Source organism: Astyanax mexicanus, chromosome 1 (genome assembly GCF_023375975.1).
Source record: "Astyanax mexicanus isolate ESR-SI-001 chromosome 1, AstMex3_surface, whole genome shotgun sequence".
Lineage (NCBI taxonomy): Eukaryota > Metazoa > Chordata > Actinopteri > Characiformes > Acestrorhamphidae > Astyanax > Astyanax mexicanus.
This window is the reverse complement of record NC_064408.1, coordinates 18,971,548-19,115,726: the sequence shown is the minus strand read 5'-3', so window position 1 is coordinate 19,115,726 and position 144,179 is coordinate 18,971,548. Positions and strand designations below refer to the sequence as shown.

Sequence of the window (144,179 nt, the reverse complement as noted above, 5' to 3'; positions counted from 1 at the left end):
TCCACTAAGACACGATGAGTATCAGCTGGTATGGGGATGACGAGTGAGGGGTCAGCATTGGGCACTTGTGCATCTGAGGGATATTTTACATCACTGTCGACACCCCTGTTTGCATCAGAGAGGAAATCTTGTTTGCAACGAGGGGCAGGAGTTGAGGTTAAAGGACTAGTTTTGTGCTCTTTCCTTCCACTCATATAGCCCATGGCTTTTTGGCTCAAGTTAATAGGACTGACATTGTAAGTGGTGGCTAGCTCCTCAATTTTCTCTCTAAAGTTAACTGTCATATCATCAATGACACGAGCTAATGGGGCTAGTTTTTCACTCTTAGGAGTTGTCTCTATTTTGTCTGGGCAGTACTCCTCTAGCTGAATTACCTCCCAGTGAGAGCCACTACCATCTGGATGCTCTGCTTCTAAAAGCATTGGAGTTACGCATTCTCGAAATTGGCATAAAATAGTACTGAGTTGTACATCAATGTGTTGAATCTTGACTACATGGTCTAGTAGGTCGAACACTTCCTGCACTGTTTCTAAATTGACCTTTGCCATATCACCTTTGAGGATGACTGTACATTCTGGGTCAAACCCATACTGTTCACATAACTCCATTTTACCAACTCTTTAAATGAGTCACAGCTATTGAATTTTCAATTAGACAGATTTTCAGAAAATAAAAAAAAATTAGAAACGCTCCAGTCCCTGTTCGGGCGCCATTTTTCCCTTATGTAACCAAACTTTAAAATGTTCCAAGCCAAATAAATGAGCCACAAAAGAAACTGATACAACTGGTAGTGAAGGGCATTTATTTTTGGGTCGGTAGCAGTGTACTACCTGTGTCCAACTTAATAAGAGTTTAGTGGACTGGAGCGTTTCTTTCTCTCAGCAATGAGTAAAATATTTCAATTACATGTTATATATATATAGAGACACTTATGAAAATAATACGTGTATAAAAATAAAAAATATATATACATATATTTATATAAAATGTACACTGTCACACTTCCCTGAATTCACCTTGTATGAATGTAATTAAACCCAAATAAAAAAATATATTCACTGAACAATATTGAAGAGCTCTTTAACCTTGAAAAGTATATAATTGTTTTCCAGAGAACAGTTCCTTTAAATGTTCGTGAAGTAGACAAAAAAAAAAAGGAATTGAAACAGTCCTTGAACAATTCGTACTCCGGGAGGAAAAATTGAAGGAAAAATGCAAAAAAAAACTATTTGGGTACCCAAAAAAAAAATATATATATATATAGAAACTCAATTCAGTTTACTTAAGTGATCCATGAAAGGTTTAGAGCAGATGCGGCCGTCTCACTCTCCTTCTCACTCTCCGTCTCACTCTCCGCCTCACTCTCCGCCTCACTCTCCGCCTCACTCTCTCTCTCTCTCTCTCTCAGCTTGGAAACTAGCTTGAGCACACCACCAGTCTAGCAGGAGAATCAGTAAACACGAGTTAATAATATGACGGCAGCTGGAGCTAGCTGCAGCTATCAGACCTCTCTCTCCCTTCGCGCCTAATCGTCTGAGCAGAGTTTAATCTTATACAGAGAACACAATCTATAAGTACACATTAATAAAATGAAAATACCCAAATACTGTTTTACAATAAGCATATTAAACAAACATACACTTTTAGAACTTTTAGAAAATACCTCTAGTATTTCACTTAAAACACTTTAACTAAATGCTTATATTTAAAGCATATAAAAGGCATTTTTAGTAATTAAAATACACTTAATATTTTACTCAAAACATTTGAGTTGCATGCTTAAAGCATGTAGAGACCATGTAACCCACTAATACAGACCAGATAAACTAGAGTTTCAAGCTTAAACCGAACTGAACTTCAGCAGAACTTTTAAACACATTTAGTGCTATTTTTATGAAACAAATAAAACATATAAAGCTCTTCATAATTATGCACTAGGATGCCCTATAAGCGGACAATGCTCACCTAGCAGGAGAATCAGTAAACACGAGTTAATAATATGACGGCAGCTGGAGCTAGCTGCAGCTATCAGACCTCTCTCTCCCTTCGCGCCTAATCGTCTGAGCCTCGTGCTCTCCTGCCTATGCATTCCTATGGGAGCTGCCGTAAAGCAGACAGAACTGACAAAAAGTGTGTAGAGTGTGTGTGAAAACTGCTGCGGTTTTCTTAAAGGGGCAGCGCTTAATTAAGGGGCAACCTTACATTAAATGTCTAGAAAACAGCTGGGTTACATCAACACAACAATGGTCATTTTACTCAAACATATACATATAAATAGCAAAATCAGAGAAACTGGTTAAGAAACTGAAGTGGTCTCTTTATTTTTTCCAGCGTATGTTATGTTGACTTTATTCTGCATTACAATGCAACAAATATTAAAAAATATATATATATATACATGTTAACAAATAGGAAACAAAGAAGTTATGAACACACTTTTGGGTCTTAAATTATATTTACTGAGGTAAAGTTGACTTTTGAAATGGTGCAAGAACCCTGTAAACTCATCCAGATTACTTCCAAATTACTTGCAGGTAATGAAAGAGACACCAGACACAATACTACTGGTAGTTTCCGCCAACTGACATGTGAAGTGTATAGCAGACTGAAAACAAACGCTATATAAAATAGAAGGATTTGTTGAACTGAATGATAAACTTACACCATATTAGCCTCCTAACTCTGTCATGAAAGTAAATTAGTGAACTTAATACACCAAAAATGTTCTAACTAATAAAAACTAGAATTTCTTCAGTCTCCTAAATGTGTCACATGATCCAAGTACAGTGTGTAATTGTGTGTGCTTTGTACACCGGGGCCTCCTAAGAGGCTCTGAAGTGTGAAAATGCCTCTTCCTGTGAGATAGAGTGAGAGAAACAGCGTGAGAGAGAGATAAAGAGAGAGAGAGAGAGAAAGAGAGAGAGAGTTCAGCCCCAGAGGAACACAGGCAGGCCAACTGAAACTGCTGAAACTGAGCCGTGCCAAAAACGGCAAAAACAGCGACGCAACAATAACGACATAACCCCGTCCAACCTGTACCTACACTATATGAACAAAAGCATCGGAACACATACACATTTATTGTTTCTTTCCAAATCAGGATTATTAAAAAATTAGTTTATCCTGCTTTTGTTGGAGTAACTGTCTCTGCTCCCCAGGAAAGAATTTCTACCACATTTTCAGGCTTTTAATTACAGGTTATTAATTTTATTCAGCAACACAAGCAACGCTTTAGTAAGGTCAGAATGTTGGATCTTCCTAAAATACCAGATGGAGCAAAATCATTCCAGCAAACCTACTTCCACTGCTCCACAGCTAGGGGGCTTTATACCCCTCTAGCCCACGCCTGCCATTATGATGCCAATAGGTTATAGGAGGTCCTATACTATTAGCTACTAAACATAGCTTAGTGCATTCATTAGAAGGAATGTCCTGAAACATTTGGACATATATAGTATATGATATGCTACATATTCAGATATTCAAAACCCCACACAAACTGTGTTCACAGTTCACTATGAAGCAGCACCGAATAACTGAAAGAACAGATCTCAAACAGAAACTTATTTCCTTGAAAGCAGGGCTAAAGACATCATGAAATGTGTCAACAGAAAGAACACACTCATTTCTCCCTGTTTCGGTCCTTCCGAGTAATTTAGGAGGCACACCTTTATATTCATACTTCATTTTAGCTGCTGTGGGTTAATTATTTAACTAGTAGTGTAATTATTTATCTAGGCTTAATTCTACCGGTTTTAAATATTGACTTTAAGTAGTACATAAAAAAAATTAAATATGGTTTATACTGAAAAGTAAGTGTAAATGTACTGCACTATGTTTTTTTATTTTGAGTTATCCTGATTGATCTTTAACTTTAACTTCACTACCTACAAAAATAGCCATAAAATGATGTTATTTTCCCACAGCAAGAGTGCAAGAATATCACTATAAAAATGGGGTTTTCTTTAAGTACAGTGATGAATTTCATTTATTTTGCTGCTGTCTGTAATGCTGTGTGAAGGACGGGACGAGGAGAGCGGACGCTAATGCAAGTAATATTTATTTAAGAACTGAAAACAAAACATAAACCAAACAGAAACTCATACACAGGGAGACCAACTAACAGACGGGATTAACACAGCCGTGACAGACGTGTAAACGCACAAGAACCGACAAACTAACACTAATGACAGAGACGCTTAAATACACACACAAGGCGGGAAAGAGAACAGGTAACACCTGGGGACTGACTAATGAGGGGCAGAGCTACAAATGGACACAGGTGAGTGGAAAAACACCAGGGAAGAAACACAGAGAAGCCGGGTCACGTGAGAATAACAGACATGAGAATAGACAGAAAACAGGCAAAAGATGTGACACTGTCCACCACTGTTAATCACTGGAATGAATAAAGTGAGGTCATAGTGTGTCATCTAAATTAACAACTAACATTCCTTTAAAAATAAAAATAACATTTTTTTATTTTTCTAAAAAAACAACAAAAAAAAAGCAAATCTAGCACTTAACAATCCTTCTTTCTAACTCAGTAAACATAAACATAAACCATATAATTTCACAGTGATATATATGAATAACAATACAATTGCTTTGTAAAAAAATATATATTTTTTTATACTTAAGTACATTTTATTGCAAATACTTAAGTAGACCACTTTTACTCAAGTAAAGGTGTAAATGAAGAACTTCTAATTTAAATAGTGTCAAATTTGTGAAGCAGGAGCAAGGAGAGGATGAGGAGAGCAGAGGCAAAGTCAAGTGATTTAAGAAGAATGATAAATAAGAATACAAAAATAAAAAAACAAAGAACTAAATAAACAACGAAACACAGAGCGTATAGGGAAACCACACGCAACCGGAACTGACGTATAAACGCACAAAAACCGTCAAGGAGACCGGAAACACGGAGTATAAATACACACGGACTGAAACAGGAAATGGGAAACACCAGAGACAGGTTAACAGGGGGGCGGAGCTACAAATAAAAAACAGGTGAAAACACTTAATTCGGAGACACAGGAGGATCACACAGGATCACGTGGGGCATGACACAAAGGCCAGAGGAGGAAAGGTAACTAAACACTGTGGCTGCGTCCAGAAACTTTTGCTACTCCTCCTCTCCTACTCCTCCTTTCCTACTCCTCCTCTCCTAGCCGGAAGAAGGTGGAGGAATCGAGGAGAGGAGAGGAGGGCTGCGTCCAGAAACCCCAAAAGTGTCTCCTTTTTCCTACCGATCCTCCTCCTCTCCTCCGTGACCCGGAAACTGATTTCGTGACGCCATCTTGCCGCCTGTCCGAATACCGTAGGAGACGAAAGAAGCCGCTTAAAATCCACCTGTAGTAGGCTTCCAACGGAGGTTACATCAGTGTATCCTACTCCGGAAGACTTTTAAGGATTTTCCAATGACATCACTGCATCCACGCCCACAGAGCACGCGAAAATGGGGAAGGCAACGCCCAAATATACGTCATAAACATATTAATTAACTAGGTTCCTTATCTAATTAAACAGCCAGTAAAGCAGTAATATAATTTATAGTTTAGATAAACTGTATGCTCAGTAAAACTATATTTATGACCCTATGTGTATCATGTTATACATATAAAAACATATATTATTTATTATATATATATATATATATATATATATATATATATATATATATATATATATATATATATATATATATATATAATTGTAATTAATTCATTTATTTACTTATTTATTTTAACTTAGGGACTGATGAGGAACTGAATCCCTCATAAGGCTGAGGTCATACAGGGCTGCCAGAGTCACTGGCCAGAGATGCGGCCAAAAATGCGGCTGGGAGTAAACAGGATTTTATTGGAATATCTGAATTTTTAGCTGTGTGTGATAGTAATGTTATGAAACGTGCTGAAAGTGAGCGTTGTGATTGGCTCAGTTCAACGGTAGTCAACATCCTATCTAAAAGGGATCAGCTGTCCCATTTCCCCAATTACAGCTCCTTCCCTCCATTCCTCCTCCTCCTCTCCTCTCCTCGATTCCTCCACCTTCTTCCGGGGTAGGAGAGGAGGAGTAGGAAAGGAGGAGTAGGAGAGGAGGAGTAGCAAAAGTTTCTGGACGCAGCCGAGGAGAAGGAGGAGTGGAGGGAAGGAGCTGTAATTGAGGAAATGGGAGAGCTGATCCTTTTAGATAGGTTGTTGACTACCGATGAACTGAGCCAATCACAACGTTCACTTTCAGCACATGCCGGATACTGCCCAGCCAATCACAGCTTCTGGATAAAGCTCCACATACAAAAATAAAAACGAGAGATCAATAAACACAATTCCAAATTCTAGAGATCAAGCTTCAAAGTGCAGCCTGATTAGCCATTGATGGAGGTTGCATATGTAAATATTAAATTATTTTAATAGTAAAATATGATTTCATTAAATGTAATAAAACAAATAACAAATCTTAATTAATAATAAATATAATAATACATATTATATTTTGCATACATGTTGAAGTGAAAAAATATTAGATTAAACAGCATCAATGGAACATTACTATCACACACAGCTAAATATTCAGATATTCCAATAAAATCCTGCTTACTCCCAGACATTTTGGCTGCATTTCTCTGGCCAGTGATATATATATGTATATATGATATCATATATCATATATATATCATGTTACAAATATGGGATCATTAATATAGTTTTACTGAGCATACAGCTTATCTAAACAAAAAATTATATTAGTGCTTTACTGGCTGTATAATTACATAAGGAACCTAGTTAATTAATATGTTTATGACGTATATTTGGGCGTTGCCTGCTCCATTTTCGCGTGCTCTGTGGGCGTGGATGCAGTGATGTCATTAAAAATCCTTAAAAGTCTTCCGGAGTAGGATACACTGATGCACCCTCCGTTGGAAGCCTACTACAGGAGAATTTTAAGCGGCTTCTTTCGTCTCCTACGGTATTCGGACAGGCGGCAAGATGGCATCACGAAATCAGTTTCCGGGTCACGGAGGAGAGGAGGAGGATCGGTAGGAAAAAGGAGACACTTTTGGGGTTTCTGGACGCAGCCAGAGAGCAGTAAAAACACAGAGACAGACAGCAGAGACACAGAGCAGGGTCAGAACATGACAACTAGAATAATATTTTACTTTAAATATTTTACTTTAAGATTGTGCGCTTTTTTGACAGACAAAAAAACTGTGCCAGAATTATTTATTTTTATGTTTAGTAGTTTTTTCAGTGTTCTATAAAATTATAAAATACATCATGAAAAAATAGTACTTTTTGTTTAATTTTGGTTTAAAAAACTGTATAGGTGCCAGAAAACGTTTACTAAAAAAAGGGAATTTTCTGGAAGCAGGAGTGACATAACGTTTCCTTTATTTCATTTAATTCCTTGCCTATTGTCTTACAGCTCTAAACTGGAATTGACAATTATATATCCTCATAACAAAAGTCATTTTTGTAAAATTACAGAAAATGCTGCTTTCTGAGAAAACGTTTTTTTGATAATTAAGTACATGTCAAGGCAAATACCTTTGTACTTTTATTTAAGTGGAGGTCTAAAGGGAAAACCTTGACTCATGTAATATATTTACTGTACCTCAAGTTTCTCAAGGTAGATTTTTTTTTACATTTATTAGTTTAAAATTATACATTAAAATTGTGAAATATGACTATTTCAGAGAGACAGAAAACATCTTTTAAAATCAGTAATTGTCTGGCAGCAGGAGCCCAAAAATAATATCTGTAAGAAATTGTATCTTTTTATTTTCTTACATATTTATTTTAAAATATATATATTTTGGGTTAAAATAACATATTTTAACCCATTTCATATTCTTTTTTACAATATTTTTAATTACTTTTTTATAAAAAGAAAACTTTAAAGGTGCCAGAAAATGTCTGTTAAAAGAGGTAACTTTCTTTTTTTGTAAAATGACAGAAAATGCAGCTTTTTTAAGTTTAAAGAAAACTTTTTTCAATAATTAAGTACATTTGAAGGCAAAAAAGTCTGTACTTCAGCTCAAGTGAAGGTGTAAAGGGAGGATTTCTGCTTTTATTGCAGTAATATTTTACTTTGTGTATCTGTGCTATAAAGTACATGGCTAGATTGTGTACTTCGTTCATCACAGATAATTAACCACATCAGTGTGCTCTAAAAGCTCCAACTGACAGCTATTCTGGGCTTGAGGAAGTGAAAGGCGTGCTCTGTAGAGGTGCCAGTCCCACACTGCTACTCTCTGCATGTTTATTTCCATGCCTTTCATTCTGCTGTCGAGCTTCTGACGAGCCTTGGTCGGTGGAGCTGTGAGGAACCTCTGTGAGGTACAGAGCTGAGGCTGCTGCTGGTCTGAGGAGTGCTACGGTAATGTGTGTATGGAGTCACGACACTGAGAGCCTCCTGAGAAGAGTGGGGATGGTGTGTGTGTGTGTTGACGTGTGGTGAAGGAAGAAATACCCCTCTGAGTTTCTTCATTGAGGCTGTAACAGACCAGCACAGTTCAGCAGCAGCAGCAGCAGAGCCTCAACCTCAGACAGCCATCATGCGTGCACTCTCAGCAATGCTGAGCCTTTCATATGGTGAGTTTCTACCTTATGGCTTCTTCTTACAGAATCTCAAGACATTCGAACCTTGACACCAGTGGCAAGTGCACTGTTTCCCTTGTGATTAAGCTCATTTTCTTGATATTTACTCTCCTTTCCTTTATTTTGTCCCTCAGGGTTTCTTATCGGATGGATCAGGAGTCTTCCTGAAGTCTCAGCAGGTTAGTTTGGGGACAATATCTATAGAACTGTGCCTTTTGTGTTCAAAACATTTTTATGAAATTGTATGAAAACACTGTATAACAATACATGTTCAATATTTCCTCTGAATTAACATATTATTACAGATATAAAGGAGTGTTACCCTCCTGTTCATTTGTCAGGAACAGCAGTGATGTTTCTGGGTGCATGTTTAATTATCCAAAAGATGTCTGAAACAACAACAAAAAAAAAAACTAACCAACAGTGTTAATATTTCACTACTAACTCCATTACTAATTATTATATCAATATTTAGTGCAATGGTGTTCCTTACCTCTAACAGATAATGCTTTAATTAGGATAATTAATAATTAATTCACTTGTTTTTCATAAAAAAAACGTTTTTTTAATGTTTTGCTATTTTTTTGCTTTTAAAAGACAAACATATAAAACTCAATAGTTTTACATAACATTAAAACACAACATTGCAGTTTTGTTTTAGATTTAGTTTTTGCAGGGGGTGGTTGCATATATGTAAGATAAACCGTTTTCATATTATATGTTGATTACACTAATTAAGACAAGCAGAAGAAGTTTCATACTGAAAAAACACTTTCAGCTATTTTTCCTAGATATTCAAACTTTAACTTTAACATAATAGGAGGGTTAAAGCACTTTTTGTACATTTTACACTTACATTTTACTAAGCTGAATGATTTTTTTACGATGTCAAATAACACAACTAGCCTCTTTCACAAATATAAAAATATCAAGCTGTTTAAACACAGCCAACAATTTCCTGTCCAATCTGTTCTCTTGGAATAGCTCCGCCCCTTTAAGAAAGTAGTCTTTGTCATCATTGAAATTACAACCTTCATAGTGTTTTATTTTCAAGCAACTTGCAGTCGACACTTGCTGCTGGCTGTTCAGCGATTAATATTATTAATTTCACTTAATATTTATTTCATATTTTGTCTCCATATTTAGCTTCAGAGAAAAAGTTTAAGCCATATATCCTGTTGTGGTAAAATATCACACTAAATAAAATAATTGTAGAAATTTAAAATGTATCTTTGAAACAGCACAAGGTCATCATGACCTCAATCTTTAAAAGTTTGGTCAACCACGTTTTATCAAATGTCAATTCTCACTAAAATCATCCACCCTGTCACAGTGCATGGCCAAAACAAGCTAAATAAAAAGTAATTAAGCTGGGAAATATGATTTCTGTGTAGTCTGAAGTTTTGTAACGAAAGATAAATAGTCAAAATAAATAAAAATCCAATCATCTAATATATTTTTTGAGGACCAGATGGTATTCTGATAAAGACTTAATAATCTAAAGTGAAACACTGTGATTTGTTATAACCAATATATAATTTTTATAACAAAACAAAATTCACTCTATAGAAAAATAATAGTCTTGCTCTTCATTCACCAATCTTTTACTAGACTGTAATTAATTATTCTGAGCACATTGATGTGACACTAGTAAACTGATCATAGATACTAAACAACAAAGGCAATTTAAAAATTATGAGTTTCTTTGATTTTACCAAACTGAAATATAATCAAGAGGAAGATGGATGATCACAGACTTCAAACCAAGCTGAATTGCTTGAAATTTTGCACCAGGAGTGGCATAAAGTTATTCAAAAGCAGTGTGTAGGACTGGTGGAGGAGAATATGCCAAGATGCATGAAAACTATGATTTAAAAACCAGGGTTATTCCACCAAATATTGATTTCTGAATTCGTAAAACTCGTTTTCTTTGTATTATTTGAGGTCTGAAAGCTCTGCAATTTTTTTTTTATATTTCAACATACCTATAAATAGCAAAATCAGAGAAACTGATTCAGAAACTAAAGTGGTCTCTTAAATTTTTCCAGAGCGGTATATATATATATATATATATATATATATATATATATATATATATATATATATATATATATATATATATATTTATCTTAGATATGTATATCTTAAACTGAAACTTTACTCGTCCGTAAAACGTTATTTATGTTTTTTTTTTTTTTTTTTTTTTTATCTGTGGCACCACTCAACCATATCCTTGCTCTGGGGAGCAGGGAGTTCAACACAAGGTCAAAACAGGTCAAAACAAAGTGCATGCTGTACCCACAATATTTACACATTGGTGGGCTTGCTTTATGCTTATTTTGTTTTAATATGTTAGATTTTTATGCGTAAATAAAACACACTGAAAGTAATGATTTTTTTCTTTTAACTAGATTTTGCATAATGTTGTGGAGTAAAACAAAAAAAGAGTAAATGTTAAAATCACCTAAAATTAAAATACTTCAAAAAGTAAAGTACAGGAAAAGTACATAAGTGTAGTAATGAATTACAGTTGTGTTTTGTTACTCTGTAACATTGTATTTTTATGTTACACTGCATTGGTTTTGATTTGCAAAGTTTAAACTGTTTAAATCATGGGGTACAGACATTTATTAGGCTGCAGGTGTCCCTCAGTGGCTTAACTTCAGTCCAAGTCAGTCCGAGTCACTTAAAGCTTTCTAAAGTGATCAGAGAGTCATTATGCACTACTTGTTCTTCAAAACACTGTAACATTCAGTTTCATAGCCCTTCTTCCACTTTCCATTAAGCCTTGACTCTGGTCAGAGCTGGGTTTATGGGTTACTGAGAGTTGATCTATAAATGTAGGCTAGTTACAGAAGCGAGTGGGTGTTTTAATGAATGGAGAGTTGTGCAAACTAGAGGAATATGCTGCATAAACATAACCAGAACCAAGCTATTTGTTTTATGTGTGTATAAGAGTATTGCACTTCTTACAAAAAAAGAAGTTAATTCAAATGTGGTGTTAGTAGGCTATACTTCCTTTTCAACTAAAAATATGCGAGTGTGTTCTTGTCAGAGATATTCTAATCTAAATAAGTATAATCTAAAATCTAAAAAAGTATAATTATGCATTGCTTGAAGTTTGGATAGTGGATAGTTTTATTCAGGGTTTTTTTAACCATGATGTTTATATACGTTATATGTGTTACTCTGGCAGTTCTTGTCTACACTGTGTGAAAATTGTATAATGAATGGACTATAGACGGTCTCCGAGTGGTCCAGCGGTCTAAAGCGCTGCTGCTATGACCTTTTCTGACCTTTCTAATTCTCTTATTGCTGAATACAATCAATTTCTTAGAGCAATGCACCAAAACCTAGTAGATAGCCTTCCCTCGATAGTAGAGACAGTTACTCCCACAAAAGCAGAATCAGAAACTCTTTTTCATTTTCTTAATTTTGAAAGAAGCAACGAATGAGCAGGTGTCCCTTTACTTTTGTCCATATAGTGTATGTAACCAGCTCACTTTTAAGCTTATCGCTAATAATTAGTTGTTAACTTCACCACTGCCTTATTTAATATCTATTTATAAGAATATTAATAACGGACATGACATGACTGTGGTGAGATCAGGACAAAAATAGACTTGTGTGTGTGTCATCAGTGTAATAAAACCTGAGGCCATGACAGGGGAAGCAAATGCTTTCTGAAAATGAGGGACAAGAATGTACGGCAGGAGGTAGATAAGTTTTATTTTAAAACAGAGTGAAGGATTACTTATCGTACAGTCACACAGCTCATCACTTAATCGTTGTGTCTGTTAAAATTAAGTAAAATTTTGTTAACCAAAGAGTGTTTATTTAATCCCTGAAAACCCCAAGCTTAATAAAGAATATTTAAAAAAATCAAATTTTAACAATATCAAGCATTTTATATCTCAGGCTCCTTCAGAATCACCTCTAAGCATGTTTTGAATATTTGCAGCTGAACCTGCTGAACCTGATTAATTTTTACCATTTTAATGCACCGTCCACATGTATTTGGAACTATTAGAGGTTTTCATCTGCATTTTTTCCACCTATCCACATAAAAACCCCATGGGATAGCAGAGTGACGTAAAACAAGGTAGAGCAGGGTAAAGGAAAGTATCCCTAGATTGCCATTTTTTACACATTTTACACATTCTGTATGCATAAGGCTCATTAAACAGAAAACAGTTCAGACAGAAGGAGTTGTTCTAAAGGCATTAGAGTAATTAGCAGTCTGATTAAACACTCAATTAAATCTGTGGCTTTTTAAATTCGTGATGGCTCTGTACCACACTTACCATTACCAAGCAATCAAATATCACCATTACATTATGTAAAACCGAGTTCTGGAAACAATTAAGAGACCACTCCTCGTCATCATTTTTTCTGAATTTACTTTTTATAGTAAGTCCGTTTTATAGCAAATTATCATTTTTGTTTTATACTATAAACCATTGACAGCATTTCTCCCAAAGATGCCTGTCTTAATAACTACATTATCAACTAAAATCTGTTTTTCATTTCAAAAATATTTTTGCAATATTTTCATTTCAAAAATAAGTTTTATTTCATTTAAGTATCACAGTTTCGAACATTCAGTAGAAAGAATCAAATGATGAAAATAAAATAAACGTACATAAATAATAATAATAATAATAATAATAATAAAAATAATAATAATAATAATAAAAATAATATAATAATACCCTGATAACACCACACACATCTCACTTAAAAACAGGAACAAAAGGGCTGTGTTTTACAGTGTTGTTAAACTGACCGACAGTATTTTGTTTGAAAAAACTGAAATGTGATTTTTGTGTGTTCAAATTTCACTGAGAAAAGTTGGAGACCTAAACAGCTGTGAATGTGTGATAACTGTGGTAACTTTTCACTGCTTTTTTACAGCAAATTAAAAATAATATATAATTTTAATTTTAAAACATTAGGAAATTAAAAACACATATTATGCAAAGATTGATATTTGAAACCAATAAAGTATTGCAAACAAAAATAGTGTTTATAATATATAATAATATTTTGTCCCACCCCTAGTATGAAATGTTACAGATTTAGCCTCATGTTTTAAATTGTCCCCTGTCTGTTATTTTCCAGAGTGCAAATGCAGTATCTCTCCCATATGTGAACAGTGTAACTCCACTGAAGGTAATGTGATTTCACAGTTTTTCTTTAAACCTCTTTACTTATACATATTCCTTTGCTTCTATTAGAGTAAAAGGTCATGCTCTGGTTTTAGGCGTTGGTCTCTTTATAGTTCTGACAGATCTACTAACCTGAATCCTGAGAAAACTGGGCCTCGTGTGGTAATCATGAGGTTACTCATCATTCTATTCCCCACTTTTTATTAGCATAAATATTAGCAGTAAACCTTGAGCAGTCGGTTGGGTTATATATCATTAATAGGGGGTCTATAGGTCTTCTAAAACAGAATTTAGTTAAAGAAAGTTTTAAAAGTCTGCCTGCACAAATGTTTATGGAAAAATTGGTGATTCTAAAGATCTCACTAAACTGAGTGGTGAGTGGTATAACAAAAAAATGTGGATGCATCTGGAAACCACATCAACTCAGCCACAAAGAGGCAGACCATGGAAAAAATCAGTTCTAAATCTGTTAAGGGGACCGACTCCAAACTAATAAAGAGGGTATTAGAATTGGATCTCTGAGCAAATCTGAGCTGGCACCAAGTTTATCAATATATTAAAATATTCATCAACTTTAAATAGGCATCTAGCCTACATGACCTTTTTTCTAAAGAGAAAACAAAAGTAAATTGTATTATTCTCTAAATGAAAGATTGCTGTTTTACTTCCCTTAGCAGAAAACAAAAGATCAACCTCAGCAGTAAAGAAAACGCAAAGTGTTTTCCTATTCTGACAAATTGCTGAATGATTTCTAGGAAATAGAAGAAGCACAACAGAAATTATGAGATCTAAAAAAAATTATTTGGATATTTCTGAGTTAAACCTCCCATAAAACATTAGACTAATGTTTTTTTTTCTATAAGAACAGAAAGTTACTTACAGACATCCTTGAATAAAAAATATATTTAATTTAGAATAGTAAACTGCGAAGACAAAACTAATAGGACAGGAACTAGTATCATGTGCCATGATTGTTGCCATGTCTCATAGAAGCTAAAGAATACTGCACTGACCTGTGGGATTTTTGGGCGTGGCCTCCTTCATTTATTGTGTTTATTGTTGCTGTCCAATGAAAATTATGTATCTCCAAAACAGCATCTTTACAGGAGAGAGATAAAATCTGCTTAACTTACAATGGAAGTCAATGTAAAAAAAAGAGTTTATTTCAGATCATTTTGGAGATATTGGTCCATTTATCCAGAAAATGTAACACAGTGTTAAGGGCAGTTTGCGTGTTTAAACTGTGTAGTGAAGATAGAGATAATTGTTTTTCACTGGACATTGGCAATACTAGTCTCCTGTCTGTTCACATGGACAATTTTAGCTGCATATTAGCTGTCACAATCATTACAAACATGTTGTATTCCTGGTAAACACTTGACAATGTGGATCGAGGAATGTTAAATGCCTGCACTATCAGACCTCACTCCAACTAAAAATGAGACAAAAAAGGAAGAAGTGTCTGAGACTGAATAACATGCCCTTTTTCAGCCAGCTCAAACACACTGGACACTGGGCACTGGTCTTTTTTGTACACTTTTTGCACACTGCATAATTTGCACACTGTCTTGTTATTTATTATTCTTTGTCTGTATTGTGTTGTACTGTCTGTCTGCACTTTTGTACTGTTGCACTATTGTTCTGTCTACACTGTGTTTATGTGCACCATGGTCCCTGGAGGAACGTTGTTTCGTTTCACTGTGTACTCTGTATATAGCTGAAATGACAATAAAAACCACTTTGACTTTGACTTTGACTTTGACACTGGAACTCCCTGATATATCCTTTAATTCTGGCAAAGATTAACCAAACCTTTACATAAATCATTGTTCTTTTGGGGGCGACGAGTGGTCCAGACTATCTAGCAGATGAATGGGTGGGACAGTTGAACTAACTAAATTGGGGAGAAAAATGGGAGGAAATTAGAAATAAATCTTTATTAACTAACTAACTAACTAAGTAAATAAATACGATACTGGTCACATTAAAAAGATAATGTGAACAGCATTTGGGCCACTTTAACCTGCTGTGTAAATGTAGCCTTCAGTTACCACTGGAGCTGTTGTAGTAACAGTAAAATGGAAAACAGCACACGCATAATAATCACTAAAGGCTCTTCATTCTCCTCCCATTCACTTCTACTCTCAAATGTGGGTCACACGTGATTCTTTGAATCATGAAGAATATTTGAACATTCTTGTTTTAAGCTGTTACTTTGCACTTGTTGCTCTTTCATGGTAGAATTATTTTCTCTGTATACCTTCCCACAAGTCTAGTTTCAAAGGTCTGCTTTTAGTCCTTTCTGTTTATATATGGTGAATGCATAGATTCTATAGAATCTGACCTTTGACAAACCAATAAAACATCCTGTCTGCTTTCTAGGTATTCTACATTTAACAAGTGTAGTATCTTGAGCTGCGATGTCATGTAGCTGCATGAAATAAGTCTTCGCTGATACTGTTCTTTGTATAAAAGAAAATTTTATTGCAGAAAAGAATAATTAGTACAAAAAACAGCATCATAACAAGCACCCGGGTTTTGCTTGGAGAGAGTGTTCTTGCTGATCTGATCCTGAGCTCATACCTTCTAGCCTATGATTGAAAAAGCAGATGTGTTTAAGTTAGGCCCAACCCTATCTGTACCCTGTGGTCCAGAGGCCATTCTGTGTGAAATATATACAGGACACTGATGAATAACCCTGCTTACAAATATGTATGCTCAAATACACATCACAAGCCTGGGTAGATAACATTCACTGTTGTTGACTCATGAGTTCCTACACCATGCTCTTTTATTTCTGAAGCAGGAAAAAACATCCCATTTCTTAGGCCTGGGTGATAAATATGGTAAACATCTTGCGTTACGATATCTAAAACCATTTTCACAATACACTACAGTGTTTGTATAAATACACGTGATCACAATCTAAATGCTTCAGTAGTACAGATTCTTACATCCGTAGATGACGCATTCAAAAACCAAAACTCCTTCCAGTTTAACCAAAATACAACAACTAATTGTTGCACATCAAGTGAACAGCATATTCCACAGCAGTCGGATTTAAGTCTGACTAGCTGGAGTCGCATATAACTAACTGTTACACCTAAGCCTCTGTCTTGTTTCCTTCTTTTCTTCATTCTTTCTGTTCCTCTCCTGCTTTTCTGCCTGTATCTGTGATTCCCCTAGCCTGTTTTAGCAGAGGGTCCTGTTTTGTTATTGTCTTGTCTCCACCCGAGCCCTGCCCTGTAATTATTGTTCTCAACTGTGGTCTAGTTTGTTACCCCGCCCCCTGGTTTTCTTCTCCAGTTATTTGACATCTGTCGTTTGTTTGACCCACAGTCCTGCGTTGTCTTTTTCTAGTTTGTTCTGTAGTTTGTTCATTTCTCTGTTACATCTTGTGTGTTAGCCTTTGATTATCTTGCTAGTTTTTTAGTTTTGTTTTGTAGTGTTGTTTGTTTTATAGTCTTTGTTTTATTGTTTAATTTTTTTTGTTGCTTTGTTTTTTTCCAATACGGCCAATAATGAAACGTTCTTTCATTTGCATCCTGACATCCTGGATCATTACACTATCATGTGTAAATGCTTGTGGTTTAAATCTCAATCCAGATACTAGTCACATACATTTTTTTTTGACATATGGACTTTATTCCAAGTCTCACAGGTGTTTTAATGATCTGATACTGATGTTGATCTCCTAAAAGAGGGTTAGGGTGAAAGAGTTCAGAAGCCGTTGTTGAGATCTGATTAATCTTTAAAAAAAAAACACGTACGAGCGTTTTCCAAAGTAGTTATTCTTCGGAAATCCATGGGTGTTGGTCAGGAAATTCAATTCTGGCCTCCTCCTGAATGAACCACAAAGATATTCAGCACACACTTCACTCCCTTTGATGAATAACTGTTCATTGTTTCATGTGATGAACAGTAATTCATCATAGCTTGTGTTTCAAACACTCAGCCTGTTAAACACCAGTATAGAGTGAGTAACAGAGGTTGAGTTTTTGAGTAATGTTTTTGTAGCCGAAACTTACTTAAGAACCAGGGCTGCTCTATATTGGAAAATATTGAAATTTACATTGCAGGCTTTTTTCTTTCTTTTTTTGTTGGGACTTTTAATAATTATTACATATTAGTTTATCCATGTAAAATATTGAGTAGGAAAATAGGAGATAGGACTGAATTTTAGGCCTCAGTAAAAAGCAGATGTCCCACACAGACTCACATTACATCAGTGTGTACATCAATAGTGCTGGGGCACCTGGCACATCCTGGGGGGAAGAAGACTAGTTACGACCTAATGACTTTAAATAACTCTCTGAACCTGAACTCAGAAATATTTGTTTTGTTTGATAAAGAATGACAAGAGAAACCACACTGTTGAGGACATCGGCTATATATATATATATACATATATATATATATATATATATGTATATATATACATATATATATATATATATACATATATATATATGTATATATATATATATATATATGTATATATATATATATATATACATATATATATATATAAAATATTGCAATATTCTATAATTTAGAGAGTTTCACTAAACTATGTAATTGTTATCATGAGATCCGTATTGCCCCTCTGTTTATCCAAAACTGGAGCAGAACAAAAGATATTTGGCGCATATCGTCTGCTTCTTGAAGGTATGTCAGAAAATTAATAAACAAAAAAAAGAGGAAAAAAAAGAAAAATCTACGTCTTGTAAACTGAACACTGCACACGCATGTGAGGTGCATCAGAGAGTATAAAAACACTCCCTTAACACGAGAACTCACTCGGATCAGTAAAACAATCAGAACTCAATCAGTAATCAACCAGATAATTCTTCAACATTTAAAAATGAGGAACAAATAGGGATTAAGTATTACTGAAGTTACACAGTTATTATTTCTGCTTACAAGCTTTATTCCTTGCATAATTTATGCTTTATTTAATGTTAGTGTAATAATGATATTGTATTTGTTATACATTTAGGAAAGAAAACCTAAATTAAATATCAGTAATATCTGCTGTGGCCGAGAGTCCAAGACTCATTTTCAGCTGGTCACATTATGTGACTGGTATCTGGATTGTGTCCAAATAAGATTTTAACCACATCTTTGTGCACTTGCTAGTTAAATGCCTCTCGGGTTAGTAAGACTGAAAGCCCAAAGCTATAATATCAAATACACAGACCTTTATGTTTTATTATTTCTCCTTACAACTTTTATTACTTGTATACATTATGCTTTATTTACAGGTAGTGTAATAATGTTATTAAATTTGTTACACATTAAAGTATGAAAAAATATTTGATGTTAATAAAGCTTCTATTCAGTCATATTTTAATTGGAATTTTATTGGGATTTGGTATTTTGTGTATACAAATGTGTAATAGAGTCTATAAGTCTAAAAAAGTTATCTAACTCTATGTATGTAAACATGCATTGTGAGACGTTGTGTCACATTCTCTTCCTGTTCTGTGTCTCTCCTTTCTGCCTGTTTGTTTATTTACCTTTCGCTGCACGTGGTCTGTGTGTTTCTCCTATGTCTCCGTCTTAAGTGTTGTCACCTGTGTTCATTTGTAACTCCACCCCCTCGTTATCTGTCCCCGGGTGTTTCCTGTTTCCTGTCCCCTTCCGTGTATATATATCCCTTTGTTTTCACTGTTAGTTTGTCAGTTCTTGTTTTTTTTCTGTTTCATTAAGTTTTAGCTCCTATGTTCTGTTTTGTTTCATTGTTTTTGTTTAATAAATAACTCACATATGTGATTATCTCTGCGTCTCTTTACTACAGCCTAGCACAGATCCCTGTTTAGTACTGAATAAGTGCTAGACTAGATCCACACTAGATCTAAATCGCTAGATCATTAAAAACAGAGTTTATTGCAGAAATTTTACATGATCTCTTGTGATCTGTTAATCCAGAATGATTCAAACAGAGCATTAGAAAATGGACAAAAAATAAAATGGACAAAAATGGAGATACACATATTTTTTATTGAAAAGCAGCAATATTCAATGTGTTTTTCAAAAGTGAAATTTCATTGCTTTATTTCTCTTCATCATTGATTTTATTTTCAGAATCCAGTGTTTTTTATTGCTTCGGGTGGCGGACTGCAAACATAGTTGATTACCGATGCACGTGGACTCTAAAACAACAAAGCGCATATGATCTCTTCATCTACACAAAAAAGTAAGTTGTTATTGGCAGGAAGTTTCCATTTCCATTTTGTACACAAACTGTGCAGCACAGTTTTTTTTGTGTCGTTGTTAGAAAATTCAACCTGAATTGAATATCAATAATATCTGCTGTGGTCGAGAGTCCAAGACTCAGTTATAGCTGGTCAGATTATGTGACTGGTATCTGGATTGTGTCCAAATAAGATTTTAAACACATCTTTGTAACTTTGTAGTTAATTGCCTCTCCGGTTAGTCAGACTGAAATCCAAAAGCTATAATACCACATCTGGTTCAAATCTTGGCCTGTTTCTGTGTCAGGGAATCGCAGGCAGGAAGACATGGAGGTGGACGTAATCGCAGGTAATAAGAAAAAAATGTAGGAAATAAATAATAAATAAATAAAGAAACAAGGAACAAGGAAAATAAAACAAAACAAACACGAGATAATAATAAACAAAGAGGGAGGCTAACAAACGAATAAATAAAACAAGACAATAAACTAAACAGGGCTAGGAACATAAACATAAACAAACAAGAGATACTAATAACAAACAAACAGGGAGGCTAATGGAAGGAAGCAAACTAATAACTAAAACTAGATAAACAAAACAAAACAAGGAAATAAACGAGGGACTAGAAAATAACAAAGGATAAACTAGAAATAAACAAGAAAAACAGGGAACGAGGAACTAGGGCTATGAAGTGCAAGGAAATGCAAAGACCGACGAGGACAAAGTGACACAGGAGGACTATATATACAAACAGGAAACACACACTAAACACGAACACCTGGGGTAAGGGCGGAGCTACAAATTGGACACATGTGAATGGAAAATTACTGGGGAAGAAACACAGAGGAGCACGGGTCACGTGGGGGAAAACACACAGAGACATGAGAACAGACAAGAAACAAGGCAAGGAGGTGACATTCTGGCAAAAATGCTCGGCTCATCTGGGCAGAGTGTGGCATGTGCTAAAACCCTGGTTGCTGAGTATAATATAGCAATCAGCCTGTGCTGCTTGTGCAAACAGCCTGAGCGATAAGTATGAACCACAATCAACCCAATTCTGCATGCCCAATGCTGAGACCCAGTCGATGCAGGCTGATTTCTCGTACAATCTGGATTCAGTTGTTTGTTACATGGCAGGTTTTGTTAGTGTTTTAGTTGTACTAGTAAGATTTAATTGTTGGTTATGTCTTGGAAAAACTGCTTGCAGTATTTACTCTGCCGTAAGGTGGCTCAAATGCATGACAGATCACCTCCCAAAGTGATTTTATTTATTGGATTTGTGTCTTGGGTGTGTTTTACACTTGTATTTTTTATGCGGTTTGGAATTATCCAGATACACTATATTGCTAAAAGTATCCACTCTCTTGCATTCTCATTTGGTGATGTGAGGCTCGGGTGGAGCTGCTCAGCCATGGAAACCCATTTCATGAAGCTCTCTATGCTCTACTGTTCTTGAGTTAATCTTAAGCTAAGCCTAAGTTTGGAGAACTGTAGTGATTGGCTCTGCAGAAAGTTGCCTACCTCTGTGCACTTAGATTTGTTAAATGTTTTTTTCATTAACTTTGTTATTTGATTTGGCCTTTTTAACTGTTAAGTCATGTGTATTTAATATATGCATGCATGTTTATTTTTCTAACAGGAAGATTTGTAAAAAAAGAGATTTGGAGAATCAAATGAAAACAAAGCCTTTTGCACTAGCATTATCAAATATGACTGCGTACGCCTTTGCAGTGAGTAAGGATCGGAAGAAATGCATTTCTGCGACATTCACAGGATCTCCTGCAAAAATCAGTAACTCATTTTTATTATTATTATAAATTTTAGTAGCTGCAGACGCTTTATTATGTACACTGTCTGGCCAAAAAAAAGGTCATTTTATTATTTTGTTGGACCTCCTTGAGCTTAGTGGCATAGTTTTAATAAGCTTCTGCAACATCACAAGATTGTTTTAATACAGTGTTGCAGTAATTTTTCACCAAGATCTTGCAGCATTGATGATGGCAGAGTCTGACCGCTGCACAAAGTCTTCTCCAGCACATCCCAAAGATCTGTGGTGAACAAGCCATGTGTAAAAATGATGATCTCATGCTCCCTGAATCACTCTTTAACAAATTCAGCCCCATGAATCCTGACATTATCATCTTGGAATATGCCCGTGTCATCAGAGAAGAAAAAATCCATTGATGGAAAAACCTGGTCTATATTCAGTATATTCAGGTAGTCAGCTGACCCCATTCTTTCCTAGACCTAATAATAATAATAATAATAATAATAATAATAATAATAATAATAATAATAATAATAATAATAATAATAATAATAATAATAATAATAGTTCTTATATAGCACCTTTCCCAAACAGCATAGGCAGAACAAGCAACTGGAAGTAACAAGAGGAAAAAAGGAATGATTTTAACAGTGATTTTAAAGAAAGTCAAAGTTGAGCAGATGCGAAGAGGAGGGGGATAGATAGATAGATAGATAGATAGATAGATAGATAGATAGATAGATAGATAGATAGATAGATAGATAGATAGATAGATAGATAGATAGATAGATAGATAGATAGATAGATAGATAGACAGACAGATAGACAGTACTGAAAGATCTGCCACCCAGGGTAGAATGTTTGGTTGAGAAGACAGTAAGAAGACCAGAGTGGGCGGAGCGAACACAGCAGAAAGGACAATACAGAGAAATTAGTTCAGACAGATATGAAGGCGACAGACCATGAAGAGCTTTGAAGGTGAGGAGAAGGATTTTATATTTAATCCTAAGCTCAACAGGAAGCCAGTGCAGCTGCTAGAGAACAGGAGTAATGTGTGCTGTATGCTTGGTGAAAGTAACCCTAGCTGCAGAATTCTGGATGTATTGGAGGCAATTTAGTAGTTTAACTGGGAGACCATATAACAATGGATTGCAGTAATCAATGCGTGAAAAAATTGCAATATTGCATAAATGGTCAAACGCAGGTAGACGTTTTTTTGGCCAGGCTGTATATATGTATGTGTATGTATATATTCTACAATTGCTTTATGTATTTAATTAAATATAATGCATATTCAAACCAGGGTACAGACATGTTGTTACACACCTCTCTTAGCCTCTTAGTTTGTGTTATTCCCTTTAATTTTTTTGTTCTTGTATTTCAGTACAGTGCAGCCCACCCACTCACAATAATGTGACGTTCACACGAAGACAAGGCAGTTTATATGTAGCCGCTGTGTGGCATGATAACAGTGTTAAGCAGTATTATTTAAAATACTGGGAACACAACAGCACATCGTGCAAACAGGTAACATCACGATTGTATAATGCACACATCCTTTTTGATGGGTTTGTCTTTCTTTAGCTAATTGAACAGTAAAGTGCTGTTTACTTATTTGAAGGTCTAGATTGGATGTTATAAAGAACTAAGAGATACTTGGGCAGGTTTGACTAATATACTAAACTTATACAGAACCATTTGCTCCTACATCAGTTTCTTCATCTTCTAATCAGATAAAGAGTGTGATGTGTACTGAATTCCTTTCTTTTGATTCTGATCTTTCTCCTTATCCCACTCATGTTGTAGGTGGAGTCCCAGAACAGTAAAGACTGCACTGTGGGAAATCTTAGCTCATCTCTGTCTTATCAGATACAGATACAGTGTGTTGCCTCAACACTCTGTCCACAGTGTCCCTGGAGTGAGGTCATCAGTATCCCACAAGGTGAGAACTGGACTCTGAAATGAAACATCACACTGTACTAGTTAGGGGTGTCAAAATTTCAATATTTCATCGAAATCGATCGAAATTATGTCATGGTCTCGAGCATTGAAGTAAAAAAAAAGGGTCGACAATCCCTCCCGCAAATGGCGCAGCGCACTACGTAAATGGCGCAGCGCACTGTAGCTCAAAAAGCAGCCCTTTCTCCAGAGAACGTGGACATTCTCATCTTCTTAAAGAAAAACTTGAAAATATAATAATAACAGTTGTTTTGTCTAGCCTCAAATACGTTAATAGTTTTGGTACCTTAAGGAGCATCTTTCTCTCAAATAAAGTTAATAATATATCTTTGTTTAAGAAAAAAAACTTGTCATTCTCAGGGACCAAAAAAAGTCTTAAAGTCTTATTTTTCATGTTTAACTGTTATAGTAGGATAGAGTTCAGTTTGTTAAGGCTCTAATTGTTCTATTATTTTTTACATGACTGTTCCTGTATTTTTTTATTATTCATTTTGTTATGTTGCACATTGCTGTTTTAATAGCGCACACTGCTGCTACCAAAAAAGCCACTAGATGGCATTACATATATATCTTAATTAAATTATTTAAATTTACCATTAGTGCCTAATGTGGTGTATTACAGATCACTTGTATCACTTTGCATCACTTATATCAAGCCCAACTTTTGAAATAAGATATTGTACATTTATGAATCAAACCAATGACTGACCATAGACTAATCTAAAACTGGCATAGGCCTCTCTGCTGTAAAAAAAATTATAATAAAATCGAGAATTGAATCGAATCAAATCGTGACCCTAAAATCGGAAATAAAACCGAATCAAGGATTTAGATAATTGTGAGACCCATAGTACTAGTTCAGTCCATAGAGTCTGAGATTAATGCTGCGTTACTGAAAATGCAGAGGTGGGTAATTAACAAGCTACATTTACTCTGTTAGATTTACTTAACCCTAGAGCACTAACGTTAAAATAGTAACACCATCACTAACATTGGCTATACACTGTATACGGAACCCCTTTTTAATTTTATAACATATCATCACATCATCACATAAAATAAAAAGATACCATGGACGACCCTATAAAAAAGCAGAAAAATGATTGGAAAATCAGGTAATTCTTAACAGGTAATGTCCAAACAAAATAATAATAACGCTGCTGGGAACTTGGTCTTTGGTCCACCCATTCCTGGAGCATGTGAGCACCTGATTTAAACACACAAACACTAACATCAGGTAAATTACACCTATAAAATATGTTACTCTCTATTACTAACGTCAGATGAAAATCACCTGAATGCATGTCCTTGAAAAAAACATAGATGGAAGGAGGGAATCAACCATAACATTAATGACATCAAACTCAGAAAGCAGCAACACAATGAAAATCACATGAAAAAAATTGTGTAGGTAAAAATCACCCGGTGTTTTTTTTTTTTTTTTTTTAAGAAATGTTACTTTAAAGAGTTAAAAGTACTTTATACTTTTACTTGAGTACATTTGTGATTTTTAAAAGTGTACTTTTACACTGGCATATTTTTTTCTGTTTCTCTTGTTATGCTTGTAAGCAATTTTTTACATAAATGCTTTATTCGTACACATTTTCGATAGCTTCTTTCACCTATTAAAAGGACCTTGCGTCAGTTCTTTCACCAATCAAAAGCATCTTATGTGATTTGAGCAATCAAATGCAGTTACATCTACATCTGGTAACTGGTCATTAACAGATTTGTGGATTTGGTGGGTGGATTTCAGTGCGGTGCAGATCTGCAATGGCAAAAACGGGAGAAGTTGTTGTTGAAGGCAATTTTTTTAAACCAGGCTTCCAAAACCGGCAGTTATATCATACATTGTCTTCTCTATCAGCCTAAGAACCTTGACATTTCAGCATTAAAGTAACTCACTATTTATTAAACACTTTCTTAATGTTATACTTAGTACTATGGTACTTTTATTGACAGTTCTGTTTTTGCTTCTCTACCCACCCCCATGTGAAAGGATAAAATTAGAATCAAAATAGCAGGTGTGAAAGGTGTCATGAACCACAGTCCTCCAAACCATGGTCTGACCGAAAGAGGTATTCACAGTCTGGAACAACTGAACCATCGGTTTGTTTTTGTTTGCAGTGTGAAACACTTTTTTTAGATGGTTAAAAACTTTTGTGGCATATTTACGTGAAGTTGAGGAAGGCAACTGTAGATTAAACCTTACTTACAAACAGAAATAAAAGGAATCTAAAGGGTAAATATGTTACACTTATTCTGCTGCTTTGCAATTTAACAATGTTAAGATCTGATGCATGTCCTTCTGTAAACCTGTTAACATCAATTATATAACACACATGCAATAGAAGAACTTTAGAAGAAGTTGTACAACAAACATACACATCATTTAAAAGTTCTCTACAACAATTAAAAGGTTCATGTATCCAATCCAATGTACTTACTTCTGTTTTGTTTTCTCACCAGAATTTGTTGATGCACCAACCATAACAGACATAACTAAGAAGTTGATGAAGACTGGAAAGAGGAAAGTGATTGTGACGTGGCAGGTACAGACTCTTTGCTTAGATATCATGTCTTAGTTCATTTATTAATTAGTTAATTCATTAATTAATTCAGGTACAATTTCTTAAAGTTGGATAGTGACACCCCTGGTGTCAGCATGTGGCTTTTGTGGAAGCAGTCTTTTTTAACTCTTTGGATGTTTAAAAAATGAATATTGTTGTTTTATTCTATAAACTACAGACAACCATTCTCCCAAATTCCAAATAAAAATATTGTCATTTAGAGCATTTATATGCAGAAAAAGAGAAATGTCTGAAATAACAAAAAAGATGCAGAGCTTTCAGACTTCAAATAATGCAAAGAAAACAATTTTATATTCATATAGTTTTAAGAGTTCAATATTCTGTGGAATAACTCTGGTTTTTAATCACAGTTTTATGCATCTTGTTCTCCTCCACCATTCTTACACACTACTTTTGGAAAACTTTACGCCACTGGTGCAAAAATTCAAGCAGTCCAGCTTTGTTTGATGTTTTGTGATCATCCATCTTCCTCTTGCTTATATTCCAGAGGTTTTTAATTTGGTAAAATCAAAGAAAATCATAATTTTAAGTGGTCTCTTAAAAGCTGTACATTGTACTTTATTGTTCTATATTGTATTTTTCTGTACTATCTTGTATTTTTTTTGTTCTATGTTACTGACTGTATTTTCATGCTCTCAGTATGCTCACAGTGCAGCAGTGGACAGCTATAATGTAACAGTTCAGAAGGTGTCTGGAGAACTTGCTGGAGTGAGCAGTTACACCCTCAGATCCACGACTATAACGCTGATTCTGAGCTATTCTGCCTACAACTTCAGCATCAGTGCCATTAACAAAGCTGGATCATCACCTCCTGCATATGGAGTTATTGAGGTCCAGGAGGATCCAACCGGTAAGTTACTATTTCCTTTTTATCTCACATATTAGTAATAAAAACTGCATAAGTGTGAATTTAGTTGCATATATGTTAGTAGATAATTCCACAGATGTTTCAGAATGAGTTAGAATGCATTGTTGTGGTTTTTTTTTATCAGTTTTAAAAGTCTGACCTTTTGTTGAGCAGCACACAAAATTACCAGTAGTTTGCATGAAATGAACACAGAATGAGGGTTGAGCTGGTTCTTTTTGATAAAAATAAAAGGACAATATTTGAGTAATAGATTGTCTCCAGTTTCAGCACCACTAGAAAAAAAATCTGTGTTTATCTATTATTCATTATTTTACACCAAACCACTCTGAATTACTTTGTTCACTTCTAGTGGACTTTTTATAAAATGTTTAAAAAATAGGACAATTCCCCATAATTGACCCTAAAATCTGACTTGGGGTAAGTGTCCCGAAAGCTTCGTAACACTAACAACTTAATTAACTCATAATTAAGATTGATCATTAATTAAAGAATGTCTCCCCAAATTTTACGTAACCTAAATACTACAAGAACTCTCTCTGAGCAAATTAATGAGCAAGCAGTCGCTATTCTGAAAGTTGTTCTGTAAGTTGTTTCCGCTTGCAGTTCAGTACCTTAAACACCAGAGTCCGCCAATTTTGAGAAAGAACAATCTTGATTATTTCAATGGTTGATTGTATATTATATTATATTATATTATATTATATTATATTATATTATATTAAAATGCCAAAACTTTGTCTGTAGCTTATAGTCTATTTTGGCATATTTTAATTGACCAGTCAAACCCACGAGTAAATCATTAAAATGAGTTTGTTTGTTATTTGCTAAGATTGGAAAACCGAAACCTGATCTTCATTCAGGTCAGTTTGGTTCGTTTTCACACAGAGGAAAATTCAAGTGCATCAAAATGTGAAACCAACCATGTGAAAACATTCTCTCTGCTTATTGGTTTAGAGCTGTCTTATCGGTGGGAGCAAAAAAGTAAATCCAGAAAGAAGATCCTGTATTCAGGACTAGTGCACATTTCTGTAAAGTAAAGTGCGGTACACTTACTCTATGATTCAAAGAAAAACTAAAAACAAACACACGCCAAGACACAAAGATGTCACAGATATTAAGTAGATAAAAAAGCACAACGAGTGAGGTTTGAGTATTTATCTGGCTAATTTACCAGATTAAACTATGTTTTCAAGGCTCGTTCTCATCTTTCTATCCTCTGTTACGTGTCTATTAATCTGTAAGTCCTAACACTCCGATAAATGTATGTTGGGTGGCTCAACTCGTGTCATTTTTATCACAACTCACTGTCTAATTTCCCTCTCAACAACTACCCAAACAGCAAGGGTAAAAAATAAACCAGTTTAACCGGGCTAAAAATGAGCAGGTGTGAAAACACCCTGAAATACATACAAATACATATAGATGACTTTTTAAAACTTTACTATTTAGGACACAAATGAGTGTGACTCTCAGTGTAGATGATTTCGAGCTGTTCATTCTGAGGTTTTTGACTTCCTGGCTGAATGTGGGGTGAGGTCTTGGGGTTTGTATGCTCGATTGTGTTTTCTCCAAACATCCACGTGTTTTTTTTTTTGCAAGCTCGAGATGAGCTACTGCTTGTAGATGGAGAGAGATCAGTGGTTTCCTCCATGGTAACCCAGTGTTTTGTTTTGCATGAGGTTCTAAGATGTTATCATGCTGAAGAGGAGACTGTAGATTTTATATTTCTTTGTTTCTTGCTGAAGGATTTTACAGCGTGAGTTTGCAGTGATCGTTGGATACCTGGCTGGAGCATCACCTGTTCTGTGGGTTTTAGTGATCTTCTGCTGTTACACGCCCACTTCAGCTGAAGCAGGGCTTAATTGGTTCACATGTGTTGGGACAGTCAATCACAACACTAAGCACTTTAAACATTGTTTAAAGATTTGAAAATTTTTTGTCTGTAATTAAATGTTTTAATTACCGTATTTTTCATGCTATAATGCGATAAGATTGTAAGGCACATCATCAATAAACGTCTTTTTCCTGGTCTATTTTTATACATAAGGCAGACTGGATTATAAGGCACTTTATGCGACAATAGTAGCCGGGTTTGCAAAAGACTACAGGCCGATATACTTACCTCTGAATGGTGAAGGAGTTAGCGCTTAGCACGGTTAGCGGGTAATGCTAAAGCTGCTTTAGCAGTGCTAGCCGGGGTTAGCAGCAGGCTACAGCCCAATAATACTCATCTGTGAACGGTGAAAGAGCTAGTGCTTAGCACAGTTAGTGGGTAATGCTAATGCTGCTTTAGCAGTGCTAGCCGGGGTTAGCAGCAGGCTACAGCCCAATATACTCACCTCTGAATTGCGAAAGAGCTAGCGGAGCCACTTCATCAGAATGGCTTTACTGCCCCTTACATCCTGACTGGTAGAATTCATACACAAGTCGCACTGATTTTACAGGCGTTTTTGGTAAAATTACAGATTTTAGGTGTGCCTTATAGTGCAAAAAATATTTGTTAAATTAAACATTTGTTTAAATTAAAATATTATTTATATGTTTGGTCTCCACAGTTTGGCATGGGCAGTTTAACGTCAGTGTGAAAAGCAACAGAAGCTTCCATCTCTCCTGGATTAAAAACATGTCCTGGACATACGCCTGCTATTCTGTAGAATGGTGGAACACTGGAGAGAAAGCAAGTTATCAGTCCTTCTATGAGAAGAAACCCCATCATAATGTTGTAACTCAGAACGGTAACGTTACCTCATCTTTAATCTATCTATTATGGACTCTAATATACATTCAGTATAAGTTACACAAACAATACATTAATACTGATATAATTAAGGGTAATATGTCAAAACAACAACAACTGATTTTTGTCTAAATAATTAAACTAAATATTTTCTTATGCATTTCTCACCAAGGATTCAGGCTAATAACAAAAATAAAATACTAAATAGTATTTAGTGTATTTAAACTGCATGAATACAAAAGATTACACAAATACTATATCACACAATGTTAATGACATACTGTTGTTGTTTTTTTACCTGTTTAATTTGATAACTCTGTGAATGCAGTTTTTTTTAACACTTGTAAAGATCAGATTTGTGTTGTGTGTGTGATTTTATAGCCACATTTAAGCCGTATAAGAGATACAGCTTCTTCCTGCACGCCAGGCCTAATAAAGACACGTGCAACCTGAAGAACATGAACAACACTGAGATGACCTACGGAAGAGCTCAGGCCTACCTCTTAGAAGAAAGTCAGTTCTTATTTTCTCTTTTTTTATATAAATGCCTCATCCTTTTCCACCTCATGGCTCACCTGTTTTTAATGTTATGGAATATCAGCCCACAAGAAAACTAAACAAAATGTGTCTTTTCATGTAAAATAGTTTTTGTGCTGACACTAAAAACTTTATGTGCCATAATGTCTTAAAGTTGTGCTGCTTAGTGTTTTTTTTTAGCATTTTATTAATGATTACCATATGAATGAGCTGTTGAGCTTTATTGATTGTAAATGAATGTTTTTTGGTTATTTAAAGGATAAATCCAGTATAAAATGGACTTGGAATGCAGAGAAACATGATAACAATTAAAAACTTTTGTTCACACCCACAGCATTTCGAAATACAGCACTTTATTTGATGCTCCCAACAGACTTACAATGCTAGCAATAGGAGCATAGCTATGTTTACACCATTAATAAGGTAAAAGTAGCTTTACTCTTCATTGGTATAATTCTGAGGGCCCTGAAATGTAAAACGAGGCACTGAAAACGCTGAAACGGCGCAGAATGGAATGGCGCAGCCATCTTATAATTAAGTCACGAAAAGTCAACTGAAAAGCACAAACGAATAGTTAGGTTAGGGGACTAAATTGCAAAATTAATTTCATGGAAACATTTCTGTTGCTGAAAATATCTGTATGATATTCATGCATTTTAATTCTTCTCTCAAGTTCTTAGTGCCTCATTTTAAATGTCAGGGCCCCTCGAAATTCTACTAAGCTACTTTGAGCTTCTTAATGGTGTAAAAATAGTAATATCTTTGCATGTGTAAAACTATGCCCCTATCAGTAGCATTGAAAGTCTTTTGGAAGCATCGGCTTAAAGCGCTGTATTTGGGAATACTGGGGATAAACGGAGGTGAGCAATTTGACAAAGTTCATACTCGTTATAATGTTTCACTACAACAAGTCCATTTCTCAACAGAGTTCTCCTTTAATTAGAGTGCCTTATGGCCCACTAGTGGTTCTCAGCCAACATACACAGTTCACATACAGATTCATTAGCGCTGTAAACATGTGGAATATGACGTAACCCAATACCATGTTAACATGTCGTGTTTATTTTCAGCACCACTCGCTGCTCCTGGGAACATAAGCGTCTCTAACGTTACCCAGAGTTCCTGTGTGCTCACATGGCACCCAGTGGCTGAGGAGGACTTGCGTGGTTTCCTGCTAGGCTACATCATCTACTATGTGGACACACAAGACACCAGTGAAAAAAGTGAGTCAGGTGTTAGAAACACTCTTAAGAATGAACACACTAATTAGACAGAAGCATTGGGACACCTGCCCATTCTTCTGTATTATGGGGTACCTGACTCTACTGCCCAGGGATTGTTGGAGCCCTGCTGTAAGGATTTGATTGCATTTAGTGACAAGAGCATTAGTGAGGTCAGGATGCTGGATTATTACTAATCCACTTCACCCCAAAGGTACTGGATGGAGAATTATCATGCCAGAGAACACAGTTCCTCTGCTCCACAGCTCAGTGCTGGGGGAGGTTATACACCTCCAGCCCACACCTGACATTAGGAGGCACCAGAGAGTCCTATTTTATTAACAATTAACAAATGTGAATGTTGGTGTAGTAAAATATGCTAAAGAGTACTAACCTTTGTTGAATAGCCCACCTCCACTCTCCCGCAGTGTTCCAAGCTCCAGAAATTTTGTGCTTTTTGCCCAGCACTCTTTACAGTGGGTGTTTCGGGTCATATTTTGCCCCAATAAATTGCTTTTTACACCGTTATCCAGGCTCAAAGTAGCCCCACACCTCATTGGTAGAATCCGGAGAGCCCTGACATTTAAAATGAGGCATTAGGAACTTTAAAAGTGCACAAGAAGCTTATTGAAATCCACTGTTTACAACTCGTAGCGTAACTTAATCTTCACCCTATAGGAGATTAGGTTATGCGACAGGGGGGCTACAAGTGGATGCCCCGAAGCGCCTGCAGTAAAGAGTGCTGGGTAGAAAGCACAACATTACTGGATCTTGGAAAGCTGCGGGAGAGCGGAGGTGAGCTATTCAACAAGGTTAGAACTTTTTATCATGTTTTACTCTACCAGAAGTCAATTTTACACTGGAGTTCTCCTTTAATACATACACAGTGTGTTAGTCCCTGCATATAATTATGGAGCAGATGATAAACAGGAACCTTTTGGCACCAGGTCTGATGTCAGTTCCCAGTAGGAACAGGACGGGAATGATGGCGCTCCATCCAATGCTTTTGGGTGATGACCATCCAACATCCTTACCTTACTAACACTCTTGTTGCTGAAAGCAACCAAATTCTCGCAGCAGTGTCACACCAGGTAGAACAAGTTCTTCACTGGACAGTAGATACAGTAACTCAACTCATCAAATGTAAGTAATGTATGTGTTTTTTAAGAAGAAATAATAAACAATGTCATGATACTTTTGTCCATATAGTGTACCAACAACATGCACTTATAAAATCCATTAAAATGAATTAATATAGTGTTGCTTGAATGTGTATTGTTGTTTTTTACAGACATCACAGTGGATCCTCACGTCAACAGCTACGAACTGCAGAATCTGCAGAGCCGAAATCAGTATCATGTGCAGCTGTCTGCGTACACGGCTGCAGGAGTGGGAAAGCGGAGTGATTATATTTCCTGCAAGACAAATTTAGGTACGTTACTGCTTTCTATTCTAAATATATGGGCCTGTTCACACCTGTTACTTGATATGTGTTTTGGTGATCAGGTAAACATCCCCAAACACACAATGTGTTTCCTGAAATGGCATTGTGTCCGGCAAAGTAAAAATACTGTCTGTTTAAAAAATTAAATATGCATCATTATTACTGCAGATCTTTCCCTCAGGGTTGTGTAAATCTGTTCCAGGACTGTTTTACTGCAGGTGAAGGTCCATATCTGCAGACCAGTTGTCAGTTGTAGCCAATTACTTAATTCCTAAAAAGGAATTTTCCCCTTTTCTTTTATAATATACACATTTATTTTATTTTTTCCTTAAAAGTCTTTACTGCTGGAGCACATGTTTCCCATTGACAAGATGAACGCGTTCACATTTGCATTTTTGATAGCCCGTAGAAATATAGTTTTACATTGGAAATCCCCTGAACCTGGGTCACTGAATTAATGTTTTTCTTGAAATTAGAGAAAGTCAAATACTTTACTAGAGGCTCAACTAGACAATTTCACAAGATGTGGGACCCTATGATTGAGTACTTTAAAAATCTCAAGACTCTTCCATAAGCCTATGGAACCCTGAGATATATATATATTTGATCTTGCTTAATTATTGTCATGTACTTAAATAGGTTTGGCCCCCGCTGTCTTATTTTATTATATGTATGTTTTTTTTTTATTAATATATTTATTTATTATTTTTTTCTCTCCCTTTGTAGCAATATAGGGTTGTGGGTGGTTGTATTTTTATGCATCTTACTTTGTGCTTTTTTTAAATTAAAATATATTAAGGGAAAAAAAAACTTTACTGCTAACTCACACATTCGCTGTGGCATTGTTTGATAAGCATTGTAATGTCAAGATTTATTTCAATCCAGTGTTGCATTCATTTTTCACCAAGATCTTGCAGCATTGATGATGGTAGAGTCTGACCACTGCACAAAGTCTTCTCCAGCACATCCCAAAGATTCTCAATGAGGTTAAGATCTGGACTCTGTGGTGAACAATTCATGTGTGAAAATGATGACCTTGTGCTCCCTGAATCACTCTTTCATAATTCCAGCCCCATGAATCCTGACATTGTTATCTTGGAATATGCCCGTGTCATATGGGAAGAAAAAATCCATTGATGGAATAACCTGGTCTATATTCAGTATATTCAGGTAGTCAGCTGACCTCATTCTTTCAGCACATACTGATGCTGAACCTAGACCTGACCAACTGCAGCATCAACCCCACATCATTTACTTACTTAAATCCAGGTGGAGACTTTTTTTGGCCAGAAAGTGTAGATTTGTATGTGAATATATGAATTACACCTTTGTATAATCATTCCTCCACTTGGAGCTTAATAAAATGAATAATACATGAAATCATTATAAGTGAATGTCTGCTCTCTGCAGATGCGGTGGCTTTGGGTGGGATGCTGGCGGCGGTTATTGTGGGGATCCTGATTCTGTTACTGTCTGTTCATCTCTGCTGTCGTCTTCTACAAAGGTAAATCCACGACTGCTACTGATATTTCCTGTAGGTTTAACTGCATTCTCCACACAGTGTCAGCAGTGGGAGGTTATCTTACATATCTTCATGTCTTCATCATCTAGATCCAAGAATCTGCTGTGGCCCAGTATACCAAACCCCTGCAACAGTAACGCTGTGCAGAAGATTGAAGGAGACCAGGAACTGGTGAGTACAGTGGGTTTTAAACTCTACCATACAGCTAATATTGTGTAGATCCTATCCCAGGGTGCACTGCTGGCCCACTCTACGAGCAAGACGTGTGGGTTATTTACTGTAATTAATATTCTGACTGTAATAAGAATGTGCTGTTGTTGACTAATATGCCTATAAATTCTGATCATTTGAATTGTTGGTTTTATCTACCATGATGTGAGATGCATCCTTAAAAAGCACCCCACACATCACACCACAATATACAGGTGCATCTCAAAAAATGTAAATATCAGTGATCTATTTTAAGCATTTATTTATTTTATTGTTGATGACTATGGATTACAGCCAATGAAAACTCTAAAATTAACTTCTCAGAAAATTAGAATATTATATAAGACCAATTGGTACTTTTGGCAGTATAGGCAACTGTGTGCCAACTCCTGCTGGAAAATGAAATCTGCATCTCCATAAAAGTTGTCAGCAGAGCGAAGCATGAAGTGCTACAATGCATTTGTACTTAAGATTATTGCAAGTGTGACATGAGTGTAATCTGTTTCATCTGGATTCTGGAGCATTTTTTTAAACAGTCCTACACTCATCATGAGGGTAGAAACTTACTTGCTGTTTGCCATTGCGTTGATGTGGATAGCTATGGACCATAGACTGTGTATAGCTGGACAGAGCATGGTCTCTCAAAAGTGAAGCCACCACAAGTCGGGCACCCCCTGCTGTTCGGTTTCAATAAGCTGTGTAACCCCACCCATCCCCATAGGTTTCAATGGCAAACAACTTTTAATCACGTTTTTTCTAATATACTGTAATTCTACCTCCTTTATTTAAATTCAACAGCTAGTGTAACCTCTGCTTATATTGTCAAATTATTTTGTTATTCAGCTCTATTCAAAAATGTGTGGTTATTGTAAAAGAGCTGGTTATGGGCGGGACCAATAACAGACCGTCAGCTCCGCTTCGCTCCGCTTTGCAGTCTGTGACCGCGAGGCAGCCCTCAGGGGCGGGGTTATTTAAATGAGTAGGCTGTCTCTCCACAGTCTTTCTCCCTCCTCTGGTCTCTACTGCGCAGAATCGGGTGTCAGGATCGCCAACATGGCGGAAGATTTTGGCTTCATTTTCATTGAATGAATGGGAACGGCGACACGGCGTCCATCTTTTTTTACAGTCTCTGCTACGGACTTGATCACACAGCAGCTCCTCAAAACTTTGCGATTTTGATGCTGGTTAGAGGCTACACTGCCCCTATTGGTGTGTGTATTGCACCTCCCGCACGCATCGCAGTAATTTTTGAAGGACGTGCACGACCAACACTTCAAACAGACGCAGGATACATGAAGCAGCCATGATGCGTACACAACTCGTAGTTAACAGCAAGTATATCTCTACCTTAAGTTGTACCAAAACACATCTGTCTAAATTCTGACTTTGCGTGCAGCAATAGCAGCAATTACTTCATTTTAGGAATTTGAATATTAATTGATTTAGATTTATTTGGCTACTTACCTAAGAAATTCAAGTTTGGTCATAAATTTACCTCGGTATAGTGCTGTCCTAACCATACATTTAATTCAGAGGGTTAAATAATAGAATTTTAAAAACTTGAGTTATTGTCACTAACAAAATAAATCTAATTTAATTAAGCTATTCTGATTATTTTATTTACATTTGAATATTCATTATTAAAAACAAAGTGTGATTAATCATGATTAATTACAAAGTTCTGTTGTGACTAATCTGATTTTTTTTAGTTGATTGGCACCACTATTATTTTGTGTAATTTACAGTGCTTGTTTATATGTTTTATCCTCTTTTAGGAGATGCCTCTGTACAAGCTGGACCTGGAGGAGACTGAGGAACATGTGACTGTGGTTGAGGTCAAAAAGGATGCATGCTGTTCCAGAGCCCTCATTCTTCAGAACTGTGTGGAGGACACCTTTATTCCTGCTACAGCGGCTACAGAGGATACTGAGGCAAGCCTCACCAACTCCATATCTGCAGATACCTTTACTACAGACAATGATGAGAAGAAGAATCCTGCACTCATCCCAGCAGCTCACCCCAGCAGTGCGGGAGACAGAGACAATTCAAACGCTAGAGCGTCAGACTGTGTCTCCACAGCTGCAGCAGAGCCAGTCATGGCCTTTGTTAGTGACTACACTACCATGGAGCTGTTCCAGCAGATCGCCAAAGCTGGGCTTCAGGATCCCTCCAGCACAGCTGGCAGTTCAGGGACAGCGTCCTCAAACCCGGGACAGGACTATATTCGTCAGGCTCTCACTTACGGCGAGGACATGCAGCAGGAGAGATGCTTCCGATGATGAAAACTGTTTTGGGGGCTTGGGTATCACTGTGCACTGACTTTATGGACTCCTATTTCTCTATTGTACCCCTACCACCTCTTGTTTTTGAGTTGGGGACAATTGGGACAAGCAATCAAGCACCCGATACAGATATATAGCAGTGGAGCGCTAAAGTTCTGCAACCTACAGGTGCAAAATGTGAAACTCATAGTTTATATAGATGTATTACACACAGAGTGATCAATTTTAAGCATTTATTTGTTGATTATGGTTTACAGCCAATGAAAACCTGAAAAAATGAAAACCAATGGGTACTTTTGGCAATGTGCCAAGTCCTGCTGGAAAATGAAATCAGCATCTCTATAAAAGTTGTCAGCAGAAGGAAGCATGAAGTGCTGTATGGTTTTCTAGGAGAACACTGGAGAGACACACAGTCCAAACTGCTGGAGGTCTAGTGTGAAGTTTCCACAATTAGTAATGGTTTGGAGACCATCATATAAGACCAGATGGTGTAAAATGGACTTTTGGTGTAGTAAAACATGATAAAAACTGCTTACCTTTGATGAAGAGCACACCTCTGTCCTCCCACAGCGTTCCGAGATCCAGAAATTTTAACAGTTTGTCCAAACACCCTTCAGACTGGGTGACACAGGGCATAATTTTCCCCGATAAATATTTTTTTCCACCGTTATCCAGCTCAAAGTAGCTCCACACCTCCTTGCTAGGATCCGGAGAGCACTAACATTTAAAGCTCCACTAGGTAGGATTGAGTTTTTGTGCTCGTGTGCTCCCCCTACAGTTGTAGAGTGTAATAAATGTTTCAGGCAGATTAGTTTCCCTTTCTCGTTTTCTGGCTTTCACACACATATTCGGTCTCTTTCCAGCTTCTGCCAGAGTGTCTGTATGTATGTTTTTTATAAAGAATGAACCAGTAGTCCTTGTAGAACTGTTAGAACTAAAGGTCGGAAAGCAGGTTGCAGTTCTCGCGAGAGTTGGTCCCAACCGCCTCGGAAAACTTAGAGTCTGGTTTGAGCTCAGAGGAGCGCCGGCACAGACGCGAGAACACCGCTATTCCTCCTATTACACCTCAATGCAGCGCTGCAGTGAGTTTCAAGCTGTTATTTTACTTCTTTAAAAAGATAAAAAATTAAGGAAATCCTACCTAGTGCTGCTTTAAAACGAGGCATTAATAACTTAAAAAGTGCACAAGAAGCTTATTAAAAAACACTGTTTACATCCTATAATGCAAGCTTCAGCTCCGAGTGCTGCCATCAATGTACTGAACATAACAGACATATATAGACATAGACTCTGCATAGCCTGACTACTGGCCCCGGCTGCTACACTATGCGGACGCTAGGTATATATATATGTCTATGTTATTTTCAGTTCAGTGGTGGCGGCGCTCCGTGTCATCCAGTCTGAAGGGTTTTTGGACAAACTGTTAAAATTTCTGGATCTCGGAACGCTCTGGGAGAACGGAGGTGTGCTATTAATCAATGGTAAGTAATTTATCATGTTTTACTACACCAAAAGTCCATTTTACACCAGAGTTCTTCTTTAACTAGCTAGTTTGTTCATGAGATGAGCTACTAGTGATTTTTTCATGCTTGTGAAGAAAAATGGTACAATAGTGGTTATCATAATTAATAACTAGAAAAATATTCAATTTATGGGTTTCTTTCATTGCTTGTGCTGCCACCTTGCCACTGATTCTCATAGCCCTCTGTTTTGAGTGTGCCTCACGCAAAACAGAGGGGTAGGGCTAAGTGGTAGGGCCAAGGGGTGAAGTAGGATTGTGCCCAGGTCTAGGAGAAATTGTAAAAGTAGTATATCACAATATTTGAAAAGATTTTCACAATAAACACCAATATCATATTTACCTCGACACATATTATTGCTATAAAATGCATTAATAAATATATATTCTTAAAAACTACACTTAAAATCCTTTTCCTTAATGAATACAGTGATTTCTATTCAGTTTGTTCTGTACTTCACCATATTAAACAGGACAAATTCTAAATGTTCTTTAAGCACTAAAAACAGTATATCGTTGATATGATCAGAAAATGTGTAACAATATGTTAATAATGCTTATAGTGCCCACCTCTACAGTGTGCTGCTTTTACCCACACACTATCCAATGAGAAAACTCTTCATAATTGGATTATCGGAGGCCGGGGGCGGGTGGACTGGAGCAGAGGCAGGTTCTGAAGTAGGTTGTTTTGAAAATTCAAAGTAGGAGTTGGATAAACAAAATAAACAAAAAAAAAGCCTTCAACTTCAAACCTTTTAGGCCTTTTTTTCAAAAAATAAGCTTATTGTAAATCTCAACCCCTCAGGAAAATCTTTATAAAAGTAATTTTAAGACATCTAGAAAGTCAGACACTGTAAATAGAGGGAGCACTGCATGATAAACACCTTGCAGGTGCCATGTTCTCCATCAGCAGAAGAGGTTTACCGTCTTGAAGCTTGGAAACCAGTTTTTCTAAATAATTCAGCTTTGAGTGTTTTGCTAAAAATCGACTGCATCCTCAGTAGGTCGTACTTTATGTAACCACTCAGGGTTGGAGGCCAGATGCAAGTGCAAGGCGGTTTTAATTGAAGCCATAGAAAAAGAAACAAAGAAGCAAATACTAAGAGTATAAAACAACAAAGGACTAGCTCGAAAATGAAGGTCAAACCAACAAACAAACCACAATCAAAACAAAGATTAATTACAATAAACCAGTAACAAAGAGGATACAAAAAGCACAACAGAGAACAAAGGAAAATATGGAGTAATATATACACAGACAAGAAACACCTGGGGAAGATAACGAGCGTGCTGGGTTACTAATGAGACACAGGTAGGAACATTAATGACAAGGCGGGTCTTAGGTGGAGACAGAAGAGAAACATAACACAACCATGTGCTACGGAGAACATGGCGAGGAACACAAGCAGAAGAGAACACGACAAGAACAAAAGAAAGGAACTGAAAGAACCAAGAAAAGAAGAAACACAACAAACATGGGCTGAGGTGTGACAACTGCACTTAGGGTTGGGCTGTTTGAGTAAAACTCTTTACTGCAGTATCATCAGAATATCTCCAAATGAGAACAGGAACATATTTTTTAAATATTCAAATTTGTGTTCATGTATAACAACAGCAACTCACTCTGTCAGTGTAAAAATAAGAGAGCAAACAGAGTCAATCGCTACAGACCTCCAAACTTCATGTAGCTTCAGATTAGCTGAAGAAGAGAGACTCGTGGAATTAAAAAGTTTCCATGATAAGCAGCTCCATCCAAGCCTCACATCACCAAACACAGCAATGCAGACGAGCAGATAATATCTATATATGCAAAGTGTAAATTGCCACTAATGAGCAGCTCCAGTCCACTGGTGGAGCTGTTTTGCCACACACGCACAACCCAATTCGCTTGATTTTTCTTGTCTTGGTTCTGTCAGTAATTTGTGCACATTGGAAATCAACTGGAAATGGTAATTTAGTCACATACAGCTCTGGAAAAAAAGTTTCTTTGATTTTACCAAATAAAAACCTCCGGAATATAATCAAGAGGAAGATGATCACAAGCCATTAAACCTAAGCTGAACTGCTTAAATTTTTGCACCAGGAGTGGCATAAAGTTATTCAAAAGCAGTGTGTAAAACTGGTGGAGGAGAAGCCAAGATGCATAAAAAATGTTAGTAATCCCAGGGTTATTCCACCAAATACTGATTTCTGAACACAACTCAAGAAATTAAATATCCCATCCGTCCAACACCAACTATCAGACCTCACTCCTAATCTAAACAGTCCTATTGCACTACCATGATCACAAGATAATACCTCACAACTTACACGGGTTTGAGTGGTTCCATGACAGCCCCCTCCCCCTACATCCCCCCAAAGCAAGAAAGGGCAAAATTTTGCATTCATCAAAAATTTTCGACAAAAACCAAAATTTTAGCATAAACAAAACAAAACAAACAAACAAACAACAACAAAAAAAAAACACTTAAAGCCATGTTCAGTTGAGGCAGACCCTCTTTAATGTTTATTTGGTAGGGAAAATCTAATGTATCCAGTTATACATTGGGTTTTCAAAAATAAGCTAAATATATCCACAGAATCACACTTCACCAAACAGTATAGTTCAGGAATAGCTATTTTGTGTTCTGAAGTTTTTCCATATTAGTTCCAACAGTTAAATGTGCATTAAGTCTACAAAAAAACAAACAAAAGAAAACGGTCATTATAAAAGAATAAATAACATTCAGAAGCTTCTTGAAGCTCACTAACGTACATCTGTAACTCCAAATGTTTTACAGTATTACAGTCAAATGTACAGGAAGTCTTTATGAGCCAATGCTTGAAGACCTGCATGTTTATAATGCATAGAAAAAAAACACCACAAATTGTAAATCTGGTCGTATGAATCAATATTGAACACTTTTTGTACAGAAAGTTAAAGTACACATGCTCTATATGTCCAAAAGTTTGTGGACTGTCCTTTTACACAGCTTGTCTAGTCCCCGTAGAGAAGTATTACCTGTATAATTGGACCATTTTAACCTTTTGGCACTGTGCCAGAGGGGGGGTAGAAGGGTATAAAGCCCACCACCAGCACGGAGCTGTGGAGCAGTGGAATAAACTGGGTTTGCTGGAAAGATGGAGGTCGATGGTGCTCGATCCAATATTTTTATGGGTCATTATGTATCTTTAAACACTGAATGCAATCAAAACTTTACAGCAATGCCTCAAAATTTAGATCCTTGGTTTTTGGAAGAAATATTTGGAAGAAATTGATTGAGCAGGTGTCCCAACACTTTTGTCCATATAGAGTATACATGCGATCATTCCCAATCACTGGTTTAGGAAAAATGTTTAAAATACAAAAAAAGAAAAAAGCACTTATTTACCAGCTTTGTTACCAAGTTATACAGTATATATATCTATATATATATATCTATACAGTATATCGTCTTTTACTATATTTAATATTCTGCTTACAATCAATCAATTTCTTTCTTATTCCAGGCACTTTTTTACATACTATGGGGTGTTTTATTCCCCCACACAGTTCTCCTGTAGTCCTGAATTTCTGTAAAAGTCAAACCCTGTCTTAAGGGCACATAATCCTTAGTTATCCACAGTACACAAAAAATATAGAAATGTGTAGACTCCATGATGTCTCTTGTACAGGTAATTATGGCTCTGTATTTTAATATGAAGGGCAGGAATAATAAAACTCAGCCATTAAAAAATGTCCAAGTGTTTTTTTTTCTACGGCTATACACAACGTAGATCATACACAGACCGAATTTTTGCATGTGGAGGAAAAAAAAAGGAAACAACAACAAAAAGCTGTAAACTAGACACAGGTATTATCTTCTCAATAAAGCTCTCACACTAAGCATCACACATCAGGTCCATATTTCAAAATCTGTAACGGAACAACATTAAAAAAGGCTGTTTCTGACCATTCTGGTAAGGAAGCTGGAGAAAGCACTGTTGTAGAGGAGCACAGATATTAAAATCCAGGTTATGTTACACTTTATATTCTTCTTTAGGCAGATTTCTTAAGACCAGCTGTTCTGAACTCCATATCCACAGTGGAAATCCTGCTTTAGCGGCTGTTCCCAGGTCAGCTGGATATGAGTTTCAGCCTGGTCACTCTGTAGTGGACAGTTCCTCCTCCTCTCCGTGTGTGCTGCTGTAGCTGCCATTGTGATGAGCTCGAGGAGACAGATCCTCACTGGCGGCTGAATCCGAGCCCTCAGCTTCACTCTCATAATCCCTCTCCTCGTACTGTTTCTCAACCTGTAACACACAAACATACAATAAACTATATTCACCTACTTCAATCATCCTTCACTTAAACTGACTCATACACAGCAATCTAGCGGAGCTAATATAAAAAGAACAGTGACTGAAATAAGCAAACACTTATTTAGCTGTTGGTTTGCTATGGGTTTGCTGGGTTATTGCTAGGTGGTTGGTGAGGTGTTACTTCTACATTGATGTTACAGTGGTTGCTAAGGAGTTGTACTGTTTGAGGATAAAATGTTTCACTAATTGTTCCAAAAATGAGTCCAAAAATATTTCATTAAATGGTGAAAATCAAATAAGTTTGGCAAACAAAGCTGTGTCCACAAAGTGATAAATGATATTAAAAAGGTGCCATCATGTATCAAATTCAATGACTTTTAAGACATTTTTAATTCTGCTCACAAGGAAATATAATACAATTACTGTGCCAAAAAATGACAAACTAGGTGGTAGTAGGGGTGGGCGATATGGCTCTAAAATGATATCATGATATTTTCACTATAATGATACTTTTGGCGATATGACAAAACACTGAATTAGAAAAATTTAGAATTTTATTATTGCATGCAATTTAATATGGCTAACTGAGAGATTAAAAAAATGTTGATTTATACCAAAAGTCAATGATCCAGAATGTCATTAAACTAATAATGCACTCCAAATATCTGATACTGGACAGATCTAATCTTCCTCTAGTAGATATATGATGGGAAATGAGAACAGTGTGAATTTTTCTTTTGCTAAAAAAAAAAAAAAAAAAACAGTACCCTGATGTGATGATTATTGGATGTGGCACAATATTTCAGGGTATAATATCGTTCACGATATTCAACATTTTTGGCGATATCACGTACGATACGATATGGCACACCCTAGGTGGAAGTACAAAAAAAACATTTCTCTGAATTGAGGGGAAAATATCAGTTCACCTTAAGGAACATTACTGACATTCTATTCTATCAAATAAACATAAAAGTACAATGTTAATTACAATTGTTAGACATTTTAATGGGCTTGAATGGCACATCAAGTAATAAACCATCCACAAGCATATTTACACTATAGCTTCAATTTACTTTAAAAAAGTAGGTGTTATGAATAAGAAGTACAAAAAAGCCTGTGATTATATTTTAGTGTTTTGCAGTCAATCTTGTTTTTATTTTATGGTTATTTATGCATGCAATTAATCACTTTAACATATTCACATTCTTCAATAACCATTTCAATGTTCTCTCCAATTTAAAAAATTAACAGAACCAAACACAATTATTTTAAAAACTCGTAAAAAATGCTTTAATAAAACTATTTATGTTTCATATGAATTTGTTGTGACATTCATGTTAAATCAGGATTTTAACCATAAAATAGTTTTCTTATCACAATGATGAACAATAAACGCTCAGCATGGCTAAAATTAAACGTTCATTAAACATTCAGCACAACTAAAATTCACTATTTGCTATTCAATTTAATGCCTCCCCTCCTAAAATTCCAAACATTTAAGACATTTTTTGACCTTGAATATGGAAAAATAAATTTCAGGCATTTTATGACTTTTTAAGGACCTGCAGGTACCCTGGTCATAGAATAAAAAGCTTAAATACTGTTGCGTTCTCTTTCAAAGAAAAATACCCCAAAAAAGATCTGTAAAACAAATCAATTCCACTTCTTGACACATTTTTTTCTTTACCCCAAAATGTACATGTACACTGTGTTTCAGTTTTGAAGTCGTTAAACTATTCTGCCAAAACCTTTGTTTGCGTGTGCCCTGTTAGAAAAACACTGAACAAGAGTAAGAATCACAGAAGGCATCGTGAAGGCAGCTTCTTCTGTGCAAACACACATTGTGTATGTTTCACAGTGCTTCTGGGAAAGCACAACATTGACTGGCCAAAAAAAAAAAAAAACACCAGGTTTTCTCATGCCGAAACAGTAAAGGGTGTTCCTCAAAGCGCTGCCATGTGCTGACATGTGCTTAAGATTTCCCCTAACTGGAATTAGCAGGTTTACATGAATCAATCCGCTATTATCCACCACCAATGTTTAAAAATGATCCAGTGTGTTTTAGCAGGTTATGTTTTCCTGACAGCAGACCGAGCCCACTGTGAGAAGATGAAGCGTGATTCAGAGTGTGGTTTTAATGGTGGTGGTGTCTGTGGGGATTGTACGCTCACATGTTGCCTGTTTACGTGTGACTGCAGAAGTAATTTGGAGGTCAGTGTGAAAAAAAAAAAAAAAAATTATAAATCCAACAGTCTATCGCAGTCCCGGTGTGCGTAGCCTACAACTTCACTGTTGAGCTTCAGGCCATTTTTTACCTCTGCTGGGCTTTTTTTTTTTACCAGTCACACAAGACAAGGGCTGCACGATTTGGAAAATGAACATTGCAAATGTACTTTTTTCAACAATATACATAGCCATATTAAACAATGCAGGGCCTATGACACCACCAGCCCCGCCCTCACCCGCGTCCGGACTGATCAAGAGCTGAGTCAGTGCCGAGCACTCAAAACCCGAGGAAAACAGCAAAACAACAGTAATCTGCCCTTTAATCAGGCATTTAAATGGCTTTTCAAAAGGTAAATAAAAGCATTTTTCTGGGATTAAAAGCGTGAATCAGCTATAACTGGAAATATCTGAACAAAACTGTGCTGGACTGAGGTGCACAGCTTTCCACACGTGCGTTTACAAGCATGTGCCCAACCATGTGGATGGAGGCCATGAGGTTACCACGTGTTTACTCCTACACAACACAGAGTAGTTCCACAGCGATTGGGGTAAAGTAACAGCTAATTTTTACTAATTTTATGTGATTTAAAACACTTTTTACTGTTTAGGGATGGTTTATGAAATATAAAATATTACACACAGGCTTCCAATGCAATAGAAATAAAAATAATATATTTTTTTAGTTAATTGGATTTATTTGCTATATAGATTTTATAGAACAATATTAGAGTCTTTTTTTCTGTGCATTACAGACAGAAAACAGTGACCAGACATCTTGTTTAGAAAACGTCAAAGGCTTGAATTTACTTTGATAGTTTGGACAGTGCCATGCTGAAAGTCACCTCAACGTGTTTTATTAATTCTACTTTAAGTCATTCTACAACTTAACGTACTAATTAGAACAGACATGCACTTTGATCAAATACAAGACAGACCATTTTGTTCATCATCGCTGTCATGTTAAAACATTGTATATTTTTTCTTTTCCTGGCGTAAACTGTTTTTTTTATACTGTTTTAGAATTATATGTTGACAGAAGCAGTATGTCTCCTCCATAATGCACTGTGATAACTCTACATCAACTTCTACTGAAAGGTAAGAAAGTTTAATTTTTTTTTATGAAGCTGCTATCCAAGATAGAAAGTTATACATATTCAACTGCTACTGAGAAACAAACCAACTTGGTATGTTGAGATAAATTTAAAGAAATGTTCTGATTATTTCCAAGCAAACCAAATATTTAATGGTTTATCATATCCTGTCTCCTTTATACTGGAAACAAAGCCAAAAGTAGGCCATAATAACCCAGAAAACAGGCTGTTCTGCAGGTCCATGGCATTTTCAAAGAGAACAAGCTGTAATCATGTTTATCTCCTTAAATCTAGAACAGCAGCCAAGAGACACTGAAACGATACTGCAACGATACATACTGCTTATCCAACCATCTATAGTATTTATTTGATCATATATGGTAAACGGCGGCAATATGGGCCACTTTCAAAGGCAAAAAAGGCCTAACTTTTCTAAAAAAAACAGCAAGTGACAGCAAGTGTTTTTATCAGCTAACCGATCGGGTCACAGCTTAGCGAGAACAGTGAAAACAAGCAAGATGGAGGATAGAATGTCACTGAAGAAAAATACGTCACTGGGTTACAGAAGCACTTGTTTCTTGTGATTATCTATCTCTGAGAAGCCAAGACAAGCAGCGTCCTCTTACTACAGTTAAATAATTCAAACGAGAAGTAAATTAAAATCTTCAGTGAAGACAGCATATTTACCACATACAAAGCTACCTAGAGTGAACAAAGGGTGACCTTTAATAGTCTTTAGTGTGTGTGTGTGTGTGTGTGTTAGAGCTTAGTTCAGGCCCAAAATATCCAGCCCGTCCGGGCCCTGACACGTTCTTTTAAACCTGAGCTTAAATTAAATTAGACATTTTTTGAGTAAGCAGAGCGTTAAAACTAAGCTTTGAAAAAACATTTTCAGAATGTTTGAATGAGTGAAATCTGTTCAAAAATTATGTTAATTAACATTGAAACACTGAAGAAGACCTATTATTTATTAAAACAAATTATTAAGAACAGATCTCTGAAAGATTAAAACACAAACAATGCAAACTATGATCCACAGGCTTAAACATCGATAAATTAGGCTACAAGAATGATGTCTAAATGACTTTCCTCTAATCTAATTTAATTTAATATGGTTTAAGAATAAAAAATAAATTCTGAACAAACAAATTTCTTATACTGAGCTTATAGTCTACGTGCAAAAACAAAAAATCAGTAATAAGGCCATGCACTGCACTTTACTTTACACTGCATCTATCAGACTTTCCCATATTATACAGCATTCTGCCCCATCCACTCCCCACTCAATTTATTCCTTATCTGCACTTAGTCTTATTCTGTTACCTACTGGACTATTTCCTCACTTCCACACACACACTCTAGATATCGGCATATCTACATCTGTGCAATATTTGTTCTGTGCAATATTTGACTACAGTGTGAAGTATCATGTGTATTGTTATTGAGTATACTGTGTATATTGTTTATACTGTAAAGCTATCTGTATGTCTATTTTATATTCTATTTTATTTTATTATTCTTGTTTTAAATATTGTTCTCTGCACATTGGTGGGAATCTGCACCCACGTTTCTCACTCACATGTACACCTGTACTCTGTGACCTGACAATACAAATCTTGAATCTTGATTCTTGCAAGTCAAGTGTGTAATACAGACAAGTGGAGTGTGCACTGCGCACTTGTGCTACTTTTTTTTTTTTAAACACAGTTTGATTTGATACTTTGCTTTACTGTGATTATCAAGCCATAGCTTTATATAAAATAAAAAAGCATTAAAAAAATAGAGGCCTACGTCACAAACTATTTTCTTGAGCTCAGGTCAGGCCTCGGGTCGGATCGGGTTTGGTCAGAGAATATAAGATCTAGTGTGTGTGTGTGTGTGTGTGTGTGTGTGTGTGTACCTTCACAGTTCTGGCTTTTTGCTCCTCCATGTTGTAGTCTCTACTCCCCCTCTTCCTGGATGTTGACCTCCTCCTCCGCTCCCGGCTGCTGTCCCGCACACGCTCCCTCTTCTTCTCTTTCTTTCCTCTGAAAAGAAAAGTCAGAGAGAACTAATTAGTGGTGTAAGAAAATATTGGTTCTCTTACGCATATGATGATCTGTTTGGCGACACTGTTTAAATGATTTAGTATTGATTTTTAATTAACAATAAACCCAACATAAACACGTACCGTATTTTTCGGACTATAAGGCGCACCGTATTATAAGACGCACTATCAAAGAACGCCTATTTTCTGCTATTTTTCCATACATAGGGCGCATCGCATTATAAGGCGCGTTAAGTGACACTAGAAAGGGTGCCTATATCAAAGTGAACAGGGGTGGCGCCATGTTTCCCTTCCCCCACCGGGGGTGGTCGCTTGCCGGTGGAGCGTCTCAGTATATATAAATCTAGCTCTTTCAAAGTCAAACGAGTGCTGGATATTAATCTACACAGATTCCTCTCCTGAAAACTGTTTATTTGGGTGAGTAACGTGCTTCAGTTTATTTACAGTAAGCTTAGATTTCCAGATGTCCACTAAGGCTTGCTGCACCAGCGTTAGCATAGCTATCCGCTAGCACGCTAGCTAGTCACCTAAACTAGTAAAGTTAACCCAAACTTAAACGACAGCGTTACACTGAGTAATCCTGCGTGTTCTGGTAAGACAGTGAGATATTAGCTAGCGATTCGTCCCCCGTAGCTTGTTTTAACACGGTAAACAAGCAGATTACAGGCTGATAAAACTCACCTCTGAGAGAGTTAGCGCTTAGCATCTAGCTAATGCTAGCCAGGCAAAGCAGCACAGACTTACAGGCCGATAACTCACCTCTGAACGGTGAACGCTTAGCGATTAGCATCTAACTCTAATAATACTGCTCCAGCAGTATTAAAAGTGCTAAATTTAGAAAATACTGATCTCTGAACAGTGAAAAAGCTAGCTAGCTAAGCGGTTAGCATCTAGCTAATGCTATTGCTGCTCCAGCCTCGGAGCGGCACGGCTCTGCACGGAGTGTGTGTTTATTGCTCCTTACACCTGACGGGTAAAATTTAGATAATACTGATCTCTGAACAGTGAATAAGCTAGCTAATGCTATTTGCTGCTCCAGCCTCGGAGCTGCACGGCTCTGGACTCTGTATAGCACTGAAACTCTGTATAACGCTGCACGGAGTGTGTGTTTACTGCTCCTTACAACCTGACGAGTAAAATTTAGATAATACTGATCTCAGTGAATAAGCTAGCTAGCTTAGCGGTTAGCATCTAGCTAATGCTATTGCTGCTCAGCCTCGGAGCTGCACGGCTCTGGACTCTGTATAGCACTGAAACTCTGTATAACGCTGCACGGAGTGTGTGTTTACTGCTCCTTACAACCTGACGAGTAAAATTTAGATAATACTGATCTCAGTGAATAAGCTAGCTAGCTTAGCGGTTAGCATCTAGCTAATGCTATTGCTGCTCAGCCTCGGAGCTGCACGGCTCTGGACTCTGTATAGCACTGAAACTCTCTATAACGCTGCACGGAGTGTGTGTTTACTGCTCCTTACAACCTGACGAGTAAAATCCATACAAAAGGCGCACCGTATTATAAGATGCACTGTCAATTTTTGTGAAAATTAAAAGTTTTTAAGTGCGCCTTATAGTCCGAAAAATACGGTACAAACACTTATGTAATGTTTAGGTAAATGAAGGTACATCAAACTACCATTTAGGGGAGGGCAAAATGGCCCTAAAATAATATCATGATATTTGATGGTATTTTTGTGAATTTTTGTCAATAGTCTTGAAGATATGACAAAATTGCTAAATTGAAAAAATATTTTAAGAATACAAAAATGAAAAATCATTTTTGTTATTGCAAACAATATAATATGGCACACTCTTAACTGATATATTAAAAAATAAAAAATTATTAGATTTGTAACAGAAGTCAATGATCCAAAATTTCATGATACTAATAATGCACTTCATATATCTCCCATATATCCAGGATTAAAGTAAAATAAATGATACTGGACAGATATAATATGTCTCTAGTTGATATATAATAGGAAATAAGAACTAGTCGGCATTTTCTGTAAGAGCTGTTTGTTCATGTATGATAATACACAGGGCCTGGGCTTCCGGGGCTTTAGCCCCGAATAAATTTCCAGTAGCCCCGAATAATTTCGCTCAGCTCAGCTGTATTATTAATGAGGAGACAGGTCACTGGCCATGTGTGAATGAAAAAACTCTTGACGCGAATCACGGAGCCAGTTCAAGGATAAAGTTCTGCCTCTCAGGAGAAATAGCCAATCAGCTTGCTGGTTTTGCGGAGCACGGTGGGCTAGTAGGGAAGCCCCCGCCCCCTCCTGATCAGCCAATAACTGTTTCATTTAGGATTGCAGGGTTACTGTAAGTTATAATTATAATTAAGTTATAATTAACGAAAATGTATTTAGCTAACCAGTTAGCTAGAAGCTGAATGTTGTGAATAGCCAGAATTTAGTCCTTTACTTAGTTTCAATGAGTTTCTTAGCCCTAAAATTATTTTCCACCGGGTCCGATAGTATGTTTGCATACACCTCAAAAAGTATGTATGTAGTTGCACCCCTGCCCGAGGATGATTAGAAAGTAGCATAATTAAGGATGGTATACTGTGGGCCTGCTTCTGAACAGGCATTAAGCTCCTGAGTCCTAGACAAACTTTCTGAATCAAAATGTTCCATATTCCAGGACACAGCATTATCCTAGGGTGAGTAACAGCTTAAAGATGCATTAAAAGGAGCTGAATTTCTTAATCTGTGGAAGAATTTCGAAACCTAGATGAATGTACCTCTTTGGTGAAGGAGACTTTGCTTTCTTTCTTGGGGATCTAGAGCGAGATCTACTTCTCCTTTTGTGTCCCCTGCAAAAGACATATTTACCATTGATTGCTGTGAAACAACACAGGAAATTACATGGCTGCACTTAAAATAATGTCACGCAGTGCCAATTTTACAAACTGAACCACGCAATGAAACTATGCACGCAACGTTCACACGATACAAATGTATCTTTCAAACACGAAAGCTTCATGGAAGTTGCTAAGCCAAAGTTCTGACATTGGAACATATAACATATAACATTGTATAACCAGAGTTAGACAACCCAAATGTTAAGCAGTCATCCTGATATTTAAAAAAAAAAAATATATATATATATATATATATATATATATATAATAAATAAATAAAGCACTATATCATTTTAAAACGTTTTGCTCTCTGTAAAAAGAATTAAGAGATCAGTTTAGTTTCTGAAGCAGTTTCTCTGATTTAGCTATTTACAAGTATATGTGAAGTAAATTGAACATTGTTGTTGTATTTTATAAACTACAAACAACATTTCTCCTAAATTCCACATAAAAATATTGTCATTTAGAGCATTTATTTGCAGAAAATGAGAAATGACTAAAATAACAAAAAAGATGCAGAGCTTTCAGACCTCAAATAATGCAAAGAAAACAAGTTCATATTCACTCAAGAGTTTAGAAATCATTATTTGGTGGAATAACCCTGGTTTTTAATCACATTTTTCATGCATCTTGGCATGTTCTCCTCCACCAGTCTTACACACTGCTTTTGGATAACTTTATGCCACTCCTGGTGCAAAAAATCAAGCAGTTCAGTTCGGTTTGATGGCTTCTAATCTTCCATCTTCCTCTTGATTATATTCCAGAGGTTTTTAAGTTGGTAAAATCAAAGAAAAATGCAGACTTACTGAGCTCAGCTATAGGTGCTTTTCTCTCATATCTGGCAGCTGCACCATTTATATTTAATGTAACAAATAAAAGTTGCAAACTGACAATGCTTATAAATGCAAATAAGAAATAACATTTTGTAGCAGGACCACACATCGCATGTTACTAACCGCTGGTTCATAAACCCGATGACACTTCAGCACCAAGAGGAAGTGTTAAAAACATTGTTAAGCTAAGCAGCGAATTAAAAACTGTGTGATACTGTCATACTGTCAGTTGCTCAAGTTCACCAAACACAATGTTGTCTGAGGGGATGAGCTGCATTACTCATTTGCACGTTTGCATTTTCGCAGTCAGCTCTATTAGTTGAGAGTTAAATATTGAATGTCTTGCCTCTTAACATGTTTGAGAGCATCAGTTGTAAAGTTGTGTAGAGGTAGAGTTGGTATAAAGTGAATAGCTCTGTTTGAGTAATGTTTGAGTGATGTAATATGGCAAGAACTATTCAACTAAGTAAAGAAAAAAAATACTTTAATTAATGTCAATGTCAAGTTAATACTAAACATTTCAAGAACTTTGAAAGTAACCTCAAGGAAGAGCAAGAGACCCTTTGTTGTACAGGATAAGTTCAACAGAGTTACCAGCCCCAGAAACCACAACAAGACCCCAGATAAGAGGCACCTAGAGCTTTTGTTTTTTAACACTAAGCTTACTACATGATTTCTTGTTTGTGTTCCTTCATAATCTGGATGACTTTAGTATTCATTTACAATGTAGAAACAAAAAGCCTTTTTTTATTACGTTTTACAAGGGGGGGTGTTTTTTTTGAGTGTGTGGTATGCAAAAAAGACATGAAATCTCATTGTTTTTAATGAGTAATTTGGCTACTGACAGACTAATAACAAGACTTGAACAACTTATTTAGGAAATACATTGTATAATTCATCTGCGATAAGTAAACTGGAATACTAAACCAATTCCCAACTACATTTGACTAATTATTATCATTACTGCCTAAATCATTTCATATTTAATTGTTCTGCTGACCTGCTAGTGCTTCGGGATCTGTGAGGCCGGCCATAGTTTTTCAGAGGAGTTCTCCCCTTTTTGTCTTTTCTCCGGTCATCACCATCATCTCCTTTTCTGGTCTTCCCATCCCTATCTTTCCGTCTGTCCCTGTAAAACAATTAAAGAGCTCATAAGGTTTTGAGATTTTACTGAAACCACCAGTTTGTGGCTGGAGTAGGTGATTTATTTTTTCCTTGAGTTTCTTAAAATACTACTTACATTCCAATAAAAACTAGCAAATCAAACGATCAGACAATTAAAGAAAATAGGAAATGAATTGGAAATGATTGGAGCTTTGAGATCAAATAAAAATAAAGTTCTACCTATCTGTCTAACTGAGCTAGTTTCACAAGAGTGACAGAGAAAAATCTCGTTATAAAAAAGTTGAATAAAGTGAGAGGAACCACTTCTTGACTTCTAACAGAACCTAACTGACAAAAAGTAAAAGCAGCATGCATTTAGAACAAGAAATGGGGTATATGGCCTAAAAATGAGCTTAAGGCCCAATTCTATTTCACCCCATGGTCCTAACCACTCTGTTCCACTGTTCCATTCAAGGTGGAACAGGAAAATGTAAGCAAATAAAAGCTATTCAAATCTAATTTCAGCTCTCCATAACAGAGAAATTAAGGAATAGACAATAAAAAAATGAAGAGACCACATCTTTGGAATTTCTCCCAAATTCCAAATAAAAATATTGTCATTTAGAGCATTTATTTGCAGAAAATGAGAAATGGTTGAAATACCAGAAAAGATGCAGAGCGTTCAGACCTTAAATAATTCAAAGAAAACAAGTTCATATTCAAAAAGTTTTAGGATTTCAGAAATCAATATTTAGTGGAATAATCCTGGTTTTTAATCACAGTTTTCATACATCTTGGCATGTTCTCCACCACCAGTCTTACACACTGCTTTGGATAACTTTATTATGCCACTCCTGGTGCAAAAATTCAAGCGGTTCAGCTTGGTTTGATGGCTTGTGATCATCCATCTGTAGCAGATAGCCTGATATCTCATTGTGAAATCACACTCTGTTCCCTTAAATCCACTTGAGAAATTCCACTGGAGAGCAGAGGGGGATCTCCCCAACCTTGAATGATAACACTTTAACGACTTTTACGACCATTTGCTGGAAACATCTGTCTCGCTAAAAGCATCTGAACAAAGACCCATAAACTTTGGGGATTAACATGTCACCTGCTGATCCGCTATCTTCGGAGCACACCTCTTAAACAGTCACAACTAATTTTCACACACACACACACGCAGTTTGACCCTTTAACTGGTCAAGGACCCGTGGACCATTTAACAAGACAATACTGCCACCCGCAGGAGAAGAAAGGAACTTTTCTTGGAGCACGAGGCTATGATCGAAAAATTACATATGTATATGCTGTTACAATAACTTAAATAACTGTTGGTTAATTCTAATATTGTGAGAAGCAGGGTATCAAGCAATGTGATGAAACACTTTCTAATCAAGAGAACAATTTTGAGGTTTACCTTCATTTTCTTCTACAGGTTCCAGGCTGAAGAATTATGTCTTGTTTGTCATTGGTTGAACTATTGCAACTAGTCAGCGTAGTTTTAACTTTTGCTTTGGTTATATAGATACATTTTCCTGTTTAGTAAAGAGCAAAGCATAAAAGTATAAAGGTATAGTGAATTTCCGATTTAAAGGGTTCTGAAATGATGTTAACCAGAGCAATAGGACCTGCATTCCTTAGTGGGGGAGAGGTGTGAATTACGACGGCCACAGATTTATATCTTTGAATACACAGGCGAGTCTGCCATTTCAAAAGGGAAATTTAAGGCTGAAAAATGTTAAAACATTAAAAACAAAATGTGTTCTTAAGACGTGAATGAACATTAACTATAAAAAGAACACGGAGGGCAACAAACTAGCAGTCTGGTTAAAATAATTACTTAAAAGCTATCAGGGCATGTTTCCACAATACTTTAATCAGGTTAATAACTAAATCTTGAATTAATAAGTTTAAAGTTCATAACGAGTTTCTTTCTTTCCTTTCTAAGAGTCCGGTGCGTGTGAGTTAGTGTATTCCCTGGTCATGTGTTATATTTCTTTCCATTCTTACACCTCAAAATCAACTATGATTATCTAATTGTCTGGTTAGGATTTCAGTTCTGAGATGTTTATTCATATCACTAAAATGCTATGCAACAGTGGGTGAATGTGGGGAAATTGTGGGTTTTCTATGTCAAAGTACATTTTAATAAGCAATGGTTTAATTTGATCATTTAAGAATGTTAAGGTTTAAGTTAATAAAGAAAAAAGGGGGAAGTCGTCTAGGCAAGACTCCACCTACCTGGAAGATGATTGGGTTTTTAGAAATTATACTTGCAGTTAGGAAACCTATCACAAGTTAGGGCCAATACGTCACGAAGGGAACGTGTTTTCCAATAAAGGGGGATGTTAGTTCATTCAGTAAGTAGTTCGTGGTTCGCAGTTCGGAGTTCGTGCGCTTTTTAGGTTTAGTTAAGTTCAATTTTTTTTGAAGTAATTTTAACTTAGAGTTTTAGTTAGAATTTTGTACTCTCTCTTTTGTTTTACTTTCTCTTAGATTCAGCTTAGTGATTCTTAAGTTCGTGAGTCATAGATTCTAGCTCGAGCTGCGCTTGCAGCACACCCGCGCTGACTAACACAAGTCCAGCGATTATCAACAGAATTAGAGAATTAGGTGCTTCCAGCTATTGAACCACCTTAGCGCTACGGAGCTGCCTATAGTTCACCGCTCATACTTAGCGTTATACATCGCTCGCCCGACCAGACCCAGACGCGAAGAGAACCCTTGATCGATCAGCTGCCCGGAGCGAGGCTCCCGCTTGCCGTTGGAACCGAAGCCCTGCTTGCACCGTGAAGTCCACCTGAAGAACCCGCTTGGCCACCTGGATCGAGCTACCCTTCCTGGCGGTCGACACCGACGGTTCCCTTCGCGGCAGAGACGACACCGGTTGCCCGAGGCCGGTCAACGCAAAGTGAGGCGCTGGTTAAATCTCTAATTCTCTGGTGGCGTTCTGTTGGTCTGGTTAGGTTGAGTCTTGCTAAGTTCTCAGTTATAGTTATTCCCGGTTGAGATGGTGGTGATCTCTGTCAGTTCCATAGTTCTAATGTAATCTAGTTTAACTCAGGTAGCTTGGGTTTAGGGCGTTTTTGCTTCTTTAGTAGTTAGTTCGTTTATAGTAGTATATATTCACTTATAATCTTGTTTAATCTCCTAATATTCTTATAGTGGGTTTAGTTATCCATATTTAGGTTTATCTCCTAGTGGGTTATCATAATTACTTCCCCTTTGGTATATTAAACTGGGTATTGATTTGTTTATTTTTATCTACTTATACATTTCTGTTGTTTGGGTCTAAAGTGTTTTGAGTTATTCATATATGCGATGAGAAGGTTTGGTTGTAAGACTGTTATCATCAGCGTGCTTGAATTTCACTCTCAAATTGTTGTTTGAATTATGCCCCTTATCTAATTCTGCATATATCCATGTATTACTTTTATTCTAAATAAATATTACTTGATTTAGCCAATTCTTGACTTAAGTGTGTTCCTCCCGTGGTTCAAAGACTTTCTGAAACCGACAAGAACTCACCCTGAGGTTAAATATAAATTTTGTAGCTAGCCGCTACTGGCGCCCTATTAACCTTTAATATTAATATTAAAATTAATATTGATATCAGGTAAATAGTTCGGTATCCATTGTAACCACTACACATCTTTCTATTGATTATATTCCAGAGGTTTTCAATTTGGTAAAATCAAAAGAAACTCATCATTAAGTGGTCTCTTATTTTTTTTTCCAGAGCTGTAATTGCTGCACCACCTGACCCCATTCTAAAGAGACAGAATGCCCTAAAGTTAACTAGTTAACCAGCAGCAGTTAGGTTGCTAAATTTTAGGGCTCCACTGCTATACCTATAGCTGTATCGGGTGCTTGAAGGGCTGTTCCAATTCTTAGTGGGGAAGGATTTTACCCCTTACCCTTGTAACTCTGTTCCAAGACGAAGGGTTACACTCAAAAACAAGGGGTAAAGGTACAAAAGGCAAGCTAGTGAGCACAGTGAGTGGGCAAACTGGTGGGCAGCCTCTGGCTGTAGTGCAGGAGATGCAGAGAGGGTAAAAGTCTTCTTCAAGGGCCCGACAGTGGGGGCTTGGGGAGCCTGGGTATTGAACCCACAGCCCTGTCGTCAATAATCAAATCTCCAACCACTAAGCCACCACTGTCCTGGTTAGAGCAGAGCATTGTACTTTTCTTTAGTGCTGTTGTGTGAATCATTACACACTACTACATCATTTCCACTGAGAATCAGTGTCAATATGAGATCAAAGGCTTCCTTGGTAGCAGACACATTGTGGTGGGCGCTAATTTTAAGGCGCAAATCGCAAGGATAACCTCAAGCACATAAAAATCCAACAAATAATCAGATGGAAAGCCACCATGAGCGTCACAAGGACAGCTCTCTACACTTACCCTGAAACATCTAAAGAGTGCAGGACCTAGTTTATGTCTGTGGTTTGTGTGGTGGGTGGGTATGTGTTAAGTAACTGAGTAAGTCTCTGAATGGGGGGAGTGCATGAGGTTGCTTGGTCTAACCTGGAACGTGAGCGGCTGGGTCTCCTGTCTCTGGATCGTGAGTGTCTCTTGTGTGAGCTGCGTGAGTCGTTCATTCTTAGCCGGGATCTCTGTGATGGCCTGCCCCTTAAAATCAAATCAAATTAAATCAGGCACATGATGAATCAGCAAAGCCTGGAGTCAGTGTACTGAACTGACACAGAATGCTTAGCTGCTTTCCACAGCATATAATAGCGCACATATATATATATATATATATATATATATATATATATATATATATATATATATATATAAAAAACATAGTGGTTTTCCAATTCCCAGAGCAATCCATGTTCTACCCATTTCTGTAATTTCCTTTATTGACTTCTGACTACTAGTGGAGCTAGGATTCCAATTTCTCAAGTAAACTAGATTACTTAGCTGACTTACACATGACTAGAATTTACATTCTCAGTGTGTCGACTTGTAAATGCTAATCAGAGTGTCATTGTAACTAAATGTCTCTATTATTTTGTTGTTGCAAATTTTAGCAATTAGCAGTTTGTTATTAGTTAGATAACTGATTATTAGTTTGGTTTTCCTGTTTATTGTCAAGACGTTGCTACACTAAAACTCAGGGTCACCCTCTATATTTATGAAGATAAATGATAAATGGAAATTCTGAATTTTCCTTTTCAAAGAAACTTGTAACTGGGTGCGCAATGAGTAGCGTTAAAGTACAGAGTATACAGGTGGTTTGGTGCCCAGAAAATACACACTATTAGGCCAAATTTTGTGACGCATGGAAATTTTAAGCCGGTAGTAGTTGGATTTGCATGGTATTTTGTGGGTACTGCTATGGTAACTGTAGTCTTGTTTGTCTCCTGTCTCACTCTGTCTTGCTGCCGTGTGCAGAGAGTCATCATACACTCATTTATTTGTTATAATTTTTTTTTTTTTATTCTTATAAATAAACTTCAAGGTTCTCAATTTTGGATTTGAAATGACTGAAAACGGTAACATATTTCACTGATATTCTGTCTTTAAAGATCTTACAGGTTAAAAGAAAACTATGAAAATTAAAGCCCCTCCACAGACAAACTAGTTCCAATGGAGCTTTAGCAGAAAACAAGAATTACAGTTTGGCCTACCTGTGTCTGGATCTTGAGCGTTTTCTTGAGTAGGAACGGGAACGTGAACGAGATCTGGAAAGGGACCTTTTAGAGCGCTTGGATCTGCTGGATGAGCAATTCTTGTGTTCTGTTTTACATAACAGTAAACACACATCCACCCAACACATTCACCATTCACACAATTAAAGAATAAACAACAACAAATGTTAATACCTTTTAAATGACTGTTCATTTGAATCTTAAAGAAGTCTTAAAGATTTAAGTATGTAGTAGAGATTGTGGCATGACTGGACCTGGCTCGATAGCTGCTGCAATGGTGGACTGAGCCTCCCTCACTCTCTTCATCACGTCTTCTAGCTCTTTAGCTGCAGCCTGAGGCGTCAGCTCTGGAGGCTTCACTATGGCATTGTTAGAATGGTTGATCCTAAAAACACAAATTACATAGAAATTAAAGGACAAACTACAGTACAAGAATTAGATGGCTTTTGTTAATACATATATAATTATTATAACTATATCTCCAAATAAATCTGTAATTGTCCTCATTGCTACATTTATGTGATGTTCAGCCTTACATGAGACAGTTAAATCTCAAACTGTTACAAAACCAATGACTTACTTTAAAGGTCTATCTCCAAACATAACTCCATTGAAGGCGAGAGCTCTAGATACAGACTCCTGGTTGGCAAACTCCACAAATGCAAAGCGTGTGGGCTGTGTCTCATCTCCTGCCATCCGTACAAACTTCACCTCCCCAACCTGCTTAAAGAACTCCAGCAGCTGCTCAGCTGTTGTGGTCTAAAGCAGAAACATGGAGAGGATTTTATACAGGACAGACTTTAAATCAAATGCAGGCACAAACACTACTAATTTCTGATATACAATTCACAAATCACCATCACAAAACACTGTATATGTATATAAACGTGTTAGCAGAATAAAGACAAGGCTTCGGCAGGATACCTGAGAATTCAGGTTGCCAACATAGACAGTCCTCCGGATTTCGTCAACTTTGGAGGGGTCCACGTTGCCCATGATGGGAACCTGGGCGGGCACTGCGCTTAGTGCTGCCACTGAAGACTCCAGTCCAGCTGCCAGTGGCCCCCGAGCAGGCAGTGGCAGACCAAGCTGAAAAGAGATTGTGTCCTAAAAAAATGTTGCCCCTGTGATTATTTAGTCTCAATTTACAGTCTTTCAAATCTTTGGTAGGCAAGTTATAAATTAAGCAATCTCTCAGGTGTTAAAAGGCGTTTTCCTTGTTTTCCCAGTTGCTCTCCGGATTCTACCAATGAGGCACGGAGCTACTCTGAGCCTGGATAAAAGTGTAAAAGCTATTTATATGCAGCAGCAAAATATGCCCCATACCATCCATTTTAAAGCATGTTTGGACAAAGTTTAAAAAAAATACTGGATCTTGTAAAGCTGTAGGAGAATAGAGGTAGGCTATTCAAGAAAAGCTAGTAATCTTTATCGTGTTTTACTGCACCGTACAGAGTATTTTGTCTATATCAATCAGCACTAATATGCACTGTTATGTTACTGTGTCCCTACTAGGGTGTGTATTCACAAGAACATGGCAATGTGATAAGAATCAGCAGGCAGGGCTTACAACTCAATATATCACAATATACTGCAATACTGTAATCAAGGCCAAATACTGAGAGTTTTTAAGAGCATATTTAGAAAAAAAATACATATTTAAAAAAAAAAAAATACATATTTATAAAATATAAATATAAAAGAGTTTACTTTTAATATCAATACAGTATTGCAAAACAAAAAACATCAATGTCAACAACACTGACATTTTCTTACACCCAAAGTCTCTATATAATACTCTAATTATGACTTTTATTTTAGTTTAATTATTCAGGTTATGTTGAGAGGACTTAAAGGAGCCAAGGGAGAGTAGGGCATCTGCTCACATTCTGTAGCGGGGCAGGAGTCGGGATGGGCAGCAATCCTCCACCGGGCATCAAGCTGGCGACCGGTGCAGCAGGTGCCAGAAGGGAGAGTGCCTTTGCCTCCTCAGGAATCTTTCCTATGGGGGAAGAGTACTGGCATTAGAGGAAGTCATGGAGAACATCAGTAACTTCACCCTTCTAAAAGAACACAAGTTCATGTAAAAACTTCCATCATTCATCCTAGAGCTCTAACACCTGTTAATAGTCCAATTAACTACCATAGCTTTTAACCTTCATACTAGCAGCAAAAGACTTTAAACATGATGACTTTCTTTTCTTTCTCACAAAACAAAACCAAAGAAAACTGTCCTTTTCCTCTTTTTGATTTTTTTTTTGTTTGCTTAAAGATCAACACAAATGTAGAGAATGAGGTAACACTTTGTGGTATGGGTCACCTGTACTGGAAACATAATGGTCATGAACCATACGATATCAAGCATGGGCGCTTTTCTCCCTGGGGTGATCGTGTCGCAGTGTTGGAAAGGGTGTGCAACACAAGACAACCGTTCATGTTGGCTGCATCACTAATAGCACACAGAACATCAGATACAGAAGAGAAGAACATTTTAAGTGTCTTTCAAAAATCCCCTTCCCCCCAGAAAAAAAGGTAGAAACTCTAAAAATTGGCCAAAACGGAAAACCAGAAGCTTCCTTGTTTTTAATCCCAACATATTACTCTAGTCTTAATGAGACTCTATTAAGGGCATATTAAGGGCATGCCTTACACTTACGACTTACGACTCTAATCTTTTAAATGAATTGCTAGAATTGGAGTATTTAAATAGGGGGTGGAAAAATGGTATAGATGGGTTTCCGGTGTGAAATGGACTAGGAGTGTAGTGAAACATGTTAATTTAAGTTTTAAATGCCAGGGCCCTCAGAATTCTATCAATGGATTGTGGAGCTACTTTGAGCTTTTTAATGGGGTAAAATAGCCATTTCTTTGTATGGGCAATGCTATGCCCATATCACTAGCATTGTAAGCCTGTTGGGAGCAGTGCTGTATTTTGGAATGCTGGAGGTGACTGGAGATGGGGTATTCAACAAAGATTTGTATTCGTTATCATGTTTCACTACAACCCAAGTCCATTTCACACCGGATTTCTCCTTAAAGTAGCCCCAAGTTATAAAGAAAAAAAATACTGGGGAAAAAATGTATTCAGCTTAACTTGAAAAAATATGTATTCTGCTTAACTGCACGTCCAAGTTGATGACAATGCAATACATGAGGCGGTTTCTTTACTGTAACTTTCTCAGCCCTGATCATGAAACTGAAATCACAAAGCCTATACAGTATATCTACACCCTAACAGTAAACTGAAGGAGTGTTTCTGGGTATTGCACAGGACCCTAAAGTCAAAGTGAAACCATGACCATATCAATGCAGAAATGTGAGAAAGAGGGAGAGTGAGAACAGAGGAAGCAGACAGAGAGAGAAAGTAAGAAAGAAAGAGAGAGAGAATGAGAAATCAAAAAAGACAATATGAGAGAGAGGTAAATCGCCAGTCGCAGCTGCCTGTATACCGTGTTCAAATCCCCTCCAATACTGGACGCCAACCTGGACAGCATAGAGAGATACGCGAAAGAGTGCAACTGCATAAAGAGGGGGGGAATGGGGGGAAGAGGGGGAATGGGGAACAAAACAAGAAAAAAAAAAAAAAAAAAAAACAAACAAACAAAAATGGAAAAAAACCAACACAATGAATATGCAACAGGCTTTTCTAATGGCAAACAAGGGACAATGTCAGAGAAAAAAAAAACAAATAAACAAGTAAAACAAAGAAAAAAAAAAAGAAAAAAAAAAGAGACAAGGTGTCCATCTTGGAAGGTTCAGCAGCTACGATCCCGGTCACAATCCCCCTTTTGAAGGCAGCGCGGGCCCCAGCGGGTTTAGTGGCTCGGAAAACAAAGCCTTGAGTCAGGCTAGTGTAGTACTGTAACGCCTGGGCCACTCTAGTCATCTGATATGCACACATAATCAACACAGAAAAAACATACAGAAACCAAATTAATCAACGCAGTAAGCCATCCAGTAGCACCAAGTCACGAGGACAAGCAGTTTTTATTTAATGGACAGAACAGCTCACTTAGGATACCAATGCTTTGGCTTGTTTTATCATCTTTTCTAAAAAAATAAAAAAATAAATAAAAAAAATTAAATAAATATTTAAAAACAGGATTGCATTTTTATTTTGGGAGACAAACACAAAAAGAAACATAAAAAGAAAAAGGACAAGGATGGTTAGGCAGATATTGTACTGCTGCAGCCTTGAAAGCTACACCATTAACATGACAAGTTTGGACTGACTGATATTATACAATTGATCCAACAAGCACGCTAGTAAAATGAGTAGCAGTTGGTACTACAGAAGGCTTTACATTACAACGCTAACACCTACTGATTAAACGAGTTTTATTATCACTAATTTCTGATTCAAAAGCTAGACTACACGTTGTTTGTACAGAAACCATGACTGACAAAATTCACCATGCGAAACGAAACGCTTTCCTTTTTTTATAATTTTAAACCCCTTATCTGCACATCACCGACATGAGCCTATAATAAACGCCAGAAAATATTCTTCCCACTACAGCCACTAACACTACCAGCCAAAAAAACAGAGCAGAACGGTTTTATCTCAGCACATTACTGCGACGGTGCAAACACAAGCAACAGAGATATAATACAGGTTATTTCAGAGAGGCCAATCTCTCAAGAGGGCTACTTTCCCCCCATACAAACATAACCCAGACAATAAATAAATAAATAAATACATACAAAAAAGTGGACATAAGATTTAGATTAAGATTACTAACCTTCTGCACAGGGAACAACAATAAGAGCTCTGTCAATAAACACAGTGTTGGTTAAATGCTGTGCCACCCCAACACTGCTCGGCTCTCTGTATTTTATGTAACAAACTTTAGACGAGAAGGAAAGCGGCGTATTGCTGTAAAAGAAAAAGAGAGAGAGAGAGAACAACATTGATACAATTGTTATTTACATAAAATAAACAACATTTTTTGTGTTTGCAATGTTTCTCACTTAATAAGTTAAATAAGCCTAATACCAATACCTTAAACACATTGCATCACATCATCTAATTAAACTGATCCAATTAACAACTATAACATCAGTTCCGAAACAAAAACCAGTGCAGCTGTCCAGCATTCTTTACGACAGCTCATTTATTTTCCAGTACAATTCGGACTTATGATAAATCTACGTAATTATCTTCTTTCTCTCTTGCACATTCATTAGAAGCCTTGTTAGGCTTCTTATTAAACTTAAATAGCATAAATTAATGGGGGTCAGATGTAATCTTGCTCCCTCTACACACACTGCTGTTTAAACTGACCCAAAACTGCTCTCACTTCCATGAAAGATCAGATGCAAATCTGTGAAACCTGTGTGTCAACAGGAAGTTGACTTTCTCATCCTTTGAACTTTATTAGATCAAACAAATGTCAGCGTCCTGAGATAACCTGGACCTCTAGCAGTGCAAATCAGATCAGTGAAGTACACATGCTGTAATATAACTGTATAATAAACCAAAATAGCTTTATAACAGATATTACAAAAACAATCCTATGTTTTTCTGTTTTCTGAATAAAACTGAAAAAATTAGATTATTTATTTACAGTGACTTTTTTTTGAAGGTGTCAATATGCTTATTGTCGATACAATAAAATATTGATATATTGTTCAGCTCTATCATTTGGTGCTGTTGAGCTAAGCTAGTGTTAGTTAGCGCCAGCTAGCGTTTGGTCAGCTAGGTTAAGTAAACAGTGCATTTTCTCATAGTTAGTCTCCACAGAGCTACACAGATATATTAGTAAACGGCATGCTACAGTAATGCTGAGACATACAAGGTTAGTTTAGTCTTGATTTTTTTTAAGTCTGCATTTTAGTCAGCAAAATATCACCACAAAGCTAACCTAGCTAGAGTTTATTAAAGGCCTTAAAGCTAGCTGGAAATGCTCTGGAATTTGTGGCTGTAAAAATATTATAATGTAAACTGTAAGTTATAACAGCTGTCATTCGTTTTTTGTGTTTCCTGAAATAACTTAATTTTACTTGATAAATTCTTTAGGAAGGTAACTATCGATATGCTTATTACATGTATTGACTCAGTCCTTAAGAGCTGTTGAGCTGTGCTAGAGTCCATTAAAGGCCATAAAGCTAGCTACAAATGCTCTACAATTTTTGGCTGTTAAAATCATACCATGTTAACTGTTTTCTGTCTTTTTCAATCAATTTTTTCAAAGGTTTCTGGTTGGTTATACTGCCCGACTGTATAATAAACTCTATTCTTAAACCACTGCCCATTTTTAAGTAGCTTTATAACTGCTGTCATAGGAGTCATATGATTTTTTTTGTGTGTGTAGCCTGAAATACTTGCTAAATGAGTTACTTTAGGAAGGTATCGGTATATCGATATATTGTCCAGCTCTGTCATTAACCTAGCCTTTTTAGTTAGCGCTAGCTAGGTCAGCTAGGTTATGTAAACAGTGTTTTTTTTTTCTCACAGTCAGTCTGCCCACAGCTAAACAGATATATATCAGTAGTGTGCTGGATTAATGCTGTTATATATAATTAGTGTTATATTGACCGGATCCCCGGTGTTTGTGCTGCTGGTGGCCGGGTGTTCAGACACTCACTCGGGGGGGTAGAGCCGCAGCTCCTCGATATCTCCGAGGAAGCCGAAGAGAGTTCTCATTTGATCGCTATTAACAGAGGCGGACAGGTTGGTGATCTGAATGACGGCGGTGCCGGGAATCCCGCTCATTGTGCTGAGCGTTTCTGTGCAGGTTTATGAAGCGCTGCTGTGTGTAAACACACACACACACACACACAGTCTCTATCACTGTTAGCTAACAGGCTAAACAGCAGCAGCAGCTCTAACTAAACACTCCAGTTCCGCTCTCAGAGCTCAGAGCTCAGCTCTTCCCAACAGCGCCCCCTGCGCCTGGAGTCCTCAGCACTACCGAGTCCTAGAGGTGTCCTGAGGAGTAAATCTGGAAAAGTGTAGGGAACTGTAACACAGTGTTTGTACAAATTTAACCCTCCTATTATGTTCATTTGTCAGGAACAGCAATGGTGTTCCGGGGTTTATTTGACCCGGTGCATGTTTAACCATCCAAAAGATGTCTAAAACCCCCAAAAATCCCTACAAGCAGTGTAATTTTTTTTTTTACTAAATCCATTGCTTACGATTCTATGAATATTCAGTGCAATGCTGTTCCTTACCTCTAACAGGTAATGGTTCAATTAGGACAACTAACAACGTTTTTATACAAAAATACATGTTCAAACTTTTTTAATGTTTCACTACTTTATTACTTTTAAAAGAGCAACATATAAAACAATAGTTTTATATAACATTGAAACATAACATTGCAACATTTGAAACATTTTTATATTATATGTTAATTACACTAACTAAGGCCAGTAAAAGATGTTTCATACTGAAAAAAATCTATATAAATAATAACTGTTTTTCCTAGAGCTTCAAACTTTAAGACGGGTCAGATTGACCCGGAACATAACATGAGGGATAAGCAACTATGCTGCAGACACCTTGAGGACTTTGTAGTGTAGAATACCAGTGCAATAATGTTTTCATTAGAAATTATTTAATAAATTAGTGTAAAAATGTAGAAATAGCCCAAAATAGAAGTTCTTGCATGGAAATGTAGTGATAAATTCCTGCTATAGTGTTCCATTAAAGTAATGAAACATACCAGTCCTGCTTAAATTTTTTAGAAACATTTCCTAAACTGAACGCTTTCATTGTGGGCATTTTTCCCCCTCTCTTTCTCACACGCGATTGGGTTAAAAAAAGTTTGTTGTCTGCATGTGCATTTGTGGCATTTTTGGGCCACTTATGAGATTTTATCTGACTTGCTGGTATCAGGGAGCTGTTATTGATTTCGTCACTGTCCAATGAAAAACAATTATCTCAATTTTTGGCGATTTTTAGTTTACTACATAATTTGAACTGACAAACTGTCCATGAACCAAATTTCTTAATGAATGGACCAATAGAAATAGTTAAAAATGACCTGAAATAAACTTTTTTTTACATCAACTAAAGTCTGTAAAGGCCTGTCGCGATAAATATACTTTCAAACATATTGTTCCAAAAATAAATGGGATAAACGATATTATTGTAATTAATACACTGATAAAATGTGTTTTTTTTTGGTCATAAATTTACCTCAGTAGTGCTATTCTAATCATGAATCCTGTAACACTAGAGGAAACAATATGACTGAGAATGAGTTTGGCCTTGTTTGGTAGGAATCATTTGTTCTTTTTACTTTTCTTCAGTATGTCTGGTTGTGAAATATTCACAGAGAAAAGGCAGACACTAGTGTGGGCTGGGAAAAAACATATCGTAAGAGGAAACACTGCAAAATTACTAAATCACTTGTTCTTTTCCAAGTCCTAATATTCAGTGCATCCCCAGTGTACAGAGTACAAACCTCTAACCAGAACTGTATGATTTGTCTATAGATTCAGGAGGTTATTTAGGTGTTAGACTTGAAAAATACTTGCTGTTTGGCCATGTTTTCTTGTACACAGTCGTCTGCATTTGAAGCCTGTTATAGTCTGAGAGACCTTGTGCTGTTGACTTTTCATCTTGTTCCTTAATCAGAGTCAGTCAGGCCTACTCAGCATTCCTTTACATGCTTACGAACACGAATGGATACAGCTTAACTGTATCATCTGTCTGCAGACACTGTGTTATGTTTCTTGACCCATTTACTTACTGTACTTTTTTCCTTTATTTTGGCACCCATCTGTAAACCGCAGGGAACGGGGACAGTATTTAGCAGCACTCTCAGCAGCCATTACGAAAACGACCCATTAGCTCAGACCATACAAATAGCTTGTGTTCTCCATCTTCAGATTAGATGCGGTCGCCATTGGTGCCAAGCACAATACATTAACATTTAAGTGCTGCTCATACACATTACATGAACCCAACGGTGAATTATTAACCAGCCATCATTTGAGAAGTTTCCGAAAACTTTTAGAGCATTTTAACCACCCGTGTTCAATACAGGTATGATAATAGTTTTGTGATGCGTGTGCCAGTGTGGATGAGCATGTGTGTGCTGAATGGTGCTCACACATGCCACCGTTTCTGAGGGTTTACATTTAAGTAGGCCGATTTCAGCGACATCCAGTCTAACAGACGCAGACGGGTGACTATGTTGTGGCTGGACTGTGAAAAGTGAAACCCCCTGAATCATCAAGCAAGAGCTTGGGTGCCTGATGTCGCAGTGTGTGTGATATGTGCGTGTGTCTGTCTCAGGCTTTGTCTGTGTTTATATGGGCATAACTATATTGTTGTCCATCATATATGAACATAGATAAATGGAAATATATACTTATATGCTTGTATACCTATATAGTTAATGCTCTATACGCATCTAATAGTATGTTAGACAACTGAACAGCAGTGCCAAGAACATCCTTTGTGCTCTCTAATTATAATTAGCGATATGAAACTGTAAAGCCTAATACTCTGTGAAATGTGTTTAATTGCCTCTGAATGGAAACTTAAACCTTCATTAAATGTTTAAGGGTGCTAGCCTTGTGACAAGTGGTAGGTGTCATGTGTCTCAGTGAGTGAGAGTGTATCTGACAGTTTAATCAGACATAATATGCTGTCTTGTTGGTCCTAAGAAAGACCATTGATGTGGTAAATGGGCCTTGAGATGTCCACTAGCTGACTGCTCCTTAACTGAATGTTCTTTTATTCTCACTAAGGTCTTTATTGCTCCGAGCTGTTGAACACATTGAACACACGCATGCCTCGTTCCAATATGAGAATTAATAGATCGATCTGTTATCTGCAGTTCTTAATTTCTGCCTTCTGCATGGAGGGGGAACTGACACCACTGCCTTCTGATATTAAACATATCTGATGGGGATGGGCAGGTCACGTGATGCTGTCATGGCTATAGGGAGTCAGTTACTGGATAGCAGCTGCACACCGGCGCTGGCGCAATGGGCTAGACTGTCTGCGTCTAGCGGAACATTCCAGTGCACACGGAGCATCACTGAGCTTCAAGATGCCAAAGAAAAGCGACAATACCAGGAAATTAGAGGATGGTGAGTCTTCAAAATATGTGGCCTTAAAAAAAAGTAGCTTTCTTGTTAAATTACTTTGTTCTATTTTTAAAAAACTATTTTAAAAAGTAACTTTATTGTTACACTTTTTTAATATATTTTTTTTATTTGTCTTGAAAAGTTGCATTGATCCAGTTTTAAAAAAATATTTTAATATATTAGAGTTATAGTTTCGGGTAGTTTTATTGTTTTTCTATTTGTATGTTTGTTTGTTTGTCTTTTAGTTGGTATAGAGATTGATGGAGATCCTGACAGTGCAGATGGTACGTCCAAATTTTTGCCATTTGTTTAAGTTTTCAATTGTGAGAAACCATTTACCATTTATTGTCCACTGTCAGAAAAAGATGCAATATAGGTATATTTATGGTGTCCACATCTAGCTAAAGTTTCCCCTTTGATGATTTCTCAATGCCTCTATAGAAAAATATCCTTTTCTTCTTTATCAAATATATTTTAACATTTCCAATATTGCCAATATATTCCTGTACAGTTCTGAAGATACTATACAGGTATTTTTGTTAATCAAACTACAAACAGTGCAAATATACCCTTAAATGTACAACAAGGTCATTCATGTCCAGCTGTAACTATTAGGAACAACAAGTACAAAAACCCTTCAGGGTACCAGGGTGGTGTATTGGCAAGAACCTTACGATAAGTATCACAATACAGCATCACAATACAGCAGTTACACTATATTGTGATATATTGTGATACTGTAAGCAATAAGATATATTGGTATTTAAATATAAAAACACACCATCAAATGCATTAAACCTGAGTAAAAGAAAAGTTTACCTAATAAAGTTTAATAATAACAATTGTGATTATTTGAAGGGAGCAGCTTTTGCCTAAAAGCATTGTGATTGTAGATTCAGAGCCCCGGCCAATAAAAGCCCTTAAACTAATATTGATTCTACTAACTGAATATTATATAAATAGTTGTTTAATGATTGTTTGTTAATCATAAACCTTAAAAGATGCAATGTAACCAAAAAATAATGTTTATTCAACGTTCTATTCTACCAAGAATAAAAAGGTATTTAGAAGACAATGTGTCTTTAAGGTTCATTTAAGAAGCATATAGTTTCCTTTATAGCTCCTTTAATGTGAAAAACCTCCAAATGTTTCTTAAGGATCTTTTAATTTTAACAGAGTACAACACTGCCATCTAGCGATCATAGCTTAAAAACTACTCAAAATGAGTCACCGTCTTTTAAGTTTTGCATTTAAAGGTTTAATTAAAAATCAATATTTTTCAGTTTCTGAAAATCGATACAGTATTGCAAAATGGAATTCTATGATACTCTGATGTATGAATAATACATTTTAACACCACTACCAGGGAACAAGTCACCGTCACCTTTTTTTCTGGGAGTGTATAACTTACTGTAGTGGACCATTTACAGTCATTTTGATCTGCTTTATTCCTTCATTTTGGTGATGGCTTTCTTATCCATCTGTGCATAAGAGTGTTGACGTGATCCAATGACCTGGAGTGACCTGAGTGCATGGCTGTGTGTGTGAGCTCCTCACATTGCTCTCTGTAAATATTTAGAGGTCAAGAATACCAAAAGCAAAGGTGGAGGGAAAAAACCCACAGGCAAACGGGGCAAAGCAGATGACAGTGAGGATGGCGAGGACGAGGATGAAGATGACAAACCGCAGAAAGCTCGCAGAGCCAACAGGAGAAAAGCGGCCCAGCAGCAGCCGGAGGAGGAAGACAGCGATGATGAAATTCCGCAGCGGAGGGCCGCTGGAAACCGGAGGAGAGGCAAGCCTGGAGCGAACGGGGGTGAGAACGGGGAGAACAAGAGAAACAAGAGAGGCGGCAAGAAACAGAAGGAGGGCAAGGGCAAAGGCGGTGGGAAGAAGAAGAGCAGTAGGTATGCTGGAGAACAACCTGAAACAGCTTCATCTGTTTTATGTTGTTTCTGCCAAACAGTTCATTTTACTCTAACACAATTTGTTATGTAAGTATTATGCATTTTTACTGATAGAGCACTATAAAACAACACAAATCAGTACTGAGCTTTCAAATGATGCATAATAAATGAATACAACTGAAAAGGTGATTTCACCAGGGAGATGTATGTGAATGTTCATATTTTTTAAATGTTCATATTTTCAGGTTCTCAGCTTAAAAAGGATGAGATGAGACATGTCCAAGGGTGGAAAAACTCTTAACTGTACACTGAACTTAAATAAAACTATGGGTGCAGTGATAATGAAACTATAAAATAAAGATTGGTACATTTTGCATTATGTATGTTTGCAATGCCATATATAACAACATAATAGAGTATTTTACATTTAAAAAAAGTTTGGGTTGCCACTTACACCACTTAAAAATTAAAAGAAAAAGCGCAGAGATGAAATTACACCCTTTAATACTCAACTGGCCAACCCCCAAGTCTTTTTAAAAGCTGTTGGTAAAGTGGGAATACCTGTACTGTCAAAGTGGCACACACCATTTTTGCTTTAAACAAACAGGCGCTGAAATTATCAAATAAAAAATTTAGTTTAATTTGTTTATAGAATGAAACACTGAAACATACATTTACTATTACATAGACAGTATTATTTACCATGACACATAACCTTAATAATAATAAATAAATAAAAATACTTCCACACATGGACTCATTTTACACCTCAATCAAGACAAAATCAGGTCTCATCTCTTAACTTAACGACAATACAGATGCTGAGCAATAGCCAACCGATGACCAGAACTATCTCAACCTAAAAAAATTGTGGGACGCTATTTCATTATCAAAATTCTATTAAATATATAAATATATCACAAGTACTAAGTTTAGAATAGTGTTTTCCACCCATGTACATGTCTTATCTAAGTCAACAGATGGTTCTGTATTGAGCTGAAATGGTTTAGCTGAGAGTGAGGGAAATAGCCTAATAGTGAAAAGTATAGTGTACAAATTGATGGTTTGTATAAAGTCTGAGCAGATTGATACGATAAGAAATATGATAAAAAGATAAGATTGACTATACAGAAAATTAAAAATTTTTAATAAACAGTAAATCATTGTTGAATGTTGTGGATGACCGTAAAAAAAGAACAGTTAGCATTATTTAGTTGGCGTAATGCTAACTGTTCTCACCTGTTTACTGGGTGATTCTAACTGTTCTCAACTTTTATTCTTTTTCTAAGCCAACTAAACATCATTTTAACAAGCATGTTAATGCTATGCTTCCTCATTTATTTAAAAAATTGACGATTACATTATTAGAGAGTTGCAGGTCAGCTTCCTGCTACTGTCCTTCAATCTCTAGGGTGAATCCTCCCTCTTTATGCTGGTCTCGGCCTGTGTTCCAATAAACCGACCTGCAAAACGGGTTTAAGATCAGCATAAATGTCTGCTTGCACCTTCTATTAGCACTGCTGATCACTCCTTCTTTCTTCATCCCTCCATCCCCTGCAATGTCCCAGTGAGGACTCAAAGTCAGAGGGGGGGGACGAGGAGGAGGAGTCCATGTCAGAGGGGGAGAGGGCCCGGCTAATGGAAGAGGTGGAGGAGAAGAAGAAGCTGATCGCAAACATTAGGAACAAGCCCTGGCGGATGAAGAGGAGGCTCAAACATCTCAAGTACTGTGCCGGAGTGCTCACTAGAAGTGGAATGCATGTTCTCTGAGAGCTGTTTGGATAAGTGCAATTCTTTAGCATTAGCATGGTATAATTTATGTCAGCGTTTGAAGATTTTTAAATCTTGGCACACCATGCCTATTCTAAAGACCATTTTCATTCAATTCAGCATGTTTTTTCTTTTAGACAACATGTTTCAGCATCAAGCATGCATGCTATTAAATGCCACCAAGAGTTCTTTGTAAAATGCTAAATTAGAAGTGAAGTGACTTTGAAGTGTACTCTGTGGGCCAAAGTGAGCATGATGTTTGTTTTGGCCCTCGAGAAATTTATACACTCACCTCACCTCCTCTGGGTCCAAAATGTACTAAATATATCTTCCCAAAGTGAAATTAATATGAACAAATGGCTGTGTTGCTCTGCTCTTAAATGGGCAGGCCTAAATGTGGGTCAGGTTTACATCAGCATAACTCTGGCCAATCACAATGCTAACATGGCTTTGCCATCTCTTCCAGTCTGAGTAACCTGGTGAGCTAAAGATAAAGCTGAACTCAGAGAGCTAAAACTAAAACTAAAACTAAACCTGGAGAGCTAAAGCTGTGAGAGCTAAAGATAAAACTCATCCCAAAAAGCTAAAACTAAAACTAAACCTGGAGAGCTAAATCTGAAGCTGTGAGAGCTAAATATAAAGCTGAACCCAGAGAGCTAAAACTAAAACTAAACCTGGAGAGCTAAAGCTAAAGCTGGGAGAGCTAAAGATATAGCTAACCCTAAAAAGCTAAAACTAACCCTGGAGAGCTAAAGCTAAAGCTGTGAGAGCTAAAGACAAAGCTGAACCCAGATAGCTAAAACTAAAACTAACCCTGGAGACCTAAAGCTATAGCTGTGAGAGCTAAAGATAAAGCTGAACCCAGATAGCTAAAACTAAAACTAACCCTGGAGGGCTAAAGCTATAGCTGTGAGAGCTAAAGATAAAGCTGAACCCAGATAGCTAAAACTAAAACTAAACATGGAGAGCTAAAGCTAAACTGGGAGAGCTAAAGATAAAGCTAACCCCAAAAAGCTAAAACTAAAACTAAACCTGGAGAGCTAAAGCTATACCGAAAGAGCTAAAGAAAAAGCCTAGCCCAAAAAACTAAAACTATTACTTAACCTGGAGAGGTAAGGCTAAACTGAGAGAGTTTAATATAAAGCTGAACCCAGAGAGCTAAAACTAAACCTGGATAGCTAAAGCTAAACTGAGCTGAACCCAAAAAGGTAAAACTAAATCTGGGGAGCTAAAGCTAAAACAAGAGGTAAACCCAGAGGGCTAAAGCTAATATCAGAGAGCTAAAGCAATATGTGGAGAGCTAAAGACAAGAAGCTAAGTTAAAACTAAAGCTAAGTTACTAAACTAGCTAAAGAACAGCTTTCTCAAGGAAGTAGTTTAAAATAATAATCTACAGGGAGCTAAAGAGCACTATCCAAATAAAGTGAGAAATCTTCCACTATTGTTACGACTCAAATAACCGGTATTTAATGTAGTAGAAAATTGTAAAATACAGAATATTTACTGCCCACCAATAAGTGGTTGGGGAGACAGTATGTAAAAGTCTGATCTAGGAATCTAATTTTTATAAATGTTTAGCTTTTTAAACAATAAAAAGTGAATGTGAGAGTTTATGTGAATGCTGATCTTCCATAAAAAATAAAAAATATATTTTTAGCAGTATTTTAAGTAGACCTGTCATGATAATTATGTTACCTATTTATACAGTATAATAAACCTAATGACCTAAAATGTTTTGTTGCTGATATTCACGTCATCCGTTGTGCATCTGTTCACATAAGAATGAACATCACTTATGTTTTAGACATTAATAATGCATCAGTACTGGTGACTTTATACACACAGAGTGAACTGTGACAAACAATAGAAAATATTATTATTAATGAAAAGTGCATTGTCCTTTAATAGGACGTAATTGTCACAGTTATAACTGGGACAGTATATTGTATCAAGTTATCGTGACAGGCCTAATTTAAAGTAATAGCTTTATGATTGATTACTTAATCAAATGGTAAATTAGTTTGCTTTGTCATATCTAAGTTGCAAGTGGGGAACTTTTTAATTAAGAATTTAACAAGAGGAAATATTAGAAGTACTGCCTACTTTTAAAATGTAGCTTTAATTTTTAATTGTGAGTGCAATCATTTAATTTATATTTAGTCAATTAAGCTTTGATTCCATGATCACAATTCTGTTTTAACCACTGCTTTCTCTGTAGGGAAGCACAGTTGTTTGTGGATAAGTTTGAGGGGGCTCTGGGTAAAGGAAAGGGCAGGAAACTCTATGCCTACAAAGTAATGATGATGAAGGTAAGAGAGCGAGAATACATTCTGTAAAATTACAGAATGTATTCAACATTTTATATCCTTGAAACAGATTTGCTTTAATGACATCTCTTCAATGTTTTTGTCAGAAATGGATCAAATTTCAAAGAGATTTTGACAATTTCAAGACTGCCTGCATTCCATGGGAGCGGAAAATAAAAGAGGTGGAGAGTGAGTGGTTTGGATATTAATAGCCTGTTTTACTCATAAACTGATCAGTTTATGTATTTTGCATCACGGATGATTCAGAATGAAACTAAGTTACATTTGATTGCACTCTGAGCTTGTCTGGCTGCATGTCTGACAGAGGAGAACGTCACAAGTCTGACCTCCTGATGTTTTATGTAGACTACAGTGTGCTGCTGCAGCATAAGACCACACAGTAGGGGGCTACATCTTCTCAAGTGGAAGATTGGAAGCACGACATACAGCTGTGGTCTTCTTTGATGTGGGGGAAGCCAGGACATGTGTGAGGGTGGGTGGGGGGTCGGGGGGCTGATGGAAAAACAAAGTTAGCGTGAAGAGTTTCAAAGGAGAAATATATACCAAATCAAAACCCACTTTAAGAGGGGCATCCCCAAAGCATATTTTGTGTAAGTTATAACACACAGGCATATGGCTTGCATCATATTAGGCTCTTTATTAGATATCTTGGAGTTAAAAAAAAAAGCAAAATAGCCTGTATTATTAAATATGACATACATTTGTACAGCTATGAAAAAAAATAAGAGAGCACTTAAAAATGACGAGTTTCTTTAATTTTACCAAATTGAAAACCAGTGTGAAGGACTGGTGGAGGAGAACATGCCAAGATGCATGAAAACTGTGAACCAGTGTTAGTCCACAAAACATTGATTTCTGAACTTTTAAATTTTATGAATATGAATTTGTTTTTTTTGTTTTTTTGCATTATTTGCAGTCTTAAAGCTTTGCATCTTTTCTTTCTTTTCTGCAAATAAATGCTTCAAATGACAATATTTTATTTGGAATTTGGGAGAAATGTTGTCTGTAGTTTATAGAATAAAACAACAATGTTCATTTTACTTAAACATATACCTATAAATAGCAAAATCAGAGAGACTGATTTTGAAACTGACGTGGTCTCTTATTTTTTTTATTTTTAATTTTATTTTATCCCCTTACAAAAATGTAGTTTAGCCCTTTTCTTTCACACTGCTGCAATTAGACTAATGTTGATCTCAGTTTATGGAACAGTAAATTACGATGTTGCAAAGAAAAAAATATATTCTAATTTTGCCTTAAATCAAATGAAAATTTGTTGAATTTCAGTGATATTCCAAAGGATAGGCTTCACATTTGCTTGCTTATTCTATATCTCATCCCAAAATTTATTATGTCTTATGTATCTAGTTGGTGTCTTTCAGTTTCAGCAGAATGATTGTACAGAAGAGTTCCTTGCCCCTCTAGTGGAGAGAATAAGAACTGAATCTATTTTGAGTTTCTACCTGTACCCCTGTCTGCTTGTCTCTTAGGTCACTTTGGCTCTTCGGTTGCCTCTTACTTTATTTTCCTCCGGTGGATGTATGGCATGAATCTAGTACTCTTCAGTTTGACCTTTGGGCTGGTCGTAATCCCAGAGGTCAGAGAGCACGGTCCATTTTTTTTTACTTGGATGAATATTGCATGATGGTATGCTGTCATTATTTATTTATTTTTTAATGGATTAAAACATATGGTGGATATCTCACAGGTTCTAATGGGCCTACCCTATGGGTCCATTGCTCGAAAAACAGTTCCACGGGAAGAACAAGACTCGGCTATGGATTACTCCGTGCTTACAGACTTTAATGTAAGATTTCATGTCAAAACTAATAACTGGCATTTACAAACATTAAAGCCTGTATATATAGATGATTCTTTTATAGTGTAGCTCTAAATTGGTCCTTTTATTTGCAAGCATGTGAATGTAAATGGGAATTCCACTTATTTTCTAAAAAATTAACATAATTCTGTAATTCAGAAAGTTGCCTGATGTCTTACAGACTACCTCTTTTCCACACTCTTTGCTCCACTGAACATTTAACAGTATCTAGTAGTTATTTACTCATAGACTATAGTTCTTTAATTACTGTTTCTCTACATACTTTAGGCAAGGCAAGGCAAGGCAAGTTTATTTATATAGCACCTTTCATACACAACGGTCATTCAAAGTGCTTTACAAATTAGAAAATACACAGAGAAATCAAATAAAAAAATAAAAATAAAGATAAGTCAAATTAAAAATATGTAAAAGAACAAAAAGAATTTGAAATAAAAATAAAATAAGAATAAAGCATGAATAAAACATACATGATTAAAACAAAGAGAAGTAAAATTAAAAACATGTAAAAGAACAACAAGGAATTGGAAATAAAATTAAAATAAGAAAAAACATAATATAAAAGTGCCGTTACAGAATAAAAGTGGGCGGAGCTGCAGTGTTTTAAACTGAGCTGAAAGCCTGATCAAACATGTAGGTTTTCAGTCTGGATTTAAACATGTTTAGTGTTGGAGCTCTTCTAATACTCTCTGTTAACTGGTTCAATTTAAGAGCAGCGTAGTAACTAAACGCTGCCTCTCCGTGTTTAGTTTTTACTTTAGGCAGCTCTAGCTGACCAGTTCCTGATGATCTGAGAGTTCTGCTCGGCTCATACTGCTGGAGCACATCAGATAAATATGCTGGTCCTGCACCATTAACACATTTATACACCAGTAACAGTACCTTAAAGTCTATTCTGTAACATACTGGTATCCAGTGTAGGGATTTAAGGATGGGGGTGATGTGCTCCCTTCTTTTACTTCTAGTCAGAACTCTGGCTGCTGAATTCTGAATCAGCTGAAGCTGTTTGATGGTCTTTTTTGGGAGTCCAGTTAGGAGTCCATTACAGTAATCAATCCTACTAGAAATAAAGGCGTGGATGAGTTTCTCCAGATCTGCTTTAGACAGAAAATCTCTGATCTTATTTATGTTCTTGAGGTGATAAAATGCTGATTTGGTGACGGCTTTGACGTGACTGTTAAAAGTGAGATCAGAGTCCATTTGTACACCAAGATTACGCACTAGCTCTTTAGATTTTAGACTTTTTGAATCCAGATAGGTAGCTAGTCTGTGCCTCTCATTACTATTCCCAAATAAAATAACCTCTGTTTTATCTTTATTTAACTGCAGAAAGTTCTGTCCCATCCATTTATTTATCTGCTCAAGGCATTTACACAGTGAGTCAATGGGACCATAGTTGTTTGGGCAGAGGGCCATGTAGATCTGAGTGTCATCTGCATAGCTGTGGTAAGATATCCCATAGTCACGCATGATTTCACCCAGAGGAATCATATATAAATTAAATAAGAGTGGCCCAAGAATTGAACCCTGGGGTACACCACAGGTCACTGGCACAGTCTCAGACACATTATTTTCCATTTCCACAAAGTATTTCCTTCCTTGAAGGTATGAACTAAACCATTTTAGGACAGTTCCAGAAAGTCCAACCCGGTTCTCAAGTCTATCTATGAGAATGTTGTGGTCAATGGTGTCAAAAGCAGCACTGAGATCCAGCAGTAGTAGAATAGACATTTTTCCTGAGTCTGTGTTTAAGCGAATGTCATTGATAACCTTAATAAGCGCAGTCTCAGTACTATGATTGGGCCGGAAACCTGACTGAAATTGGTCTAGACAGTTATTTATGGACAGAAAGTGCATAACTTGCTTGAAGACAATTTTTTCAATTATTTTTCCAATGAATGGTAGATTAGAAATTGGTCTGTAATTGTTTAATAAGTTTGTATCTAAATTTTTCTTTTTTAAGAGAGGCTTCACAACGGCTGTTTTTAATGAATTTGGAAATTCACCCGACATGAGTGAGGTATTTACTATTTGAAGAATGTCTGCTGATATTGAGTAAAACACATTCTTTAAAAACTTGGTTGGTAATGTATCAAGACTGCAGGTGGATGATTTGAGATGTCTCACTGTATCAATTAAAACTTCTTCATTAATAGTATTAAACTGGGACATGTTGACTATGATGCATGGTTTTGGAGAGCACATGGGCTCCTTGGTGGATAGAGATGTACTGATGTCTTGCCTGATATTGTGGATTTTAGTATTAAAAAATTTAGCAAACTCATTACATCTCTCAGTTGAAACTAGCTCAGAGGTCATATATGTAGGTGAGTTAGTTAGTCTGTCAACCACAGTGAAAAGAACTTTGCTATTGTTAATATTATTGTTAATAATGCTGGAGAAGTAGGTTTGTCTACATGTGCACATTATTTTATTGTAATCACGCAATCTATCTTTAAAAATTTCTTTGTGAATGTGAAGCTTGGTTTTACGCCATCTGCGCTCAGCCTTTCTGCATTCTCTCTTTTGGAGCTGAACTGCAGCATCATTTCTCCATGGAGCTTTCTGCTTGCATGGCATGGTTTTAACTCTAACTGGTGCAATCTCATCTAAAACTCTAGCAGTTTTTGATTTAAAATTATTATCCTTTCACCCTGTGCTTCAATAGACCCCACAAGACCACCACAGAACAGCTATAATTTGGTTGGTGGGTCATTCTTACCACTGCAGTGACATCACTGACACTGTGTTACAAGTAGATCAAACACGGCAGTGCTGCTGGAGTTTTTAAAGTCTGAGGAGAGACTATATGAAGATATTAAAACTGATCTCTGTAAATGTTGGGATTTGGGGGATTTAGGACACTCTCTGGTGAGAATGGGTAATTGCAACGAGCATGTGGAAGAATCATTTTAGGCTGGGCTGGTGTGATGCGGTCTCCTTTCAGAGGAGATAAATACGATTCCAGGTTATGTTCAGTCAGAGAGAGAGCGCGGTCATGGAGCTCTCTCCACTGTTCAAACGCCAATCCCGTATTAATCCTGGTTTTAGCGCCGACTCTATCGCATTTCTTTTTGGCTTCAGAACTTGCTTCACTCCTTTGTTTTTTTTTGTTTTTACTATGGGTGAATGAGCCCTTCTGAAGTCTCCATTGCTCCACCAGCCGCTCGCATTTTAGTAATAGCTGGATCCTCTTTTAGAAGCAGTATATATGTATCGTAGGTACGTAAAGACGCGTGATGTGGCCAGAAGTACTCCTTCGAAAAGCGACCCGACACCTCAGTTTTTAGAATGTATATATTAGGCTTAGCAGGGATAGTCGTTTCAGCACACAGGTACCATTAAACATTTTTATCCCTTCTCCACTCAGAAATGCTTCTGCTCTCAGTTTAGAAACAAAATAATATGGACTGCCAATTTAAATTCTTCAGCTTTATTTATTTTGGGATTTAATGAAGTCAAATATTTTCTTTCCAAACATCAGTTGTTTCAAAACTCCTTAATAATTTCCAATATGGATGTTATTTCAGTTACATAATGGATCCCCAGTTTCCATCACAAATGTTTTGACAAAGAAAATCCATACTTTCAACCACTATGCTTACCTCTTAAAAGACCTCACATTGAATTAAAAATCAGTGGAATTCCTATGAATATGAACTACACAAAAATGTGTGCTAAATAAAAAAAGTTCTATAGTTCTAAAGTCAGTATAATGATTTATATGTTCTGCTGTATTCTGCTATGCGCTGTCTCACTTGATAATGCCTCTCACTTGAATTTTATTTTAACAGGGGTACTGCAAGTATTCGGTGTTATTCTATGGCTACTATAATAACCAGAGAACAATTGGCTTCCTGAAGTTCCGTCTCCCTCTGTCCTACCTGATGGTGGGCATTGGGACCTTCGGGTATAGCCTGATGGTTGTGATCCGAACGTGAGTCCTTGTTTTCATCCATTACTAGAAGGTCTAGAAATGGCATGAAATACTGTCTACTACTGCAGAATACACTTAATGTTAAACAGCTAGGTGTGTTTGAATGGTGTTCTTTTGAATGGGTAGAGTAGTAGAGGCAGATATTTTAAATGATCAAAGGTGAATATGATCTAATGATGTACTAGAAGCTTTGGATTGGGTGTAAATTGACTGTAAATGTTTCTATAGTCAGCTTTACATATTTGCTTGGGGGGGGGGGGTTATATCAGTTGCTTGCGTGGAAGAATGCGCTTCTGTTATCCTGGCAGCCAGAGTGGATTCCCAGTGAGTTTGTGAAAGCAGTCCACTCTCGCCGTTAGGATGGCTAAAAACGCAGACGTGGGGGGCGGGGACGGCGAGGACAGTGAGTTCACCTTCGCCTGGAAGATGTTCACCAGCTGGGACTATCTCATTGGCAACGCAGAGACGGCCGACAACAAGTATGCCTCCATCACCACCAGTTTCAAGGTGGGTGTGCAGGCATCTGTGTGTGTGTGTTTGGGATGGTATGGGCAGAGAGGACATGTGCATCCATGTGGGATCTCATTTTCTGGATGTCCTTTCAAAAGAAAGCACTGGATCTTCACCTTCTGTAAGATTTTATGTCCCTCAATGTTTATGGCTTTCATCTGAAAGAAGAACAGGTATCCCTTTAAGAGCAGGTCTGTCGTAAAGTAGCTTCTGCCTTTGTACCAGAAAGTGATGCTATGTGTTGCAGGAATCAATAGTGGACGAACAGGAGAACCAAAAAGACGAGAACATTCACCTGAGGAGGTTCCTGCGTGTTCTGGCCAACTTCCTCATCACCTGCACCCTGGGAGGCAGCGGCTATCTCATCTACTTTGTGGTCAAACGTTCTCAAGAATTCCAGAATATGGATGATCTAGGATGGTACGAGAAAAATGAGGTAATAAAGCACAACAGACAGGTAATGAACATCCCACACTTGTACCGTTATCGAGGGATTTAAAAATAATTTATCCAAATTTTGTTGGAGTAACTATTTCAACTGTACAGAACGGCTTTTTGTACCAGATTTTAGAACACTGCTGTGAGAATTTGATTGCATTGAGAGACAAGAGCATTAGTTATATGATCACCACCCAACCTCATACACAACTTCCCAATCAATTAATGGCGAAAGTACTTTAAAGGTGCACCATCAATCATTTCAGATGAAAGGTGTAGTCAAATAAGGGTCCTGCTTTATGTTGTATCTGGTGTGAGTCCCAGTTTAAAAAAATGGCTTATATTTTTCTTGGCAAAACAGGGTTTATGGTATGCAATGGATAAACAATTTAAAATAAAGGAAAATAAATCAAGGTTATTAAAAAAAATAAATAAATAACCAGACGGAACTTACTGACTTGGCTTTGGTCAGAAAGCTAGATGCCTCTCCTAGTCAGTTACCAGCACAAGTGTAATAAAGCTCTCAGCCAGTATATTTCAGCCTTCTAATATTAAATCAGGCACCATAAGTTAAAATGCATAGTCAGCCCTCAGGACACATATCTAAATGTACAGTTTTTGTTCTAACTAAGAGAAGAGGCCTTGAAGCCTAATATGAGTCACTCAAAAGAAAATAATTAACCAGAGATAATAAAGTAAAACTGGATAACATATTGATTATGTGAAATATTGATTAAGATTTTTTATTTAAATGGAATAACACATTTTTCTATAGGACAAAACTCACAGAGAACATAATTACACAGCTCAATGTTGGGTGGATGTATGGATGTATGTGAATCGCCTCAGTCTTCTATTTTATAAAAAACTGATTTTTTACAGGTTCTTGTGAAGCTTATCTGTTATTTTTTTTATGTCAGCATTAGCGACTTAAATAAGCTGAATGCATTCAAAAGGTGTCCGCAAGCATTTAGACATATAACGTATCTTGTGAACAGTGGAAGTTTGGTGAACACAAGTACAGGTATTAAACCCACAACCCTGTAATCAATAGCCCGTGCTCTAACCACTAAACCGCCATTGCCCTTTAAGCCACATATTAAAACTCCACAAGCAAGATATACTTTTTTTTTACTGAATGATGAATCATCATAACATGTTGACGGATCCCTTTCAGTTGGAGATTATCATGTCTCTGCTGGGACTGGTGGGCCCCATGCTGTTTGAAACCATTGCAGAGCTGGAGGAATATCACCCCCGTATCGCCCTCAAGTGGCAGCTCGGACGCATTTTTGCCCTTTTCTTGGGTAACCTCTACACTTTCCTGCTGGCTCTATTCGATGAGGTTAATGCAAAGGTAAGATAATTCATGATAACACAGTCATTCAAAGGAACCCTTTATTTATTCCCAGAACCACTGCATGATCAACCAGTATTTGAACTTAACATGTAGTGAGCCTATCTGTTTTTTTGTTCCTAAGCTGGAGGAAGAACAGGAAATAAAGAATGCCAGCATCTGGTTCACGAAGGAGTACTACGCCAACTACACTTTAAATAACCCCAACGATACTGGCACACCACCCCCCATGGACCCTGCTGACGTCATCCGTGGTCCATGCTGGGAGACAACAGTGGGGATAGTAATGACCCACATTAATCTTCTCTATTGTGTTTGCTGTGCTAATTGATTTAATTACTGTCCAGAAAAATCTGACTACTAAGCTAAAATCTAGCTCACTTTATCATTGATTTTTAGATCTTATGCCAAATTAATCAGCCAAATCTGAGTATGCTGTTTACATGACTACTTGAATAGTTAGATAACTGCACTAATCTGATTATGTCTAATCCCTAAAGCATTGTTTTGAAGTTTTTAGTATGCTTCAGACCTAAAACTCTACATTTATTGTGAAGCAGAGTATTTTCTACATGTTTTTTACCTTATCTTCTAAGCAATTTGGAAGGCCAGTTGCCCAACCCACGTGTTAGGACTCTCTCTATCACTAGTAAGGCCCCAGGACTAGGAGAGCAAAGACTAGCACATGTCTCCTTCAGTGCAACACCTCTTTTTTTGAACTGCCGCTAATAATGTAACATCACTGGGTAGCCAGCGCACTCAGAGGAAAGCACAGCGACTCAACTCTAATACATCAGTTAACAGATGCCTGTGCTAAACAACATTACAGTAGGTGTGATGAAGGGAAAGAAGTGCCATCTACTCACACAGGGAGAGCAAGACAAGTTGTGCTCTCTCAGACTCCAGCTGCTGATGTTGTGTTCTCTCAGACTCCAGCTGCTGATGTTGTGTTCTCTCAGACTCCAGCTGCTGATGTTGTGTTCTCTCAGACTCCAGCTGCTGATGTTGTGTTCTCTCAGACTCCAGCTGCTGATGTTGTGCTCTCTTGAACTAATGGCGAGCAGCATGATCCAGGATTCAAAACAGTGATTCTCAGATCATAACGGCAATGCCTTAGTCCACTGGACCACTCAGTGACCCTTTAAATCTTTAATAATCACTGTTACACATAAAGAGAATGTAAATTCACTGATCATTTTGAATGTTAAGTAAAATGTTTTGATCACCACTCGAAAGAAACTGATATCAGCATGTTTCTCTAAAATTCATTCTAGTAAAGAGTGTTTTTTCTAAAGTTCTCTTCCATCATTCCTCACAGGAATTTGTGAAGCTGACTGTCTCAGATATCCAGGTGACCTACCTGACTATACTCATCGGAGACTTCCTAAGAGCTATGATTGTACGCTTCCTCAACTACTGCTGGTGCTGGGACCTGGAAGCAGGCTGGGTAGGTTTTTCCAAACAAATGTTTTTTACATGTTTTAATACAGAGTTGTTTTAATAATTAAATATCACTTCTATCTATCTCCAGCCTTCCTATGGTGAGTTCGACATCAGCGGCAATGTCCTCGGATTAGTCTTCAATCAAGGGATGATCTGGTAGGATGTGATCTCAACACTCGCAGCAAAACACAATGTCATTTATAATGCTTTATAACCCTTTGAGGCACACACACATGGGATTTATTTCAAAATAACTGATTCTGATTTACTGATAGAGACAATAAATTAACAATAGAGACTTGTTAATTAATGCTTTTGAGGCTCAATATGTATTGTCAATCAAACTGAGAAAGAAGAATGTTTGACTAAACATAGTTGACTTAACTTCCCAACTCCACAATGTTAATTTAATTAGTTTATTAATTTAATTTGGCCTATTTTACAGTATGTAGCCCAGACCATACTAGCAAGTAGTAGTAATGTAATATTAAGATAAATAAACGGGTGCAAAGTGGTCCAGTGGTCTAAGAGATGCCACTATGATCACTGGTTCATATCCCTGTCATCCAGCTTGCCATCAGCTGCCTGAGCCCTGGAAGAGCACAATTCTCCTTGCTCTCTCTGGGTGGGTAGATGGCGCTTTTTCCCTTCATCACTCCTAGGGTGATGTCCCTCAGCACAAGGCATCCGTGAGCTGATATGTCAGAACCGATTTGCTGTGCTTTCCTCCGAGTGCGCTGTGATGCTACTTAGCAATGCTGCATGAGCAGCAGTTTGAAAAGAGGCTTCACATGTGTCGGAGGAGGCATGTGCTAGTATTCACCCTCCTTAAATTGTGGTATCACTAGTGTTGGAGGATATACAGCTGGCTAGCTGCTGTATGGGTTGAACAATCTGCCAAGGTAAATTGGGGACAAAACTGGGAGAAAATTATAAATAAATCTTTCAAAACATAAGATAAATAAAAAAATAAAACATTTATGTTAATTGTTTACAGTTTATTGATTAGTTTTAAAGTTAACAATCACTGGAAATTCTGACCTTGTCAAATAAATTTATACAGTGCTTCCTGAAGAGGGAGCTGTTTCTTTAGATACAATCAGGACCACAAGAAGGAAAAGAAAGGATGCAGTAAGGCCATAATAACTCACCAAATGTCCAGTTTCCCATCATCTTAGAACTAGACATTACATAAAAAGTGGTATACATGAGATAAAGCAGACTGGATATTTTTTTTCTAAATAGTTTATCATTGTTTTATATCAAATCCAGCATGTTTCAGTACATAAAATTTAATTATCAGAGTGTGCACAAGTCATTACAGCTCAACTTGTATGTTTGTATATGTATGTGTGTGTGTGTGTGTGTGTGTGTGTGTGTGTGTTTATAGGATGGGAGCGTTTTACGCCCCTGGACTCGTGGGCATCAATGTTCTTCGTCTTCTGACCTCCATGTACTACCAGTGCTGGGCTGTCATGGCCTGCAATGTACCTCACGAGAGAGTCTTCAAAGCCTCCAAATCCAACAACTTCTACATGGGCCTCCTTCTCCTCATCCTCTTCCTTAGTCTGCTGCCTGTGGTCTATACGATCATGTCACTACCCCCATCATTCGACTGTGGGCCCTTTAGGTTATTTCATTTATTATACATGAGATTTTTATGAACAAATAACCAGTATTCAGCGTTCTCAACAGATGTACACATAACTAATTTATTTTGTTTGTTATTGGAAAAGTTGATTTAAGACGTTTCAACAGTTGCACACACATTTTTTCCAGACTGAAACATTCATTTATGAATATAAGATTGTAGATTTGACAGTGTTTTCTCTCTCACAGTGGCAAGGAGAGAATGTTTGATGTGATTATAGAGACCATAGAGCTGGATCTACCTTCATTTTTGGGGACGCTGTTCACCTATGCAGCAAACCCGGGCCTCATTATCCCAGCTATTCTACTGATGGTGTGAGTAACTCACTTACATTCCTGTTGGATTATGATACAATCGAAGATTTAATTGTCAGTAACTGTAACTCTAACACAGCGAAACTGTTTCTGCAGTCTGGCTATTTACTACCTGAACTCAGTGTCTCAGGCCTATCAAAATGCAAACTTGGAGCTGAAAAAGAAAATGCAGATGGTAAGTTCTCATCCATGATTCAATTCAGCAGCACAATCACCTCTTTGTTTGTCTACAATTCAGATAAAATATTACAAACTGTTTTTGTTAGTAAATGAGAGTGTAATCTCATTCCTAGGCGAGAGACGAGGAGAAGAACAGGCGAAATAACAAAGACAGCACTAATCAAGTGATGAAAGATCTGGAGGACTTATTACCCAACCGCTCCAATTTGCCCCCAGCCGAGGAGGCGAAAGGTCAGAATACATTACAGTATATGTAACAGGAATTGGTCATAGATTTAAAAGCAAACTGAATTTACTTTTTTTTTAATATGGGAGTATGTGAAGTATGGCATTTTGCATGGGTGAAAATTGTCTGACGTAGTCCAACGGGCTGAGCGCTGACAATATAATTAGGAGATTGTCGGTTTGAATCCTGTTCATGCAGCTTGCCATCGGGTACCAGAGCCCTGAGAGAGCACAATTGTCCTTGCTCTCTCTGGGTGGGTAGATGGCGCTCTTTCACCTCATCACTCCAAAGGGTGATGTCGCTCAGTATAAGGCGTCTGTGATCTGATGCATTAGGAACAAGTCTCTGCGCTTTCCTCCGAGCGTGCTGGGATGCTACTTGGTAATGCTGCATCAGCAGCAGCTCAAAAAAAGGCTGTGGCTGATTTGATATGTATCAGAGGAGGCATGTGCTAGTCTTTACCCTCCTGGTGTTTGGGCATCATTAGTGATAGAGGGAGTCCTAAGATTGGGTTGGGCAATTGGGTGGAAAATAGAATTAGAATAAAATGATTTTAAAAAATGCTCTAAAGTGGTTTACAACCCTGTTATTATTTTAACAAAGGAAAAAAAGACTATTATTGGCTGGCGCTGCATGTCTCTGTTGCTAGTTCACTGTGGTGCATGACTTGCCTGCATTTGGTCAGCTAGTGATATATAACGGTTTTACAGTTTTTTTTATTTAACAATACAGCCTAATTTTACCTGGGTTTTGCTTTTGAAAATGATGTTTACATAATGTTACTACCATAGTTAGATTTTCTAAGGGTTCTATGTGTGCACTATTTGTAATTTTGGATGGAAACAAGTCATGTAAAACTATTTTTGATATATACTCACAGAATTGGAAGTGGACTAATAAATTACAGTATGTCTAAGAAGTTTTTCATCATGTCTAATTTCTTTTTTACATGGGGGGTGGGAGGAATCAGGTGTCATAATATAATGCAAATATAGCCATTTAATTTACTTTAACACCAGTGAGCCATGTTGGTGTTACATGACATGTAATAGTGATGATATTAAAATACTGTTTAATTTGAAAAACATGGTCTGTGGGCTTAATTATTAGTTCTCTGCATGTATGACTGCACTGTGTATTTATTTAAAGAAAGTCCATTTAGGCCAAAATGTAATAGCAAAACTACTGTAAAACAATGTTTTACACAAGTTTATTTTTATAACCATGTGACATAATGTATAGCCTGCTATTATAGGCAACATAGAGAAATTAAACTGGTTCCTTTTACCACTGTTATAATAACATATGCATACAACATATAAGATAAAGATTATTAACTAGCCACTTAATTAAAAATAATGATTAATAATATTTTTTTATTTCATTTATTATACCAAAAATATTTGTTTACTAATCCAGTCATTTCTTTTTGTATCTAAAGACAAACATGAGGAAAAGAAAGCTAAAGTGAAGCCTGGAGCAGCTGGTAACGGTGTGAACCTGCAGAAGGACGTGTCACTAGCATCGGCTAATCCTAATGCCCGAGGACCTGTGACTCAGGCTCCAGGACCCAGGGCACCAGGACCTGGGGCCGGCCGTGGCAGAGGACAGGGGCCACCACCAAGACGCTAGTACTCTACCTGGCTGATGATGCAGTATAATGCTTCCTGTCTGTACTCTAAAGTAATTTAGTTTAATTGGGCTTCCAGAGAGTGACACAAATAATCATGTTATAAGCAGATAAATCATCTCATCTCATATTATGATTGCATTAATTAAGGTTGTAGTATGGTATAGTATAATATACTATATGTATGGTTTTTAAAAGCATAATAAACGCCTGCAACAATTTACCCAGCTGTGGAATGAAGAGCAACTTATAAATCAAAACTGCAGTACTTTCAAATAATATCATTATTTCATGTATATCACTACAATACAGTAATCACTATGTCCAATTTCTTTGTAATAAACTGATTCTGAGACTGTGATTGTGAGTGTACATTCAGTCATTGCATTAATATTTGAGCATATGAATTTGCTTTTTGATAAATCGATAGTAAATATGTTTCTTTGGTTGAATTAAGAAATGCTCAGATTTACAACGCTGTCAGTTTGACTCAGAATAAAACATTGGTGGTTTGTGGGTGGATTTGCAATTACTTATATAGCATTTCATTTACATTGGATGTTGGAGCTGGAAGTGACGTCACATCCGATCGGATTGTGTTTATTTACACATTCAGATAATTTTACATTATAAAAGGGAGGAGTAGGAAGAATAGAGGAGAAGGAATACAGGAGTAGAAAAGGAGGAGGAGAAGACAAGGAGGATTGGAGGAGTAGGAAAGGAGAAGGAGGGATAGAGGAGTAAGAAGGAGAGGAGGAGGAGGGATTGAGGAGGAAGGAGGAGAGGAGGAAGAGGGATAGAGGAGTAAGGAGGAGAGGAGGAGGAGAAGAAGTAGGAAAGGAGGAGGAGGGATGGAGGAAAGGAGGAGGAAAAGAAGTAAGAGAGGAGGAGGAGGGATGGAGGAAAGGCAGAGGAGAAGAAGTAGGAAAGGAGGAGAAGGGATAGAGGAGTAAGGAGGAGAGGAGGAGGAAAGGCGGAGGAAAAGAAGTAGGAAAGGATGAGAAGGGATAGAGGAGTAAGGAGAAAAGGCGGAGGAGAAGAAGTAGGAAAGGAGGAGGAGGGATAGAGGAGTAAGGAGGAGAGGAGGAGGAAAGGTGGAGGAGAAGAAGTAGGAAAGGAGGAGGAGGGATAGAGGACTAAGGAGGAGAGGAGGAGGAAAGGCGGAGGAAAAGAAGTAGGAAAGAAGGAGAAGGGATAGAGGAGTAAGGAGGAAAGGCGGAGGAGAAGAAGTCGGAAAGGAGGAGGAGGGATAGAGGAGTAAGGAGCAGAGGAGGAGGAAAGGCGGAGGAAAAGAAGTAGGAAAGGAGGAAAAGGGATAGAGGAGTATAGAGGAGAGGAGGAGGAAAGGTGGAGGAGAAGAAGTAGGAAAGGAGGAGGAGGGATAGAGGAGTAAGGACGTTTTTGGACGCACCTCACTGTGTCAAATTAGGCCACAGCATGTGACGCACCAAAGCGACCAGCAGAGGGAGGAGGCGGCCATTCCCTTCACTTGTGTCTCTGGTGTGAATGGGTGAGTTAGGAGGGCGCTCCCAGAGGAGTCCAAAATGAATGGGTTCTAATGGAGCAATTAAACAAATTAATATTTTATATACTGAATTCTTTTTCTCGTTTTTTTTCAACACAGAACAATATTAAATGTTTCAGCACCAAAGACTACTTTAAGCTTTTAAACTCCAGTTACCAAACAATGAGCTCAAACAAGCATGTTTTCAGACAGATACATTATTCTAGATTTTAGAATTAAAGTAATATCCTGGACAAGTTGTTTACTGTAAGTGTTAGTCGTCTAGCGCCATTCACTTCCATTCATTTTGGACTTCCTCGCGGGCTCCCTCTAGCGGTGTGCAGTGATTCTCTGATTTAACTAAGTGGAAGGTCTCTAAATAAACCGGCTCTGGTGTGAATGCACCTGGACTCTCATTAAGAATGAATGAGTTCAATTCGCTGTCTTGTTGTTTGTGGTGTGAACGCAGGGTAAGAACAGGTACAGTTTGTGTGCTGCTGAGAGTGACTTTCCCCCCCAATGCCGTTTCTCATATGTACCCCTACCCCTTGTTTTTGAGTGTAACCAGAATTGGAAGCACCAGGCAGATGCACACACATAGAAGTGGAGTGCTTAAGTTCAGCAAACTAAGTGCTGGTTAACTCATTAATTTAAGAGCATGTTAATGTCTAAAGGAAAATGGGGCTGGTTGTGTAAAAATGAATTATTATTTATTTTATTTTATTTTATTTTATTTTTACATTCCACCTTAAAATCTCCAGTAACTAGCTAGCTAACACTTAGCTGAAACAAGCTACTAGTAATTTGTTATGCCTATTTTGAAAATGGTCATTAAACATTGATGCTACACATTTGCTATGGTGATATAGTGGTTGTTAAAATACTCATATTTGTGGGTTTCTTTTGTTACTTGTGCTGTGTGTGCACACAAAACAGATTGGTAAGGCTAAATGGTAGGGCTTTAAGGCAACATGGCCCCTCAAATTTTTCAGAGTATTTTCTTTGTAAAAAAAAAATATAACAATATTACAGTTATATTTTACTTCAATGTGTTGCAACTTTTTATTGTCATTTTCTACATAACAAGCATAGAAAATGCTACTAGTTCATCTCAGCAGCTATATAATTTTCCCGTTCCACCTTAAATGGTACAACAGATGGCAGAGACTGCAGCATTTAAGGTGTAGACAGGTGTAAATCCTCAGGCCTGGGGCCTCATGTACTAAAGGTGCATACACACAAAAACTTTGCGTACGCCATATTTCACGCTCACGGTCAGATGTACTAAATTTGACTTGAAGGTGAGAAAGTGCGTTTCCCCATGGCACTTTCGTTTCGGGCATACGCATGTTTATTTTGTATGTAAGTATTGTGTTTTTGTCATTTGGCGACTCTTAGAGGCGATGCATTGAAATTACAACTATTAAGATATCCTTTATGCACACATTGTAGTAAGCATTATTGGGTAAAATAAAGTAAATTAATCAGATAATTTCATTGGCTTACTGAAATAATCGTTTAACGTGTTTCCACTTAGCCTAGATTATATAAACATGCATAAAATGTTGCGCTGGAGTTGTTGGAGATGGCAGCGTTGGCATTATTGGAAAATATTGCTAATGGCCGAATTCATTGAGAGCTCATTTTCTGTGACCATTATGTTTTTTTGGCCCACGATGATGACTGTCTTATAACCCGTTTTAGATTTCCAAGAGCATAAGAGGATAGAAAACAAGCAAGTGCGTGACGGGTGGCTTCTTGGTAAGCAACTCATTTAAAGCATTTAAATGAAAGCATTTTTTATCCATCTTAGAATAATTCATTTAAACATGGGTATTTATTAGTTATTACGCTACGCGTCTTGCGACACTTTTCTTTCTTGACTTATATTATACTATATGACTTATTATATTATATTATATTGACATATACTCTAGCATATTATTATTGTTATAATAATAATAATAATAATAACAATAATAACATTATACTCTGCGTAATTGAGGGAGGAGTCATGGCAGGTGTGATGTTTTCGTGCATTTGCGCTTGATTTCAAGTTGATTGCGATGTACTAAGAGAAAGTACTTGGAATTCTGCCTACGCACGGTTTGATAAATCTGGATTATTTTGTGCGTACGGAACTTTTCAGGTCTGAGCGTACGGAACATTTTAGTAGGAAGTCCACGCAAGAGGCCCCTGGACTTGGAACTTTGACTGGGCGGACACATGGTTATGGCCGTAGAACCGCATCTCTTTCCGTACTGCTCTGCGGGATTAAATAATTGAATCAATAATGAATTGCTTCACCACCTCCCCACTTTCTGAAACATTACGATACTCTAAAGTTAACTAGTAAACCACCTCTGCTATAGCTATATCTGATTCAATTGCTTAAACTGTTGTCCCAATTCTTAGGGGGAGAATTTCACCCCTTCTGTTACACTCGAAAACAAGGGATTGGCTCAAGCTATTAGATATAATTCCTGACCTTTTTACAGTAATAGTAATTCTCTTATTCGACACAGATACACATCTTACATAAATTGTCTTTACATTTTTTTAAAGTTTTAACTCAAGAGTAAGTAAACTACACTAAAATCAGTACCTGCTTTTTCATGTTTTTTAAGAGTAACTAATTTGAGTTAAATTTAATTTGTTTTAGGAATTTTAGAAATATATCCTTCTTAAATTATTAATTAAGAAAAATATGTGTAAATGTACTCTTGAATCTAAATATGTGTGTCTGTGTGTTTAATTGCTCTACTATTATGACACTTCAGGAATCCCACCAGATCATTCTAAAGTTTATTCACACTTTTCATTCAGAAGCAATCGTCTGTAGGATTAGGCAGCTGACAAGACCAACCAGAACTACTTGATTCCATCCTCTCCACCCAGTGGTGTGGGTGTTCTCATAACTTGTTGAGTTACTCTTACAGTCATTTCAGATACTCTTCACAAACGCCGTGAACAGGTAAGAATTCTCTTATTTTGTGGTATTTTATGGTATCTGTAATGTCTGCAAATTTGTTTTTAAGTTTATAACCAGTTATAGAAGTAGATCTTTTTAATTGACGTGTGTTGGAGTGCATAGCTTTTACACTGCATCATTAGAGACTGCATGTATAATAAGAAAATGGTCTGTCAGAATGTTTTTGATTTGTCTGCATGATCAAGTGATGCTGAAAATGTCTTATTCTCATTTTCATATGGCAGTATATTAGATTTCCACATTAAAATCAGGATCATTCAGTATCCGCTTACATTTGTCTTAAACATATCCATATCCAATATTCAGATTTGACTAGTATTTAAGTATTTATTTACTGTCCTTCAGAAACCCAGAAAGATATATGTGCTATTGGGCTACAATTAATTTTTTTTTGTTGTTGTTTGTTTATTTGTTTACTTGTTTACAGCATTTAGCTGACCCTCTTATCCAGAGTGATTTACAAAGTTATTTCTATGATAGAAGTGGGTCAGTGTAGTGTTAGGAGTCTGCCCCAAGGACTTTTATTGTGTAGAGCAGCATAGTCACCCAGACCAAGAATTGAACCCTAGTGTTCCACATGATGTTGTAGCTCACTAGTAGGGGTAGTGTTATCCACCGTACTACACCAACTTGTCTAATTTCGCTACAGCAAATTGTCTCAGTGTTTGCCGTTTTTCACTTCTTGACATAGGCCTAATTTAATTCCGGCAGTTCTTCCATGGAAGTTTAACAATTGTAACTCTGGAGATACAGTTTTTTTTCCGTTAGTATTTGTTATTTGTTTTAGTGCAGATAACATCTTTAAATGTAAAACTGTCTCTGTAAACATACTGTCTCTGTCAGGCTCACCCAGATAGATATGGTCCTCAATTCAACATATTCCACTATTTAAATATTGCTGCACTCTTTAATCAAACATGGAGCCAATTATGCTAATGTTGCTAATAATGAATGAACAGTAAAAGCCCCTGCTTTGCATAATGAAAATGACATGATATGTGACTTGAGAGTTCATTCAATTATTTTTCTTTTTCTTTTTACACCTGGCACCTAACTCGCCATACCTATATTTAGGCCTGTCAAGATTACACTAATGGTGATATCCGTTGTGTTTATTTGTATGTTTGTTCACATATATTACAGTGAACAGTATTTTAGACAGTCATGTAATGACCAGTTCTTTAAAAACTGTAACTCCATACACACAGTGTGGACTGCAGTAAGTGAAGACAAAAAGGTGTATATTTCCCAAACTATGATTAATTACATTTTTGTTGTCTTTAAAATGGTATAATTGTCATAATATCCTATTATCATTATATCTTTGGCATTTAATTGTCTTAAAATGACAATAACGCTATATATCAACAGAAATTCTGTCAATAAATAGATCATCCAAAAACAAATCTTATTGTGAAAGAGCTTACCTTTATTTCACTGTTATAATCTTTATATAGTGCAAACTAAGTGTACGAACTTATGTCCATATTTTAAGTGACTCTATATATCCTATAGTGTTATTTGACATTTAGCATGTTATATATATATATATATATATATATATATATATATATATATATATATATATATATATATATATATATATATATGTTATTTTTTATTGTTTTGTGTAGTCATGCAGTAATAAAATACCTAAATATGTGATAGAATGAATAGAAGATCCTGTTAGTAGATTTTGAATAGTAGAGTTTGAATGTGCTGTTAAGTTAAATTGAATATAAATACAAGGCTTCCATATGGTGCTTGATTAGTAACTACTGACACTGAGAATCATATGCTTACCTTGACTCTCTTTAATTGAATGTTGCTGCTGTTTTAATGAAATAAATATCAAATATGTCTTAATACATATTTCTGTATCTTTTCAGAACTGTCACAATGGCTTTTTTCCAGAAACTAATAAAAAAGTTCACTAATGACAAGACAAGCGATGATCAAACGGTTAGTCCTGATCTTTTCAATTTCAATGCTGTATGTTTTCATTTGATGTAACTGTGATAATAACATATACATATAAAATAACAAATTTTAAATTTGTGTAACTGCAAAAATACTATGGTGTACATGCTGTCTGTGCACATCTGTGTGTATTAATGCCCCTGTACCTGTATGATACAACAGGGTAAGGAGCCTTCCAAAGGAAAAGCCCAGCCTTACTTTGGGACCATCCATCCTGACCCCAACTTCAATGCCAGCAGAGATGCTGCTGCTTTGCAGAAAGCCATCGAAACCAAAGGTACAGCAGTCCTGCAACAACAAGTGAATAATTAGCTTTGATACAACCCAACATTTCATTAGAATATAATTGATTACTTAAGTTGTTTTTATTATATACGATGATATCAAGCAGAATATGGTTTAGAATAATGTCCATTAGCGCACTACATTAAGTCAGGAATCATTAAGAACATATCTGCCGTATTTTTTGCACTATAAGGCGCACTTAAATTAATTTTATTTTTATTTTTATTTAATCTTCCCAAAAATCGACAGTGTGACTTAGAATCTGGTACAATTTGTGTATAAATTCTACCAGTCAGGTTGTAAAGAGCAGTAAAGCCACTCCGCTGAAGTACAGCTTTAAAAAAGTTTCAGTGAAGTTTCTTCAGCACCAGACTGGAGAAGCATTAGCATTAGCCGCTAACTGCAGTGCTAGCTCTTTCATTGTTCAGAGGCGAATATATCGGCCTGTAGACTGCTTGCTTCCCGTGTTAAAACAAGCTACGTGGGACGAACCGCTAGATGATGGCACTCTGGCTTACCGGAACACTCAGGGTTCCTCAGTGTAGCTCTGTCGGGCAGCATTTACTAGTGCTAAGTGCTGCTGCTAATCACGCTGTTGAAAATACTGGAAATCTAAGCTTACTGTAAATAAACGGAAGCGCTTTGCTCTTCCAAATGATTTCAGGAGAGAAATCTGTGTAGATTAGCACCCAGCACTCATTTGCCTTTGAAAGAATTATTTATTTTTATTATTATTTATTATATATATATATATTTTTTTTTTAAGAAATAAAGTTTTCTTTACTTAGGCGAACCCAGTGGTGAGACCTGCTGAATTAGAAGGGAAGCATGGCGACACTCTTGTTTCATACTGTTGCTTAAAGTGTGCCTTATAGTTCATAAAGTACAGTAATAATAATAATAAAAAAACTCTATTAATTTGTTTGTGTTCTGTTCAGCTTAGTGATTACATTTTGAGTCCCCATATCTTATTAAAGAAAGTGCTGAACTTAAATTAACCTGATTTTGCTATCTTTAATGATTGGCAGAGATATGTTGATTTTAGTTCTCATCCACAAATCACTCTACACTCAAAAAAAAAAAACATACAGCAACAACATACTGTAAACTTTATTATTTATGCTGTACTTTTTGGTGTGTTCTGATGTTACCATAAAGTGTCATCCCAAACATTTGATAGAGATTTTAAAAACAGGGATCTTAAGAAAAAAAATAGTAATTGTTTAGGTAATTGCCCCAAACCAAGAAATCCAAAAAGAGATCATATAAAAATTCCATTTATTTTTATTGGTCATGTTAAAGTGTTAATTTGAATTATGTTTTATGTCAATCTAGACGCAAATGAAATATTGTAGCTTGTGCAGATGACTATTCTGTTTCTGTCTGCAGGTGTGGATGAGAACGCCATCACAGAGATTCTAGCGAGACGGACGAATGCCCAGAGACAGGAGATCAAAGCAGCTTATCAAAAAGACACTGGAAAAGTAAGACCTTCTTAAACTCTCACACTTTCTGTAACGCATGGTGTCCAGATTTTGGTTGTTTAAACTCATGCATTGTTCGTTAGGATCTTCCCAAAGCGTTGAAGTCAGCTCTGAGGAGCAGTTATGAAGACGTGGTCTTAGCCCTGCTGATGACCCCAGCCCAGTTTGATGCCCATGAGCTCAGAAATGCCATGAAGGTAACAGGCATTTCTGACATGGATCTTTTGGAAGTTTTTGAGTTATCACACAAGTTTTATGTTCTTTATTTAGAGCCATCCCTTATGTCAGTGTCCCATTTCAAGGTTCAAGCAAAAAAAAATGTCTTATGTATTGCAGGGTTTGGGAACCAAAGAGAAGACCCTGTGTGAAATTCTTGGGACCAGATCAAACCAGGAGATAAGGTTGATTAAAGCGGCTTTTAAAGAAGGTAAATGCATGGATACAAGTGTTACCTCTTTCCTGACTATTTGTAGGTGTTTTAATTTTTTAGATTTAGTGTAAATCTGACTTTATCAGCTAAATTTGTTCAAAATATTTAACTGCAGCCTATGGAGAGGAGCTGGAGCATGATATGAAAGGGGACACAACTGGACAATTTGAGACTGCACTGCTTAACCTATGCAAGGTACAATAACACAGTTTACACACACCCAAACGAGTGGCAATGAAACTATAAATAGTGGCGTCAAATTGTTTTGTGAAGTTTAAAAAGATGCCAAAAGTAATGGGAAAGGAACTAGCACTGCACATGGGATATGGATGTGGAGTCTCATGCCATAAATGTGTAAGGTGCACTTAAAATCCTTTAATTTTCACAAAAATCAACAGTGTGCCTTCTAATTCGGCGTGCCTTATGTATGAGTGCTACTAGTCTGGTATTTAGAAGCAGCAAATCCTTTTCAGCAGAAGCCCATCATTATAAAGGAGTTTCAGTAAAGTTTTTCCATCACCAAGGCTGGAGCAGTATTAACATTAGCCACTAACCACAGTGCTATCTCGGTGGGCAGAAAGAAATTCCTTGTATGACGCAAATGCCCACACAACTTTGGTAATAGAATGAATGTAATCTCATTCATCATAAATATGTTGGGTATTTGTAACCTCACACATATAGTGAATTATGTATGGCATGTATAAAATGTATGGCCTAAAGGGATGTTATGGACCCTGTTACACTTTTCTTTGGTTACTGCACAACTCCATGTGTGTTATTTTATAGATATGATGTGTTTACTGATATTGTAAAGCATAGAAAGTAGTTAAAAAAACAAAAGTGTTTTTGTGGGTGAAACTACAAATACTAATTAAAATACAATAAAACTAAATACTTTATGTAAACATATGCAGGCTTCCAGAAGTGAGGATCCCAACATTGATGATGGTCTGGCAAAAAGTGATGCAAAGGTGAGGATCTCAAACTTTTCTTTCACAAAATGGCCTTCATTTTCGCTGCAAGTATCGGGTTTTTGAGTGTTTGTGACAACAGATTAAACCATATCCAGCAAAATATACTATTAACATATGTTATATATTGTGTATTGTACCTCTTTGTGGTTTTAGGCTCTGTTTGAAGCTGGGGAGAAAAAACTAGGAACAGTGTATTCAGTCTTCATTGACATTCTTACATCCAGGAGTGAAGCTCAGCTATGCAAAAGTATTTATTTTTAATTTACATTGTAGATTCTCACTGAAGGCTTCAAAACTATTAATGAATACATGTGGAGTTATGTACTTAACAAAAAAAAATCCTTCATTTCTTAAAGTAATGATGGCCACTCGTTTTTCTTTAGTTAGCTGATTGGTTCTTGCCATGGTATGAATTTTAACAGTTGTCCAATAGGGCTGTCAGCTGTGTAGTAACATGGCTTCTGCACAACACAACTGATGGTCCCAACCCCATTGATAAAGCAAGAAATTCTACTAATTATCCCTGATAAGGCACACCTGAAAACAATTTCAGGTGACTACCTCTTGAAGCTCATTGAGAGAATGATGCCAAGAGTGTGCAAAGCAGTAAAATACAGTGCAAAAAAAAAAAAAAAAAAAAATATATATATATATATATATATATATATATATATATATATATATATATATATATATATATATATATATATTGTTATTTCACCTTTTTTTGTTAAGTACATAACTCTACATAACTCCACGTGTCCATTCATAGATTTGATGCCTTCAGTGAGAATCTACAATGTAAATAGTCATGAAAATAAAGGAAACGCATTGAATGACAAGGTGTGTCCAAACTTTTGGCCTGTACTGTAGTTCATTTTTGACTAAATTACAATGTTTGTGCCCTTAGTTTTCAAGCAGTATGAGAAGATTGGCACTCAAGGCTTAAATACTGTAGTAGAGGATGAGCTACATGGAAGTCTCGAGGAATGCCTTATGACCCTGGGTAAGTGTGTGTCTGTGTGCGCGTGCATGTGTGGGTGGTGTGAGTCTTTGTTCATTGATAAACAACACATTCCAGTTTAGCACGTTTAACACAGCTGTAGCCAGCATGCTCAGTTACATTAACAAACGCTGTTTACACAGTGAAGGCAGCGTGGAACAAGCCTGCATACTTTGCTGAACAGTTGCATCTGGCCATGAAGGTAAAGTAAAGAATCGTGATATTGCCAATATTACACAAAAACTTAAGTGGGGATCAGTGTAAAAATATTTTATTAATATATTTTAAATAAAATAAAACAGATCAGTGTAATGTTTTTACAGTATCATAAGTTGTTATTCTATGGCAACTTAACAAATGAACTTCTTGACCTCTCTTTTGAGTATACAATTTTTATCTGATGAGCTTTTGTTGTTTTTTCTAATAAGTCCTTACTTTTGAATGTGTGATGCTTCTTATTAAGGGTGCTGGAACCAACTGCAACACCCTGAGCAGAATTATAGTGAGTCGCTCAGAGAAGGACCTGCAGAAAATTAAACAGGAGTACAAAAGGATGTATGGAAAAACCCTTCAGGAGGCCATTCTTGTGAGTAAATTAGAGATGTATGAATTAGAAAATAATAGAATGGAACAATATTGCAGATTGTCTTGTGTGCCAGTACAAACTATAATATATAACTATAATATTTGCTTCTTACAGGCAGAGACTAAGGGAGATTACGAGAAGGTCCTGTTGCTGCTTTGTGGAGAAAACTAAACAGAGCCATTTAAATGCAAACCTCTACTGCAGGCTCAATTATGTATCACTAAATCACACTTAAAAGTTATGGTTTTATTACAGCATCATAAAAAAATGAAAATAAAATAAAACATGAGCATAAGAAAATGTATAAGAAACTGTAACTGTTAGATCCCTGAGAACCAGTGTCATTGATCGAAACTAGGCATCTGGGTACATCATATACTCTTTTGTATTGTTTAAAGTTCAACTGAACTGTTAAATAAATTCTGATTTTGCACTATGGCATCATGGTTGATAATTATTTGTTTTAAACTGCTGTATATGTGCAAACAAATGGATAAATGTTAAGCTGTCAGTAAGAGTAAACTTTTGATGACTCCCTTAGCTTTTGACCAGTATGGGGTGTGTCACCCGCTAGTTTACAACTTGACTAAGATAGACAATGGGTATGACTAAACTTGATCATGCTGGCTGATTGTTGCAGACATCATACTTTGTGGGATTTTTATGCATATTGTTAGTGGCCCTCTGATGCCCACTATCACAGTCACAGTATCCCACAATCAGGACATTGTACACCCAGCCGCTTGCACATAGGTAGTGAGTGTGACACAGAGCATCCTGACTGGCCTTTCCTTGGACGTAAGAGTTGCATGCTTATTTGGTATTTTTACACGCTCAGCTGACCTGTTAGTTTTCTCTGTGGACAGGTTTTAAACTCAGTCTCTCTCTTTGATAACTGTGCAGTGTCCAGTTTAGTTCTGATTGCAGGGTATAAATAAAATACTGTTACTGCCTGTATTATCCTGAATTTGCTTGGTCAGTGTCGTTTAGGTAAATTTACAAGTGGGATTATTTCACTGGCATAGTTAATATAATTTATACTCTCTGTTAGATGTGCTGCTCTAGGATATATATATATAAACTAAAGAAAGGTGGTTAAACAGAAGGATAAACTACTCAACTTATATTTATGACTGGGTTCCAGTTTTTACCACATCCTTAGTGTGAACTTCCAAGGAAGACTGAATGCAGCATCCGTCTATAATCAGTTATAAACTGGAAGTATGTGTGAATAAGTTTGTTTTTCTAAGAAACCTGTGGTGAATAAGGGGAAATATTTGTTCCTTTAGCTGCAGATTACTGCAGAAATAAACACTATGTAGCTACAATTTTTATGAGGTAGTGTTAATGCTTACTGACTAATTTGAGTTTGTAGTAGTTCGTCTTTAAACAACACAGTTTGTACAGTCAGTAGTTCTGTAGCTAAGTTACTTGGCAAAGTGTTTGGGTTTATACAGTGTCTTGCAAAATAACCCATACCTCTTGAGCTTACAACCATACAGGGCCCTTGAGTAGTCAGTAGCGGAAAAAAGTTGAAGATGCAAATTTTTAAACTGTATCGGTGGGTTAATAAACTGTACCCTCAGTTTAGGAAATGAGGGGCAGTTGTCACTAGTGATTGCCTGTTATCAAGTCAGTCAAGTCAAGTCAAGAGGCTTTTATTGTCATTACATCTGAGTTCAGGTACACAGTGTAGTGAAATTACGTTCCTCCGGAACCGTGGTGCAACATGGGAAAACAAACAACATAAAGTGCAAGCTTGACAATAGTGCAACATAAAACTATAACACTACAATAAATACAAAAGGCGAGACAATTTAAAGACAGGACAGTGCAGTACCGATACGATATAATAATCTCTTTAAGAAATATAAAAAAGCTGTCCATTATTTTTAATAAACGTGATGTTATATGTGTGTTCTAAAAAAAGATAAGTTGGCAGCAACTGGCCACTGTTTTGCTAAACTGAGGGTACAGTTAATTAATTTGTCAGAACAGTTTATAAATCCGTCGGTACAGTTCACAAACCAAAAGTACAGACTACTAAACCGTGATTACAGATTTTGCTCTTCAATTTTTTTTGCTAGTGACCCTCCAGGGCTCTGTACAGCCACAAACCTAAATAAATGTATTTTACTGATATTATGTATGTGTAATTGTATGTGCTACAATTAACTACTACTTTGTGTTAGTCTATCACTTAAAATCTCAATTAAATATATTTAAAATTGTGGCTGTAAGGTGACAAAATGTGGAAAAGTTCAAGGGGCATGAATACATGAATTTGCAGGCCACTGTAGCTAGGCTAGCAGCCAAGAAGCCATAATTGTGAGCTCGTTTGCTGATAGCAGAACTGATCATGGATGAACTGCTGAACACTGAATTACCTTGTTTAAAATGTGTATTGACTTTCTTTTATAAACAAATCTAACATTGATAATCTCAAACTGTGTTTTTGGAGAACGTTTGGTTGGTGTAAGTCCTTCCTGTCTTGAATGGCCTGTTGACCTGATGGAAAAGCATCTCTCTCCCACAAACCGGTAACCTGAGACTGACTGCAGGCAACAGATGCCGAGGAGCCATCAAGGAGCAGAACTCCACATTCAACACATTCAAAGCAGGTCCACGGGGAGCCGTTCTGAAACTTCGTTTTCGAAACTCTATCTTTGTTTAGAATGTTCTCAACGACAGTCTTTTCTGCCATGTGAAGTGAGCTAAGAAAGCAGGGCACTTAAAGGTGGAGCGAGGGTCAGAAGAGCACACCATCCAGCCAAGATGATGATGGGAGCAAGCCCACCTGGAGCACTTGTTCGATATGCGATTTTTCTTGGATTTATGTTCCATCCCTGCCACATGCGACTGTTCACCAATCGCTGGGCAGTCAGAATAAGGGGAGGCCAAGAAAATGCTGATTTGATTGCAGAGAAATATGGATTTTTAAATATGGGTCAGGTATGTAGTTTGTATTGTATGTTCTGCATGTATGTTTAACCACTAAGCCACAATTCCCAGACCATTTCTGTGCAATATTTTTTATTTGTTCTTCTTTAACCGACACTTTTTTGAAACTGATGCATGTGTTCAAGTATTTAAAATGACCTTGTTTTGACTGTGAAATAGCCTCTATTTTAATTGCGGAGCTGAAAGGCACACCAACCTATATTTCCTCTGGAATGAATTCAACATTTAAATGAGGTTAAATGGCCTTTGGCCAGACAAGAAGACCTAGGCCCGACTCTTTGGGTATTAGCAAACATCCTCCATCCACTGCATAAAAAAATATATGCTTTATTTACTTTCTAACTAGCGGTTTTCAATGGATCAACTTTTTATTTGCTTTGTTATATTAGATAAGACATAAGAATTCTCTTACTGAGTCGTTCATCTCTTTTATAATGTATGTGTGTATCCATGCAAGATGAGCTCTTACCCAAAATAGCCTGCTAAATTAACACAACTGGAACCAGTGTTAGACTTCAAATACACTGAATTTTCACTGATTTCTTCAGTGATTCACTGATTATTTTTTTTTGTGGTGACAGAATTTTACTATGGCTTACGATGTCCACTGTTTTTTGTATATGCAATATTGGTGTAAAATACAGATAATAGTGATAAGAAGTTGCACAGTAATGTATAGCGTATATATTGTAGACCCTATCAGACATGGATTAATCCCAAATAATCCATCATGTTGTTTGGTTTGAAGATTCTCAAGCAGATTCTCTGAAGAAAGACTTGGGGATTTATTTTTTGATTACACAAACTCTTATATTTATATTATTTATCTCAAGGTCATGTTAATTGTTAATTTTGGATTATACACAGTTAATCATGGGTCAGTTTGACCTGGAAACATTACTGCTGTTCCTTACAGTTCAACATAACCGCAGGGTTAGTTGTCATGTCGATGTCAAGTGTTGTAAAACAATAAGTCAGACAGGCAGTGTGTTCATAAACAATTTGTATATTTTGTATTTTAAACCAAAGATGTCTGCTATACCTACATTGAAAAAACAATTATGAGTGGCTGTTGATTTTACATAAAGCAAACATGCTGGTATCAATTGCTATGTGCACCTAAATATGAACGCATAGTGTATTGTTTACCCAAGTAAATAAGATTTTCATAACATTCATATGCAGTGTATGACCTGGCATGGCCACACCCTTAACTGATTTCATTGGCCACTCATGGTTTAAGGCCTACGAGTACACTTCTTGGACATGATGATGAATTTACATGCCTTAAGTTTCTGTAGTGCAACCCTTGACGAGTAAAACTCAATCTCACTGATCTCATCATTCACCATCAGTGTATAGTCACTTGTAAATTATATTGTATTGAACTTGTAAGGTCTCAGTGTTGAGAGCTGTAATTGTAAGTTATTCCTTTTTAAGACTTATGCCATCAACATTTAGAAAAATGGTAATCTGTCCGTTATATCATAATAGCTGAATGTCTATTTAAGTTTAATTGGATATACACATGGGCAGGGGCAAGATACATTTACGGTACACGATGTTCAAAGAGCCTAATATGTATATTACTGATATAATTGTGTGGAACCCCTGTACAAAATAAAATTAAGTCCATTTTTGAGTGAATAAATCTTAGTTGGGCTCTCTAGAACAATCATTTGAATTTAAACAAGGGTTGTGCCGTATCGTATCGTATGCAATAAAATTGCCAACATCATGCCATATCACCCACCCCTAATAATCACATCAGGGTACTACTTTTTTTTGCTGTTTTTAGCAAAAAAAGAAAAAATCACACTGTTTTTATTTCCCATTATATAACTACTAGAGACGGATTATATCTGTCCAGTATCATTTATTTTACTTTAATCTTGGATATATGGAGATATTTGGAGTCTATTATTAGTATCATAACATTCTGGATCATTGACTTCTGTTAAAAATTTGATAAAATTCTTGTATTTTTTAATTTCTCAGTTAGGGGTGTGCTATATCATAATTAACAAACTAATGAATTAATTTTTTATTTTGTTGCAGTAGTGTGTTCTTGAAATATATATATATATATATATATATATATATATATATTTTTTTTTTTTTATTTAGCGCTTTTGTCATATCACCAAGAATATAAATGAAATATCATGATATTATTTTAAGGCCATATTGCCCATCCCTACTTTCTACCATTCTGAAAGAATTTCTAACTTTACCATTCATTTATAATGTGATTTTGATAGATCTCTAGAATTTTCCTTCAATAGTCCCACTAAAATTGTGCTTAAAATGGTACCATAATACCATAATGATTTTTTTATGCTCTTAGTTACTAATATCTATTAAAACATGGTTCATAATGATCTTGCTCAAATAACTTTTCATTTGAAAGACTGTGGATGATCATAGTAGTTGCTTCTATAGTTTCATTAATATCACATTTGGTGTTACTTTAACTTAGCCTAAAATGCCTAAGCATATTTACCCTAACCAGTGAAAAATGCTCAAAATAAAAACTGTTTTAGGTTGTGCAGGGTTTTCTTTAACCATGCCTTGGCTAACATAATAACGTAACAGCAACAGGGTATCAGAGAGTAAGGATCAGCCAATGGCTTATACTCCCACTAAGTATGTTCCTCTAGCTCAGGTTGCTCCTTTCTGGTAAGTTTATCAGTACTGTAAGGCGATCCACTCGTTGGCTGAATGGCATACGTCAAGGATTGGTGCATAATTTATACAGTAGCTCTGCCAGTCATGGTGTAGCTGCAGGTATGCAGGTGTATGCTTTGGGCACACGGGCCAATCCTCTCTCTATATGCTGATGCAGATTGGTGGACTGAAGGACCACTACAACTTCCTGCACCCGGGAGGCATGAAGCGCTCCACCGTAGAGAGCCGAGGGAACCACAGCCTGATCTCAACGGAAAGCGAGGTGCTCATATTGTGTGTCTGCTGTTACTGAGAAGCCACTAAATAGTTTATGGGTCAGACTACACATGCACCTGCAAGCACACACACACACACACACACACACACACACAGTTACATCAGTGCAGTGAACCATAATGATGCAGCCTTAAAATTGCCAAGAAGCTAATTGATCCAACCTTAACTAATCGTATTCAATTATTCATTCTAAACACTGCCTTTTGTAGTTCATGTGTGCGCTTCGTGGTATGTAACTGTGTGCCCCCAATGTAACTCCCCTTTGTTTCTCCTGCCAAAGGTGGAGTGGATCCAGCAGCAGATGGTTCATAGGAGGGTGAAAAGGACTGAGAGAGCCAGTCAGACTCATTCAACCCTCTTTAATGACCCCAAGTGGAGCAGCATGTGGTACATTGTTAGTATCCTGCACAATCCGATCTGAAATTTTAAAGAAAAGCCTTAATCTCAATCATAATACAACATTATGTTTTATAATTGTATCTACAAACATCATCTGAAAGTTAATTATGTACTTGTATTATGGAGAATAGAGGGTTATAGATAATACTGTGTTTCTGTCATGCCCACTATGTGGTGGGACTTGCTACTTAACAATGTTACTCCACGTGAACCTACATGTGACCTCTCAAGAGAACTGTGCAATACATTTCATATTTCATTTCTCTATTTTTTAGCCTTTCAAGAAATGCAGGTGTAAAGGTGTCCATAAGAGGAAGCTCAATGTGTGATTTGTATTTATGGTAGTGGTGTAAAAAAGGTTTACTGTATTTTTCCACACTATAAGGCACAATTAAAATATTTTAATTTTCCCAAAAATCATCACGCCTTATAATCTGATGCACCTTAATTATGAATTTTACCAGTCAGGTTGTAAGGAGCAGTAAAGCAACTCTACTGAAGAACAGCTTTATACAGCTTTATTTCAGTTCAGTCCTCAGTTTTCATTTTCAGTTCTCAGTTCTCATTTTCAGTTCAGGTTGGAGTAGCATTAGCACTAACTGCTATTTCCCTGTTTAGAGGTGAGTAGTATCGACCTGTAGCCTGTTGCTAACCCCAGCTATCACCTCAAATAATGCAAAAACGTACATATTTATAAAGTTTTAAGAGTTCAGAAATCAATATTTGGTGGAATAATCCTGTTTTTTGATCACAGTTTTCATGCATCTTGGCATTTTCTCCTCCACCAGTCTTACACACTGCTTTGGATAACATTATGCCACTCCTGGTGCAAAAATTCAAGCAGTTCAGCTTGGTTTAATGGTTTTTGATCATCCATCTGCCTCTTGATTATATTTCAGAGGTTTTTAATTTGGTAAAATCAAAGAAACTCATAATTTTAAAATGGTAACTTATTTTTTTCCAGAGCTGCATTTATCTACAAATCAAGTCTAATAATATTATAGTTTTTATGTTTATTACATTCTTCCCAGTTACTGTAGTTTTGTTTTGGCAACTGATGAACTATATGGATAAAAGTATAAAGTATTAATAACAAAATGTGTTTTAGATCTAAATTGTACTATAGTGCAAAATTCACTGAAATTCCTTGCATCTTTTAATGAGTATCACGCACCTCTGTTCTTCAGCACTGCGATCACAACTGCTTGACCGATATGAACATTAAGGCAGTGTGGAGAAGAGGTTACACAGGGAACGGAGTGGTGGTCTCTATTCTGGATGATGGTGTGGAGAGACTACACCCTGATCTGAAGCAGAACTATGTAAGCACTCCAAGTGACTCTATAACTACTAAAATAAATTTGTCGTATCCATGTATTTGACCATATATAATGGTTATTGTTTTTGTGTTTATGTAAGGATGCTCGAGCCAGCCATGATGTTAATGGAAATGATTCTGACCCCACACCACGATATGATGCTACAAATGAAAACAAGTCCGTCACTCTCTCAGTATAAAAACATTATCTTATGCATGCAGTATTTATATATTATACATATCATCTTTAAACGTATTTTAACAGCCATACCTGCTTTCTGATTGTGTTTTAGGCATGGGACGAGATGTGCTGGAGTGGTAGCTGCTGCTGCTAACAACTCACTCTGCATGGTTGGAATTGCCTACAATGCCAGGATAGGTGGTAGGTCTTCAGGAAATGACAGATAGTGTCTCTGTATTTCATTATAGAAACTGTAGGCTTAATCCACTTCCCTTATACATGTAGGTGTGCGGATGCTGGATGGAGACATGACGGACATGGTGGAGGCCCAGTCGCTGAGCTTGAGACAGCAGTACATTGACATCTACAGCTCTAGCTGGGGGCCAGATGATGATGGCAAAACAGTGGATGGTCCTGGACCCCTTGCTCGCCTTGCTTTAGAAAACGGCATACGCAAAGTGAGCGTGTGTATGTGTGTACATGTGTGTGAAAGAGTGTTTTGATTTTTATAGCCTGTATACAATTGCAGTGTATATACATTTAGTATGTTATAAAGCTGAACCTGTTTCCTCTCTTTTACACTATACCTAAAACACATTGGACTAAGCTAAATGAGAAAATATTTTCAGAATATAAACAAATCTGCTTTTCTTTTTCAGGGAAGGAAGGGGCGTGGCTCCATCTTTGTATGGGCATCAGGCAATGGGGGACAAAGAAAGGACCACTGCTCATGTGATGGATACACCAACAGCATCTTCACCATCTCCCTGGGCAGCACCACCCAGAGTGGCCGCAAGCCCTGGTACCTGGAGGAATGCTCCTCCACTTTAGCCACCACCTACAGCAGCGGGGAAAGCCAAGGCCTGGGCATCGTGAGTCATTCTGTTAATATTTTAACTGTTACAAGTTGTGTTGTGTGAAAATTTTGATTTTGCATCTAAGTACAAATGGGAGAAGCTAAAATTGATCAAAAACTATACTTTACTTTTAAGATTTATCAAAGACCTTGCTGCTTTAATCTTACAAATTCAGCAACATAATCACTCACTAAGCTATTGCTGAATAAGGCCAGGGTACATCTGCAGGAAATGAGTGATGCATTCATGTCAACATGGACCAGGTTTTAGATGGTCTTTGCATTTAATCTTTTGGTTAATGATCAAGGTACTGAGAATCCTGGACATCCAGACCCAAGGTTTTAAAAGGTATTCACATTTCTTACTCAGGTAGAAGTAAAGATAGAGTTTAAAATGACTTCTGTAGAAACTTTTTACTCAATGCAAGTATTTTAAAAAAGCTTAGTTGAACATTTTGCTTAAGTTCTTTTGAGTCTCTGTACGGATCATCTTCATACTATTCAACATATGTCTGCTATGTTCTTGCTGGAGTGTGGGCATGACGTGTGCAGTTGTGATGGATGGAGTATGAACCAATAGGGAGTCAGAATGGTATATGTTTATACCTCTCATCCAACCACAATCAGATTGACTCTGTCTGGATGGAGAGATTTATCTGGATAGATTTTTTTTGTTTTTGAAACATGAGAAGCTGGAATGAAAACATGCTAAAGTGAAATAGGAGAAACAAGTAAAAAGTTCAGATTATTGTGTGAAAATGTAAGGTAATGAAGTATTTGTGCTTTGAAACATGTAATACTATGACATTTTTGCTGTTTCAGTTGTACCTGTCAGATTTAATTTTATAGTTTAATCTGCATGCATAATCAAATAATTAAGTTTTTATAATATATGCTAGATTGTTATGCTTCATCAAAACCCCAACTGTTAGGTAGCAGTATTGTACTTTCTCTTTAAATCACACTATTCTGATTAGGGGTTTTCCTAAAATATAATTCATATGAATAATTTCAGAATATTATCTTGTTTCCAGTAGTACAATATATTGTTATATATTGAATGGTAACCCACATATCACCACATTTTTGCCTACTAATGAAGGTTAGGGTCACAGATGATAAAGGATGAGAGGGTTGACAGAAGTGCAGGTAAAGAGATTTACCTAAACAAGACTAAAAAAGACTAAATTAAAGGCAAAACAAAAAAGCAAACATGGGAAGGGTGTTTGGTAAAAACCAAATAAACAAGACTAAGCAAACTACAAAAAGTCAAAACTAAAGAAAACGAGAATATGAAAACTACACTAAATAAACATGACTAAGAAAACAAGAAACAACAGAACAACCAAGAACAGACAAGGAGCATAAACAAACATTTCCATATCAGAAAGAACAAAGCATACAGAAAACCAGACAAGCACTGAAACAAAGCGGCTCTATATACACAGGGAGACTGGGAACACCTGGAGGAGATAACAAGGGGGTGGGGTAATACATGACCACAGGGAGAACACTGATGATGGGGTGGGGCCATGTGCTAAAAGAGAAAACAACGAGGCTGGGGAAATGACAGGAACAGACAGGCAGAAAAGCAGGACAGGAAAAGAAAGGACACAATAAGGAAGATAACAAGATAGACAAGAGATAAGTTGTGACAGTTAGCCAGTGTGGATTCACTGTTGTAAATTTTTTGTGTGTATATGTGCAGGTGACGACTGATCTGAGGCAACGCTGTACTGATGAGCACTCTGGTACCTCAGCCTCGGCTCCCATAGCTGCTGGAATCATTGCCCTGACCCTGGAGGCAAAGTAATGCTTAACCTATTCTCCTGTTATGTAGATAGTATTTAAAATATGAATATTATGGAACTGCATTTGAATTTTATTCTATTTTCATGTCTCACCTTAGTCCTTTGCTGACCTGGAGGGATGTGCAGCACATCATTGTGAAAACATCACGCCGAGGTCACCTCAGTGCCCCTGATTGGCAGAGCAATGGAGCTGGATATGATGGTATTCCAGTTTAAAGCTTTATGAAGAGTGTCTAATATAAAATCCAGACAGAATGCACCAAGAATGAGTACATGTATGAGTATATGAATGCACTGTATGTGAATGTGATGATCATACCGTATATTTCAGTGAACACAATATTAGAGCAAAAGGCTAAGTTTTCTTGTATCCATCCTGGATACAAGATGAGATAAGGTTGAGAATGGAGGCGTACAGGCTCTATGTGGCATTCTGCAGCACATTTACCTACATATTTTGCAGCTGGGCCTGTAGATCCTGCTATACACTGATAGGTTGCTAAAGCTGGCATTCCAGCTGTTCCCATAAATGCTTGATTTGTGATAAATCTAGCAATCAGGCATGCCAAAGATGTGTTGCAATCTGGCACAGATACTCCTAGGAATGTTTGGCTGAGTGTGGGTTTTAACAGGTTATCCTGTTAAAAATGCCAGTTATGAGAGGCAACACATGTTGGTGCAGGATGCCGTGCACATATTGCTAACCTGATCATTTTTTGTGATTTGCTGTTTCTTTTATGGCTACTTTCACATTAACAGGCTGATGTGACTTAAATCAGTTTTTTCCTCAATGTAGCTGAGATCTGATTTTTTCATGACTGTGTGAACGTGCCAAATCAGATTTTTGCAAATCAGATTTGAGTCACTTTCATAAATGTGAACGGAAAATCGGAATTTATGCTTCTCTCTCGTACCCACAAACACATCTCTTGGTGCAGCTGTGCAGCTATATCTGCAAAAACAGCAAAAGCAAACCACCTGGCCTTTTTTCACCTCCTCGACCTGAGCTTTTCAGGTTTTCAGACCAGCTGTTTACTCTCCACTGGAGCAAAAGATGCTCCACATATGAGCTGCTAACACATTTATTTCCCTTTATAGAGTCGTTTCTCAAATATGACGTTTTTTGTTGTTGGTGAAGAAGGAGACGTTTATATATGAGCAATGTGGCTTGTAGTGTGAAGGTAGCCTGTAATGTTTTTGGTTTTAGTTGTTTTACTTAAGGCTGGTTTCTCAGTAATGTGTATAGAGGCAAACCCTTTAGTTAAGGTAAAACGATAGTTTACTCCTTTCACATCGTTCAGATAACTATCCATTTTTACACTCCACTGGACAAACAAACTTTCTCTCCACATTTCCACAAGTACAATTATTAAACAAAAATGCTGGCCACAGTGAAAAAAAAACAGCTGATGGCTCTACGCAAAACACTCGCTAATCCACTGCTTTCCCCCAAAACTGGATTTCTCTTAAAGAGGTAGTACCCATTTATATTCAGACTGCAGGACCACCCTATGAACTAACACACAAAAATAAACATATCTAGTTTAAACCCAAATATTACACAAACTAAAAAACTGTCTCATACAAACAAAATATCTGAAACCAATAGACACAAAAAAATAATTACTGATAATAAACATAAATCATCAGTTTTAGTACTTGGTCCCACACAATGTGTAAAGTGTATTCTCTTTGCTCTTGTAACAGTTAGTCATCTGTATGGGTTTGGGCTGATGGACGCCGAGGCAATGGTGAAAGAGGCAGAGACCTGGCGAGAGGTTCCTACTCAACATGTGTGTGAAGAAAGGACTGTTCAGAATGCAAGGTAGCATTTGGATTTATTAATGAATTTAACTATTAAATTTGCAAACTTTAACATTCCTGTCAACTTTATTAAGCAGCTTTAATTATTTTCTCTCTTTCTTTATTGCGTTTTTCTCTTGTTTCAGAGTCATTAGTCCAGAGAAAGTGTTGAGGTTACTCTACAAATCCTCAGGCTGCTCTGCCCAGCGTACCCAGCATGTGGCTTATGTGGAGCATGTGATCATACGGGTCACCATCACACACCCACGCCGTGGAGACTTGTCCATAGCCCTCACCTCCCCAGCCGGCACCAAATCTCAGCTTCTTGCTCTGCGGTAAGAATACACCAACCAGCACAAACCGGAGTAAACTCATTCAACATGATTTCAAATTTCAAAGCATTTTTCATATGCTAGCATAGTTTTACTTTAATATGCTTTGGTCGAGATTGACAACACCACCTCTAGAGTTTAAGTAAGAGAACATGACAATACTGAAACTTTTTTTTTTACTTCCTTGTTTTTTTTCCCTGCCCACTGACCTATAAACCAATATGGCAAGGATTTGTTACTGGGAGAAGTATTTAATTGTTTAATTTTCATAAGTGTATCAGTCACCTCCTGTGTTAGCTGTAGCTCCATATTAGCTCCTCACTGTGTAATAATAATAATTATCTCTATTCTGAAAAACACACTTACACTTCCAGCTCTCAGTTTTTTTGTTATGGTGTTTTTAACAGCACAGGAGTGTCAAGCTCTTATTGGATTTCACCATGGATTTGTAATGAAATAGATTGAGATGGGGTGGAGTAAGAGGACATTGAGGAGATAAGGGTGGAAAAATAAGGTATTGAGGAAGTGGGTATGCAGTAATGAAAAGTTGAGGATATAGTAATGGAGTAAGGGGCATCAAGGAGCTGGGGGTGGAGCTATGCATCTTCCAAGTGCGTAAATTTTTGGCAGTTCCTATGTCATGTGTGGGGCTACTGCTAAAATAGTCATGTTTTAAAAAGTTCCGTTGCCGGCAACTTTACTGTCAGTGCTGGACATTATTTATAAACTTGCTCCCTCCAGCTCCCTCAAATTATTGGACCCAGTGTATCACTCTGCACTGAGGTTCATTACTGGAGATCCATACAGAACTCATCACTGTGAGCTGTATGCAAAAGTTGGTTGGCCATTTTTAACGGTACGAAGGGAAACACACTGGTTGATTTTTATTTATAAGACACTCTCCGGTCATTTGCCAGAATACATCACTTCATTGATGAATGTAAAAAACTGTAATTATCAGACTCGCTCAAGTGATTGGATCAGCTGCCAGGTTCCGAAAGTTTTTAGTGAACTGGGAAAATCTGCTTTTAGCTACAGTGCACCAGTGAGCTGGAATTCACTACAGGACACTCTAAAACTCAGCTCACTGGTGTCACTCAATAATTTTAAACTATTAATATCTAACCACATTCAGACAGCCTGTTCCTGTTTTACTTAATCTTATTTATTCTTAACTTTTATTTTAGTTCTTCTTTTAGTTTTATTTCCTTTTTTTTATTTTGTTTCCTTATTTTATTTTCATTTTATTTATTTTTTTATTATTTTTATTCTTATAGTTATTATATTATTATTTTTATGATTCTAATAGTTTCGTATGTTTGCTTTTTATCTTATTTTGATTTTCTTTTATTGTTATTACTATTTTTATTATTATTGCTTTTATTTTTGTTAGTTCATTTATTTACAAGTTAGTTTTAGCAAATTTTTGCCCATTTTTGTTGTATTAGTCTTCCTTTCTTTAGATTTTAATTTTTGTCAATTAAACCATACTTAATTATAATCATTAATTTTATTTTTTTATTTATTTTTATTTTTTTATTATATATATATATATTTTTTTTATCTATTTTTATATTTTATTTACTGATATTTTACAATAATTAAATGTACCTTTTATTTTCTCTGTTATGTCAATCCCTGGTTCTGTAAATGCTCGGCTACATTGAAAATGAGGGCTGCCCTCAATGTACATCCGAGTTAAAATAAAGGTTGATTGATTGATTGATTTATTTATGTTTTACATCTTTTTTTTACTTATGTATCCCAAAATAAGTATATAAATCCTTGGTTGTAGTTTTCTTAAATCAAATCAATTCTTAAACCAGAAATGTTTTATGTTTTTGCTGTAATCATTCATTTATTTTTTGAGTAGAAGTCGTATAAGTGACTCTTTCTTCACTGGTGTTGTACTCAGGCCTAATGACCACTCTACGGGTGGCTTTGTGAAATGGGAGTTCATGACCACACACTGCTGGGGTGAGAAAGCAGCAGGAGACTGGATCCTGGAAATCAGAGACTCCCCATCCCTAAAGAGGAACACTCGACCTGGTAAAGGGCCGCTCGGTTTCTGTATGCCAGCAACACTTCACTGCATTTCTGTGTTCTCTTAACCTAAACGTTTACTGTGTTAATAGACAGGTACTTATGTATCTAATTTGTAGGGATACATGAATACCGATATCTGTATTTGGCCCGATATCATGCTAATGTAATCATACTCACCAACTAATACCAATATCCAATTCATATTGCACATTGCTGTGCTAACGAACACACAACTTGATTGTTCAAGTCAGAATTATATATTCAGTCCCAGATTTACAACACAGAAAAAGGAGAGAGAGAGAACAAAGGAGAACAAGACAGAACACAACTGTAAGAACACCAGCAGCTCAGCAAAACGTGATTTATAAAGTACTACATGAGAAGCAACAGAGCTTTGGTGAGTTTTACACCCTTCTGGCACCAGTTTAATGGTGCCTGTGGATCCCAAGCTCAGCTTCCCAGAACCTGCTGAACCCAAAGCAGTCATTAGTCCACCTTTAAGCGCATACATCCAAAGCAAGATCCACAGACAGTAAAAATAGGCAGGTAAAAAAGTAAAACTTACTAAAAACGATGCTTGCTCAGCCCCTTCTCCTCACTCCTGTCTTATTTACTTTCTGTTTGTTCTTTAAAAGTCTTATCTAAATGGCTGATGTGGTCCTAAACCTATTATTTATTTATTTTTATCTAAGCATTCTTAATTTCTTTCAATTTGCTTGTTTGGAAAGTAAAGTAAAGTAAAAAAGCTTTATACAAGGTGACTCTCAGAACAAAAACTCAAAATTAAGAACTGTTAAGAACTCTTGTCTTGTATTACTTTACACTATTACTATTAATAATAATTACACTATAATATAATGCTTAATTTTAAGAATGTATCAGTTCCGGGGTTCTGTCGAGATGCGCTTCCCATCAATCTGTGCTTCCTTAAGGCACTGCGCATGCGCTGATCTATATTTTTTAGTTTTAGTTTAGTTTAGTTTCTCATGTTTTTTGTTTGTTTGTATTTTTTTAATAAAACATCTATAATGCATATAATCCTGGACTCTCTTTCATTGCACAGAAGTGTAAATGAAAATTACTAATATTAATAATACATACAATAATTATAAAAAAAAATTAAAATACAAAAGCAGTTTTAATGACCCCCTCATTACCAAAACTTTACCATGATACAGTGATTTATGCTGTCCAAATATACTAACCTACATCTACTGGGATTTCTACTGGGAACATGCTGTAATATTGTGCTTCTTTTTTATTTTTACAGTTAAATATATAGGGTAGCGCGGTTTGACAAGGTAGCACATCTCGACAGAACACCGGTAGCAGTAATGGCGAGAACAACTCTGTTGGGAAAAAATAGTATCAATTTATTAATTTAATTTACTAATTTGATAAATCTATGGTAGATAAATATTCTTTAGGTCATGGACTTTAGAATATGGTCTCTGCCAGCCTGTAAAACTGATTTAATTCTGTGTAAATGTACAGTGACCTAAACTACTTTCCACAGCCGGTTGCAATTGGGTTCATTCATCAGCTGAACTCTTAGCATTTCACAAGGAAGTTAGTCCCAGTCACTCATAGTAGGTCTCACTTACTCTTTTCTGAATTCTCTGTGTGTAGGGAAACTGATGGAATGGGCTTTGGTGTTTTATGGCACCTCCAGCCACCCATATCAGCGACACGAGCAGCCCCGCTCAGCGGAGATGTCCCCCGATGATGACAATACTGAGGAATACAACAGTGGGTTTTCTAAATGATTCAGTTCAGTGAAATGGTCAAGTATTAGTTCAGTAAGACTACACATTTGGAAAACGCTAGGAGCAGTGCGGGCACTTAGCAGCTTCAACATGACACAAAGTTTTAAAGAACAGCTCCTTTCATCTTTTTAATGTGTGCTTATCACTAAGGCAGGTGGAGACCTCTAGAGGAAGCCTCCAGTAACACATTTAACACAACTGTCTCAGTGATAAGGACACTGTGTGGACCTTTATGTTCATGAAGCTGCGTGCGTGTATTGACATAAAAACTGTTTGGTGCATCTAAAAAAGGCTAAATCATAACAGAAATAAAATCTAATTTAATGTGACATTAATTTAAATTGAATAGAATGTATATACCCTAAAATAAAATTTAAGATACATTTCGTCTGCTACTGGTTGCATATTTTCATGTGTATTCTTTTTTCTCCTAATATCTGTTCTTCTTTTTATCTGGGAAAGGTTCTTGTGACCCAGAATGCAGTGAAGATGGCTGTGAGGGTCCAGGTCCACATCAGTGTGTTTCCTGCTTGCACTATTTTTTAAAATTCAAGAATGGCACCAGGTCTGACTTTTGATTACTGTATTTTATGGACTACAAGGTGTGCCATATTATAAGGCACATTATCAATAAATCTATTTTTTGTCTATTTTTATACATTAGGCACACAAAATTATATGGTGCATTTTAGGCGACACTAGTAACGAACAGGGGTGTCGCCACGGTTTCCATTTTATTCAGCAGGTCTCACCGCTGTAATTCTTAAAAAAAACATTTTCTTTCAAAGTCAAAGTCAGCTTCATTTCACATAGCTTGTTTTAACATGGTAAACACACAGGCTACAGGCCGATATACTCACTTCTGAATAAGAAAAGAGCTAGCGCTTAGTGCGGTTAGTGGCTAATGCTAATACTGCTCCAGTCTTGGTGCTGAAGAAACTTCACTAAAACTTCTGTATAACGCTGCACTTCACCGGAGTGGCTTTATTGTTCCTTCCATCCTTCCAACCTGACTGGTAAAATTCATAAGTTACATACTGATTATAAACGCACTATCAACTTTTGAGAAAATTAAAGGAGTTTAAATGCTGTTTTTTTATTAGTTTGCAGTGTGTTCTTATTTATAGATTGATGATTTATAGTGAGACGAAAATCTCAACACTGAAAAAGTATATACTGTAAAACATAAATACTTTAAATTATCTAACTCCTCTGTGTTTGTGTGTGTGTGTGCAGGACATGTGTGTCTCGTTGCCCACAGGGCTTTTGGGGTGACAGGAAGCGCTGTAAAAAATGCTACTCTTCCTGTACAACATGTACAGGCAGCCGTAGTGACCAGTGCACATCCTGCAAGCCTGGACACCACTTGGACTTGGAGAACGGCAGCTGTGTGACCAGTTGTGGGGATGGGTCCTACATTGACCATGGCAAGTAGACTAATATGCATCAGTAGGTGGAAAAAAAAACAAATATAAAAAATAATATAATGTAATGTAATATCTATTTTATATTTTGGTATCTGTCTTTTTCTATTTTGTAATTTTATAAAATTTTCTTCCAAATAACTGTAATTAAGATTACCAGAATTGTTCTGAACTGTCCTGACAAGTGGTATAACTACTGGGATAAAGAGAGAGAACATTAGAATCCCAAACCGGTTGGGTTGGATAGTTTTACAGTGTGACTCAAAATGTTACCTTGCCAATGTGTTGGCAAATCCAGTCAGTCCAGGTTCCACAAATTTTCCAGCCATCCCAATATTTCTGTAAATGTCTTTGCTATATTAGGGCACAGAAATGTGTTTCAAACACCTCCAGAATCTGTAAAGACTGAGCTTTTGATTGTGTCTTATCGCAAAATTGTATGCAACTCATATCTAGAGTTATGAGGCTATTTCTATTATTAGAAACTTTTCTCTTGTGTGGTATTATTTAAAAAAATATTAATAGAAACATTGAGAAATATCAAATTTAATGACCTGACAAGTTTGCAGACCCCAAAATGTTGACCAAAACAGAGAGAATACCTCCATGACAGCGAACGGAGAGCTTTGACTTATATGCTTATGCATATTCATATTAGAATTAGTTTCCTGCTCACTTGATTCACGTTTAATCTCTTCCATTGAACAACCACATATCAACCATATATTCGTCCTATTTTTGTGGAATTGTTTGTTTACCTTAACTATATTTCTTATTTTATATTAAATGCCTTTATGAATATATTTAATCACATTTTAATTTTATAAGGTAAAACATACAAAATAAAATCCAAAAGGAAGAATGTTTGATATACAGTTGTTCATTGGGAAGGGCTCAATGAGAAAACACCCTGAAAAACATCACATCAGTTCTTCTCTTTACTGATAGTGTTAATCAAAGTATCTTTATGGTGTTGTGTTTCTCCTAATCAACGTATGGTGTACTGTGCCGTTTTCCCCACTACAGAGGAGAACATGTGCAGAAAATGCAGTGAGAACTGTGAGAAGTGCACCTCATCCAGTATTTGCACAGAATGTACAGAAGGCACAAGGTAAAAGGGGTTTTATACATATTGTCAACCTTAATTTAAGCAAACACGATTCTGTACAGGGTTCTATACAGAATTCTACATAGCGTCTATAAAATATTCTGTATAGAACCATTTACGCAGGGTTTGTCACCAATGTAAGGAGCCGTTTAACCAAACAAAGAACCATTCTTTAATGGTTCTTTAAATTAACATGGTTTTATATAGGATAATATGTAAAAACTTAATAAACCCTTTATGAGTGTATGAGGAATACAAATATTTAATCAGGTTTCTGTAACTCTCTCACACACACAATCTCTTTTTACTCTCTCAGCCTGGTTGGAAACAAGTGCCAGAAGAGTTGTGAGGATGGTACCTTCTATAGTGAGCAGAGTGATGAGTGTGAGCCATGCCATGAAGCCTGTGCCACCTGTGCAGGTACTGACCAAGCAGAGCCGAGGCCATGCAAGACTGGGTTGTTTGGGGAATGATCTGATATTTAACCTGGTTTTTATGATTTCATGAAAGTATATATTTGTGTGGTGTGTGTGTGTGTGTGTGCAGCTGCAGGTCTAGAGTCATGTAACCGCTGCGCTGATGAATATCTGATGGAGGACTGGATGTGTGTGACATCCTGCAGACAGGGGTTTTACCCTACACAGTCTCGGATGGACAACACAGGACAGACACAGGGCTTCTGCAGGAGGTTTGTGTTTGGGGGTCTAATTTCACCTCAATAAGCAAAATACATGGATAAGCTGGTTTCTTGAAACCATCTGATTCACAAATGTACTTTAAAATATCATAGATATGCTCGTAGTGCAGTATAATAAAAGCAATGTTAAGGTCATAGCTATCATAGCTATATAAAGGCTCGTGTTAACATTCGTGTTCAGAGACCCATTTAACTTTATAGATCCTTTAATTTAAGCCCACACAGGCCCTAGAATAGAATCCCGTGGGACCCCAACAAGAAATGCTAAATCAAAATGTAGGGAGTTAATTAGTGAAAAGAAATGATTAAGTATAATGATACGGTATAATCAGGTTAGATCTCAGGCTCTGATAATAGAATGAGACGATCTGGAGAAGCCACACATGAGCCAGTGGTCACTATCCCCAAAGCCAATCATTGGCTAAAAGAGTAGAGAGTTCCATTCTTCTAAAGCGCTGCCAATATGATCGAAAGATCACTGGTTCGCATCCCGATCATGCAGCTTGCCATCAGCTGCCGGAGGCCTGAGAGAGCACAATTGGCCTTGTTGCCACTGTTGATGGCGCTCTCTCCCCTCTACTCATCACTCCGAGAGTGATGTCGATCAGCACAATGCGTCTGTGAGCTGATGTATCGGGACCAAGTCGCTGCACTTTCCTATTAGGCAATGAGCATCAACAGAAGTTTGTAAAGGGGCGGAGTCTGACTCTACATGTGTCGGAGGAGGCATGTGCTAGCCTTCACCTTCCAGTTGTTGTGGTATTACCTGTAATAAGAAATATACAGCTGACTAGCAGTTGAATGGGTGCGACAATTGGCCTAGCTAAATTGGGAAAATTTTGAAAAAAATTGAAATAAATTTCAATTAGAAGTAAATAAATATGTAAAATAAGTACCCTACACAAATGTTCTCATGGCTGAAAGTAATCAAATAGATTATGTAAAAATATGATTGCAGTATGTTCAGAAAACAGCAGCTAGGGCAGATGATGGCATCTTGTTCACTTTATATACAGTTGAAAATACTGTAGAAAATAATAAGTAGAAATTACTGTAGACAGAAAAAACTGTAGAAAATAAATGATTTTTTAATTATCACTTTCTCCCGTTTGCTGAAATACATTTATATCTTTCTATTCCACATACTCAGTTGCATACCTGAGATACAGCTTTTAGTGTGAAAAGCTTAACATTTTATTAAGCTTAACTGTATCTCCTCTTTTCAAAATTACTGCCTTTTTATTTGTAGCCTCCCCATATACTGTGTTTATTATTATACATGTTTTTTGTTTTTATTCTTGCTTTTCTGACATTCATTTACTGCTTTATTGTACAGTGTCTGTGGATACCTTAAAAGACTTAAAAGATTAATTAATAATTCTGTTAATATAAAACATTTAGTATAAATCTATCCTTGAAGAATATGGCCTGTAATGAAGCAAAGTGGTGACAGAGTCTCTTTTAATACATTAAATAATTTAAGAACAAACTGTTCATTTGATAAATTAAACGTCTTAACGTATATGGGGAGACTCGGTTCATGCAGGATCTCAGTTTATTTCTCTTTACAGGTGTGATACCAGCTGTCTAGCCTGTGTTGGTCCAGGTAAAGGTAACTGCAGTGAGTGTGTGGATGGACACACGCTGCAGGATGGAGTGTGTGTGCTGAGTCATGACTGCAGTGATGGTAAGTAAGCTCAGCTTCTCAAACATTCAAATGCTGTTATTTGAGTGGAGGAGTGATCAGCATAGGGCATGTTTTCATGTGTAACAGGAGAGTACCAGGATGAGGGGGGGAACTGCCGTGCATGTGATACCACCTGTTATAAGTGCAAAGGACCAAAAGAGGAGGACTGCATTGGTTGCCCAGCCTCCCGGTGAGGATCACGGCTCGTTCTACGCATCCCTAGTCTTAATGGGGAGGATTCATAATGAACAGAATATATGGCAACCAAAAATACTGAAAATTCAGATTAAGGAAAATACATAATAATGATTAATTTATTTTAACCTTTTTAGACCCTGCATCCATTACAATGGACATCATTTTTTGTAATGTTTTGTTGCAAATAACACTATTTGAGAGCTGTTGTTTATCAGAATAGATCATAAACCAGCCTATTAAAAAATGTATAAACCAATGAACAATAACTTGGCCCCGCCCACTGCACTGAAAATCAGTAGTACTAGAGCCATTGAGGCAAAGTAACAGCTAATTTTATGTGATTTATTCGATTTAAAACACTTTTTTTTTTTTTTTTTTACTGTTAAGGGATAGTTTATGAAATAAAAAGGTCCATATGAAATATAAAATATTACACACTATCTTCTACTGCAGTGGAAATAATATATATATATATATATATATATATATATATATATATATATATATATATATATATATATATATATATATTAGTTAATTGGTTTATTTGCTATATAGATTTTATAGTAGAATATTAGAGTTTTCTTTACTGTGCATTACAGACAGAAAACAACATTCTTAATTTTTTTTCCATCACTGGAGATAATTCAGGTCTGAAAGGGTTAAGTCATATAGCAGCGCTGCGTATCTGAGTGCTACTGAATACAAGAAACGAAAGAGCCAATAAGGAAAGCAGAAAAACGACATGTTTAAGTTCATTTTTACACTCCTACAATCTACTCACAAATTACAAATTAAACACAATAAAGTGTTAAGAATCACTTATCGAACACAATCTCGCAGTTTCCAGCTGAACAATACCAGCTGCACAGGGCTAGGATAGTAACTTTAGGGCAAAGACTGGCTACATTGCTCTGTATACATTTTACTTATGTGTCATTCTGGAGTAGATGCGCTCTCATCCCTCTTCATTTATAAGACTGATTTGTTAACTGATGTATCAGAGCTGTGTACCTGCGCTTCCTCAGAGCATGCTGACTTCACAGTGATGCTGCATCAGCAATAGTTTGACAGAAGCCAACTTTACACTCCTAGTGTTGGGGGGGCTTTACTAGTGATAGGGTGAGATCTAATGCATTGGTTGATTTGTTTGTCTTCCAACTTGGTGAGAGAATTTAATAAAATAAGAAATATATTTTTAAAAAATCATCAAATCAAATCAAATCAAATTTATTTGTATAGCGCTTTTTACAACTGGTGTTGGCACAAAGCAGCTTTACAGAAACATGATTACAGGACAAGGAATCAGGCAAAACATTAAACATAGAAAATACAGAATACAGAACCCCCAGTGAGCGCGGAGGCAAGGAAAAACTCCCTCAGAGCTGCAGGAGGAGGAAGAAACCTTGGGAGGACCAAGACTCACATTAAAGGGGGGACCATCCTACCACTGGTCAAATGGCTTTTAAATTAATTTTAAAAAGTCTTTCATACATCCATATAGGTTTTATATATTCAGGTGTATAGCAGCTCCACTAATGGCTTATAGAGTAAGATGGATGATGAGCAGCTGATCTGTGGTGGTGGATGGAGAAGAGCTGACTTCAGAAACTTCCAGTCTGGAACTTCCACTCTTCCTCCTGCAGAGCTCCTCTGAATTTTAGAGACTACTAATAAACCAGCACCCTGAGATCTAAGTAATCGCGGTGGTTCATAACAGGAGATGAGGTCTTGTAAATACTCAGGAGCGAGCCCGTGTAGGGCTTTATACGGAGAATTTTATAGTCTATGCGGAATTTGACTGGAAGCCAGTGCAGTGCTGATAGTACTGGACTAATATGGTCAAATTTTCTCGTTTTAGTAAGGACCCTGGCTGCAGCATTTTGAACTAGCTGAAGTTTATTTAAGTTACTGCCGGAACATCCAGACAGTAGCGCATTACAATAATCTAGCCTTGAGGTAATAAAGGCATGTACTAATTTTTCTGCGTCATGCAGTGATAGGGCATTTCTTAGCTTGCCAATATTACGGAGGTGTAGAAAAGCTGTTCTAGTAACATTAGATATGTGTTTATCGAATGCTAGATCTGAATCTATGATAACTCCAAGGTTTTTAGCTGCTGAACCAGGGGTGGCTGAGAAGTCAGCCAGATTTAGCATTAAGTCTGATAATTTATTTCTAGCAGCTTTGGGGCCTAATAGGAGAACTTCTGTTTTATCACTATTTAATAGGAGGAAGTTGTGCGACATCCATGATTTTACATCTTCTACACAATCCTCGATTTTCTTTAATCTCACTCTGTCATCAGGTTTGGCTGATATGAAGAGCTGCGTGTCATCCGCATAACAATGAAAATTCACATCATGTTTTCTAATAACTTTGCCCAGTGGGAGCATATATAATGTAAATAATAACGGTCCTAATATCAGCACTGCTGAGGTTAATAGAATTGACTTGCAGAAGTATATGTATTGTGCTTTGATATAAAAACCATATTAAAATACATTTTTTTTAAATGGTAGTCAAAAGTTAATTTGGGCTATGTAATTAAAAATCCCCTAGTGCCAAATTGTTTATCATTGTTTGGCTTGTTTTTGGAAAAAAATAATTTAATATAAATTCCTATTAATAAAAATGTCAGTCTGGTTTGTTATTACATTATAATGAAATCTGGTGAGCTGCTAGTGAAATTGAACTAATCTTTTTTTTGAAAACAGGTTAAATTCTTGTTTAATGATATAGTGGTGCATACATTTTTTTTTTACAAAAATAGTTCTTAGTCAAATAAATGAATACAGTGTTCGTGAATGACTTTGTTTAGCTTAGTTGATCTGTTTCTGCTCTTGCTTCTCAGCTGGTTAGATGAGGGTCGTTGCACAGCGCGCTGCTCAGAGGGAAAGTACCAGTCTAATGGGCAGTGTCAAGTGTGTGACCACACCTGTGCAGATTGTGTGGATGCTGGTCCTGCTAACTGCACCAGCTGTGACAAAGGTAAGATACAACTGCTAAAGGTAGATATTTAGTTATAATTTTTTTATTAGTGTATTGTATTAGCGTAGTTTTGTTTTGATCATATGAGTATATTATTAGCTTCAAATGCATGCAGTGCACTTCATGAGTATCATGATTGTTAGCGCTGATAATACAGTTTCAATTGTTTTGGCACTTTTTAACACACTGGTTGGCTTAATATGACTGGTTATGGTTAAATTGCAAGAGATTTAGGAGAAAAAAAAACACAAACCATAGTCTTAATATGACTGGTTGTGGTTTGCACTTATTGTTTGCACTATATAAGACCTAGAAAAGTTTTATTTTTATTTTTTATTCTTATTTCATTTTCTTATAGAATCAATGTATGAGAGAAACCAGTCTGTTAAGTGTGTGTTATATGATTTTGTCAAATAAAACTAGTTAAAAAATAAAAAAATAGTTTTCAAGCCATTTTTCATTTGACGTTTTCTTTAAATTTTTATTTTTAAATCTCGTCTCGTCTCGTCTCATGATATTAATGTCTCGTCACACCCCTAATATTAGATATATTTACATTAGACAAACAATCATGACAAACACTGTTAAATTATGTAGCTGTGTAGCTCTGTAGAAGCAAATCAAAGGGGTATTACATTTCTCATTTTTTTTTTTTTTTTAAATTTCATGATACAGTCAGTCAAACACTCAGAAAATATATAAAAGATTGTAATACTTAAATGCAATTACAAAAGTCATGTATAATCTGACCGATTTCTCATCAGATCAGGTGGTGACCAATTAAATATCAGTAAACAAGAAAATCTGATTAACTATTAACAATTAAATCTGATTAACTGATTAACCGTCATTGTTGCTCTTACAGATTCTATAAAGTTTTCAAAAATGTTCAACTAAATGTAATCTTATGTTATCTTATTTTAAAGAATATTACACTTTATATTTTTACCTTAAAAATACTATCTAGAGAACAAAGGGTGGACTACCTTTGTCTCACCAGGTCTCAAGGGATTATTCGGCCCTTATTAATGGGAGACCTGTTCCTAAACAAATTAAAACGATGATGAATTGAAGTCTGTGATGATCCATTGACTGTTGCTCTTCCAGATGCTGTAACAATAAGAAGAATCTAAAAATCTATCTAGATAACAAAGGGTGGACTACCTTTGTCTCACCCTTTGTCTCACCCATTTTACGGGAAAAAAAGTGAAAACGGCAGGAAAGAAGGGTAAAATACGGTAGTTTCCAAGCCAAAACGGGACTTTCACACATAAACTTACGATTTTTTTTTTTTTTTACAAAAGGGCACTTTAGGCAGTAAGAGTTCAGGAGCAGTGCTTCGCCACAGAGTTTAGTACTAAATTACGGTCATTAATTAATACTAATTACAGCACAGCTGATCCAAATAATCAACTTAAAACTAACTAACTTAATCAACTAAGTGTCTGCCCTGCCCTGCCCCTGCCTGCCTGTGATACAGCAGGAAAACTAGCAGGAGAGAGTTACTCCAGAACCACAGAGCTAACCCAGCTAATTTAAGAGCCATAGTGTAAAAGGCTTAATGTAAAAAGGCTTAATGTGGGTTTTTTCCCCACTGAAACATATTATAAGGACAAATGTTAATGTGGCTTAATGTATTAAAACAACGAAGCAGAAGCACCAAACATCTCTAATTTATTTCACTGCATAATCAAGACAGTAAATGGTAAAATGTGTTATAGCATTTAAAGCTGGGTCTGGGGTAACTCTGTGCTGTTGGGTTAGTGAATTTCTGCTTTAACACTCTCAGCTCTCCTCAGTGAGGGCAGTTAATTCATTAGTTGGATCAGCTGTGTGTAATATGCTGTAAAAAGGGTCCCCTGCTGATATTTCTGCAGCTGCGCTGGGAGATAAGTTCACTCCGCTGTAGCATTAGCTTAAAGCTAGCATTTTTCTCATTACAACTCTTAAAAGATCTTGTGATTCAGAGGATCCTGTGTTTTTTAGGAAGTAAATGTGCACAGAATAAAACACACAGGGTTCGAAACATATTTATTTACCACAGAATGTGACAAAGGCGAGTTTTTGAAAAGCCCATTAATTTTTCTCATAGGGAAAAAAATGCTTAGACATGGAAGCTGTGGTCTATTAACTGAATCTTTATTGTCGCAGTGACGCACAGTCTATAAATATGTTTGAATATGTTTTTGCATTCAGAAGAGACTAAAATCACTGAGAACTTGGTGAAAACTACAATACCCTACTTCCCAATATAAAACTAAAACCTTTTAACACAATACAAGCTGTGTTTTATGTTTTCTTTTCAGTGGTTCAAACAGCTGGCCTTTACTGGCAACTAAATGCATCTGTACTTATAACTGATTTTTTTTTTATGTGATTATGTTGCTGTGATTATGTTATGTTACTGTTACAGATAAGTTTGGAGTGGATCGGTACCTGCATGGTGGAAATTGTGTGGCTGCCTGTCCCGAGGCTCACTTCCACACTGTGCTAAAGACCTGTGAGCCATGTCAGGAGCACTGCAGGCTGTGCACCTCTGCCACACACTGCCTCAAATGCAACAGCTCGTACTACCTCAGCCAAGGAACCTGCACTCCCCTCGAGTGTGGAGAGGGTAGGAGACATTGCTTATTCTGTATTATAATGTATTAATGGCTAGCTATTTTGCATAGTTATTATTATATTAATTATGTTTTACACCTTGTCTCAAATGTACCATATTTATCACACTATAAGGCACACTTAAAATCCTTTCATTTTCCCACAAATCGTCATTGTGCCTTATAATCCAGTGTGCCTTATGAATTTTACCAGTCAGATTGTAAGGAGCAGTAAAGGAGTTCATAGTTGAGTATTATTGGCTTGTAGCCTGCTCCTAACCACGACTGTCACTCCCCGATCTGTACCCCCTGCCCGATTTGTGCCGCGCATGCGCACGCATGCGCACTGCACACTGAGCAGGGGGCGCAGATCGGGCAGCCACGGCTGTCAACAGTTGTCGGTGCTGTGAGATCGCTGATCAAGCTTAACTTCCGTTTTCTGAATTCTAGATAGACAGATAGGTGTTTAAAATAATTAAAAATCGAAAATAATCTGTTAAAATGTGTGAGCCTGCTGTGTTTTTATTTATTTTTTGTTACATATACCAAGTCTGTAAATTACTTCACATTTAAAAATTCTTTTTATTCTTAAAATACACAGCAAATTATTATAAATAACAGGTACAACACATTCATCAAAATATCAGTTTATTTTACTCTCAGAAAAAGCATGAGAGCGAACCCATATCTCTCTCAACACACACACGCACACACACACACACACACACACACACACACTTTCCTTGCCCATTCCTTCGTTGGAGGATGGCGTGAATGCTGAATTTAACGAAAATGTACTCTGCACAGCTCTGTAAAACTTAAAATCCTTAATTTTGACACCACAGTGTACGAGCTGTTTGCGACAGTGTGGGCGGAAGTACACCTTGGCATTACCTACCCGATCTGTGCCCCTGCTCATCTCGCTCAGTTTGCAGTGCGCATGCGTGCGCATGCGCGGCACAAATCGGGCAGGGGGTACAGATCGGGGAGTGACAACGACTAGCACTCTGTAGCAGTATTAGCATTAGCCGCTAAGCGCTAGTTTGCTCTTTCACTGTTCAGAGGGGAGTGTATTGGACTGTAGTCTGCATGTTTACTGTGTAAAAGTTACAAGCTGTTAGCTAATATCGCCCTGGCTTACCGGAACACTCAGGCTTCCTCAGTGTAGCCACTAGCAGTTAGCAGCTAATGCTAATGCTTGTGCACCCAATAGACACCCAAAGACATATTTGGCATCTAAAGTCTGCTTCTTTAATTGTGCGCTGGAACAAGGTAATAAATATCACGTCTGGATGAACTGACTTTATTTTTGGGGTTGTTGATTCCTGCTTTGTCAAATACTTGAATTGAATTGAAATGCTAATACATAAACTGAAATAAAAACAAAATAATAAAAAGAGTGTAAAAAAGCTGAAACATTTTTATAAAATAAAAGTTTTATAAAATTAATTGGTTAAGTATTAATGAGTATGTTGTTCTTTGATAAATAGAATCATGGTGACAGGAATTCTTTACATTGATTGGCCAGGTTACAGCACAGCAACCGCTCACAAGAGCCACTAAGCATGGCACAGCATAGCTTTGTTTTTAGCACTGTTACAAATACACTGCAGTTAACTTTTACCAGCTAATGTTATGTCCTCTCAGTGTATGTTCTCAGTCAGTGTTCTCTTGGCATGGTGTCCAGTTAGCTAGTCACAATATGGTTAGATTTTACTCAATCAACAAGCTAACACCCTCTTGATTAGGTGTGTGCCATATCTTAATGCATGCAACAGTATTGGCAAAATATTTGACATGAAAAAAAAAACCTTGCAATATTCTTGAGAGCAATCTATTCTGTATTTGTTTTGCTATTTACTTTTTTAAACTGTTTGTTTGCAGTTTTAATTAGTTTTGTGGTACATTTACATTTACAGCATTTTTAGCTAATGCTCTTATCCAGAGATACTTACAAGGTTGTTCCTATTACAGAGTTGGGCCAACGTAGTGTTAGGACTCTTACCCAAGGACTCTTATTGGTGTAGCAGAGCATAATCACACTGAAATTGAACCCCAGTCTCCCACATGGAAGCTCACTGGCAGGCGGTGGTGTTATCCACTGCGCCACACCAACCACAACCACAGATTTTAGTTATTACAGAGCTTTTTACTATTTGTGTTACATTTGCTATTTTGTTAAACTGATTTTGTATAAAATAATAATAGAGTTTTCATAAGTTACTGTTTAAAAAATAGTTACCAAAATAGTGAATAAAACAAATAACCATGGTGTATTTGTGTGTGTGATTGTAGGAGAGGTTGAAGACCCTGAGTATGATGACTGTATGGCATGTGAAGAAGGCTGCAAAAAATGTGTCCTTTGTAAGTCCTGATTGGTTATCTATCTCATACACAGCAATACTGCCACACACTATTCTGGTTAACACTTTTCAACCAGTATTAATTAGCCAGGTTTATAGTCAATAAAAATTCCAGAGGTTTGACATAGTTGACTTTTATTAAGGCAAACATTCAAACATTGACAGTCATTATGAGCTATGTAATTGTTCGATTGTTTATCCATATAACCTGATTATATTGTCTTCTGCCGTTACAGATAACCCCAAACACTGCCTGTCCTGCACTGAAGGCTACTATAAGTAAGATCATCTTCTCTAAAGCTTTGATCTGTTTATTTGGTGTTGAGAGAGTTATGACTAAAGCATATATGTATTTTTGTGCTGTGTCTGTGGATGTGTGGTACAGGTATGAAGACGGCTGCTTTAAACACTGTCCTGCCAAGACATATCCTGTAGAGGAGACAATGGGCTGTGTGGCCTGCGATCCTGACTGTGTCAGCTGTGATGAAGATGAGTGCTACTGGTGCGAGACTGACCTGTTCTTATCAGGTAATGCTTGAAATGCTCAAAATCCATGCATTAATTCTCTTAATTTGCTAAGATAGCAATGAATCTGACAGTTGACTGTTTAAGTTTTTTCAGTCAGTGGTGCACCTGTGTTTTCTGTTGACAAGAAAGAAATATTTACCTAAACACACCCCACTTTCAGACCACCACGCCCATCGATTTATATTCACAAGCTTAGTTCCTATTTAAACAATGCAGGCACAAGGTGGGAAAATAGACTGTTCGCAAACTGTAAGATAGCAATGAGCATGATGACATGAGTGAAAAATATGGTATGGTATGGTGTGGTGTATCTGCGCCTGGCGCCGGTATCAAAAGAGCTCCGTGTGACAATGACCCAATGTCTTATCCTTGTCCTGCAAAACAACGTTTCTTTAATTTTGCCATTTTGACATTTTGACATAATGCAAACCTAACAGTTGTTTTTACAATGCATCAGAAGTTCATTATGAATTGGCTAATAGAAAGGCTTTTAAATCACCTGGAATAAAAAAAAGGTACAAGGTTTTTACATATCAGTGACAATATATAGTCAAATATATGAAGGCACCCTTCAGCAATGATCTTCAAGTTATAGTTAAAGACTTTTCACACACGTTAGACATGGAATTTCAAGTAGGATCTAATGATTACTGTAATGAATTGTCTCAGATTTGTTTGGGTACCTGTTTAGAGAGCAAGAGAAAAGGAAGAAAAAAAAAAAAAAAAAAATATATATATATATATATATATATATATATATATATATATATATTGTCACAGTTTAGCCCATGTCTGTCATGTTTCTCCCTCATTTGGTCTTGTGTGCTCCTGCCACTCTGTTTACCTGTCATGTTTCCCAGCCATGTGCTATTGTTGTGTTTTGGTCCTGTCTCCGCCCTAGCCCCACCCTGTCATTAGTTATTTGTAACCCCGCCCCCTCTTGATTGATCCTCAGGTGTTTCCAGATTCCTGTTCCCTCCATGTGTATATAAGCCCCTTTGTTTCAAGCCTTCTTTGTCTAGTCTTTTGTTAGTTTGTTTGCTGTCCGTGATCAGGTTTGTTTCATGTCTCTTGATGTTTGTTAGCTTCCTTTTTTCAAGTTTAGTGTTTTGTAGTTTTGTATTCAGTGTAACTTTGGTTTATTTTGTTTGTTTGTTTGTTTGTTAATTTGTTTTAGTTTGTTAATTTAAATAAATATAATTATTCTGCACTTACGTCCATTCCCTCACTTCTGTAACATATATATATATATATATATATATATATATATATATATATATATTTATTTATTTATTTATTTATTTATTTATTTATTTATTTATTTATTTATTTATTTATTTATTTATTTATTTATTTATTTATTTATTTATTTATTCATTTATTTATTCATTTATTTATTCATTTATTTATTCATTTATTTATTCATTTATTTATTCATTCATTTATTTATTTATTTATTTATTTTGCAAGACATTTGTTTAGACCTGTCAAAAATAATGGCCAATAACAGTCATTTCGTGCAGATGGGAAGTGTGTACCAGAGTGTCCAGAAGGTTTTTACGGTGATGAGGACACTCAGGAGTGTGAGGAGTGTCATGCGGACTGCCAGACCTGCAGTGGACCAGGAGATGATGAGTGTGTCATCTGCCACGAAAGCCTGGTTCTGGCAAGTGGAGAGTGTGTGGCTGAGCAGGACATATGTCCTGCTAAAACCTACGTCTCTGGTGAGTCTGATCTTATTTCCTGCTATGGCCTTTTCAATAGCAGTTGGTTCAATTCAATAACCTTTACATTAAAGAAAGATCTAAGATATAAAATTAGATTTAAACAAATTTACTGTTGTCTGTTTATTTATTTATTCTATATATAACGATTCTCAACCAAATTGAGAAAAAGTGTATCACCTGGATTGTGTGATATATAACAGTACACTGGTGGTAGCATATATAATGCAAATAGTAGACCTGCTAGAACAGAACATTGTGGGATGCCACAGTTGTTTATGTACAGATGCTTCATTTACATTTAAATTTACAAACTGATAAATATAAGTCTGTCTCTTGAACCATTGTAGTGCTTTTCCTGTGACCGTTGACTTTTAATGTGGTTTCTATTAGCTGCAGGTGACAGATTTCTTTAAGGACTTTGAAATAAAGGAAATATTTAAAATAACAAAAAAAAAACTATAGCTCACAATTAGCTTAAGCTTACACTTTTGTACAAGGTTATAAATGTTAAAAGAAGTTTGGCTTTTCTTAAATAAGCATAACATTGTATGCAGGTGGGTTTCATGCTAAATAGCTTTGTTTGTATGTGTTATTTAGATGATGGTGAGTGTGAGTCATGCCATTCTTCTTGTGAGACCTGCTGGGGCAGGCTGAAGAATCAGTGCAACACCTGCATCACAGGTGTGTGACCCTATCCCTCCATTTCTGTCACTTTCTGTATATATGTATTTCCTTTACAATATATACTGCAAAGCCTTCTTTGTTGTTTAATGATTAATTAGCTTATTTCTAATTATTTCTACTTGTTTTTATTGATTTTATGTACTATATATTTAAGTACTGTTTTATGTAATATAAAACTTAGTCTGCCTTATTCTGTTGGAAGAAAATTATCATCATTATTAAGTCATTTTGCTTGTGTCAAAGAAATGCATTTAAAACAAGCAAAATTATCTGCAAAATTATTTTATATCTCATAATATAAGAACAATAAAATAATTATCAGATCTTAAATATAATTTGCAATGTGAATTTGGGCTTTTACAAATACAAGCTGGTCCCTAAGACATCATCTAATGTAGACCATCACTGGGTGCAGTTTAGCTACTGCATTCTTAGCTTTTCTGTGCAGTGCAACCTAACTAAACACATAATTTTATTTCTGATATTAGCAGTGAACTATTTAGCTTGCTAATTAGCTTTTTGTGTTAATGTTTCATAGAAGCTAATATAAGCTACTTTTGTAATGACTGAGACTTGGAGGCAGGATGCAATCCAAAGCGGTTTCACTAGAAAAGTAACAAAGGATAGAACAACACTATGACAAAAAAAAAAAAACAGAATAAAGTTAACAAACTATACCCAAATAATACCAGTTATACAGAGGGTCAGACAAAGCAGGACACAGAACAAAGGAAAACATGAGGTATATGTAGGGTTGAGGTAACTAGGAACATTTTATGCTAAGTAACAAACTAGACACAGCTGTGAACACTAATTACTGGACAAGACTAGAGCTGAGACAAGACAGCAACAAAACAGAGCCATGTGTTAAAGAGCATGTGGGAGGGAAAACAAACAGACTAGGAAAGTCAGACAAGAAGACAAGACAAGAACAGAAAGGACCATGAAGAAAATAATAGAGGGCTATAATATACATTTACAGGGGTTGGAAAATGAAACTGAAACGCCTGTCATTTTAGTGTGGGAGGTTTCATGGCTAAATTGGCCAATCCTCATTAATTGCACATTGCACCAGTAAGAGCAGAGTGTGAAGGTTTAATTAGCAGGGTAAGAGCACAGTTCTGCTCAAAATATTGCAATGCACACAACATTCTGGGTGACATATCAGAGTTCAAAAGAGGACAAATGGTTGGTGCACGTCTTGCTGGCGCGTCTGTGACCAAGACAGCAAGTCTTTGTGATGTATCAAGAGCCACGGTATCCAGGGTAATGTCAGCATACCACCAAGAAGGACCAACCACATCCAACAGGATTAACTGTGGACACAAGAGGAAGCTGTCTGAAAGGGATGTTCGGGTGCTAACCCGGATTGTATCCAAAAAACATAAAACCACGGCTGATCAAATCACGGCAGAATTCAATGTCCATCACCACAATCAATTATTGTGGTCTAAAACCAGGTGTTTCAGTTTCATTGTCCAATCCCTGTACATTATCTTTAAAAAAATGTATTATATTTGCCCTAGATCGATTATGTATATGGTATTAGATCATTTTTTTATACATTGTCTGTGTGTTTCAGGGCGGTATCTGACCACTGAGCAGCTGTGTGTCACACGCTGCCCAGTGGGCAGTTTTGGCAACAAGGAAAGTGGACAGTGTGAGGCATGCCCACAGGGCTGCTCCCAGTGCCAGGATGGGCAGCGCTGCACTCGCTGCTTATCAACTCGCAAGAATGCCCTCTACCTGCAGAGTGGACAGTGTGTGCAGCAGTGCTCCAGGTCTGAAGCATTTATTACTACTGATGTATTATATGTAGTACAATTGGAAATAGAACTGCAATTCAGTGAGAGCTTTATTTAGAGAAAGATGTGCAAAAATGCATTTTTAGAACCTCTTTGTGTGTGTCTGTGTGTGCACTGTTACAGAGGCTACCCTGCAGGACTGGTGTGTAAGAGCTGTGCACCAGGCTGTGCATCGTGTGAGCACAACGCCACAAACTGTCTCAGCTGTCAGCAGCCCTTACTTCTCCACAAACACCAGTGTGTGCAGTCATGCCCACCTGCACACACTCAGCGGAGTGGGGAGTGTGTGCAGTGCCCACAGGCCTGTCTCCTGTGCTCAGAGGAAGGCCAGTGTACAAGTAAGAAAGTGACACACTAGAAACAGCTCATCTTTTTATAGTAGAGTTTGATTAAGTTTGTATGATAGGTCTGATCGATGATTTATATTTTTATTGGCAGAGCAATTTACAAAGGTGCATGTGATTAAACACATTCATCATATATATTATTTTACCATACAGTTTATTTTGCTGTAAAACAATTAAATTATTAGATTAGATGCATTTAGCATCTAACCAAAAGTTCAAAGTTTAAAACATATAAATAAGTTTAAACATGATGGGCAAATGTATGTATAATGTGTATAATGCAGTGGTGTCAATCCACCAAAAAAAAAGAATCAACTTAATCACTATAGACTTCTGTGTTTAATCATAATTAATCACACTTTTTCATCCCTAAAACTAAGCTTTTGATAGTAGGTATTTAAATCAAAGATTTGAATAAAATAATCAGTAGAAACACTTAGAAATGTATTATTGGTGCCAATCCTATAAAAAAAAATAACTGTGTCAATCTTAACAGTATTCTGTTAAGTCTGACAAAATATATATTTGTAAATGCTGGTATTGGGAAGGGGACAGTAATAATGGCACTTGGCAGAATAGATTCTTTTTTTTACTGTATCATAACATCTCAGGGTAGTTATTTTTGTGTTCTAAATTAGAATATTGTAATGTGCTGAGTTCATATGAGAGTTTTAATGGAGAAAATACATTTGAGTGTAGCTCCATATTTCACACTAAACAGCCAGCAGTTGCATGTTTCCTCTTTTGCAGTGTGTGTGTGAGAGAGAGAGAAAGAGAGAGCATAAACTTTATCATAAATAAAAACTCATCAACCTTCTGAATTGAAAAGTATCACTAAATAAAACTGCTAATGCGTCTCCAGGTTCTGACAAATTTGTCATGGGATTAATTTGTGTAAAAAAACAAATGAAACGTTAAACTCTCTACTGGCTGGTCTTCCACTGCGAGCCACCATACCACTACAATTAATTCAGAATGCAGCAGCATGACTCGTCTTCAATCTTCCGAAGTTCAGTCATGTGACTCCTTTGCTGCGTTCCCTCCACTGGCTTCCTGTTGCCACCTGCATCCAATTCAAAACCCTAACTCTGGCCAGGCAAAAAACGGGCCAGCTCCTTCATACTTGATGGCAATGGTCAAAGCCAGATCTGTACCAAGAGCTCTTAGAGCTTCCAGTACAGCTCGGCTCGAACCTCCATCCCTCAAAACACACAAACAAACATCCAGACTCTTCTCTGTGCTGCACCAAGGTGGTGGAATGAATTTCCACTGGTTGTCAGAACAGCAGAGTCACTCGCAGTCTTCAATTGTCGACTGAAGACACATCTTTTCAAAGAGTTCCTAAACTTTTTTTTACAAATTTTAACAAAAAACATGATTCTAAAGGTTCTAAACATGATCAAGCTTTGTGTACCTCTTGATCCTAGTCTACAAAATAGCTTTGGATATTTGAAGTAACATCGAAGTATTGTTGTAAGTCGCTGGATAAAGGCGTCTGCTAAATACCTTAAATGTAAATGTAAATGTTAAATTTTCCAGATTAACTGCATGGATTAACACGTTAATGTTGACAGCACTAGTATAATGTATATGTTGCAAATGTTAAACAAATAATGGCCATAAATGGTTAAACTGAAGATAGAAAAAAATAAATGCAATAAGTGAACAATGTGAAATCAAATGGGACAAATGTTTATGTATACAGGCAGGTATTAAAAGTAAGTACAAATAGTTAGGGAGTATTAAGGAGATCATTTTAAATCACACCAAAATGCACTTCCTACAAGTGGCACACTAAAATAATCTAAATGATGATCCAAAGCATGACTAATGAACCAAAATGCTTTGCTATAGCACCACCTTCAGGCTTTACTGTTATCATAGAATAGTGTGTGGGACTAGCATTGTATGCACAATTCATTTTAGGATAGAAAAAGAAAATAAAAACTGACAAATGTCTAACAAAAAGTACTGTAGCAATAATTACATAACTACATGCACATAAACACACATACTGTACCTCAACATAAACCTCTCTCTCTTTCTCTCTCTCTCTCTCTTTCTACATGCTCAGAGTGTGAAGAGACTGCTTTCCTACATGAGGGGGAGTGTGTAACAGCATGCCCTGAAGGATTTTTTAAGGACACAGAGCAAGGAGTGTGTGTGCGCTGTCACTCAGACTGCGAACTCTGTGACGGGCCAGGTCCTGACGACTGTCAGACCTGCGCCGATTCCAGTAACATCCTCCACAATGGAGCATGTGTGTCATCCTGCCCCTCACACACTTACAGGGACAGCAGATCTGGGGAGTGCATGGGTGAGTATGAACACACACACCTATACAGAGTTAAAAAAGGATGCTGCATAAATGACAAGATAACCCCCCTCTTTTTTCTGCTTCACATTATAGTGATATAACCTGATATTGTATAACTAGTGCTGGGCAGTATACTGGTTCATCCAATACACTGGAGGCGAAATTAAAACCGCTATGCATTTTTCATATGCTAATGCTAATGCTAGCCAGTTATAATAACAAGCTAACATACTGTGAAATAAATGATCTGTCCTGCCTGGATAGAAATAAAAACAGCACTTTATCTGAGGAGCTCCTGCTGCTGTTCCTCACAATATGTGTGTTTTTAGCCAAGTAAAATAGAAAAACAAGAGCAAACAGCAATTATACACTCAGACAAGAGACAAATGGGATTACAATCAATCACAATGGATCCACAGCTCAGTAAAAAGTTCCTCTCGGTGCAAAAAAGCTTCAAGAACAGGAACTGCAGTCCTTTCAAATATATTAATAAAAGTTTAAATAAAAAAAAATATATAAAACTTTTAATGTGCACTGAACTGAATTTATTTGTTAACTGGATAAAGAAGGAAATTGTGGCTATTTTTAATAATATAATGCCCTTAATGGCTTAAGGAGTAACATATTGTAAATTGATATTAAACTTGTGCTAGGAAGTTGGGGATGAGGTGGGGTGGTTATCGTCATCAGATTCATCAGTATCTCTCCAACATTTAATAGAAAGCAGTGCAGGTAGTACTAAATATGATAAACTGTTTTTATACCCTTCATTTTAGAAAAATAAAATCAACAAATGAGCAGGTGTCCCAATAGTTTTGTCAGTACAGTGTAAATAAGCATACAGTGTATGTGGAAGTTATGCTGCAGTAGTTATTTATTATTAGTTAGTAGTTATTTATTTTATAAGTTATTATATATTTGAAAATATTATATTATTTTTTCAGTGTGTCACAGCACCTGTCGGACCTGCTCGGGTCCACTGGACACTGACTGCACCAGCTGCTCCGAAGACCTCAGGACAGACAGCCACGGGCGCTGTACCACACCTACTACCTGCCCCTCGCACCACTACAGTGACCGTGAGGGTGAATGCCACCTGTGCCACAAGCACTGCAATCAGTGCTCTGGTCCAGACCACAGCCAGTGCCTCAGCTGCTACCCAAACCACTACCTGCTCAGTGAGTCCAGAGAAAGTTCTGCTGTGATGGTTCCAATGAAACAGATATCAAGGTCAAATACAGGTGAAAAGAGTTCACTGCAAGTTGTGCAAGTTGCCTTTCTGCAAGCATTACAATAACAGAGTTGGTTTATGGAGAGTCTAGAGGGAGCCCACGAGTTAGTCCTCAGTGAATGGGGACGAATGAAGCTAAATGTCAAAAGTTTATAAACTGTGATTTTGATTAAATGCACAACATCAACCCATTCATTTTGGGCTTGTAAAATATAAAAAATCAACAGCAAACAGCAATTATTGCCTAAGAAAAGAGAGGAACAGAAGTGTCTGACAAACCTGAAAGACAATTAGGTAGACATATGATCATTTGTCTATACATTCTCTGACAATACCAGTGTACCAGTATATATCAGTATACGTATATAAATATAGTATTTTTCACGTATTTAGGCACAATTAAAATCCCTTTTTTTGTTTTGCAGTTTTACCAGAATTTTACCAGTCAGGTAATAAGGAGCAGTAAAGCCACTCTACTGAAGTACAGCATTATACAGGAGTTTCAGTTTAGTTCTCCACCAGTATTAGCATTAGCTGCTAACCGCACTAAGCACTAGCTTTTTTGTCATTCAGAGATGAGTATTATTGTAGTCTGCTACTAACCCCGGCGAGCACTGCTGGAGCAGCATTAGCATTACCAACTAACTGCGCTAAGAGCTAGCTCTTTCGCCATTAAGAGGGGCGTATATAGGACTGTAGCCTGCGTGTTTACTGTGTTAAAACAAGCTACGTGGATCGAACCGCTAGCTCATATCACCCTGGCTTACTGTAACACCACTCAGAGTTCCTCAGTGTAGCGCTGTCAGGTGGCATTAGCCGCTAACTGCAGCTAGCGCTAGGGTTTACTGTAAGTGAATAGAAGTGCTTTACTCACCCAAATGAACAGTTTTCAGGAGAGAAATCTGTGTAGATTAACATTGAGTACTCATTTGACTTTAAAAAAAACATTTTGTTTTAGTTTTGTTTACTTAACTTAACTTAGCTTAGCTTTAAAGGTCTCACCACCCAGCGACGAGACCTGCTGGATTATGAGAAAAACATGGCAACACCCCTGTGCCTTACATGCTCAAAAATTCAATTATCTAATTTAATTTATTTATTTTCTTTAAAGATGAAAATTTAAAAAATCAAATCTATCAAAAAATTAAACAAGATAACATCCAGGGTTCCTTTTAAAGAGTTAAGCCAATAGCTGCATTAGCAGTACACGTTTCTAACACGTCTCTTCTCTCTTTTGTTGTGTATTTGCAGACGGTACGTGTGTAGATGAGTGTCCCACAGGCTTCTTTAGAGGGGAGACTCTGTGGTGTGAGCCATGCCATCCCAACTGTCTGAGCTGCATAGGCAGACACAGTCACGAGTGCCTGAGCTGCAGGGATCATCTCTACAGAGAGGGAAAGGAGTGTGTGGAGTCCTGCCGGCCTGGGTGAGTTACGTCCAATTACATTAATCTACGTTTTGACAGTGTGGGTAATTTGAATTTGCTCTATTGAATTGTACCATGTTTCTCATTAACTTTAAAGCACAATTGCCAATATGCATACTTTTTATCTGCTTTCTTTTCAGTAATATACAGTATGTGCTTAATAAAATGTAGCATCTGTGATTTGTTTCTGGATTTCTCAAAAATACTAGAGCCCAATCTTTATTCATATTTTTTATTTATTGAATGTATTTAACCGATACCACTGGTGGTCTCTGAGTTTCCCAGAGTCCTCTTCACATTAAAATGGTATTAAAATGATTCTGCGTCCTTAAAAGAATGCACACAATTTTACAGTTTATCTGTGTTTTATATATTACACACAGAATGCCTATAGAAAGAGTTGCTATTTGCGTAAAAGGTGTGTTTGTACACTCACACATACCCAACACTCACCCTTACACACCTCTCTCCTCTCTCTGTGTGCTGAAGTCACTATGCCAGCACAGACTCCAGGGTGTGTGAGCGCTGTCAGGAGAGCTGTGCTGAGTGTGTGCGAGGCGGTGCTGAGGGTTGTGTGAGCTGCAGGGAAGGCTTGCTGTTGGTGAGGGAGCAGGGCCGCTGTGTGTCCTCCTGCCCCTTCCAGCACTACCGTGACACACAGCACCGGAACTGCGAGCTCTGCCACCACACCTGCAGAAACTGTACAGGTACAGAACCCTCACATAAATCATGACGTGGAGCAGGTTCAGAACTCTGCAGTACACTGTGTGTGTGTTTCTTTTAAATGTCTTATTTTTTGATTGGTGTCTTATATGTCTCTGTTGGGCAGGTAAAGGAATGCTGGACTGCAGCTCGTGCAGTCCTGGATACACACTCTCAGAGGGAGCTTGTGATTCGCTCTGTGGCATGGGGGAGTATGTTGTATCTGAGGTACAAATATTACTGTTACCTAAACGATGTGAAGTACTTTGTACTTTGTTGGAATGTTATTATTGTGGTGCGGAGCCCCTAAGATGACATTATGTAAAAAAAATATATATTAATGGGTGGCCACGACTAATTAAATCAGGGGAATGATATCCTAAGCTGTGGCTAATTTTTCAGCCTTTTCTGCAGTAATATACAGTATGTGCTTAATAAAATGTTCCATCTGTGATTTTCAATGTGTTCTCTAAAATACTTTGTAAAAGTCAGAGGCCAACATTTTTTTTTTATTTATTGAATGTATTAAACCGATATCACTGGTGGTCTCTGAGTTTCACACAGTCCTGTTCACATTAAAATTATATAACAATCATTCTGCATAATTAAAGAATGCACATGATTTTACACATCATGTGTGTTATATATATATATATATATATTACACACATCATTTCTATAGGAAGAGTTGCTATCTGCTTGAAACTTGTGTATGTACACCCACACATACCCTTACATCCTAAGCTGTGGCCAAGACTTATTAAAGCGAGGAAACAAGATCCCAATGCGTAGGAATTAGATAATTAAGGCATGTGAATGAGATAATTAAGTCATGGCCAAAACTTATTAAGCCATGGGAACGAGATGGTAGCCAGAAGATAAAAAAAGCTTGCTTTTTCTGTAAATTAATGCCAATAAAGAAACGGAATATTACATCAAAGTTCCTTTAATCCAAGAGTAATGGAAAATGGAGAGTGAAATGGTTTCTTATTATTTTTATCTTGGAATGAATTATGGCGATATTTTTGAGTGTCCCACACATTAGGATCTCGTTCTCATGCTTAAATGATCACTTTCTCATGCCTTAATTATCTCGTTTCCACGCATTAGGATCTTGTTCACACACCTTAATTATCTCATTCCTACACATTAGGAACTCATTCTCGCACCTTAATTATATCAATCTCTTTTTTTTACAGGATCAGAGTTATAACTGTGCAGTCTGTGATGAGTCGTGTTTGGAGTGTAAAGGACCCGGGCCACACAGCTGCACGATTTGCTCTACAGAGTCCATTCTGACCATCGAAGGGCGCTGTCTGCCCTGCTGTAGGAACGAGCATGATGAAGATTCTAGAGTAGAGGAACAGGAGTGCTGTAACTGTACACAGTCCAGAGGTAATGAATTACACTTAGAAACAATTTGAAATGGTTTATTTGTGAAGTGACCTATACAGCTCTGGAAAATAATATGAGACCACTTAAAAATTATGACCTTCTTTGATTTTACTAAATTGCAAACCTCTGGAATATAATCAAAAGGAAGATTGATGATTACAAGCCATTACCAGCCTGAACTGCATGAATGTTTGCACCAAGAGTGGAATAAAGGTATCCAAAAGCAGTGTGTAAGACTGGTGGAGGAGAACATGCCAAGATACATGGAAACTGATTATAAACCAGGGTTATTCCACCAAATATTGATTTGTAAACTCTTAAAATTTTATGAATATGAACTTGTTTTCTTTGCATTATTTGAGGTCTGAAAGCTCTGCATCTTTTTTGTTATTTCAGACATTTCTCATTTTCTGCAAATAAATGCTCTAAATGACAATATTTTTATTTGGGATTTGGGAGAAATGTTGTTTGTAGTTTATAGAATAAAACAACAGTGTTCATTTTACTCAAACGTAGGCATATAAGAAGCAAAATCAGAGAAACTGATTCAGAAACTGAAGTATTTTCTTAATTTTGTTCCAGAGCTGTATGTAGTCCTCTGTATACACAATGACAAAAATGTGAAATAGAAGTTAGAGAACAAAATTTGTATATAAAAAAGACTGTATAACTAAATCTACTGTCCCCATTCAGATGTTACAGTCGTCACCACTTTTTAAAATTATATAGATATAATATATGCTTTTTAAGTTTTGTCTATGAATATCTACTGCATTTTCTATTCCATTTTCATGTCTTTTAGTAGGACAATTGGAATATTTTTTAACACAGTGCTTCATAAACTGACATGCACTTTTTGTTCAATAAAGAACCAGTTTTGTGAAATAGATCTGTAAAAAAAGCTTTTTGCATTGACTTTACATTCACATTTTTGTTGGAGTGAGTTTTAGAAGTTTCTTGAAAATTTGAGTATATTGTAGTAAACAATAAAGTCTGTAGTCATGTTTACATCCAGAGCTTCCACTAATTCCAATAAATCATTTTCCACCCACTACAGTGATGTAATGAAACGTTAGATGACATAGGCTAATGTTTGTTTGTTTCAGAATGCCTAAAGCAACTTTAAAAAGCAGTTTATCTTAATAGGACCATTCATATGGTCGGTCGCTATCATCACCAGCCACCTGTGCAAACTGATTATGATACATCATAATTTATTTAGGGTTCGTACGGACATGAAAAACCTGGAAAAGTCATGGAATTTGAAAATAGCAATTTTCAGGCCTGGATAAGTTTCAGAAAAATAAAAATACCCAGAAGGTTTTGGAAAAGTCATGGAAATTTGCTCTACCAATCTTGTTTCAGTTTATCAATGGAGAAAAGCTATTTCAAGCTAAGATCTGACATACATTTTATTATTAAAGATTGTGTCAACATTTTTATCACATTCGTTTTAGACCTACTATATTATATCAGTTTTATTTATAGTTTTAGATGGTTTTTGGTTTTATTGTCCATGTCTGCACTTATGTTTTAAAAATTGTATGGTCATAAACTTGCCCTGAAGTCTTGGAAAAGTCATGAAAAAGTCATGGAAATGTATTGGCTAAAACGTGCATGAACCCTGTTTTATTAGAAAACCTTTCTTATATTCACAATCTGTCTCCTTCAAGGCAAGTGTGTCCTCAGCTCAAACTCTGCTCTGCATGACCCTGAGGAAGAGGAGTACCCAGGCAACCTGGCACTCTTCATCACCGCCTCCATCCTGCTGGTGCTGGCTCTGGTCGCCATAGTTATGCTCATCAGACGCTCCTCCAAACGACCAAGGCCTGACACCGCTGTGGCCCGGGGTTATGAGAAGCTGGGCCACAGCAGCGGTAAGGATAGCTATCGTGGAGGCTTGACGTCGTCCTCTTCTACCTATGGTGGCCAGGCCGGCTCCAGCTCAGGACACTTTAATGAGAATCAGCTTGTGGACCTCGGGGACGGGCCGGCGGACGATGAGGATGATGAAGATGAAGATATTGTGTACATGGGGCAGGACGGCACGGTTTACCGCAAGTTCCGCTATGGACAACTGGGTGAGGAGCAGGAGGACGAGCTGGAATATGATGATGAGAGCTATAATTTTAAATAGTCTGAGAAGATTTTCTGAAACATGACAAAAGTGCTTCACCGATACATGACTGAATGTCCAAGTTGCATCAAGGTGACACTAAAACACAGGGGTAGCTTGCTATGATTTATTGAACCTGCAGCCATATAGGTCAGTGTGTATGATAAAACCATAAGTTTAATGTTATATTTTACTGTTTAAGACATTACTACTGAGGAACAAAGCTGTTTTGGCAACTTGACCAGGTGTTTACAACTAATTTATCACAATGAATTCAACAGTTTCAGCATTTACAACTCATACTGTTCTGTGCTGTAATTGCTGACTTTGACTTATATGTCCTTATTTCATCACCTTTACTCTATTTGCTTTCTGTGATATTTTGATTGTGTGAATCAATGCATTTTGCTCAAGCAACACTTTAAACCTGTGCCTGTGCAGCATTACATATTTAAGGGCGAAAAATTCACATTGTTTGTTTGTCACTGATTTGGTGTGAAAGTGTGTCTGTTCCACTCATTTTAATAAAAGTGGAATAAAATGCAAAAAATCATGACTCGTTGACATGAGGTAGCAGGAAGTGTGTGCCACCCAGCCCTAGAGGCCTGTGGAAATTTGGTGAGATCTTGCACCTCCTTATTTCTACACATACTGCTCCATTGACCAAATAGGATACTTTGTCTGTCAATAACTACAGACTGTAGTTTCTCTGCATACTGTATTTTTCGCACTACTAGGAACACTTATAATCCTTCAGTTTCCCAAAAATCTTTAGTGCGTCTTTTAATCCAGGTGCACCTTATGTATGAATTCTACCAGTCAGGTTGTAAGGAGTAGTAAAG

General features: G+C 36.8%; 5 protein-coding genes across 11 annotated transcripts; 4 read left to right on the top strand and 1 right to left on the bottom strand.

Moving 5' to 3' along the window:
* Positions 1 to 8,117: 8,117 nt before the first annotated feature.
* Positions 8,118 to 39,021, top strand: LOC103041225 (protein sidekick-2). Of its 2 annotated transcripts, XM_022667831.2 has the most exons (16): positions 8,118 to 8,594; positions 8,735 to 8,779; positions 13,722 to 13,772; positions 19,856 to 19,967; positions 21,605 to 21,756; positions 23,118 to 23,260; positions 23,540 to 23,675; positions 26,162 to 26,244; positions 26,923 to 27,133; positions 29,707 to 29,886; positions 30,270 to 30,401; positions 31,496 to 31,648; positions 32,937 to 33,077; positions 34,500 to 34,593; positions 34,701 to 34,782; positions 36,597 to 39,021. In XM_022667831.2, the coding sequence occupies exons 1-16, from the start codon at positions 8,558 to 8,560 to the stop codon at positions 37,098 to 37,100; spliced, it is 2,256 nt and encodes a 751-aa protein (XP_022523552.2). In that variant the 5' UTR covers positions 8,118 to 8,557; the 3' UTR covers positions 37,101 to 39,021. The 2 variants fall into 2 exon arrangements, with proteins under 2 accessions (XP_022523552.2, XP_022523553.2); XM_022667832.2 differs by lacking the exons at positions 8,118 to 8,594; positions 8,735 to 8,779; positions 13,722 to 13,772; positions 21,605 to 21,756 and having other exon boundaries at positions 19,860 to 19,967.
* Positions 39,022 to 41,100: 2,079 nt separating this feature from the next.
* Positions 41,101 to 65,564, bottom strand: srek1 (splicing regulatory glutamine/lysine-rich protein 1). 6 transcript variants are annotated; one of them, XM_022667838.2, is made up of 12 exons: positions 65,324 to 65,563; positions 63,479 to 63,612; positions 60,623 to 60,738; positions 59,661 to 59,825; positions 59,317 to 59,495; positions 58,991 to 59,121; positions 58,716 to 58,824; positions 57,604 to 57,708; positions 52,967 to 53,095; positions 51,014 to 51,085; positions 48,124 to 48,250; positions 41,101 to 42,894 (listed from the first exon to the last, which is right to left on the bottom strand). In XM_022667838.2, the coding sequence occupies exons 1-12, from the start codon at positions 65,449 to 65,451 to the stop codon at positions 42,745 to 42,747; spliced, it is 1,545 nt and encodes a 514-aa protein (XP_022523559.1). In that variant the 5' UTR covers positions 65,452 to 65,563; the 3' UTR covers positions 41,101 to 42,744. The 6 variants fall into 6 exon arrangements, with proteins under 6 accessions (XP_022523559.1, XP_022523558.1, XP_049330229.1 ...); XM_022667837.2 differs by having other exon boundaries at positions 59,661 to 59,843; positions 65,324 to 65,562; XM_049474272.1 differs by lacking the exon at positions 65,324 to 65,563 and adding an exon at positions 61,057 to 62,622 and having other exon boundaries at positions 59,661 to 59,843.
* A 2,912-nt stretch (positions 65,565 to 68,476) lies between these two features.
* On the top strand, positions 68,477 to 88,665 carry tmc2a (transmembrane channel-like 2a). The gene is made up of 20 exons (XM_022667836.2): positions 68,477 to 68,789; positions 69,032 to 69,070; positions 70,366 to 70,693; positions 72,262 to 72,417; positions 74,682 to 74,772; positions 74,877 to 74,958; positions 76,281 to 76,387; positions 76,499 to 76,597; positions 80,422 to 80,564; positions 80,924 to 81,071; positions 81,322 to 81,510; positions 82,690 to 82,869; positions 82,994 to 83,152; positions 84,188 to 84,316; positions 84,401 to 84,468; positions 85,703 to 85,942; positions 86,152 to 86,277; positions 86,374 to 86,452; positions 86,571 to 86,688; positions 88,125 to 88,665. Exons 1-20 carry the CDS (start codon positions 68,750 to 68,752, stop codon positions 88,313 to 88,315), a joined length of 2,712 nt encoding a protein of 903 aa, XP_022523557.2. The 5' UTR covers positions 68,477 to 68,749; the 3' UTR covers positions 88,316 to 88,665.
* Positions 88,666 to 90,217: 1,552 nt separating this feature from the next.
* On the top strand, positions 90,218 to 99,992 carry LOC103028468 (annexin A1). The gene is made up of 14 exons (XM_022667834.2): positions 90,218 to 90,297; positions 92,644 to 92,791; positions 94,699 to 94,771; positions 94,952 to 95,066; positions 96,464 to 96,558; positions 96,642 to 96,755; positions 96,895 to 96,985; positions 97,104 to 97,183; positions 97,906 to 97,962; positions 98,119 to 98,212; positions 98,876 to 98,971; positions 99,112 to 99,170; positions 99,432 to 99,554; positions 99,669 to 99,992. The coding sequence occupies exons 3-14, from the start codon at positions 94,709 to 94,711 to the stop codon at positions 99,723 to 99,725; spliced, it is 1,044 nt and encodes a 347-aa protein (XP_022523555.2). The 5' UTR covers positions 90,218 to 90,297; positions 92,644 to 92,791; positions 94,699 to 94,708; the 3' UTR covers positions 99,726 to 99,992.
* A 2,008-nt stretch (positions 99,993 to 102,000) lies between these two features.
* On the top strand, positions 102,001 to 143,877 carry pcsk5a (proprotein convertase subtilisin/kexin type 5a). The gene is made up of 37 exons (XM_049474316.1): positions 102,001 to 102,506; positions 105,361 to 105,465; positions 105,760 to 105,873; positions 107,066 to 107,200; positions 107,298 to 107,374; positions 107,490 to 107,578; positions 107,663 to 107,835; positions 108,037 to 108,249; positions 109,942 to 110,042; positions 110,143 to 110,246; positions 111,752 to 111,869; positions 111,994 to 112,182; positions 114,095 to 114,228; positions 115,855 to 115,974; positions 116,454 to 116,556; positions 117,228 to 117,418; positions 118,442 to 118,526; positions 118,840 to 118,943; positions 119,070 to 119,211; positions 120,792 to 120,907; positions 120,995 to 121,097; positions 123,960 to 124,096; positions 126,510 to 126,710; positions 128,992 to 129,060; positions 129,296 to 129,338; positions 129,445 to 129,587; positions 131,111 to 131,311; positions 131,912 to 131,995; positions 133,581 to 133,779; positions 133,927 to 134,141; positions 136,225 to 136,467; positions 137,412 to 137,645; positions 138,950 to 139,124; positions 139,614 to 139,831; positions 139,954 to 140,054; positions 141,026 to 141,221; positions 142,895 to 143,877. Exons 1-37 carry the CDS (start codon positions 102,330 to 102,332, stop codon positions 143,356 to 143,358), a joined length of 5,616 nt encoding a protein of 1,871 aa, XP_049330273.1. The 5' UTR covers positions 102,001 to 102,329; the 3' UTR covers positions 143,359 to 143,877.
* The last annotated feature ends 302 nt before the right edge of the window (positions 143,878 to 144,179 follow it).

What these genes read in the sequence shown, in the direction of transcription:
- pcsk5a (XM_049474316.1), top strand. Translation starts at nt 102,330, where the DNA reads ATGATGATGGGAGCAAGCCCACCTGGAGCACTTGTTCGATATGCGATT. An exon ending in CTGATCTGAAGCAGAACTAT is followed by an intron (nt 107,201 to 107,297) that starts GTAAGCACTCCA and finishes TGTTTATGTAAG; the next exon opens with GATGCTCGAGCCAGCCATGA. An exon ending in GATGCTACAAATGAAAACAA is followed by an intron (nt 107,375 to 107,489) that starts GTCCGTCACTCT and finishes ATTGTGTTTTAG; the next exon opens with GCATGGGACGAGATGTGCTG.
- LOC103041225 (XM_022667831.2), top strand. Translation starts at nt 8,558, where the DNA reads ATGCGTGCACTCTCAGCAATGCTGAGCCTTTCATATG. An exon ending in CTCTTCATCTACACAAAAAA is followed by an intron (nt 19,968 to 21,604) that starts GTAAGTTGTTAT and finishes TTTTTCTAACAG; the next exon opens with GAAGATTTGTAAAAAAAGAG. An exon ending in ACAAGACACCAGTGAAAAAA is followed by an intron (nt 31,649 to 32,936) that starts GTGAGTCAGGTG and finishes TGTTTTTTACAG; the next exon opens with ACATCACAGTGGATCCTCAC.
- tmc2a (XM_022667836.2), top strand. Translation starts at nt 68,750, where the DNA reads ATGCCAAAGAAAAGCGACAATACCAGGAAATTAGAGGATG. An exon ending in CCGTGCTTACAGACTTTAAT is followed by an intron (nt 76,598 to 80,421) that starts GTAAGATTTCAT and finishes TTATTTTAACAG; the next exon opens with GGGTACTGCAAGTATTCGGT. An exon ending in TGAAAAAGAAAATGCAGATG is followed by an intron (nt 86,453 to 86,570) that starts GTAAGTTCTCAT and finishes TCTCATTCCTAG; the next exon opens with GCGAGAGACGAGGAGAAGAA.
- srek1 (XM_022667837.2), bottom strand. Translation starts at nt 65,451, where the DNA reads ATGAGCGGGATTCCCGGCACCGCCGTCATTCAGATCACCAACCTGTCC. An exon ending in CGCTCAAGATCCAGACACAG is followed by an intron (nt 57,709 to 58,715) that starts GTAGGCCAAACT and finishes TTTGATTTTAAG; the next exon opens with GGGCAGGCCATCACAGAGAT. An exon ending in AAAAAGCCAGAACTGTGAAG is followed by an intron (nt 42,895 to 48,123) that starts GTACACACACAC and finishes TGTGTGTTACAG; the next exon opens with GTTGAGAAACAGTACGAGGA.
- LOC103028468 (XM_022667834.2), top strand. Translation starts at nt 94,709, where the DNA reads ATGGCTTTTTTCCAGAAACTAATAAAAAAGTTCACTAATGACAAGACA. An exon ending in ATCAAAAAGACACTGGAAAA is followed by an intron (nt 96,559 to 96,641) that starts GTAAGACCTTCT and finishes ATTGTTCGTTAG; the next exon opens with GATCTTCCCAAAGCGTTGAA. An exon ending in TGAAGCTCAGCTATGCAAAA is followed by an intron (nt 98,213 to 98,875) that starts GTATTTATTTTT and finishes TTGTGCCCTTAG; the next exon opens with TTTTCAAGCAGTATGAGAAG.